Source organism: Poecile atricapillus, chromosome 1, assembly GCF_030490865.1.
Source record: "Poecile atricapillus isolate bPoeAtr1 chromosome 1, bPoeAtr1.hap1, whole genome shotgun sequence".
NCBI classification, from domain to species: Eukaryota; Metazoa; Chordata; class Aves; order Passeriformes; family Paridae; genus Poecile; species Poecile atricapillus.
Genome location: NC_081249.1, coordinates 90,081,963 through 90,193,290, shown reverse-complemented (window position 1 = coordinate 90,193,290; position 111,328 = coordinate 90,081,963). Strand labels below are relative to the sequence as shown.

The 111,328-nt window shown below is 43.7% G+C and overlaps 3 protein-coding genes across 9 annotated transcripts; 1 reads left to right on the top strand and 2 right to left on the bottom strand.

The window, feature by feature from the left end:
• Nucleotides 1–4,282: 4,282 nt before the first annotated feature.
• On the bottom strand, nt 4,283–27,916 carry SPICE1 (spindle and centriole associated protein 1). 4 transcript variants are annotated; one of them, XM_058829283.1, is made up of 17 exons: nt 27,782–27,916; nt 27,298–27,345; nt 26,031–26,177; nt 22,000–22,102; nt 21,167–21,288; nt 19,512–19,597; nt 19,074–19,216; nt 18,719–18,859; nt 17,727–17,992; nt 14,309–14,440; nt 13,523–13,670; nt 11,828–12,052; nt 9,392–9,771; nt 7,919–8,090; nt 6,408–6,510; nt 5,971–6,058; nt 4,283–5,167 (listed from the first exon to the last, which is right to left on the bottom strand). In XM_058829283.1, the coding sequence occupies exons 1-17, from the start codon at nt 27,863–27,865 to the stop codon at nt 5,114–5,116; spliced, it is 2,442 nt and encodes an 813-aa protein (XP_058685266.1). In that variant the 5' UTR covers nt 27,866–27,916; the 3' UTR covers nt 4,283–5,113. The 4 variants fall into 4 exon arrangements, 3 of the variants coding, with proteins under 3 accessions (XP_058685266.1, XP_058685268.1, XP_058685269.1); XM_058829285.1 differs by lacking the exon at nt 27,298–27,345 and having other exon boundaries at nt 27,782–27,908; XR_009276559.1 differs by lacking the exon at nt 4,283–5,167 and having other exon boundaries at nt 6,408–6,535.
• A 4,962-nt stretch (nt 27,917–32,878) lies between these two features.
• Nucleotides 32,879–74,296, top strand: SIDT1 (SID1 transmembrane family member 1). 2 transcript variants are annotated; one of them, XM_058840516.1, is made up of 25 exons: nt 32,879–33,258; nt 47,560–47,681; nt 48,664–48,834; nt 49,036–49,081; nt 52,287–52,388; nt 53,134–53,217; nt 53,343–53,436; nt 55,103–55,174; nt 55,539–55,632; nt 56,765–56,808; nt 60,624–60,695; nt 61,903–62,051; nt 62,678–62,751; nt 63,253–63,319; nt 63,969–64,042; nt 64,609–64,732; nt 65,752–65,869; nt 66,238–66,374; nt 68,018–68,126; nt 69,286–69,362; nt 70,481–70,527; nt 71,263–71,368; nt 71,677–71,787; nt 72,521–72,634; nt 73,021–74,296. In XM_058840516.1, exons 1-25 carry the CDS (start codon nt 33,070–33,072, stop codon nt 73,081–73,083), a joined length of 2,460 nt encoding a protein of 819 aa, XP_058696499.1. In that variant the 5' UTR covers nt 32,879–33,069; the 3' UTR covers nt 73,084–74,296. The 2 variants fall into 2 exon arrangements, with proteins under 2 accessions (XP_058696499.1, XP_058696506.1); XM_058840523.1 differs by lacking the exon at nt 71,263–71,368 and having other exon boundaries at nt 32,885–33,258.
• A 124-nt stretch (nt 74,297–74,420) lies between these two features.
• On the bottom strand, nt 74,421–110,657 carry USF3 (upstream transcription factor family member 3). Of its 3 annotated transcripts, none has more exons than XM_058840496.1 (7): nt 110,561–110,638; nt 98,630–98,702; nt 96,694–96,758; nt 94,860–94,888; nt 92,451–92,533; nt 91,322–91,418; nt 74,421–90,244 (listed from the first exon to the last, which is right to left on the bottom strand). In XM_058840496.1, exons 2-7 carry the CDS (start codon nt 98,642–98,644, stop codon nt 83,781–83,783), a joined length of 6,753 nt encoding a protein of 2,250 aa, XP_058696479.1. In that variant the 5' UTR covers nt 98,645–98,702; nt 110,561–110,638; the 3' UTR covers nt 74,421–83,780. The 3 variants fall into 3 exon arrangements, with proteins under 3 accessions (XP_058696479.1, XP_058696488.1, XP_058696470.1); XM_058840505.1 differs by having other exon boundaries at nt 98,626–98,702; nt 110,561–110,621; XM_058840487.1 differs by lacking the exon at nt 98,630–98,702 and having other exon boundaries at nt 110,561–110,657.
• Between the last annotated feature and the right edge of the window lie 671 nt (nt 110,658–111,328).

The following is a 111,328-nucleotide window of genomic DNA, read 5'->3' as shown; positions in this document are numbered from 1 at the left end:
CATTTACAGAGCAGCAGATAAATACTTAATATCAGTACATAACATAAGTAAATATTTCCTTTGTAACAGATGTCAATGCCACTCTGATGCCCAATGGCTTAACACAGGAATCATCATCTTCTGATACTCTCAAATATTTCTGTGTCTTTTATGTTGTAATAAAAGATCAAAGTTTTAGGTCATGATGAAGTTTTACAACCTCAAAGCCAATCAAAAGAAGAAAGATGTTCCAACAGCCTTCTTCAGATTAACTATTAGCAAGTGCAGTGGTTGCAGAGGATAGAAAGGATAAAAGCTGCAGTAATTGTGAGCCAAGATGACTTGATAACAATATTCAATATTGTCACAAAGAAAGACTGGTTCTTTTAATCGTGCCAGAGGAAAGAACAGTAAATAGCCCTGTAAACATGGGTGTGGGAAGAAAACAGGGGAAGTGCCATAATGTCACCTTTGTGCAGAAAAGGTGAGCTACCTAGAGAACAGCAGGATCTTCCATTGCTGCAGAGATGGTGGAATAAGCCATGACTGGCAGTGACAGAGGAAATCTGAGGATCCAGCCCAGCTGATCAGGTTAGAGCACAGATCGCTGCTGAGTAATGTATTTATGAGTTATCAGCACAAAACAGGAGCACTCTTGGGATGATTAGAGGAAGTTGTAATGAAATGGGCTGGAAAGAATCATCAAGGGAGCCCTGTGAGACTTGGGGAAAGAAAGGAAAAGCACAAATGGAGGGAAAAAACCTCGAAAAACTAACCCAGTGACCCACAAAACAGGAGCTGCATTAGTACAAACTCATGATTCACTTTGGTTACTTTCCCTATAATACTGCTTTCTTGGCTACTGTTGGTCAGTAGAGGAAGCCCCTGTGCCACTACATCCTAAATTGTGGAAGGCAATGTAATGGACATGTAAACTGGAGCTCGGTGAATATCTTCAATTAAGCACATTGGTCTGCAAAGCACTGCAAGAACTTGACTGAGAGACCCTCTCCCGTCTTGGATTATTCAGTTTGCTTTGTAACTGATCAAAATTTATGTATGAAAAAAACAATGTATTAATTTATATACACTGGAGGGCAATAAAGGAGCACAGTTACATAAATGAAGCAATGAAAATGCCATTAAAATCAAGCCAGTATTTTCCTTTTGCCACAAGAGTTGATGGATGGCTAATTATTCTCGTTTGACCCAAGATTTACTTGAAATGAAGTCCTCTTTAAACTTGTTTTCCTGCCCCCATTGTTAATCTTGTCTATCAGAGCCTCCCACAGTAGCTGCTCTGGGTGAGCTGTTCTTTCCCCACCTTACTTTCACTGCCAGCTCCTTCCTCTTTTTCCTGTTTATCTGCTTCTCATTTCCTATCATCAAGCACTAGATCATTACACTGTGATATGCAAGATTTGTTTCCTTCTCCTTTCTCATCAAGGACTTCTAATATTTCTATTGTATCTCCTAATTAGCCTCTCCTGAGGCAAGCTTTATGCTGCTTTCCTGTTTATATTTTTCTGAAAGAATATTAGTAAAACTTTTTATAGCATGTTCAAAAAATCTTTAAAGCATGATTTCCTTCCTAGACTCTGTGAGCAGTGTGGGAATAGCCCATTTATTAAATCTTGAATTGGATGCCTCATGCTTTCCTGTCCCTATTTACTCTGATAAATTTGGGGAGTTGTTTCTGGATATCCTGCCATAAGGAAACAAACTGAAAAAATGGTGAAACGAAAGTCAATTAGTGAAGGACTGCAGAAAAGTCCAAGATGACTTGTTGATAAAAACCTGAAAACTCGTCAAAGTGCCAGAGTTTAGCTTAATGGCAGCCAGAGGAGTGTGGAAAATGACTTATTTGAGGAATTTACAAAGAAACAACAAGTACTGTTGGCTTCTTTCCTGTTGAACAACAAATCCAGTTTTGCTGTGAATTTGTCAGCCCTGGGAACTACTGTGTTTCAGAGACTTCTCTGAACATAGCACAGCTACCAGGCTTGGTCTGGGAGTACTTGATGCATCCATTACTTGTTTCCACACAAACTGTTTCCAGCTACCCAGCTGACATCTCTTCCCCTTTATATCAACCTCATCCAGAAAATCCAGCAAAGGATTTACAAACATCTCTCAATTTAGGCACAATCTCTCCCTTACTCAGCTAAAGATGCATTTGAAATTATGTAGCATTTGACTGGTTAGAGGAGCATTTCTGTAAGGCACAGAGGCTGGTGTCATTCCCAGCCCTCACCTTTTGCATCCAGCCTGATGCCCACAGATTCACCATACTTTGAGCAAAGAATTTCTTCCTAACATCTAACCTAAATCTCTCCTTTTCTAGTTTAAAACCATGGATATTTTAAAAGGAGGTGCCATTTGACCTTTACTTGTGCTGGGTCTCAAAACACATGCAAGTAAATTGCCCCAAGCCTAAGCCTCACATGACAAAACTTCTGCAAGCTGATGGCACATGGGGGAATGTGACAGCTGCAGCAGAAGGACACTGATCTGCTTGGGAACACCACTGGACAGAGAGAGAGGACTTCTGTCCTGGGATTTCTCACAGATTTTCTACAAAGCATTACCAGGGGAACTCACTCTTCAGAGAAACACTTTCACTACCAAGCATCTCCCTTCAAACACATACACTCTCTTTTAAATTTGCCAGTAGCTTTTTCTCTTCAGGCTCGTGTTGAGCTTTGGAGACAAAATGAAACTGAATCTCAAGTCACCTTATTTACCCTAAGCCCACATTATCTTTCATGCTGGACTCCAAAGCACATTTCTGTGAGCTGCTGCTGTCACACATCAAACTTGTGCTCCAGCAGGACTTCAACCACTTCAGCGTGACCTGGGAGAGGTGAAGGAGGAAGGCAGCCAAACAGCACACCTGGCAGCCTAAACCTCTGCCACTCACTGACTAATGGAAGGTGCACATGGATCTTGGCTCAACCCTGAAACAGCAAACAGGAAGTGGACAGGGCATGGAGATGTAGTAATACTTGAAATATAGAAAGAAAGCAGCAAAAGAGATGTGCAGATCTCTCTTGTCCTCAGATTTGCAACAGGAAACAGGGAGTTTGAAGTGGTCAAGCATTATCCCTTTCAGCTGGCAGCAGCTCTGTGAAGAGCAAAGCAGCTGCAGCCAAACCACCCAGTGACACCGGCTTTGTGCAGACTTGCCCTTGTTCTGGCTTCTGACCAGACATTCCTGCTTTCCCCTCCTCCCTGCAGTTTTCCAGCCACCTGCTGCCACTTTCAAATTTCTGCTGCTATATATATTCTTTTTAATCTCTCCTGAATCCCACCCATATTTTCTGAAGGGGAGATGAAACTGAATTTTTTCCAAGAAGGTTTTTATAAGGAAGCAAGTTCTTTGTGATGTCAGGCTATTAATCTTTTTTAGCTTCCCTTCACATTTGAGAGAGGGAAGTGATACAAAAAGCTTTAAGTTTCTACATGCAAAAGATCATAGAATCATTGAATACTCAGGACTGGAAGAGATCCACAAGGATCATTGAATTCCAGCTCCTGGCCCTAAGAACCACACCATGTACCTGAGAGTATTATCCAATCACTGCTTGAACTCTGTCAGGCTTGGTGCTGTGCCCATCTAATACTGATCCTGTGAAGACAAATGGAGTTGTTTTTTTTTCTTTCCCTTCACTGCTGGGACCACCAGACAGAAGGATATTCCAGATGGGAATTTCACTGAGATACAGCTAGGGACAAAAACTCGGCCTTGCTGCAGGGCAGCAAGAGCAGGGAATTCACTTAGATGAGACTTGTGGTCAGTATGAGGTGTGACCAAGCATACTTTTATGCACAGATGTGCACACAAAGAAATATAAAATCTGATTGCCTGCAACAGGTGTGCAGGAAGACCATCTCCCTGCAGGAGCAGATGTCAGTCTCATGAGTCAGCATTTTGTTTCAGACAGGTACAGGCCAGTCTGCTTATCAGACAGCAAAGCCCGAATTGGTGAGTCAAATTTTAGCAACAGCTGCGGTTTGTTTCTTGGTGTAGAACAGACAAAAAAACAATCCCCTCCTAAAACTCCCTGCACTAGCAGTTTCTCAGACACTGCCTTGAGCTTTACTAGCCTTCAGTATTCCAGCAAACTCTCTTTCATGACATCCCAGGGACAGGTGACTTCTAGCCACAGAGCAGTGTGTGACCCCAGCCTGAACCACAGGAAGTCACAGGCTGTGGAGGAGGTGATGGGAAATTGCAAATTATTTTCATTTTCTAGATCTCCATCATAAATGCTTTTGGCAGGGTTTACTGCAAGATAAGGAACAGATAACAAAGCATTTCCTCAGTCTTAAAATTAGGTAATTATTACTAATAAAATAATGACTACTTTAAAAAGTAAAATAAAATATAAGACCCATGGTCATAAGAATATTACATTAACACACAGGACACCAGCTTAATATGTGAATGTATCAGTTTTCTGTTATATCAAAGAGCATATACCTTAGTACACAGCAAGCAAAGTTCTGATTTCAACTCCAAACAGTCACTTTGTATTTACTATAAAAACATTAAATGAGATTTTTGAAAAGTGATCCTCCAGATGCAATCTCTAACATGTTAACTGCACAGAAGACACAACTTTTGGGAGCAACGGTAAACCACAGAAGGAACAAATTCATTCTGATGCAAATCTCGATCAACCAGAAACAGACTGGCTTCCTAATCTCCAGGCTCCTTTTCAACACAGGTACCTTCCCTCAACTCAGTTCCTCCTTATATTTTATTCCCATATCAATGCTCCAGAAAGTTTCACAGGCAATTTCTAAAACCTCCTGCCTTCAGCATACCTAACAGAGGTATCAAGGTGCTCACTTGTAAAGCTCCAGCAGCCCGAGTTTCCCACCTGAAGGATATTTTTCGGTGAAAAGGTGTAAGATCACAGCAGTGTGTCCAGCTCAGAAACTCATTCCCAGGGCTTCCTAGAGTGCTCTGTAGGGCACAAATACAATAAGCACGTGGACCTTTACATACTAATGGCGCTGACATGAAAACACTTCACAGTTAAACTGTACATCTGTAGGGAGAGACTGTGATTTATTTGTAGTTCATTAAAAAACATTTTAAAAATACAGGACTTGAGCTCAGCTTCCTTTACATAACGTGCATTGACAATGCAAACCATCCTTCTTCTTTTTGCTTTTCTACCTGTAAAAGAAGAAACCAGTTGAGATTCACATACAGTAAATTTCCCACAGACTTGTGTGTTAGGACTGTCTGCCATTGGCACCATGGAGGGAGTCACACCACCTACCAAGCCACATCTACCTTAATTTCAAATTTCCCTTCTAAGGATGTTTGCTGTCAGGATAGGCAGTCCTGGACCCTAACTCTGTTCTCTTTATCAGTCCTTATTTAGGTTATTTTGGACACCTAGAAACAGGTCATTAATAAGTCCTCATGGTTGCTTTCAAGCCTATAAACAGCTCTTATGACTGGTTTATAACACTGTACCACTGCAGAGTTCCCTGTGAAAGCTTCTCACTGCAGACTTCCCTTTTCTTTGCACATCAGGAGTCAGCAACCTAGACTGGGGCTTTCTCTTTACATTTAGATTTATTCATCCTTCCCCAACTGACTTATGCAACAGCTAGGTAAGAGCTTGCCTGCCTTTTGACTGTGAGTCTACCAGTACATCATAATGATGACCTGAGATCCTCTGGAGCCACCAGGAAAGACTTCCAAAGGTTTCCAGTCCTAACACACAAAGATGCCACAGCAGAAAAAGGTTACTTATAAACAACGCTGTGGCAGAAAATAATGAATGTCACTGGTTCTCAGGTCTCTTCTTACCAATTGTCTGTAATCCAACCTGCCACAAATTGATTAATAATAGCCCCGGGATATTTAAAAGAGGCCAGAGCTCTCCTCCCTTCATCCATCTTATGATTATCTTTTCCCTTTTATGACAACATATTAAAATTTTCTAGCTGAAGATTTTTCACTCTCACCTTTGGTCTTTGGCTGACAGAAGTTAATTTGGCACTTTCTGACGTGGCACTTAAAGCTGTAAAAGGTTTGCTGGAGTCTCCTACAGACCTAGAAATATTCAAAATAAGAATGAAAAAGTGAAAAATTGAAATGACTACTAGAATATTATCTCTGATCCTGAGTTAGAACCCCTCATCAGCAATCTTAACAACACATGTCATCTGTCTTGTGTCAGATTGCAGATATTTTAAATACAAACAGAGGAATTTATGAAAAAGCTATTAGACCTTTGTCCCACTTGCAGACTTTAATGTGACAAAGTCAGGGAAAATCCACAAGACCAAAAAACCACATGGCAATTTCTCCACTGTGTTCAATTTCTGCTGCATGGGTAATTAAGATACTACAGAAATGAAATAGTAAAGGTGAAAACTGAAAAAAAACCCTGAACTTTTACCTTCTTATACTGGTCATACTGACATGGGGAATACTGTCATCCTTGGAGCTGTCCACAGCCACTGGTACGGGAACAGACGCTTCAACTGTCCTTCTTGAATTTTCTAGGCAATAAATAATTGCTTGATTCTGATGAGAACACAGCAACATTGCACAACATTCATTTTGTTTTACCATTTTTTTCAGAGGTATCACAACCTCTTTGCAACTGCACAGAATATACAGACCAGAAATAAAATACCAGGTTAAACATCAGCCTCACACCCACTTTCTGAAAATGACTGACAATGAAAGCAGAGACTCAGAGTAACTACAGACAATGCTCACATATATAGAATGATTCTTCCACGGTTAAATTTTCTGTGCTTTTTGGCAATTAGAGGCTTAGAGATTTCTGATCTCTCACCTCTGTTTCTTTAAGATTTTGCTTACCATGCTGAGTTTACATTACAACAGCTAAACAAGCACTCAAAGTGTCATGACCCAACCCATGAGTCAATGCATAGGCACTTGTATGCAAATATCCACACACTGCTCCCTCCTCCCCCTCCTTCCTCTCTCCAAGTCCTTCCTTCTTTATATATCCTGGGTGGTTGGTAGTTTCACAAGGGGAAAGGACAGGTGTCCCAGACAGAGCATGTGTACATGGTCACATGCAGTTCTGCTTGTAATGACAATGACTCCATGAAAATATAAAGCAGCTCAGACCTCCTGCAAAGTAATTTTTTTTGTAGTTACATATGGCAGCTAATTGATGAATCTTGAACCAGAAAGGATATTCCCTAAGCTAATTTACCTCTACATGATTGGAAGCTCCAGTTATTCCTTTCTATTAGCACAGGCAGTAACTGAGCAACACTGATGGAACTAAGCAACTGAGCAAGTCTGATGGAAAGAGTACCCAATAGACAAAAATGTGGTTGAGATTAGGATGACCACTCTTCCATGAGCTTTTAGAAGCCTGATGTAAATACTTTAGCTTTTTTCACCCAAGATTCTGCACAACAGAGGACTGATTAAAAAGCCCAATGCTGCCCACCAGTGACTATTATAGAATTGACTATGTCTTGAAAAAGACATCTGAGATCATCGACTCCAAGCTTTGAACACCACCAAGGCACTGTGTGCCTCATCCAGCCTCTTCTTAAGAGACTCTAGGGATGCTGACTCCACCACCTCCCTGTGCAGTCCATTCCAATGCCTGACAACCCTTTCTGTGAAGAAGTTCCTACTAATGCCCAAATGTAGGATCTGTTCTTCAGACAAGAGCACAGCAAAGAACAGGCTTAACATGAAGCACAGTACTTGCAGCAGACTAATTACTTAGCAGATAACTTTAGCAGAGGTTTAGCTGATACCTTTTTAGCTCTCTGAAGAAAGAAGTGTTTGTACCACACAGTCATTAACAGCAAGTGTACTGCTGACCACGAACACTGATCAAACATAAGGATTCTCCAAAGATAAAAACCACCGTCTTACTAGTTTTTGTTTCTCCTGAAGCTGGGTACTTACCAGTGTAATTCAGGGATGGGGTTGGAACAGGAGACAGCACTGGAGGGACCATGTCAGCAGCAGCTGATTTCTGCTGGTCTATCAACTGCAACAGTTTATCCCGTGCTTCTGTACTCTGACGATTCAGCTCTGCTATTCTTTCCTCCAAGCATCGTGATACCGTCAGATGACTCTACTTGGATAATGGGATAATTACTTCCATTGAAAAATTTGCAATTTTCACCCTCAAGGAGGGCATACAATATATTTCAAGTACTTCCATGCATTTAGTTTTCAAACTGAAAGTGAGTATAATTATGTAACACTTCTGTGAAAAATCTGATTTTGGCCCTTTCAGTGTCCTGTATCTTAGTCCTCAACTGACTAAACATTACAATATTTTATACTGGTCTTCCCTCACATAGGAAAAATACAGCTGTTGTCCACAAAATATGAGAAAGGAAAAAACCCAACCTCCACCCCTGCCCCCCCCAAATCAAAAACCCAAATAAACCAGCAAACCAAAACCAATAAACACCCAGCAATTAAGTACAATTAAGAATATACTTAATCAGAAAGACATATATTCAGGAGGGTGTGGGGAAGCAAAAGCAGGTTTGTAGCAGAAGTGACCTGGAACTCATCTTTAAGCCAGGTTTTTTACCTTGGACCCTTTCCCCTCCCTCTCAATAACTGCTTCCACAAAAACAACACTTACTAAGGGTCTGCATCACCTTGTACAACCAAATGACTAAATGTTAAACAACATAACCCAATGGGGAAAGTGACAACACTCTCAGCCTACATTTAAATGAAGAAATTAAAAATCTTCAGGATCCTTAATTTAACAGTCAATCAGCCACTGTGATAGAACAAAAGACAATAGCAACGGCAGGGATGTTTTTGTGACATTAACCTCACTGATCCCACTGAGTAACTGCTTAGTTGCAGATTAATTTTTTTTCCACTTAAACTGAAGTCTTCAAGGTCTCTTTTTCCCCAATACTTCTGGGATTTTAACAGAAGAGGACTGACAAGAGAGACCCTACAAGCACATACACTATGATCAAACATTTGCAAAATATATACTTCCACTCACTTGAATCTCATCTGCTTTTGGGTCCAAGCAGCAGAAGAGATGTATGACATGGCTTTAAATATGCATTTTACAAGCTTGACAAGAAGCTGTGGGTTGGTGCAGTACTTTCACTGCTAATAGTACCCAAACTACAAGAGCTTGGATCATGTTGCAACACCACCTCATTTTGCAGCATAACCTTATAAATGTGCTGCACACTCTTCAGAACCCATGTACAACATAGGCCCAATATGAGAAACTACTGCTGATCTGCTTATGGAATAATAATAAACATCACAAGTCTCCAAGCAAACAAATAATAACTGAACATGAAAGACAAAAAAAGCACCAGTAAACAATGGGAAAGCAGATCAGCAGAAAGGAGATCCAGCCTTCCTCTTCTGTTAAATTCTGACCTGTCCTTGTGAAGAGTCTGGACTAGGATTTTGTGTCAGCTCTGGCTGATGTAGACAATCACTTTTGTCTCCAGGGTCACCTCTGAATTTGCTAAGTTGAGCTTTAATTAGAGCATTCTGCCGTGTGAGCTCAGCTATCTGTCCCAGCAGATCACCATTTTGAAGGAACTCTTCAGCTGTACTGTTTTTCCCAGCGTCACCTGGGCAGGACAGATTGATTTTCTTGTGGGAACCCTCCAAGTCTTTGTCTGCAGGAGCAATTGGTTGCCTCCGAGAGATGGGGCAGTTTTCCTCAGTTGTGCTCTGTGTCCTCAGGGAGGAAGGTATGCTCCTTTCTTTGCATGGTTCTCTTTCAGTAGACTGGGAAACGGCTGCAAAAACTGCAAACATGAGATAAAGGAACAGTAAGGACAGTGACACATGATCTTCACTGAGGAGACTAACAGTGACTTTATTGCATCAGGTTACTTTACTAACAATCAAGCAAGAATTTGAATTTTAACACCTAGCCTGAATGGTGTTATGGTATTGACCAAAACCAATTTATGCAATATCCTGCTGTAAGAACTCACCAGGTGTGTATTTCCTATTGCAGACAGTCTTCCATTCAAATTATTTAATTAGAGATTGACAGAGAAGTCACAAAGAGAAATTGTTTTGAATTTCTTAGCTGACAGATGAAATACTATTTCTTAGTTAGTCTTCTACTTTCCAAAATTCAGTTACCTTACCTGATAAACTAAGTTTTTGTTTCAGTTCTGATATTTATATTGGGCTATTAACAAAACTTTTAGGATACTAGAACAAAAAAACAAACAAACAAACAAGACTTTTGGCATGATAACAAACTAACTACTTAACCCCTAAAGAGGAAGCACTGTGGCCAACAAAAGTAGTCATGTATTTTTTTTGTGGTCATCATCAGCAAAGAGATAACACACCACAGAGACATGACTGCAGTTACACCACTGTCTGCTGCTACTTGCTAAGTCCAACTTGACTTTTGTGACCAAAACCAGATTTTCTACGTTTCATATACTAAATAGCCCATTCCTTCACAAGCTTTAGTTTTTGCCTCTTGAGCAGAGATGGACACTTAAAAATTTATACTCAAATGTGTTTTATGAATCTTTGAGCATAAAGAAACATTCATGAAGTTTAATATTTGTTGGCCCATTTAGCATCAGTCTTAAGAAAGTAACAATATATTTCAGAGAAATCTTGGAATACAGTTCTTCAATACAAATTGTTGTTTCAAATGTCAGAAGGTATCTGACAGTTCTCAGTGGGACTGAAACCAGACATTGCTCTTTGTAGAACAAGACCTTTACTTCATTTCCTCCAGATTGTTTATGTACCTCCATGGTGGGTACAGCAGCCCACCAAGTGGCTGAATTAGATATAAACTTCCAATTGCCCAGCAAACTCCTTAAAAAGCAAAAGGACTTTTGGTTATTTTTCTGACTTGGAAAAGGTTTACCAAACAACACAGCTGAAAGGGAGGAAAAAAGATAAAAACCCCAAAATCCACTCCTGTACTTTTCCCTCTTGTCAGCCACCATCCATCTGGCCACAGATGTAATTATCTGCCTCTCCACAAGGGTGTTACCCAGGGCCCTGGCACGTCCAGTGGGATACATGTGCTTACAGTGACAATTGCAGCAGGAAACAGCTCAGTTTTAGAATCACAGAGTGCTTCTACTCGCTTCAGTAAAGGTAAATGAGAAACACATTCCCTAATCACCCTGATGAACTTTCTTCCTCCCATGAACCATAACTGAGATACCAACCTAAAAAACTCGTAAAGCCTATGGATACTAAGACTGAGCTACCTGGTTATCTGGCACCACATAATTTCACCCAAAATTTCCTCAACCATTTCCTGTGTATTAAATGAAACCCAATGGGAACCTGACTCCCACAACTTCCAAAAACCCCTTTGCTGGGAAGACAGGCTCAAAGCAGGAGCTCAAGCCTACAGACATCCTGGTGTGTCTGCAACATGCATTGCAGAAACAAGGAAGTTCCAGGCTTCAGTGGTCCCGCCATTAAAGGTGAAGGAGGCTGGATTACACCATCAGCAGATGGAAATCTGAAATGATGTGTTGCAGGTCATTGACAAAGAACTTCAGCAATCACACAGATATGATAATCAAAATGAGTACAGAATAAAAATGTCAATCTGCATTGCCACTGACAGGACTGCTGCCAGGAGATGGAAAACAGGAAGTGCAAAGGCTGTCTAGCAACAGGCATAGTAACAAAGGAAATGTGTATCTGGGTGCAGCAGTAGGATATTCCAGCTATAGGGCCAATATGTCTAGGCATACGGATTAAAAGTTTTCCATGGAAAATACATTTTCAGAGGTAGTGTGAGATTGAAACAGTGACACAAAACACAGACTCCTAAGTCTACTGCAGTCAGAGAGATCTCACCGTTCTGGAGGGAAGACAATTCCTGACTGCTCTTCTGCTGTGGTGGGGACAACAGCACAGCTGGCTGGAAGATATGAGCTGGAAAGCTTCTACCTGGTCTCATATCACCTGAGACACCTGGCCCTGGGCAAAGCGTGAAAGGAAGTTCTTCCTGTGGAAATTTTAGCATATTTTCCCCATTGCCCACATCAGTCCTGGGCTCAGAGTAGGTCAAATCAGGTTTTTCTAAAGAAAAAGACAAAACAGGGATAAAAGTTAAAAAAATGAACAAAACAAAGGAACAAAAATTACTTATAGTGAAATAGCAATGTAGGAAGATATATCAGTAACAACTCTTATGCTCAGATACATGAAAAGACAGACTAGAGTATGTTCCACACACACTCCTACCTTTCTTTTGATACCCAGGTACAAAATTCTTTCATGCAAGCAAATTATAAAATTTTACTGGCCATAAGAGCAAGAATAACTTACACATAGCCTCACAATTTCAGGAGAGTAGTAGGAGATCTGTTTGTAGCTCATGCACAAGACTTACATATACATGACTTGAACAGGTATTTGGGCTGTGTTTGGTAATGTTCTCTTGAGAAAATCAGACTTTTGCACTTGTCCCAACCCCCAATATTATAAATTTGAGGGCAACAATGCTTTAGAAAATAATTCAAGGCTTTTTTTAGCTCTGCTGATCTTATTATAATTTAAATGAGACATCTCTTCAGTAAAAAAAAAAAAAAAAAAAAAAAAAAAGGAAAAAGTAGTTATTCTTCTCCACTTAACTAAGGAAAGCAAGGAAAGATTTGAAGATTCTAGTGCTGCAGAACTGTTGAATGTGAAAGTTTGGGTGTTAGGTTGGGGTTTTTTTGAGGGGTGCTCTTCTGACTGTTTGGATTTTATATTTTAGGGGGTGGTTTCCTATTGCTTGCTTTTACAAGGCCTTGGTCAATCACAAAATAAAGGATCTAGTATGTGGCTTCTTCCCAAGAAGAAACTTCTTCCAGGATGAAAGGTTTTAGCTAAAAGAAAGATTCACAAAACCAAGATTTTACTATGGAATACAAGCAACTGAGGAATCTTGGGATTCACAAGAAATTACTGACCTTGGGAGCAAAAGCAATGCATTTAAACAACTGAGCAGGAAAGACAGCTGGGAGAAAACTCAGTGGTGAAAGGTGGTTAACAGGCCAAGGTGAATCATGTTTGGTTACTCTGGCCACCAATCTACTGGCTTAGCCTATCTCCATGCCACATATCACTCAGCTGGTCACTCCCCCACACACAGTCACGAACACCAAGTGACCTCTCTGACTGGCTGGTTCCCGGCCTCAGCTGCTGCTGTTTTGGCCAGCAGCGACCTCCAGCGACTTATGGAAGATCCAATCTCTGACTGCCTGGCTGCTCAGCAACAGGAAGCTGAGATCTTGATTCTGTTGGGTTTGACTTCTTCGGGTTTCTGGGGTTTTTTTATGACCCTTAGAATGAAACTGACTACGGAAGCCATCTTAATGGGGCAAGGCTACTCTCCTTCTTTGCTTGTGCTCCCAGCAGAACCCATGGCTTGTGAATTTACAGAAGTGACATTGATGCTCATGCAAGAGGTACTTGTACAAACAGACATCTATTAAATACCAGATTTTTTACTACAGGGATAAACTAAGAACTCCTCTTTTCATGCTTCACATTTATTGTACACACCTTGGCTGTTTGCTGGGCCTCTGCTTTCAGTTCCAAAATGTTTTGGACTTTGTTCTCTTTCAGGTTCTACCAAAGGGAGGCCTTTAAATGCTTGTATGAGACACATCAGCTTTTGATCTGTTACTGTCATGTACTGCTGAAGCTTCTTCTAAAGGAGGAAAAAAAACCATACACAGAATTACACAAGTTTGTGTTCTATCAATAAATTAGAAAATTATATACTGTAAGCAGTCCTGAGAAGAAATTTAGCCTCTTAATACTACTGCATGATTGTGTAGGATTCCAGTGAGGATTAAATATTATTGTCTCCGTGTTTCTTATTTATAAATCATTAGTTTTGCCTTTTCTTACTCATGACATCACTTCCTCTCTAAGGTTTCTTAATTGCACCATCCCCAAATGTAGCCATTGATCAAATCTACCTCCACTACAAACTAAAAAAAGGAAAACGTAGTATTACATCTACTCATTGCTCCAGTAGTGTTAACAGTATAGAAGTGGGAAGGAAGATGCCTAAAATTTTATACGGATAAAGTAAAGCTCAGTTTCACAGAACCAGCACTTTCTAGGGCTTTGAAGTTAAATAAAGATAAACGAATGGCTTTCCAAACATTTCATACCCATACCTGCTAGTGTAATTCTCACACTCTTCAATTTTGTAATTTTCTTTCTGTTTATGGTTAAAATATCCAGAACATGAGACAATGCATCTCAGCCCATATTTGCAACAGAACACAGAATTCTAACACATAATCCTGATGGGTAAAGAGTAAGGGGGCTCAGTACCTGCATAGTAATGTTTTCTTCCCTTACTTGAAGAACTTCAGCAGTCAGAGCATCAATCAGTTCTCTGTGTTCATTCAACATCTTCTCCTGCTGCTGCCTCATCATATCTTTCTCATGTAGCTGCATTTCAGTCTAAAGAGGGAGAAAAAAATTGAAAATTTACTATAAACCAATAGAGACTCATATTTGAAAACAGGAATGAGTCATTATGACATCATAATGTAACAGCTCTTCCTACTATTGCTAAACTTCATTACTTTCATGACAAAATCCAATTGTCTGGCCTTGAGAACTGTCAGAGAGCTTACTGTTTATCTTTGTTCCTCCAGGAAACTGTAGGGAATCCTAAACATCCTTGTTCTTCTGCCTTTACAGGATGTAACTAAAAGCATTTTCTCTCTGCTCAGATACAGTCTCTTAAGTCACTGAATTTTCATGCAGGAATCAAATAATTCCAGGTGTGCTGATGCTTGTCAGTATCCCATGCTACTTGTGACTAATCTTTAGTTTCCCTAATTCATTAATGAAGACAAAAATTGACTAAGTAAAGGAGAAAGTACTTGCTTTCTAATGTTTTCCATCAGAGAGGAAAAGTTCTAGAGGGTTTCAAAATCATGATGACCAAACAGTTCTTCATCCACATGAAATGAATGAATAAATTAATATTTTTGAGACTAACTCACAGATACTGCCACTAGACACAAAGGCAGCTACACCTCCCTTAAGAATATGAGAGGCAAACCATTCATTTTCTGTCTCCCTTCCAGCTAGAGAGAACAGGTTTCTTTTATTGATCCAAGTGAAGCATGCTGGCTCAGAAAATGGATTAAAAAAACTGTTCCTGGTCCTCTCCTTTCAGAAATCAAAGACAGCACAAAAAAAGCACTTCTACACTGGTAGCAGTGATGAAGCTTCTGATGCCTTAGATCATCTGGATGAGCTACTGTATCTATTAATCCTACACAGCACTAACCTAGTCTTGGAGGAAAAGCTTCCAAGTGGCTCTGTCTTACATTTATGCATAGGGAAAACATCAGGATTAACATCCATTCCTATCCCCAGGTAAGATTTTGGTCTGGTATACCCTGAAAGTACTGCTTCCACCCCAGCCCACTGCCAGGTGTGGCTCTAATCACTTTAACACTGCACCAGAACATGCAGCAGATAGGGAGAACAGAGCAGCACAGATTCAGGGAATATGCCCATACTCTTTCTGTCATGTGGGTCCGGCAAAGAAACAGCTTTCTTAGCAGAATGGGAGTGAGGAGGGAATTATTAATTCTAACATTTGGAAGGTGATCTAAAAATTAGTTTAGAAACCAAGTCAGATTTATCCACTGCCCTTTAAGAATTTCAGATGGTTTTGCAAACACTTCAGAAGTTTCTTTTCCTCCTTTTCAGCCTCTACTCTATTCATTGCTTCCTTCTTATAGGTGTTGGTCTGTTAATAATTTAATAAAAACACTTTCATGGAAGATTCCTGAATTCAGGTTTCTCTTCCTACTTTTTAGATACAATTTTGAGAATAAATTAGGCAACGCTCTTTATTGCAATCCTTCTGATTTTCTGCAGCAAAACTGGAAGGAGAGAAAGGGAATCTCTCTAAAAGCTTTGAAACCTCATGAAGACTGACTGTTTTAACTAAAATCAGAGCCTTTCTAAATATCCCCTTCCAAGTAATTTTCTTAAAAAGCATTGCCAGTTATAATTCAGGCATTGGAATTCTGCTAACTCTGTTGGCTAGGCAAGACAGATGGTGCACACAAAGTGCTTGATTTATGTCTGGCATCACAGGGACCAGGTTTTATGAAACACTCAAGAAAAGCTGGGCTTCTTCCCAGCAAATTCTAATTGTAATTAAACCTCCCTGAAAAGGAGAAAGGTCACTTCAGATTATGAATACAGTATCTATCTCAGGCAAGCCTGAATACAATTAACCACATTACACAGCTTGAGTGACTTCTTCATATTGCTGCTTGAGAATTTAGGTAGTAAATTTATGAGTGTGGCATACAATTCTGTGAGCAATAATCAACTTCTAGAAGGATGGAATGGTAACACAAAAAATATGGGAGTAGCTTTGGAAGAAGTCTGAGGCTCAGGAATAAATAATTTCTATAGAAAAATTAAAGACAATCTAAACAGGATTATAACTGCATGCTATTAAATTGATGTATTCCTAATAAGCAGAAAACATTCTACTGAAAATCTGATATCCTTTCTTAGAACTGCAAAAGAACCAAATTTTATTCCCTGCTTTGGTATTACAATTTAACAAAGACCAAGCATTAATAACTTTGTTTTAATAACAAATAATAAGCATTTAATAAGCCTTAATAATTGTGTTTTAACACGTAAGACTTTCTCAGCTGAAGTCCACCTTTTGACAGCAGTTGCTTTTCACTCTTGGATTGATTATTTACTATTTACTTCCTGGACTTACTCAAAGTAAATTCTTTAATATAGATTAAATACAGAGAATATACAAATATAGATTAAATACAAGAATCAAGTTATTACACATCTGGTAAGAAAAAAAAACAGCATTTTAAAATAAGATCAGTTTTCCCCTTTCAATTATTATACATTCTATATATACATTATATATACAAAAGGAACCAAAGTAAGACAGTTCCACATTCATTATTATCTCATTAGAGATCTATTACCTTTGCTATGAAATAGAGCATTAGCATTTAGATAATATATTCTGCTGCACCTTATATTAAGAGCGCAGGAGCTGTCATAATCTGGTTTAAAATGTCACATAGACCAAATGAATCTGTGAGGCATTGCTGCTTCTTGATAGTTCTGGGATACAGATGAACTAAAATACCCTTTTTTTTTCCCTTTTCTTTTTTAACAAAAGCTTCTATGTGGCACACAGGTTGTCTTTATGGAATTCCATTAATTCCCAGATCTGCACTGTTACAGTGAGAACGTCAGGGCATTCTTGCTTAAGGTTCTGTTACAGATAGTAAAAGAGGACTAAGGAATCCCTCAAGGAAAATAGAGGATTTGGGTCCACTGCTCTGGTGACAACAGCATCACCTTTGGGAGGCAAAGGAAAAAAATGGATTTGTAAACAATGCTGTACTTATTACCCTGCTACAACTCTGAGAACATGTAAATAACAAATCTAAAATTATTTCAATTGCTGTTTTCTACTCTTAGACACTGAGAGACTTTCACTGCAGTCAACTCTTCCATTTTCATTCCAAGGTATACAAATTACTAACCAGCTCCTGACAAACCACAAGTTTTACCTCCTAATTGCATGCAAACCTAGCAAATAAGCAGTGATAATCAGAGTTCAATGTAAAATGATTTGAAGCCAGAAAAGACCAAAGTTCACATCTGTAAAATAACTTTACACCCTTTTTCATTCACTTTCCAGGAGCAGTTCTAAGTCTCTCACCTCTCTGAGGTAGCGCATCAAACGACAGAGGGCGTTCACCAGTGACAGAGTAAACCCAGACAGGCCTTCACTTCTCTCTTTTTTTTGGACCTCACGTCCTGTACATCGCTCATATTCCTCCAGTTCATGCTCTACTTCCTGGATCATGTGGTTGAGAACATCTAGGCCGGATTTGTTGTCCCTTTGAAGGTTAGTCTGGATTAAATTAGTTGGAGAATCATCTCTCTTCTGTCTTGCAGAGTTCTGTGCAGCTTGCTTTCTTTTCACTGAAGGGGAAGAAAAAAATGGGTCATTGGAATTTCAACTTGTATAGAGATCTTCACAGTAGCAATGAAATTGCATTGTTTATTGAAGTAAATCAAAGGAAATGCCCTCTCTTGCTGTAAGATGAAACAGACCATCAAAGAACATCCCCCAGCCATTCCAGCTATTTTCAGATCCTCAAAAAACACATTTTTTGATGCCACAATTGTACCTCTCTAGCACAACTGTTTGGTGCTTTTATCTTGGATACATTGTTTGTGCTTTTCTTCTTTCCAGTTAAATGCATGGGAATAGTTTGCTTATGAAAAACATCAGCTACTTTCTCATACTCAGTAAGCAACTCTCCTTTCATGCTACAGCTTGTACCTGATGTCAGTCCCCTCATACAAACATGTAGAATATTGGGACTGAAATGCATCCTTTATCTGTACAGCACAGAAGACAAAGCTGGATCAGAAGTAGAAAAATCCTGCAAAGGAGAGAACTCCATGACCAGCATGGTAATGGCCATCATCAAAGTACTGTTCTTATGGCTCCCAGACTCCTACAGACTTGGCTTTGCCAATGAAAGTGCAGAACACAAGGGAAATACACAAGACAAGCTCAAGACTCAAGGACCCCCTCATCAAATTTTGGTATTAGCCCCACAACGATCCCCTCCCACACACATTTTCTTATGACATTAAGGATCTTGGACAAAGGGTATTTTATTTTTAAAAGTACTAAACTCTTTGCTGCAAATTGTTTTTGTTTCCTTGAGTTTGGGTTCAGCACTTGTCTCACACTGTCACCGGAGTCTACAGACTCTTCTTCATCTTCATTCCGAAGTCTTGAATGGGTTCTCTTGATTACACTGGTAGCATTGAGGGCTGATTTAAACACAAACAAAAAAAACACATGTGAAATATTTCAGGCATGTTCTTAATAGTACAAGGTTCTAGAGTAATTTTATTAGAAGAGCTGGCTTTTTAGTTTGGACATACATCTGAGCCAAGTTAGTATTCACTTCTCTCACCCCCACCCAGGAAAGGAACTCCAGACAGGATCCTAGGAACAACCTTGCTGTGATTTGGCAAATCCCACCTGACTGATCCAATGAAGGAGAAACAGCTGTGGGAGTGCAAGGCACATTTGACTTCTGTGGTAAGGTGGTTTTTCTCATATCCTTTTCAACCCACAACTGAGAATTCACCAAGGAATTTTCTTCTCTCAACAACCGAAGCAGCCTACATTCAAAACAGGAATAACAGTGAATTGTAACAGGACAAGGGTATGATTCCAGATTATCTGTCTTGACAGAGCTCCTAAAATTATCTGCAATTGTTCAGGTGAATTCCCTGCTCACTTTCATTCCCAGTCTCAATGCTAAAAAAGGCCTTTCCCTGGAATTCCAAGATCAGGAAAGGAGGGCAAAGGGAAACAGAAGAACTAACTGAACTATACCCATTCAACACCCTTTTAACTCCCACCTGTTTCCAGTGCCAATCAGGTGGAAACCTGAATGGATGTATTTGTACTGACCTGTCAGAACTGATGCTGGATTTGAAACGCAAAACGTCATGGTGTCCATCTTCTGATAATGCTTCCTCCTCCTCTTCATTAAGAGCCTTTTCAAGAGATAACAAAGAAAACAAAAGAGAATTCAGAAGAAGTTAAGAGACAAATTTCATTAAATTGTTTCAAGAAAAAAAAAACAAACACAATTGTTTTAGTCTTCCCCTCCAAAACATACTTAAAATAAAAATACTACACAGAAAAAAAAAAACCAAACCCACACCCCTTTTGTAGGAAGTTCTGGGGGACTTTAGTACCTAAGAAATATTAATAATGACAACTGTCTTTGAAAATAACACAGCAAATGACTAATTCTATAACTAATATTTTCTTTAACCCATGCAAACCAGAGGATAAAATAAAAGCTGTTAAGGCTGTACCAAAAACAGAGATACAGTAGGCAAAATATGGAAAAGCAACCTGAATCCATAGCATTTGTAAAATTTCAGTCATTTGACATTACAAGCTAAACAACTTCATAATGAGACCTGCAAAATTACATTTATAGTCTCTGTGTAAAATGCAACCAGAACATAATACAATCCTACATACTATATTTATAGCTAAATACAAACAACAAAATTTGGAATTAGGATTCCTCAAACTACCAGGACTCTGAGCTTCAGGGCAGGTTTCACCAGATAGCCTTTAACTGTGATTTTCATAGGCACATAAGAATTCACAGAAGCTTGGCAATCAGTACATGTTTCTTTTTAAAATTTCAGCTTATCCTGCAGTTTACAAAGGTGCTGCAGTTCACTCCTCAGATTAAAAAAACTGAAGAACAAATGCCACACCAAAATACCTAACACAGAAGTACCACAACTCAGATTACAGACATGTCTGCATGATAGTAGGAAATGGGAGTAGAGAACCATGGGAATATGACACCATCATTGCTGCTCCCAACAGCCTGTTTGGTCTTCATCAGAGTGAAGCTTTCTGGGAGCATCACATGCTTGTCCTCAAATCCCAGGGAGCATTCCTGGTACAACATGTTATTAAAAGAAAGCAGAGCAAAGTAACAAAGAACTTTGTTACTTTGTTCTTTGTACAGAACAAAGGCAAACTAAATTGAATTTCCAACAATTTAAAAATTGTCTACAACGAATCTGAATAAATGTAAAATAATGCAAAACATTAAAAGCTAAACTTGTAGGAGTCATCAAGGCTGTGGAGTGAACTGGGATACAAAAGGCTGTGTGTCCCCATATATGCAGACATTAATTGGTAAATCAGAGACATATTCTGAAATGCAGCTATTAGTTAAGTGACACAGAAGTTCTTCTCTTGGACATTGTAAAGATAAAGACATTGTACTCTTCCTGAGAATTTCAGAATTTAAAAAGGAGGGCATACTAACGTCAGAGAGCTTCTACAAGACATAATGATGTCTGTTTCTCATATCCAAGGGTTAAATAAAAAAATCACAATTCCTAGAGTCTCACAAAAGTCTCACAAAAAGTCACAAAAGTCTCACCTCTGTTTAACCTTGTATTCTATGAATGTTATCAACAAAAAACAGTTTAGTTCTGCTTGGAAGCTCTTATCTTTGAATAGTCTTATTTTGTACAAACAAAAAAGCCACAGGACATGCATGCATGGAATAAAATACACATTACCTGGAAATCCATGACAGATTCACTAAGGGTAGAAAGCTGACTGGGAAGATGACTTTTTTGTACAATGGGTCCTTGAGATGATTCTAGGTCACAGTTAGGAGCCATTGTTACATTAGGAATACCTAGAGGAATTAACACAGGGAAGAACACAGAGGGCTTGGTCTGTACTTATGTTGCAGCACTTTGTACTGAAAATCAAGCTCCTGTACTTCACAAAAAAAAAGGGTCACAGGGATGACACTTTAAACAACAACCAAAGACCAACCATAGGACTAATTTAATACACTGGGACACATACCCAGCTTTTGTCCTTCCCACCTGCATAAATACACTTGTGCAGAAGCAGCTTGCAGGATCAAACACTCACTGGGAACAAGAGAGAATGGCAGCCTACAGAGAAAAACCCCTAGGTTTAAGATTCCATACACAGCCAATCCTGCCTTCCAGCAGCACAAGGATCCACATGCCAATTTAAGAAAAGGAAAAGCCTCGTTCAGGAATTGGTGATAAATCTTCAGCCATATCCAAGAGCACAGTCAGCTCATGCAGTAATGAGAATCAAAACCACTGCAGCAGCTCAAACAGCTTGGCTGCAGTTATGTGAAATTCCACAGTGGACCAATGCAGTGGAATAACCAGCCATCAGTCACTCTCCCCTGCCACTGGAGGAGATAGCCTCACCTGTGTTTAATCCAACATGAACAGGATCAGTCATACTGTGTTAGACAATGAGATGAAAACAGTTAAAAAGAACTCTTTGCAAAGCAAGACTATTCATGGAAAGCAAGGAGATAATCTTAAATGTGCTACCACATATAGATGAGATGTTCTACCTGTTTGTGTGCGAGGAGCATCCCCAAGCAAGTCTTTTGCCGCAGCCATAACCTGACCAGATCGTTCCAATACATCTTGCAAATGGTACTGATCAGACAGAATCTGAAAGTACAGTGTATAAGCAAACTTTACACTGAGCAGACTGAATCTTTTTTTCTTGTATTGTTCCTCTAAATAGCTACCAAGAGAACAGCAACGAGAGAATGTTTGCAAAGCTGGTATTATGCAATTAGATCCTAACTAAGACAGATCAGAACACCATACTTCATTCTGACTAAATAGAATTCATACAGTTTTTCTGAAAAATTAAACAGTTATTACTTCTGAGGCCCCCATCAGCACTGACTCTCTTTAGAACAAATCCATCCACTCCCTCTTCTCCTCCCAGCCTGACACAAGAAGCTGGGTATTTATGACGTGTTCATCAAAACAAAGACATACCTAGCAATTAAAAAAAACCCACATCCTCAAATCATTTGATCTCAACAAAGTCACAGAAGTTAAGTCACAGAATACTTACCTACATCTGACACCCAAAACATGTACTATTTGATGAGATTCAAACTAATTCAAGCAGACTTGTTTCACTCAGTCTTGCCTCCTGAAAATCCTACCTAAAACTTAAGCCATATACCACCAAAAGTTCCAGCAGAGGTAAACACAGCTGACTACATCTGGCATCAGAAGACATTCTGGGAATCTCCAGAAGATACAGCTTCTGTATTCAAATTCTCTCTCTAGTATTTGAAGCCCATCACAAGAGGTGCCTCCTAAGGAAGGATGCCTTGGAGTGCAAAGCAAGATGCATCCAGCTACCATGAGCCAAATGGAGCTGACTGTGGATGGGACTTCATGAGCAGAACACAATTTAAAGCTCCTCACTGACTCTGGGCCTCATTCAAAAGCTGGAAATTGAAAACTAGCAAAATTATATCCTGCAACCTGAGGAGAAGGTAGATATTCTTAAACACCTGAGAGGAGATATATGTGACCTTGCTTCATCATCATTCATCAAACTGATCCAGACACTATGATACTTTAGAAGACCATACAGAAAAGGCTCATGTATGCCCTCCTACTCAAAATTTGAAAACTGACTGACAAGTTTTGCTCATCCAGGAATCATAAGAAATTGTTCTGAAATGGCTTCACAGTACTCTACACTGTTATCTCCAGAGAGTTCTTTTCAGTGTCCATTGATAAGTTTACTGGCTTACATTTAGCCTCATGCAAAAAATTCCAGGCAATGGCATTTCTCTTATTTCTCCTCAACCCCCTATTTTACTACATGCTTTCTTATGTCACAAAGTTTCCCTACATATCTGAGTTTCCATGTTTTTCTAGTCTTTTGAGCTTGCAAATGCAAAACCAGCACACTTGCATTGCACTGCAGTAAATTAGACTTTTCATAATAATCTAGCAAATCAGTGAATATTCATCTTTCAAGCACTTCACATATCTCCTTTTCTAGACCACTATTCAATTTTCCCATCTGATACAAACTAAATCTAGTCTTTCCATGTAGCCATCTGACATCAAAACAAAGTAGGTTTTTAGATAAAGTTATTGTACCAGATCAGCAAAAGAAAAAAATATAGAAAGAAAAAAAGGAAAAGTTTATGACTCATTTCCTGCAGGCAATTAAAATTAGAGTGATGTGTATAATCAGACAAAAATTATCCTGATTAGTTTGTTTTAATCCTCCTCACTAGATCTTTTTAGGCATCAGCAGGTTCCTAAGCTCTACCCTCCTGCTGAACACATTATGGACATTTTTAGAGCATTGCTCCCAAGGTAGATTAGCTCACTTTTGCTTGTGATGAGAAAAAAAAGTGGTATCATCTTGTAGCCTCTTTAGGCCCTTTTACATGCCCTGGAAAAATTCACTAAGCAGTGTGCCTTGTCCCAGTTTAGTAACACCCACAGATTTCGTTAAAAATCATCTTCCCTCATCTTTCAGATTTTTATCAAAGCAAAATTAACCGGACTCATCCTAAAATCTCTCCACTACCATAATCCATTTACCTCTACTCTTTGGTTCAATGCATTAACATTATTTTAAAAATAAGTTGTTACAGGACCAATCACTGTGGTACCTACACATTCACAGTGCTAAGTTTCAGAGTGAGCTCATATTATCTTTTCATTCAGATTTTTAGGCAGACGAATCCGAAAAACATCAAAACTTTGTTTATCCATTTTATAACTCCTATAACGTCTTTCTGTTCAATACACAACTACAGGAGAAACAACACTAATGGCGGCAGCACCTTCTTAGCTTTTGTCTCTGAGTCCTTTGCAGATGAGCAGGATCCAAAAGGCTTAGAAAGTTACACTCACAGCACTAAAAGAAAAAGATCACCAGGGTAACAGAAACAAGGAAACAGTTCTCAGTGATTGTGCTCTACTGAGAGACACAGAGTCTCCACAGTTACTCTTAACAACAGAGTTGTTAAGCAATTAACAAGATTTAAGTTAGGGAGAGGTGAAAATGGTAACTCTCCCCTATCTTTTTTCTTTTTCTTTACACACAAGAATTTGTTTGTAAAGTGTTTGAAACAGCAACAGCCAGATCTGTTTCATCTTGCCTGGCATCATTTCCTTTTGTCTTCCTTTTCACAGATTCAGAAGTAGACACAGAGTAAACTGAATAAAGTAATCTCTTAACTATAAAGGGCAAAACCACTCAGAAGGAATTGAGATTTGTGCATTTTCATTAGAAACATAAACAAATATAGAGGACTATTTCCTAAACATGAGTTTCACATCTGCAAAAGAATGATGTCACATAATAGGTAGTCCAGCAAAATCTTAGAAAAGATGGTCTAATCTACCTTTTGTGACACATAACTTATTTCTGCACAGAAGTATTATTGAAACTAGGCTGCATTAGGGAAAGTCATATAGAGGTTCACAGTGCTTTTTGAATACTCTGCTGAAAAATGTATGGCAGAGAAGTACCAAAGTAACGAAGTCCAAATCTGAGGCTTGATTAGCAAGACACCCTTAACACAAAAATTCTACTGTGACTGCAGAGAAACAGGGGACAAATAAAAAACTAGGTGGTGATTTTCAATTCTAAGTACTTCCATTTGTTTCTCCATGCTTGAATGTTCTCAGAGATCAGTAAGAGACTTCTGAAAAATTACAAAAGACAAAACAATTAAGTTTGCAATGGTTATTCCACTGCACGTTTACAGAACTACCAGATCATGTTTATTTTGACTTCTAAGTGAACATTGCTCATGCTCATTCTTTACCAGCAGGAACAATTCACAGTCTGTTCGAGTACAGAGGTCTGACAGCTAATTTTCAGATTAGTTTTCATAACACATGGCAAGGAGTGACCTGCCACATGAAAAAGGAGATCTACCACCACTACTAAGTGACAGCTACTCTCTCTGTTAACTAGGCTTAGGTTTACTGCTACAGTTCAATACTCGAAAGCAAATTCAACAATATATTTACAGTCAGAGTGCTTTAGAATGCTAAGAGAACAAGCTTTTCAATCCTCAGGTGACAAGCTTGTCAGCCATAGCTCATCCATCTTTGCTGTGTCAATTTTCCTCCCTTAACAACATCTTGCCTCAACCTTTCAGCCCTCTTGACACCACACTTTCTCTGTTTAAATAAGCAGTGTCCCTCCCTGACAAGCAAAATGTTTATGTTTGCGTCAAAGAAAAATGTTAGACATGAAGAAGAAAAGGCAAGCTGACAATAAGAACCCAAAGAATACACATACTTTTTCCAACAGTTGAACTCTGCAAACAGTTCCCGTTCAGATGAAAAGAGGCCTACAGAATTACAGAGGGCACAGCCAGACAACCTGGGTCAAATATGCAATTCTGCAACAGCTGGTTTGTCAGACAGTTCACTCCAATCACTGCATGCATGCAGCAAACAGAGCATATGCACATTATGAAATCAAGTTATCCCACAAGAGGAGCAACTGTGGCTTCCACGTGCAAGAACAGTTTTCCAGCAGTGCAGATCACCTGCAGCAGGCTGCAAGTGCAAATTTAGCTCTCACCTCACGCATCAGAGCCAATTTCCTTTTCTCCAATGAATCCGCATCCAGCTGCTTTTGCTTCTTCCATTTTCTGTTCAGTGCTTTCTCCTGGAGTTCCAGATGTGCCAGTGCTTTGTTTTTTGATTTGTGTATTTCACGGCGACGGAGCTACAAAAACATAAAAGAAATAATTTCAAGAATCAATCTTAAGCAAAATTTCCAGGGCAAAGCTAACAAGTTCTTCTTGATTTTTTCATGCACCGAACATAATTTATGTTAACTTCACAGCAGTGCTAATGACAACCTCATAAACATCCACAAGTGTAAAATGCCATCAGTACCAGCCACATTTAAAGCAGCTCCAAAGGTGAACGGGGAAAGCCTCAATTTCTGTCTGCCCTACACCACTGACTCAGCAATAGTTTTCTCAGCTGTAAAGGGAGGCAAAACCCAAACACTAGCACCTGTAAGGTGCATGAAAAGACATAATGGATTTTCCTGATTTAATGCTGTCAGTCAGCAGACATAGTGTCTCTCTTCTTCCAACAATTATATATAAAAAAAATTAAATACAAATTTAAGAAATTAAATGTGTGAGGTGCTTGCTAAAGTCTCTAGAAGCTATTAAGCCAAACATTTGTAAAATCAAGTCTTTCACTGCTCCCATGACCATCTGTCCTGACAAACCTGTCAAAACTTATAGTAATAGCTCATACTACCTCTTCCATCCTCATAAGTAATGCTATCAAAAAAATGCAAATACACATTTAAATACAATGCCATTAAATAAACATAAACACACATGATCTGTTTATTGCAAAGAATTCACATACTTTGCAATAAGCAGGTCACTCAGTATCAAGAAATTCTTTTATATTGTTTAAATGAAAATTGAGTATTTTCAGAATTAGAGAGGCTCCTCAGATAAAACACATCTTTCAGTCCTTCCCACCAGAGATAAGGCCTTCAGCTAACGCACTGACCTTTTATGTATATGTGTATGTATTATTATGTATTTACCTTTTATGATGGCACGCAATTGACTGAAATAAACACTGTGGCTACTGCTTCGCAGTGGGAACAAGAAACTGCAAAACACTGACTGCCAGACCTGGGGATGCTCATAAACAAAAACTAGCAGTAAAGATCCAACATCTTCAGAAGCTTGAAAAAGAGATTAAACATTGGCAGAAAATATCCCCGTGAGCATGGTAAGCGCTTTTTATGTCAGACAACCAGCTAAATGTTCTTGTCACAGGGACAGAGCAGTGACTGCTATTAAACTTACAATATCCTCAGGAGTTGCACGGTGCACTGTCAAATCATGGACGGTACTCTGCAAACAGGAACCAGGGAACACGTCAAAAGCCGCGACTGAGGGCAAACTTTTTTTTAAAAAAAGTTTTATTTCAAAAAAAGACAACCCAAACAACTTTTAAATTGCAGTATAATTAGCCTAACACTGTACTGCTGTGCACTTTTATGGCGCTGCAGCGAATTCCACCGTCGGCGAGGCAGCCACCAAAAACGACAGCTCCACCAAACCTGAGTGCTCCTCTCCCAGGAGATGCAGGGAGCCTGACCTCTACCAAGACAAGGAAACCAGAGGGGTCATGTCCCCCTCGCACACGGCGTGTCTGCCCGCCCGAACCCACACGCAACCCGGGGTCTTGCACAGCCCCTGCGGAGGGCGGCGGCTCCCCCGGCCGCGGGCACGGAGCCTCCCAGGCCTTTTTCCCAGCGGAGGCCGCCCGGCAGCGGGGAGCACTTACATCCCAGTCCCGCCTGGCCGCCGCCGGCTTTCTGGGGCCCTTCTTGCCGGCGGTGCGGGGCCGCGGCCCGCGGAGCAGCGACATCGCGGCCGCGGGAAGGGGCGAGAGCGACGCCGCCGTCGGCGCCGGTTTTGCTCGGGCCGCCCTGAGGGGAGGAGCGGAACGCTGCCTCCTCTGCCCGCCTCTTCCTCCTCCTCTTCTTCTCCTCCCTCTCCTCCCTTTCCCGGCCCCGCCGCACGACGGAGCGGCAGCGCGGCTGCTGCACCCCTCGGGCTCTCCGTGAGGGAGCAGCCTCTGCCCCCGCCTCCCTCAGGGCTGCAGGGGACAGCCTGTCCCGCCTCCTGTGAGCGCAGCAGTGCCTCGGCCGCCCCAGCCCGCTCCCTCAGGAGCTGATCCCGGCGCTCTCACTTGTCTTCCAGCTCGCCTCGCATCAATTGTTTCTACTCACTCACTTCACTGTTATTTCTCCTCGCTGCAAATACCCTCCAGAGATACCTCTCAGTGTCCCTCTGAGGAAGCCTTGGAAATTTCCCTGTGCGAAAACGTATTTCAGATGCTGTTATAGAGGTAGTTCAGAGCAGAATGTCACACAATCCGTGAATTACGGTGATAGGAAATTAAAGAGTGACCCTTTTTTAAATTTAACAAACAGATCTCGTTAGCTGTGTCACCGAGGAAGGGTGTACCTCCGTAGCCACAAGGAATTTCTGGTTTCCACAAAGCAGAATACTCCAGAATATGCCACAGAACCTCCACTTCCCTGCCACAAGGTGAAGATGTGATGTAATTGCTCCAAAGGGTTACAGTTAACATTTTGTCTTACAGTGTGAGCATAATATTTTGTCTGTGGGAGATGGAAAGTGAAGGCATAAGGTTTATCATCTTCTCATCCAAAACTTTTTCTACTTCACCAAGATTTCCTGGTGCTTAGGGTCCCCATCAATGTACTTCTGGCTTTACCAGCATCACTGTAAAAAGATTTGTGTGAGGGTGCAGATGGTAATGGTTAATGTACTGGGGGAAGGAATTGTTTTGCATACATGGAGAAGATGGAAATCATGAGGGGAGAAAAGAGCATTAGAAAAATACTTCCAGCAATTACCTGTAAGGAAGTGCTGCAAATGTGGAGGTTGCATGACTTCAGTTTCCATCTAGACACTCAGCATAGGTACCACATGCACCTGAAGAGAACCATCAGAGCCGGTGGGAAGAGAAATCCATGCAATGCAATTCATTATTCTGTGTTGGTCTGAAAATTTGGAAGCCAAAAGTATAAATCAAGGGCACATCTGGAATTCTCTCTTAACATAGTGCTTTAAACTGTCTTGAAGAGCAAGGCCTACTGAAGAAAAAAGCAAAAAGGGCATAGTTATTTATAGATGTGTCATTACATCATCTATTTTGAAACCTCTTAAACCCCTCTGCTTTTATTAATTACAATCAAATATAAATGTTAAATACCTAACACAAGCAAATATGATACAAGTCAGAGACAATTCTCATTCAAGCAGCATATTCTCAAGCACTTTGCCCACCTATAAGAAAAGTTCTATCAGACATCTTTAAAGCCTGTCTACATTTCACTTCTCATTATTCTTCACACTGCATTTTCAGCAGAGTCTGAAAATATGGCATTGTCTCTGCAGAAGCCAGCTGAGCATCTATTAACCCGCAGAGGAGCTTACATAATACAGAGACTACATATGCAAACAGTAATTTTAAATCATCAGGTTTCCAAACAATTTGGTTTGTTATACATTTACACTATTTCTCTTTCTAAGTTGGTATGATTTAGGGAATTCCTTTGTAATATCCTCTATCCTGGATGGTTTTGCAGCCATGGTTACCAGGGAAAATGTAGTTTCTTTAGTGGTTTGGGGTTGGGTTTTTTTGTTGTTATTTTGTTCCCAACAGCAATGAGATTTTCTGCTTTTGTGCTATAGAGAAAAAAAAGTCAATAAAAAACTCAAAACCACACTCTCGTGAGCCTCTCATCCAGCACAGTTCCTCCTTCCCTTGAGATACTCACAACCCTGGGCTTTATTTGTATTGGAAAAGTGGGTCCTTCTACAAAATATGTGCCCTCCACACAGCCAGAGACAAAAGTCCAAGAGCATCATCCCCTTTTCTGGAGGTTTGGCACCCTGGGCTCATGGGCAGCCTAGAAACAGCACAGCTGAGGGCTGTCCTTCTTCCCTCCAGTGGCTTTGGCATCAGGGCTTCGGGGAGGATTCAGCAAGGCCTCTCTTCCCCCTCACAAGGCAGCTGCATTTCAGGTGAGGCTCTGGTCCTCAGCTATACTTGAGCTGGAGCTACAGCCATGTGACAGCCCTGTCTGTATCCCTTTGGCCCGGATTGGCTGGCCAGATTCCTGGCCAGACCTCAGATCTGCCTCACTGCTGGGGACTCACCTGCTGCTGATAGGACTCTGTGTGTCCCTGACTGCCATCACCAGACCTGAGTCACTAATTTATGTTGATCTCAGATCTATCCCATTGCTATTGACTTGTCCACCAATCTGGACTTTGTTGATTCCATATCCTGGCTTGTCTTGCTCATGGGATGGGGCCCTGGCTGATGAGGTCCCTGCTCTGCCTCTCTCTCTCCTCTCTGTGTTGTGACACTCAGATTCCTGTCCCTTAGGAAGCATCTGGTCCTTGCTGCCTCTTGATGCCAGAGTACTGTGGCATATATAAGAAAAGATCACTTCCACTGATTCAGATTCATGGTGTATCTGGATGAGAATACTGTCTCTTAGAGGGATCGGTTCTTTCTTCCAAAGTACATGCTGCCCTTCAAGAACAAGATCCAGGTGTAATGAAAAGGGAAAATGGGCTACTCATCTTCATCAAAGGGTCTGAGTGAAGTGTTATAAATCAGCCAACCTCCATTTGTTATCTGGAAAAGTAATGAAACAGTGCGCAAGCAACTAAATAACAGTAAAGTGATGAGCAGCAGGGACTCTGCATTTGTCCAGAACAAATCATGTCAAACTAACCTAATTTATTTCTTTGCCAAGATAAGTGACTTGGTAAGTGCTGAAAGGGATAGGTGAAACATGTTTTGATTCTGTAAGGCTTTTGTCATGGTCTTGAACACCACTCTTATAAATGCAAATTGATCTCAGATGGTATTAACATGAGAGGAGTGTGTGATTTAGAAGTAATTCCCAAACTGGTGCACTGGATATTTTCCTGTCAATAGGAAGGTATATCAAACAAAAGATTTTATCTGTCTGCTAGGATTGTTTACTTTCATTAGCAACTTGAGTATTGGAGCTGACCTTTGACTTCAAATTTCTGCGAATAGCACCAAGTCAAGCAGTACCATATTTTGAAGGCAAAGATTTGAACAAAGGTTTACCATTGCTAAATCACAGAAAGAGCCTCAAAATAGTGAGATGAAATTAAGATAAGAACAATGTATAACACTTGGAAAACTTAAATTCTCAAATTAAAAATGAGGGAAAATGTGTAGTGTTTGGTAAGATACCATAATGTACATCTAATCAGGGAAAGCACTTTAAGAATAACATAACTCTGCATTGGAAAATTTGGACTATATGAAGAGCCTCTCTTTTGCCATGAAACCAACACAACTAGAGAGGGATAATGCACTGATATCCCAATCACTGAAAATACCCATGACATCAAATGACACAAAATTTATTTGCAGCTGCCACAGCTACCTTGGTTTGCAGAACACCATCTTTGGTGCCATGGGTCACATTGCTCTGAGGAACCAGGCATGCCCCTTACCTGCTTTACCTCCTCCTGTTGCCTGAATTCCACTCTCTGGGAGAAGATGAGTTTTGTAGTGTCCTCCCTCCAGCACATGCTAGAGGGCTGCTGGCCCTGGCAGAGGGACCTGTGCATCTACAGAGAGCAGTGGGTGAGAAAGAAGCTGTAGGGTTCAGGAGCCTTGGACTCTACAGGGTAGAGAGGGGAAGCCACATGTCTCCCAGTGCTGCCAGTTTGAAGTCCCCTAGGACTGGTCATGCCATGTCCTGTTAAGAGGCAAGATAGAGTCATAAAGTCTCCTGGTCTGCAGAGCGTGATATTCCAGGCAAAATCTTTGTGTTGAATTCTCCATCTTCCAGCAGATCGCAAGTGGTTTATTTTAGCCTTAATGATACTTCTTGGGACTCTAACATAAGGCAGGGTGAGCTGAACCCTGCTTCGAGACAAACAGAACTAACAATTGTTTAGTTTTTTCTCTTGGCAGAAATCACACAAGGGCCCGGAGATCAAAATGGCAGCATAAGGCATGCTGGCTCGTTTTGCTGAGCTTTGCAACTTTTCCTCCAAAGACAACAAGTGACCCCCCCCAAGGAAATCTCTCAGCCTTGAAAACAAAACCCACAACTTGTGGAAAGCTTCTGGGGTCAGAGTCACTACAGTTGGAGACTGCAGGCTGACTTTATAAAACTGTGGCTCCTGAAAGTCTATTTTCTTGGACTTAGAAATGCATCCCTATGCCATGGGATCTGATGTGTTTCCTAGGTGTGTTTTCAACAGAAGACCATAGGAGAATTAACCCATGAGAGAGAGATCCCTTGCCTTTTCACAGCCCAACAGTATCGCTCTCATCTTGCTGAAAAGGTTAAGAGCATCACAGTATGGTTTGTAGCCAGTCCCATGGATGACGCAAAAAAGACATGCACCAAGCCATTTTCAGATTAATGAAATTACATTTGCTGCTGTCTTTCGCACCTTTAGGCTGCACTAAAGGACGACAGCATTTATCCCAAAGTTAAGAGATGCCAAAAATAAAGGTTAGGGAGCGCCCCATACAGGATTGCAGGTGCGAGCGGCAGCTCCAGCAAGCCGGCAGAATATGGAGCCAGGATGCCCCTAACGCGGTGGGCAGGGAGTGTTGAAGCCCTGCAGGTGCTGATCCCCACGTGCCTGACGATGCCAGCGTGTCCTTGCGCTCACGACACGGCTCCCCAACAGGAAAGGCTCCGTGACAATTGGCTGCTAAGCCAGGCTCAGAATTCGGGGCCGGTCACATAGAGGAGACCCTCCTCCCCTGGGCTGGCCAGCCCGCCGGCCAGCCTCCCTTCCCTTCCCCTCCCGTCCCCGCCCCGCCGGTCGGCGGAGGGTCCTTCCCCGGGGAAAGTTGCTCGGTGTCCCCCGGGCGAGGGGCGGGGGTGTGCGGCGCTGCCCCCGCCGCCTCTCGTCCGTGCTGCCGAGCTATTTATTTAAATCGCAGATAAAGCACCTCGCCTCCCGCCCTGCCGGGGACACACAGTCCGGGCGCCCCGCGGGGTCGGCAGGAAGGAGCCCATGGCCGGGAGGGCAGCCCCGGGCGCCGGGGCTCTGCTCTGCGCCCTGCTCTGGGCGGCAGCGGCGGCAGCGGGGGGCGGCCCCGGGGACAACCCCGCTCCCGGCGCCTTCGGCCGCGTCTACCGGGGCGCCGTGAACATCAGCGCCGAGCGGGTCTACGCCTTCGCCTACCGCAGCGAGCCCGGGCAGGTAGGAGCGACCCTCGAGGCGCCAGGTTCCCCGCGGCGGGGCGAGCACCGTGTCCCACTCACCCTCTCGGCTGGGGGGTGTGTGCCGGGGAGGTGCCGGCGCCGCTGCGGCTCCGCCGCTGTGCGGGAGCGGCCCGGGCTCCCCCTCTGTCCTGCCCGCATCCTCCCGCCGCCGCGGTGGTCGGGAGCCGCAGTGCACCTGCGGGCTCCTTTCCACCTTTCCCGGCGCGGACAGGGCTCCCCGGGGCTGAGGGCTGGGAGGGTGCCGGTGTCACAGGAGCTGCGAGGTGGGCAGGTGGTCTGGTGCCCCCCGCTCCTAAAGCGGGGTTTGATATCCAGCAGTTCTAGCAGCAAGATGCGTTTGAAGTCTAGACGGGAGTTGTGAGGATAATATTGCTACGTTAAAAATAATTTTAAAAAATCGACAGCACAAAATCCACAAAAAAGCCATACTAACAAAAAAAAAAAAAAAAAAAAGTGTGTGTTTGTGTGTGCGCACTTAATAAGCCTTCTTAAATGCTGTATCCCCCAGTGTGTATATCCTTAGGATCAGAGTGCTCTTCCCCGGTAAGCCCGGGAGGTGAGGCAGGGCTCCTGCAGGTGTGTGTGAGGAGGCTGCAGGGCAGCCTGGCCAGGGGCCACCCATGGCTGTTTGATGGTGGAAAGAAACCTGTCATTTATGTATACCCAGTTATTGCGGGTTGCCCCCTCCCCACTTTTTGTCGTGTTTATCTCAAGTAGCTAAGTGGTACATTGGAAACTCTGGCCCCATTGTTTGGATTGGGCGTTAATTGCCGAGTTAGGTGATCTGATGTACCTAAAGATGGTGAACTGGGTAGATTAATCTTCCCTCCTGTCCTCAGTTGCACAGAATAATAGAAAATGTAAACCACGGCTTTTTCCCACACTGTATGCTATGTAATAAAATGCACCTGGTATTTATGGGCCAGCAGTTGGGTGTCTGGTCTATGATGCAACTGAGCCCAGCCTTACTTAACTGTTGGGTGTCACCAATGATCTCAAGAGGTCAAAAGCACACTTTGGGCTTGAGCCTCCTTTTGGAATCTAGTCGAGGTGTAAGTTAGGTTTCTTCAGGTGCTACAAGTATTGGGTATTATGATGAGGGCCTTTTGGCAGTCCAGATGTTGTCTGTGGCTTGTTAGCAGAGACAGCACCAATACTGACTTCAGTTAAAATGAATCTGCTTCCTTCAATTTAATGTGCTCTTTGAAACCGTGTATTTTTTGCTGGACACCTTATGAAAATAAAGCTTTCTCTGCTGGAGAGCTACAGTGAAACCACAGCAGGAGGAGACCGGGAAGAAGCACATGGCTGCTTGGTGGTGTTTGTAGGTACCTAAATGCAACTTCTAGGCTACTTCTAGACACTGAGCTGTTCCCATGACTATGAACTACAGACTGCTCAGCACAGACTACTGATTGACTTAAGCAGGAGCTTTAATGGACTAACCTCCATGGTCCTGTATGCTGGAACATGAAGTCTCTGCAGAGATAGAGGGTTAAGAGTGTATCTAAGACGGGAAAATTCAGGTTTGAGATATAATATTTTTTTCAGTGTAGAGCTCACCAAGCGCTGCAATGAATATGCTTAGAGGGCCATGCAACCAGCTGCTCTGAGGAAAAATGTTTGGAAGACAAAAACTCTTTAAATAAAGATGGGCTTTCAAAGGAAGTTTTCTGATAAGGGATGCCTAGAACAGGTTCTGATGGTAGAGAAGGCTCCAGAGACACTTCATTATGGCCTTTCAGTATAAAAAAAAGCTTATAATATGATCAAGAAAAGCTTTCTGCAGTGTAATGACAGGACACAGGGAAACAGTTTTGAACTGCAAGAGTGTAGATTTGGGTAGGACATAAGGAAGAATTCTTTTTTTTTATGATGAGGCACTGGAACAGGTTGTCCAGAGAAGTTGTGGATACACATCATTGGGAGTGTTCATGGTCAGGTTGGATGGGGCTTTGAGCAACCTGATCTAGTGAAGATATCTCCCTGCCCATGGCAGGGTGTTTGGACTGGATGATCTCTGAAAATGATCTTCCAATTCTGTGATTGCTTACTGAGCTCCATAGGTGCCATTTCTGAGATGAACCAGTGGAAGCTGGCAAGAAGGTGGCTGATCTAGCTGGGGTGATTGTCTGTGGCTATGTGCATCCCCTTTCCCAGCCGCAGCCCTGAACCCATGAGAGGCAAACATGACTGGATCTCCCCTTGCTGGCATGGTCAAAGGTTGAACTGTCTTGGTGTTCCTGTGTCTCAGTGTTGTTGAGAATTGCTCAAGATTTAAAAGCTTGGTAGTGGAAATATTGGCTTTAATCCCCAAGTTCTTGTGGGCAGGGTGTTCTTAGGTAAAAGTGGGAAGATGTTTAGGGACATGCTGTCTTCTTGCTGTTGGGTGTTGTAAAGGAATGCAAGTCCTGCAAAAACTCAGTGTATTAGTTGTTGCCTTTTGCTACAGTCTTAAGCCTTGAACTCCTAGTGAGGGAATACGAGCCGGTGTTTGCCAGTTGCCTGCCACTTGTGAGCTCTCTGCTCTTCTGCTCTTTTTGGTCTCTTTCTGTCTCTGTGCTGATGGCAGTTTAGCCAGAAGCCTCTGATAACTCAAGGCAGATACCACATGGGCAATCAACCTTGGTTACAGAAAAGTTAATTGAATAAAAAGAGCGTTCCCCATATGGAAGGGCTGCAGCGGATGAGTTTAATTGCTCTGAAACAAAGTCAGGTCTGGAGTGATCTAGCTCTAAAAACAGGAATTAATTTTCATGATACTTTAAATTCTGCTGTTTTCCCCTCTGCTGCTCTCTCTCACGAAGCCAGGCCTACAAAGCAAGGGAAAACTTGGGGACAAGGACAAAATATGAGGGCTGGCTTGTGATCCATCAACCCTCTGTAAATTTTCTGGTTACTGATGTGCTATGGCTGCACAGGCACATCTGAAAAAGCAGCTGAATAGAGCAGTGCTTGAATGATGGATGAGAGATAGAAAGGAGCAAGACCTTTCCTCCTGTTTGGTGCTTTAGAGACTTGCTGCTTTCTGAAAAGTATTGTGCTTGCCTGACCTCAGAGGATGCTCTTCATCCATGTAATCATCCTTACTCCTTGGGATGTGAGAATGCATGCAACAGGTGTGAAAAACAAAGTTCACTCTTTAAAATTTTAAAAAGTTTAATAAGGGATAAAAGGGATAAAAATCCATTGTTGGGGTGCTTGGCTATCTGCCAAAAACACACCCTTAGCTTAAAACAATGTTCTTTATATACTGTTATATTACAGGGGGTATATGCATATTCATAAGAGTTTATACATATCCAAAGATTTCTTTGAGTTTAGATGTTGTTTTGCTTGGTTTTAACTTTTGACTTGTCTTCATGCCATCTTGTAGATTAAAGCAATATATTTTATTTCTTCTCATGGGTCTATCCTGTTGTTTTTATACTCCCTGATAATGAGTCAGTAAATTAGGTTCTGGTTTTTGTCACTGTTATCTTATTACTATTCTATTTAGTCTATCGTAGTCTACAAATGCAAGGAACTACTTGATTATCTTACACCATTCTCTGAGTTAGTTACATAAAAGTATTTTAACATCACATAGCCTCTATTTTAATACTGTGCTACAGCCTAAGATACATTTATCAAATTACTATTTTCCTATTTATATAAGCTATACTGTGCATACATAAACTCACAGATTATGCTACACCAAAAAGCAGTTTAATGGAAAAATATATATATTGTACCATATAAACATCTATGTGATTAATAATAATATTCAGAAGCTAATACACAAATGAGAAAGACAGTACTATATTGTCATTTAAAACGTACAGGAGGGAAAAAGTGAGTCCCATGAGAGTATTCACAAGCAGGAATATACAAAGTGAAGAAACCACAACTCAGGGCTCTGCAGCAGAGCTGCTTTGAGACATGTGGCTTCCTTTCTGTTCAACTTATGGGTAAAATGAAAATGATGATATTTCTGTGTTGACCAAATCACCCAGCTGAAACTTCTGTGTGTAAATACATTGCCAGATCTCTTCTCTCTGTCTGTGGAGAAGGAAAAACCTTCCTATGTGCTGTGCAGAAACACTTGTCTAGAGGCAGGAGAGCTGACAGTCTTTTAAGTACTAGGATTTAGGCCTTAATTGAGGTGGAACTCTCAAAGTGAAGTTGTGCTGAGGAGAAGCACAGCCACCTCTGCTGCAGAGGTCTTCGACAGCTGGCCTGTGAACAAAGGCACGTGACAAACTCCTTCCTCGTGGTGGAAACTATTAATTTGTACTGGGGTAGTCTTGCTGCTTTTGGAATTCCCTTTTTTTTTTCTTTCTAGCTGCTCTATGAAGTTCTGCCCCCTGCACAGCTGCTTGTCTAATTTTTAATTCTGAGTGCAAAAAAACATAGTAATAAACCCAGCTGGGTCACTTGTTGCTATGCCCTCATGCTCTAACAGCAAAGGCAGATGTGCACTGTTAGAAGTCTGGTGAGCAATTAGATGGGCAAACAGGGTTATTTTATTTTAGGATTATTTACACTGGAGACATCCAGGATGGGGGTTAAAAAAAAAAAAAAGCACTCTCATTCCACATGTTCAACATGTCCTTGCTTGAGAGGGAGAAAGGAAAGAGACCTTTGCTGATTTGCTGGAGCTGCATGTGCAGTGCGTTCCTGCTTAGAAGACTGACAAAGTGCTGTAGAATGTTTCTGCTGGATTTACCACTGGCTGGAGAAGGCTTTATGTGACAAGTAAGAGAACCTGCTTAGTTGTATGTTTGCAGTAATACCAGGGTTTTCAAAAAGAATAGTGTGTGAGAGTACTGATGGAATTCAAAGTGAATGAGATTTTCCACCACTGTAAGATCTGGCAGTTGCTAATGGTTAATTTAATTTGTGAAAACACAAATTACATTAATATTGTGCAGGTTGGTATGTCCAATGTACCAAATTGTAAGTGGTCCAGGAGAATATCATGAGGAAGAAGACAACAAAAGTTTTTTTTTCCTCATTGGAGCTCATGTCACCGGAAAGTATTATTTGGGAAATACTTGGATTATATTTAGAAAACCAAGTATCTCTGAAGAGAACAAGTTTCCAACTTTCCATTTGTAGGCAACGCTCTTGCGATCCAGACACAGTTCTTGGACATTCATGCAGTACATATTGGTTGCAATGAGCTCCAAAGCCGAGCAGTGGGCTGCACCTATTTTAAGAGAAAGAGTGGGTGCTATTTCCCTCCTCCTCCCTTGCCAGGACTAGGAACAGAGCCCCAGCCTCAGTTCCCATATGGCCCAATTTACCATAAATTGTGATTGACAGTTGATTAAGCTGTGGCTTCTCTGCTGAGCAGTTGTGCAGTGTGAGGATGTGTAGCCCTGGAGTGAGTGCCTTGTCTGTGAAGTCTGTTTGAGGAGTGATGGGTAAAAAATTGCCTTCAGTCAATGAGAGGCTGTGTACTACCAGGGAGGGTTGCTACCATCATTACCCTTCCTTTTTTCTCAGAGTTCCAGGTAGGAAAACATTGACTGTCCTAAAGGAAGAGTGGTATCAACACTAGCAAGAAGATCAGAAGTCTTCCAATTGCATGCCTTAAATTTTGTGACCAAGTGCCTTTTCCAGCCAAAGAGCATGATGCATTTGTGTTCCTCTAACCTCTAGTGAATGGGTCTTGTTTCCTAGGTGTGGATGGTAGTTGCACTTGCTTTTCTTTAGGCAAGAAGCCAGAATGGGAATTCATTCACTCATATGTTCCTCTGGAATTGTGTGGTGAGTCACTTGCTCAGACCAAAGCCATCTGTCCTAGCTGCAGGGAAACTCCTTGATCTACTACACTGCGCAACCTGGTTTAATAAGTGGCAGTGATCAAATCTGTGTTTGCTGTTCTCTGCTGTTTGACATGCTAGTGTAGGTCTCACTCTAGCAGCACCCATATCTATTATAACAACTCTAAGAGTAATTTTTTCACCTTTTGCTTCTGAGCTGGCTTTGGGTTTCACATGTAGGACCCTTCAGGCTGGAACTAAACTACCTCAAAGTATTTCCATAGTGTCCTGTACATGTTCTCGATAATGTTAGTCTTGGTTCCAGCCCAGCTTTCAGTGCACAGCTACACCATGCATGCAACAAAACTTTAGTCTGCTGTTTGCTGAGCCCGAGCTATAGTGAGGACAACAGGTTAAGTTCTGTCCTTGATGCTGAGTGGAAGCCCACCGGTTTGGCCACAAAGATGCAGGTAAAAATCAAAGAAATTGGGAAGATTACAAATGCGTGCATGAGAAGATCTCCTGATGTTAGTAGAGCTGCTGTTATTGCAGGATCTTCAGGGTCTGAACACTATTGCTCTTTGGTTGCTAGCTCTAGCCTGTTCACCACAGGACACTGGAAGAGCCTCAGCACACCATTTCTGGAACCTAATAGTAAATGCCTTATATGACAGGAGTGTAGGCACAATGTCAAATCCAAAAAAAAAATCAAAGCAAATTATAGCATATGGTGTCTGAAGCCAAGCGGGGTTCAACAGAATCCCTTTGGAGTAACTTGTGTATATAAATTATATTTCTTAAAGAAAACAGCCAACCCTAGGAGGTGACAGCATAGGCAGTACAGAGCACACAGTACTTGGAATGTGCTTGCTGCTTCTCAGTGGGTTCTCTTGAACACTCCTCACCCTGCCTAGGGTCACACAAAAAGCTTTTGCTTACAGGGGAAAACAAAAGTTAGCTATGAGAGAAATTTCATGGGAACCTACTAAAAATTCAAACTTGACTGTTGTTTTTTGCATCAGAAAATACAGCCTTGAAAACTAACAAAAGTGGGATATCTTAGGTGAAAAAATGGTGTGGGACGTGGCTTTGCTTTGGGCTGGGGATAGAAGCAACTGAGATCCCCTCAAACTTAAATTATTCTTTATCTTTCTCAGATTTTGCACTTTGTGGGTTTCCCTACCCAGGAGGCAAAAAAGAAAGTACATCTTGACAGAGGCTATCAGTTTGCAGGCTTTCAGGGGAAAAAAAACCTGAAAGCTGCTCTGGTTTCTTGCAGGGTGGCCCACAGACCTTCAGATGGTGACTGCAGTGCTGGCAGGAATTTTATTTTTATTTCTAATGTGTAAGCTAATGCTGTCAAGCTCGATAACTTGTCCTTGAACTAAAGCATCTCTTTTGAATTTGAATGTTGTTTTAAATCTTAGTAATTGTCTTCTTGTTGGGCTGTCATGTTTAAAATCAAAGCTGATCAGGTTTTGTTGTTCCCTCCCTATCCCCAAGATGTTTAGATTAAAAAAGAAAACAAATTCTGAGTAAGAGGAACTTCATCAAAATGCCTCTCCTCAGTTTGAACTCTTTCCAAGAACAGTACAGCAATTTATTATACATTTGCATTGTAAGTAGCGGCTGAAATGTCCTCAAATAACTTGTGCAGAAGTTGTTGGTAGGGAGGTAAGCTTTTTCTGTATGGACCTCATCTGCTGTTTCAGGGGATATTTAAGGAATCGAAGTGCAGACTGTAAAAGGTATATGGCAAGGGTGTGCCATCTGCTCAGTTTGAAAATATAGTTTAGTACATTTGCATAAGCAAACATAATTTCATGCTGTGTATGCTTGGAGAACCACAGAGGATTTCAGAAACAGCCTTCCTTACTTTTTTACACTGATGGTTTTCTTTAAGCATAGAAATAGCTGCTTCAGTGTAGTTTAAATTAAATGGAAAATGGTTTTTAAAAAGAGACATCATGCATTACAAGACATAATTCAACCCGCATCCAAAGTGTTACTGAAGGGAAGAACTCAGGAGCCAAGAACCAGGTATCTACTGTCTGACAGCAATCCCTGGAGTTACTGCCAGAAGCTTGGAGTTACAAAGTTACAATTTGGAAATGTTATAAACCTTTTTGTTTCAGGGGTTGGCCTGGCCCGGAGTTCCAGCTGCTGTGGTTTAGGAAGATGCAATTATTGCAGAGTAGATTTTTCCTTAACTGACTGTTCAAAATAGGATTTTTTATTTTTAACGTCTTCCTGAAGTCTGAGGGTGTTCAGAAACAGGTTCCTACTTCATCCAGCATGGCAACTCCCAGTTTCTCCTTCTGGCTGTCCCGGAGACTCCCTAGTGACATTGGTTACAGGACAAAATTTCAAAAATGGAAAAAGATAAACATTATCATGTTTTATATTTGTCTGCCTTCCATTTATGCTTCGCAGATACTGTTGCAAACAAGTGAACTCATGGGAAAGTCCATGGCAGACTGTAAGTCCACACAGTACATTTGCACAGAGTGAAACATTTAAATGAAAAATACTAATCCTGGAGCAATTATGTTAATGCGTCCAAGGCTGTGCTTGACATACCCAGAGTCTGTCTCCTCATTTATGCTGCTTCGGGTATTTAATACTCCTGGCAGAAATGCTGGAAGAAAACTGTGGGCCAAGGTTATTTGACAGATTGCTTTTGGCAATTAAGCCTTATTGACATTGGAGCGCAGAGACAGAGAGAGGCTGAAAGGGAATGATCTTCTGAGCTCCATTTGTTTTGTTGTCAGCCAGGAGTAGTGCTGACATCTCACGAGACAGCAGAAAAGAGGTTCTCTAAAACCTGTCACTATCTCAAATATTTTCTTTCTGGGTCTCAGCTTCCCCTACTGCCTTGTCAGTGGGAAGATCAGCAGAGTTTGGTGCTGATGAGGTATTCATTTACTGCCACGATTGCTTTAGTGTATCTGGCTCAATCCTACTTCACTTAATTTCAGGGTTTATATAAAAATGAAGCACCTCTTTCTCGTGCAAGAGCCGGCAGCAGCAGTTCAGTGGCTTTTGTACACGTGTCCTGTGCTGAGACCTTTCATTGTGAGCAGCAGGCTGTGTGTTTGCCTGCCGGATGTGTTCCCTGCCCACGGGCTTGGCCTGCTGCCTTGGCAGGCCCACGACCAAGCGCTGTCGCAACAGGGACTGATAATCCCAACAGGCTCGCAAGGAGCGGCTGGCGTGTGGGTGCGGTGGTGGAGCCCTGGTGTGACTCAAAGGCTTTGCTTAGCAAGAGCTTTTGGAAAGGAATCCACAGTAAAGCCCTTGGAAACCTTCGCTTACAGCACAAACTGTTGTTGCAACCTCCTGCCTTGCCCTTAAATTCACATCCTCACAGTCTTAAAATGATGTGTAATCTCTGTGGGAAATGAAGATTTAATAATCGGTCTGAGGATTCTTTCATGTCAACAAGAGCCTGGTTTATTTTGCTTAATGTTTGCAGCCATGTTGGTTCTGTTCAGCTGTGCGAATTTGGGGCCAGCTCCTTCTGCCTGTTCCCATCTAGAGAATGGAATTCAGCTGTACTTTTTTCCTTTCTTTTCTTCCCTCTCCCTATCTCCACGGTGGTGGTGGAACTGAAGTACAAATATTTGTCTTTCCTGGTCTAACACGTTTTTATACAGAGCTGAGAGCTCTCTCTTTATTCAGCTGTCTTATTGCTCTGCCCACCTTGAAACACAGGAGAAACTTCAAGGTCAGTCATCTAAGAAACAAAACTATCAGGAGCGTGGCTGGTGAATAGCCCCGGCACACAGCAGAGCCTTGACTCTGGGAAGGAATGTGAGGAGCAGAAGTCTCTGAAGCAGTCCTGACCCTGCCTCGGCCCTCCAGCACAAAAGGCAGCAGTATGGTTATTGCTGACAAATATTTGTGTAGGGCCTTGTCAAAGGGAGCATTTGGTACACAAGTTTGTTTCCCAGGATGAGGGTTTACAGCTTGGAGGGTGCAGATGAAATCTAGCACTATATTATAATAACAGTATAGCCAGCCTCCTACTGTGAGTGTGCAAGGAAGGGGAAGGTGCAACTAGTTTTCTGTGGGACTGGCAATGATCTGCTCCAAAATGAAGTCCCTCAGCAGTGCTGGCAATGTAGGAGTGACAGCAGCCTGGTTGACCTTGTTACTGCCCAGGCAAAACTTCCTCCTCATGTCACCAGTGCAAAGTGAGTGGGGATAGATACAGAGGAGGCTCATAGTCTTTGTGATGATTATAATTTTAAATTAAAACACTGCTTTTTCATTGGAGTCTCTACATAAAGTTTTGTGTTGGAAGGGAGAGGTATGTGTGATGGGAGCAGTGGTTCTGTAGCAGGGAAAGGTTCTTGCGTTAGAACTGCTTGTTTTTAAAATGAAATCGTCTTTGGAAAGGTGTGGAGGGGGAAGCATGTTTGAAGTAAATAAATCACCTTTTTTTTTCTTCACCTCCTGCTTTTTTTCACTCTTCTAAAAATATTTTGCTGAAGGCAAATGCCAAATGCTGATTTTCAAAGGGAAAGATGGGATTACTAGCATTGGCTCAAAAGTGAATTAGTTAAATCTGTAACATGAAAATGTATATGTTGTCTACATCAAGGCAAGAGAATCTAGAAGCAGAGCATGGATTAAAAGTTTACGATTGGTCAAATAGAAGAAGGCCTAAAAAAGTATAAGCATCCATTCATAAATGTTACATTTTTATCCATGTCCCTTGTGATGCTCCTGCTACTCAGTTCATCCTGCCAGGGAAAATGTCTTTCTCCAAGACACTAATTAGGGTTCCTTTTAACCTGTAGCAATAAATTGGAGAATGAGTGACAACAGATGAAGAACAGCTCTGGTTGCAGTTAAATGGTAATTCTTTCTGCACTTTCCTAAGCTTCCTCATAATTGCGCCTACATTTTGCTGGACTTATGCCCAAGCTTATTTCCAAGTCTTCAACCATTAATTAGAAACTTCTTGTGCAGGTTTGGCCAGCAGGCAAATCCCACCTGTTTCATTCCAGTGTTTGGCAGAAATAGCTGTTGTATAAGAAAGACACCCATCAACCAAATCTGGTGGGAGCTGCTGCTGTATCCCTGAGATCCTGAGGGGAGAGCAGAGCTGCACCCTGGGACTGGGATCTCTCTCCACTGGAAGTGCAGGATCTGCCCACAAGAGGCTCTGTGTTGCTGTGGTGATGGCAGCAGGGTAAATAACTAGATGGACTGGAACCTCAATTGCCATCTGTCCAGCTTCTTAATCACCCTGTTTGTTTCCTGGACTTTATAGTCAAGATGTTGATGGGGCAGTGTGATGCTCCTGATTGACCTGGGTATGTGCAAATGTAGGAGGAGCAGAGGTATTCATTGCAAGTGAATTGTTGGTATATTGAGGTGAATTTGAAGTACACTGTGATCTTCTTAATGAGCTGCTCTGTAACTGTTGCTTCTGACTTTCTGATGCTCCTCTCTGTTTGAGACACCCTGTTTGAATATGGCCTGGGAAGCAGCTCTGCCTGTGTAGAGTGCAGAGAGAAAGGTGAGAGGGGGAGAAAGAAGTGTAGTGGGATCCCATCTGTGAGCCCATACTTAGCCATAGGTGATCCTGCCTTAAAGCAGCTGGATATTGCCCTAGATATTATCAGACCAAAAAGAGCCCAGGGCACCTGAAATGGACTTTTAGGAGAGCAGGGCAAAGGAGCTATAACCATCTGTTACAGAGAGCAAATATGGAGTGCTGAGCACAGTAAGGATGTAGAGATGTTATTATAGTAGTAATATGGCATATACAGTTTTCATGTGGGTAAGTGCTTAGATTTAAAAGAATTTTGAGTCTTGAGACTCTTACCTCCCTCTCCTGATATTCCTATTTCCTACACATATTATAAGATAATGGAATCAGCAGCAAAGCTGAATAAATGCTGTAGGTGGTGTATAATCAGCTTAGTTTTGTGGAGAGAGGGGAACCAAATGAGGAGTCTGGCTGCTGGATCACAGCAGAGGGAAGGGACTTTCTCCCACTTCTCAGGCTTTTCTCTATCAGAGCATTAATCACCAATGCTTTTGTTTCCCTTCCCTTGCCCTTCTCTAGGATAGATGGGAAACTTTCTTTTCTTACTGAGGATGGTCAATAATCATAACAGGTCTCCAAGAGAGGTTGTGGAGTCTCCATCCATGAACAGCTGGCTCTAGGTGATCCTGCTTGTGTCCAGTTCTGGACTGCCCCGTATAAGGAAGGTATGGTCTTACTGGAGTGAGTCCAGTGCAGAGCCACAAAGCCAATGAAGGCACTGGAATACTTCTATAAGGAGAGGCTGAGAGGGCTGGGAATGAGTTGTACTCATTTAATGTACACAAATTCATGTACAATTAAGAAAACCTGACTATCTGCTGTATATGCATAACTCATGTCCCAGGTTATGGTCTGTATTCGTGAAGTCAACGGAGAAGAGAATTTCTCAATCTCTGGCTTGTATTTATGGATAGTTGAGGATGCATAAGCCAGTAGTGCTATTTGCTTTGAGTTTGATGTGGGCTCCTCATTGCATTGAACTGATGTGATGAGCCCTGGAGGGTTCACAGAGCCATGTCCAACCTGAGGCAAGTGAGAATCACTTCACCTGTGGAGGTGGGCTTGCTTGAACTGTTTCATGGGCAAAAAGCTGCTGGACTGCTAGCTGAAATGTGTCCTTTCTGCAGTGATAGCTGTTTTCCTCTTGGGTGGAGAATTGTTCCATGTCCTTGCAGGAGACTGGCTTGACCACTGTGTCTTCATGCTCCTTAGATTTGTTTTCTTGTTCAGTTCCAGTTGCTTCGTTCGTGTCCTCGTTCCTTGTCACAGCAAACACCAGCAAACAAGCGGGAGCTTGTCCAGCCCAGTCCCTCTGTTTCCAAGTTACACCAATGTGCGCTGGCTCAGCGCCCTCGGGGCAGCCACAGGGACTAAGGAAGCCACCGAGTTACCTTCCAGTGCTGCCTGTGGTGACACCCTTCAGGTGTTCCTTGTGTGTTTTGCTTTGTGGTGCTGTTTTTCTTAACTTTGTTTTAGCACCTTATGGTGAAATATGCTTAGAAACAAAATTGTGTATGTAGTTTTTGTGACTGGAAGAAAAAATGGAAAGCAGACCAAAAGAGCTTTGCAAAGGTTTAGATGCCGGAAGGCAATGGAGAAAGATTCTAATGTCTGCCCTTCTATTTCAAGGGGGTTTTAATTAAATTATTTGGGTTTTTTTTTTTGTTGAAGACTTAATTCTTTAGGAGTTGGTGTCTGTCGCCTCTGTATTATGGTGATAATGTCAGGAAAACTGATAATGATTATGGCTTTCAAGGAGGTGTTTTGTTCTGCTAGACTCAACTTCCATGTGAGCCTAGAATCACCAAACAAGAATAAATAGGAATTTTTTTTTTACTTGGAATTGCAGATGTAAGTTACTTCTCTGAAACTGGTGCCCTCAGGGTAAGAATAAGCTGCTGCCTCTGATAACTCTTCATCTACCTCCTAATTCTGTATGTTCTTTTCAGAAGGTGCTACCTCCTTGTACCTTTACTCTTCTTGGAAAGTGTAAAGTCAGAATATCTATGAGCAGACTTTTAGTGGTCTACTGAGAGCCCATTATAATCTTTCAGGATGTGGCAAGTTTAAAATGTGTATATATTATCTATTTAATATAATTTCATTATTTCAAGGCCTCTAATCAAGATGGACTGTTTTTTATCATATGAGTTATGCACTCTTGTATTTTGTATTCTTGATCAGTGTCTACAGTTCTGAAGAGGGACCTGAAGGGATGCTGTTTTCAAATGGAAATAGTGACATTTCCATGTGGTGCAGACAAACTTCTTGCTTCTCAAATAGTGAACTGAGGGTGTTGTACACCACAGCTGTCCTACCTCTGCAACCATGTGGTGGCCAACGATAATGTGAGGAGAAATTTCAGTTGCTGGTGCAATGTGCTGCATTAAAACCCTTTCTCACAAGCAGCCTTTCTTGTTCACTTGATGGCAGTCAGCAATGTATTCCTGTTTTGTTAGGTGGGATTATGGTTATATTGGAATTGTTTACATGAGAGCCAGCTGCTAATCTGCTTTTTCATCCTTGGCTATTGATGTCATCTTTGTGACTTTCCTAATAATGTTGATTGTGTTGGGTGCATAAGAGTCCCAGCAAGAAAATTCTTAGTTGTGGCTTTGGGTCTGTGTGTCTGTATCTGCTTAATTTTTGTAAGGTAAGTTATGTAGGTTGCTCCCAACAGAAGCTACTGAACTCTCTTATGTATCCTGCATTTGTCCACTGTGTCTTGTCTGATAGTCACCTCTGACCTGGGCACAGGGCTGTGGTTCTGGACTGCAGCATCAGCAGAGAGGCACTTCAGTATGGCTTCTGGATCGGAATAATTAGTCTAGTGATAAACACTGCTGATCACCCTGTGCATATCGTCAGCACCTGGGTCAGAATGAGGAAGGGGGAAGGGCTTCTCCCACCTAGATTTGGAGCTGCCTTGTTCTTGACCTTCAGCTTATGCTCTCTTTTCCCACAGGTAGATGCAGTGCGGGTGTACGTGAACAGCAGCTCTGAGAACCTCCGATACCCCGTCCTCTTTGTAGTTCGCCAGCAGAAGGGGGTGCTGTCATGGCAGGTCCCACTGATTTTTCGAGGCCTGTAAGTACTGGAGTCTCTTCTTTGTGACACACTCCTCTACCAGCTGTATTCATCAGCAGCCTCCCTCACATGCTACACCTTGTAACCTGTGTAGATTGCCGGGCTTGCTTTCAGAGCATTCTTGCTCACTGCCAGCTGGGTGTAGGAAGACCAGGATTTGATAGGTAACCTCTTACTTGGCAGCCTGCTCTTGGCTCTTAGCTTCTCAGATATGTACACAGAGTACCAGGAGGCTTGTCTGAGGGGAATCTGCATGTGGCACCAGTCTCTGAATCTACCACACATCACTGCTGTCATTCCACAGTTGCCTACCATGTGTGCAGGTAGTTCCTGGGCTCTGGTTTGGGGCAGGGTTTGAACAGGCTCTTGAACGAGCAGCATAACTTCTGTGTAACAGTGCGTTTGGGGAAAAAGAGCTTCTGCTTCTCACCTCAGGAACATCTACGTTAAACTTATTCTAGGGGGTGGTTGTTTTGGGGCTGCTTCTTCATGAGAGCAATGCTGCTTTGTATCATCCTTAACCCTAGAGTTTGCTGGGCTCCGAACAGAGAATTTTCAGGCACCTTAGACCATTTAAGATGTGAAGCTTCATCTTGTGACTGAATCCTGAAGCCAGCAGCAGATATCCTGCAGTGTTTTGCCTGATGCAGGCGATGGGTGCAGCAGTGGCTGTCAGTGCTCTCTTTGCCTCCACTAAATGGCAGATGTTAGAGATCCACAGCTGCCTTGGGCATACCCGAGGGAAGTGAAATGTTGAGGATGACCAGTCCCTTGTGCAGATTGCAGAAGGTAACAGAGGTGGAGCTTGAATGCTGAATAAAAGAGTGAATGCTCCTGTGGCCTTTCAGATGAGAATTTCAGTTATGCAAGCAGGGGAAAAATGATGCCATTCTTAGTAGTGCTGTAAAACTTTTTAACTACTCTCTTTCTCTCTCTCTTTTCCATCCAACTTTCTCTTCCCTCCTTCCCCTGGCTGTTGTAGCTATCAGAGGACCTACAATTACCAAGAAGTGAGTCGGACCCTCTGTCCTGCTGAGCCAACACCTGAAACAAGACCCTCTGACCAGATTATATTTGTGGATGTCGCTTCCATGGCACCGTTCAATATTGCATATGAGCTGCTAGTTACCAGGCTGGAGAACTTCCAACTTGAGTAAGCTGGGATGTGAGAATACAAATGCAATTTAATGTATCACTTGAACATCACTTAAGGGACTTGGTCCGTCTGCCTACTCTTCCCTTGTTTTTCCTACCCAGGAAAAAAAAAATTTTTTCTTTTGTTTAATCTGAAGGTACTTTGTGTGTGTTCCAGCTGAAAGTTTTAGACATCAACATTCTGGCATTTGTTTTCTAGGACCAACAAAGCCTTTAACTTCACTGCCAGCCCTTCCCAACCCCAGGTAAGGAGGAATCCTGTGTAGATTTCTTGTACGTCTTACCACATCCAAGTGATTTATGTGATCTTTTGTTAGGTAGCAAATCTTTTATGACTGGGCGTTCCGTCTTAGGATGCAGGGAAATTTCCTTACTGTTGAATTTTCTGTGGGTACAATGAAGAGGTAACAGTGTTTCAGTCACTCTAGGGACACATTTGGATCCTCCCAAAACCCATGAGCAGAGGAAATGAATGGCACTGGTACGTCAGGAAATCACAGAAATGTCCAGAAGTCCGGAGGCCATTGGGCTGCTGCATTTCTGTGAGGTGATACACATCAGTGTTGTGTTCCTGCCAGTTCCAGCTTACTTGCCTGAGCATGACTTGTCAAGATACAGTCTTTACTGGAAAAAATAAACACAGAAATAGAGAAGCTGTAAAAGTGCATAAGAACTCAGACTATTCCTTGCTTAGGGCAGCAGGTCAGGCTGAAAGGTGATAATGAAATGCCTGTTACTGATTGCTTGAGAGGCTACCTAGAACAGAGGCCAGACAGTGTTAGAGGAATAAAGCAGGTATTTGTTGAAAAGGCCTTCAAAAGGATACACCTTGGGCAGTACAAGAGCCTGGTTGAAGCTACACCCAAGATGGACCATAGGTCACGAGTTTTCACACTTTTATAAGCTTTGGTCCATTTACATATTTGGGTTAATTGTCCTGTTACAGCTTCAGGGTAAGAAGTCACACCCTTCCCAGACTGCTGTCCTCAATTCGCTGTTTATACTTTTTGGGCCTGAAGCTGCAACGTTGTCCTTGGTTCTCGGGCTGGAAATGGATTGTTTTGTCTAACTACACTGTGAGGAGAACTTGCTAACACTTTGTGTGAAGTTCAGAGTTATATACTGATGCAGTACCGAATCTGGAAAATATGAAAGCTAAAACTTAAGGCATCAATTCTGTTAGCTCAGAAGGAAGCACATATGAGCAGCATCTCCAGCTGAACAGCTTTGTTTAGAGCTCTGCAGATACAAATCCTCTCTTGAATGAAAATGCTGTTGGCAGTAACTGTAGAGATATAGGAACTTGTAGAGCTAGGAAGGAGTATGATTTACCCAGGCTGTCTGGGACTCTGTTTTTGTTGCTGCTTTCACTGTTAATAACACCATTTAATTTTAGGTTTTGTGTTACCAGACATCCTAGCTAATCCTTTTTGCTGTCAAATGTCTTAATTTGGTTTGCAGATTCATGCAGTATTGTATACTATTGAAGCATGAGAAATAATGGTGACTCTTAATAAGTGCTCATTACTTAGAATTTTGTAATTTGAATATAGAGTGTTTAGGATATGAAGTTAACTTTGTGACTGTGGTCTGGTTTTTTTGGTCACAATTAATAATATGAGATTTATGACTTTTAATTAATAACTGGGTGAATGGAGGAAGGCTGCTTCTCAATTGGTATAATGCTGAGGTTTTTGTAAATCAAAATATTAAGCAGTCTATGGGGGGAAGAAAAAAAAGATGATTTAAAATCTAGATGGCTGTTGTAAAAAGATATAACAACTGAAGGAGATGTTGTCTGGAACCCAGTTTGTGCCTGAGAGCAGAAGCAGAAATTGGATATGCTTGTACAGGTGAGAACTGTTGGCTGGACATGTTTATAACACTTGCAGTGTGTGCAGCAGAGAACTGCTGACCTCAATGCCCTTGTGTTAATTCTGTACCCTGGTGCAAGCGTGGCTTAGAGGAAATTATAGAAGAGTGTTCATGAACTAAAAGGTGGTTCTTGTGCACCTAAAACTTTCCAAGGGGAAAAAGTGCCCCTGGGAACACAAGGAGCTCAGTCTGCCCGTGTCCTTACTTGGTGCAGATAAAACATGCTCTGCTAATGAAACTGGCTTGGTGAGTTTGCACTTTGTAGGGACTTGTGGTTGGAGCCAGTGCTCCTTCAGCAGGGAAGGGGCCCTGCTTGGAGAGGGGTGATAGGAATAAATCTAGTAGAAATGGCCAACTTGGAAAAGGCTTGGGTGGTTTCCTGCTTATCCCTGCCCTCCCACTTGGGGGCCATAATTCTTGGGAATGGCATGGGGGAAGAGGAGGAAACAGCTGGCCCTTGCTCAGCATTAAAGTTTATGTGCCAGAAAGGAGCTCTACAGTTATGAAAGTCTCAGGTGATGGTTTTGGAGCAGGGGTGGTGGTGGCTTTCAGTGTGGCAGCAGTGGCTGCCTGGTGACCCTATGGAAGGGAAGAAGGTGGCTGGTGCCACTCCTCAGCCTTGTGTCCCTCTCAGGGGGAATGAGGTGCCCATCAGCCCCTCGTGGTAGCTGTGGCTTGGAGCCTGAGCTCTCAGGGTCTGGCCTCCCAGTGGGATGATGAGAGCCCTTACAACAAGCCTGCCTGCTGGGGCAGGCATGGGAGCCCCACTTCTCCAGCAGCTGGCTGGGGTAGTGCATCAAACTTTTTACTGGACAAATATACAAATAATTATATTGCCTGGGACATCTTTTGCCCAGATCTGAAAAAAACAGCTTTTTCTAACCCCACAAACTGTCCTGTGGGCCTGCTCAAAGAAGGAGATGAAAAAAAAAGAAAAAACAGGAATACTGCCAGATATTAGTGTCTCACAATTTTTTTTTAGTTACAGCTGAATTATTTTCAAAGCTGAAGTGCAAAGAGAAACCCTCATGATGCTTTGCCATCAAAGCAAACTAACAACCCTAAATCCTACAACTAATATCAATAATTTATTTATGAAACTCTTGACAGAGTTTCAGCCATTTGACCTAATACTGTTCACGGTCTGTCTTTGAGGCAACCCAATTGAGAAAGCTCTGTGATGTTTTCCATATATAAAAGTACAGCCAGCAGTATGGAAACATCGGGAAATTGCTCATATCAACATAATATGGAATGGGGTGTAAAATGAAGTCACTTTTGCTTCATCAGGTGGAAAAAAGCTTAAGGGAGCAGAAGCTATGCTGTATTTTGCATGTTGAAGATGTTTGTGTCTAATAGCATACTGTGCAAGGGTATATATGCAGCTGCCTGTATATATTTAATCTGCTCTTCTGTAGTTTAAATTCTTAATATTTGAAATCTGATTTTTTTTGAAAGCCATTCACATCCAACCCCAAAGCCCATCTAGGGCTGTTCAGGTATCTTTGGAAGGTGCTGAAGATAATGCCAAGGGTGATTTCTGGATCATGACTCTTGTACTCTTTTTCTCTGCAGTATTTTCTGTACAAATTTCCTCAGGATGTCGATTCGGTCATTATTAATGTGGTGTCTGATGCAGCCTACCCATGCTCAGTTGTCTCTGTCCAGGATATTGTGGTAAGTTGGAGCAGAGAAGGGTAAGGAGCTGCCTGCTGGAGCTGTGTCCAGCTGTGAGGGGCCTGTGCCCTGCAGAGGGAAAAGCCCAAGGCAGGGCTTTGCCCTGGTGGTGGTGGTGAAGGGAACCCCTGAAAGAGGAATGTAAATTCTGTGGGAAGGAGGCCAAGACAGAGATGCTGAGTTCAAGCAGCTCATACAGAGACTTTTGTTGTAAATAGGTGAACAAGCTGTTCCTTTCTAGCCTATCCATAGGGAACGTATTCCACATAGGGAATTTATGTATCCCCTGTGAGGTTTCCTGCTGCCCTGTGCTATGGTTCTGCCCCTCCATGGAGGGTGTTGGGTGGAATGTTGGTAGCTCAGGGAGGGAACAGTGCTGTTCCCTTGACTCTCCCCTGGCTCAAGGCAGCTTGGGGAACTTCTGATATTCAGACATGATGTCTTTCTTCCTTTACAGTTTGATTTCCTTTCTATATATTTCATCCCCTTTCCTGGGGATTTCATCCCCTCCCTGTCATGGAGGTTGGCTGCTGCTTGCAGCTGGGAAATAGCCCCATCCTTATTTTCTTTTCCCCCCTTTCTGAATAAGGCAGGGTTCTCCAGTGTAGGAGCATACAGACGTGCAAGATGTTCTGTTCCCTTGGATACCCCAACTGGGGCCTTTTTATGCTGTTCTTTCCAGCTGGCTTCCTTTGAAAATAGTTTGGATGTTGTCCCTGGTTTAACTCTTTGTTGTCTGTTTTAGTGCCCAGTGTATGACCTGGACCATAACGTGGAGTTCAATGGAGTTTATCAGTCCATGACAAAGCAGGCAGCCATAACAGTGCAGGTGAGATGCTGATTTGTGTCACAGTGTTTTCTGGTGCCTGTGTAGCAATTAAAACCTGTGACCTATTGGAGGGGAGAGGCTTTGTGTCTCATGGATTTTCTGTCTTCTTCCATCTTTCTGTGCAGAGAAAAGATTTCCCAGGTGAGCAGTTCTTTGTTGTGTTTGTCATCAAGCCAGAGGATTATGCCTGTGGGGGTTCTGTGCCTTCTTCAATTCATGGTAAGTTGTTCTGGGAGGTGGATTTGATTGCTGCATCTGAGTGATGGAGCAGTGGGTGTCTTTTGGGACCTTCCTGTGGGATACCACCAGGTGATCGTGTAGGTCTGTCCTATCCAGGTAGTTGTGTGCTGCGGCGGGGTCGATGACAGGGGTGCCGTGACTACCCTGAAGAAGCCGTCCTGAAAAGGACTGCCCAGGGGCACAGGCACATCCTCCGGCGAGTGATTTCAGCTCAGCGGCAGCGTGCAGGCAATGCAGAGAGAGAGACTAGAGAGCTGTATGGCATTCCACTGAGAAATAGCCTTTATTATAGCAGAGCCCTCAGTGAAGGGAGCCAGTGACAGCAGCTCTCTGAACAGGGGAAAAACCGGGGTATTTATAGAGAAGGAGAGGGGCGGGGGAAACTTGGATACATGTATCAGGGTGGATTGATAGGGAGGGAAACCAATGGGGTGTAACAAATTAACATGTTCAATTCTAGGGCCCCTGGGAGTGACACTTTTTCTCTGCATGACATAAAAGTGTTTCACCGGGGGAGAAGCTCTCCAGGGGAGAGCCAGGATTTCTGAACTGGCTCGTTCCCCAGTCTCCACAGTTGTGAGGAAGGCTGAAGTATCAATCTGATACCTTTGGGCCAGTTAAAAATCTCTTTAAGTGCAGGAGAGGGCGGGCTAGTAAGGTGCCTGGCATGCTGGGGTTATATGCTTTTCAACAGCACCACTGATGCCTTGGGAGACACTGGAGACATCCAGGCAATTCGGTTACAGCTTTTTGTTTGGTTCTCACCTCTGCTCCCTGCTGCTGGGTTATCCTCCTGGCTCCATGGAGTCTCAGTTCCTCCAGAGAGCATCTTCTACTGCTATCTTGGGATATGTGACAGCTCTGAACTTGGGGGAACAGGAAAAATTGGAAATTTTGGGAGAATAATTTTACAAAATGCTTGTTCTGGTGTCTTTTCCAACCAGAAAATACTGTGTCCCCACTTGCTGGGCAGTGGTAAAAGCAAAGTTTCCACCAGTCATGTGGCGGCTATAACTGGAGTGGGAACATTCCTATTCTCAAAGCCTCAAAGTTTCCTCCCTGTAGAAGAAGCAAGACTGCAACCAACGGATATACTGGGCTCCTGAACAGCTCCCCTGCCACCTTTCTGCCCCAGTTTTCCTCCAGAAAAAGAACTGTGCCCTTTGGGGGGGCATTCACTCATCCTAATGCCATCAGCAGAGCTGTACTGGCCAGGTGTGCTAAGCCCTGCAGAAACAGAGCGAGTTTCTAGAGTGGCATCCTGCACAGAAATATTCTACTCACAGAGATTTGGCCAAAGGCAAAAATGGACTCCCACCACCTGTAATGAGAGAACCCTTTGGGGATTAAATGAGTAGGAGATGAGATGCCTTTGGGATTCAGACATCCAGAATTAAGCAATATATTGAATGCTCGAGCAGGGATTTCTAGTCTAAAAAACAGGTTGCAAACAAGGAAGAAGGGGGAAACATTTAAGAAAGGCTGTATATTGACAGAGCAGAGAAAAGTTTAAAGCAAAACCACCCACACATTTTAGTGAAAAGCCAGACCCTGTTGTTTTTGCAAGTTCAGAGAACCAAGATCAGTGCCAGAAATTATTAATGTTGATTGTTTTTATATTTGCTGTACACTGTGCATCTCACAGGGAATGTCAACCGTACCTGGAACCTGCAGCGGACAAAGAACCTTCAAGTGACGATTGTGCCTTCCATTAAAAGTCAGTGTCTTTGGGCACTACAATGCAACTTTACAGGGGAACTTGGCACTTCTGAATAGAGGGGTATGACTGGGCCAGCAGCCTCTAAAGGAATGGTGCAGAAAGCACCAGCAGAGGAGACAAAACCACTTGGAGCCTGCTCCCTTCCAGGAAGGGCTGTGTGGCACACCAGCTTTACTGGGGGTAAAGAACTGGGGGGAGATTGTGCTGAACAAGTTCTGTCGATTCCTTTTGAAGAAAGCAAATGGGTTTGGAAGGGCTTTTTGGGACTGGGCATTTTTACAAGGTGGTATTGGGAAGAGTACTAACCCTGAGAAGTGCTGTTCCTGCTTTGTGAGGTGACTGATCCCTTCTCTTTCCTCAGAGTCTGTTTATGTGCAGGCCATGTTCTTCAGCTTCCTGGGTTTCCTCTCCTTTTACCTGGGCTCAGTGATTGTTGCTTTTGTGCACTACATTAGGTGAGTCGAGGGGTTATAAAAGAACAGCCTGTTTCTTATCATCAGGGACACCACACCCTGCAGAAAATATGGGATGAGTCCGTGGCAAGCATCTAAGCAGAGCAGCTGAAGAAGGCCATGACCACTGATGGTCAGTGGGCTCCTACTGACCATCAGCCAGAAGACACTTCTTCCTCTGCTGTGGGGACCATGGGATGGATGAAAATCTAAGGGTCTGCCCTCTAGATCTTGTAGTGCCCCGGCCCTGTGTTTTCTTGTGTAAGGACACTGGGCAGATGGTGGGAATTGTGAGGCGATCAGTCTGGGATATGGAGTATGACAGCATGCTGGACTGAGTACTGCAAAAAGAGGCAGTGACACAAATAGGGCCTTGGAGTCCCAGTAATGCTGGTTTCCTTCCTTACCTGCCTCCCCTGCCCAAACTTTGGTGTCTGGGCTTGTGTTGAGAAGAATGTCTGCATGGGCATGGCTTAACTTCAAGACACATCAGTGAAAATACATTTCATTGGAACAATTCAATGAAGTTACTTAAATATGTACTTTTTGCTGGTAGTTTTCTGTGTTAGTGGGGGTTTATTTGTTTTCTGTGGTTTTTTTTACCATCTCCTGCTTGACATCTGCATTGATGGAGGTGATATGGGCTTCTTAAGCAATGGTAGCTTATTAGACATTAGCAATATCAAAGCATTAGCAGTGCTAATGATTGCCCCTAGATCCTGCTGCCCCTTCAGTAAATTCATAGATGCTTGGTCCCCTGAGCAGGGAAGATGGGTTTGGAAAGGTGGTGTGAGGGTCTCTCCCAACATACTGAGCAGTTTAGGATGGGATAAGTCATGGAAATTCTGTCCTGCTTCTGGTGGATAGATGAGGGGATAAAAAAAGCCCTCTGTTGCTTTGGAAATTAAAGAGGTGGACAGCAAGCAGTCATGACTGAGTTGTGTCTAGTCCAAACAGTATTTTTCTTTTTTGTTGTTGTGTGTGTTTGTTTCTTTTGTGCTTATTTTTGTTGGGTTTATTTGGTTTTTTAGAGCTTGCACCATATTTACCTATTGGTGTCCTAGATAATCCTGCCATGGCTGGCAGGTGATGAGAATTGTTGGCTGTCTCCTGAGTGCTGTCTGTTGCTTTGCAGGGTTCAGAGGAAGGCTTCAGCTGGGAGATTGAGCCCCGAGCATGGTAAGGTCTCTTCTCTGTTGTGTGACAGCTTTGAGTGAACAGGCCCCAGGCCAGGCAAAGGGCAGGCTGTCAGTCAAGTACCTTCTGTCCTGGAGCTGTCTTCCACATAGCTCACATAGTCTCTGGTGCTGTGGAAAGATGTTAGAGCTTCCTCTCTGCCCTCTCAAGAGAGGGCCTTTGAAGCCAGCTGCTCTAAGCCTGGTCCTGACTCCTCCCTCAGAGCTGCCTTTTAAAGGGGTGGAGGAAGGCTAAGCCTTGCCTAGACCTGGCTACAGGATAATGTTCCTGATGCCAGCTCTGTTGATTTTTAAACAAGGCACTTTTGAGTATGTCAGCTCCTGTGCTTTAAGAATTCCTCTGCCTGGTTTAAGCATGGGGTCTTTTAATGTTTTAATTGAATTTAAATGTTAAATTGTTTTTTAGTGGGAGTTGCAGACAGCCAGGTGAATGAATGACTAACAGAGTTAGGTAGTGGTGTTTGTGATATTTGTGTTGGCATTGGATTCAGTTTACTTTGTGCTGCACCCACATTTCCACAAGCTGCAGCCTTCTACCTTATAAAAACAGCTGCATCTAAGAAGCTACCAGTGAAAGATGGTGGATGGGGGGCACTGGGAGTTTTTGCTTTCTGGTGAAATGTGGGAGTCTTTTCATTCTGATTAAATATTTAGTGCCTGCAAAGTAGTTCAAAGCGTTGGTGCTGAGGTCATTTGTACCTTTCTCCTGAAGGAAGGGAGGACATTGTTTTGGCAGTGCTGAAAGGTTCTTGATGTTATTCCTTTTTTGATGCTGAGCATTTTCACTCTCCCCGGTCTGCTACTTACCATCAGATAAACATGGTAGTATAACTGAGCTGTGTTTAAAGGATCAGCAGTGGAACTTCACTCTGGCTGGTATTAATTGGCTTAATATTTCTGCTGAAGACCTGGGGGCATTTGAATTCTTAGGCTTGCCTTGCCAGCCACTAAGATCCACGTATATCCCTGTATTTGGTATATGCATGAAAGGTTTTTTTTTCACAACATGAACAGGGAACTGTAAAAATGTCCATAACTATATTCTAATTTTATACCATTTGGGATGGCTCCTGCTGTAAAACAAGAGCGAATCTTAATGCACAGGAGAAATGGGAAAGGTCTGTATATTGGGAAGTTTGGGTAAGCTGAAGGGACCTGTCCAAGGCTGTGGAAGAGCTCCAGGGTGCTGACAAGGAATCACTGTCTAAGACAAGGAGGCACAGTCTCAGTCAGGTGAGACCAGAAGTCCCAGGGAGTGCTGCTGATGCTGCAGCTGAAGTTTAATGTCCCGAAGCCAGCTTAGAAACTGTCTTCTAACCTGACCTGCTGAGAGGTGGAAGTTAAATTCTGGTGTTTGGAAAGTTCCCAAAGAAGCTGCAGGGCACAGAAGCTGGACTTAGTATGGACCTGGAGAGTAGAGAACTGGGTTGCTGGGCAGGGAGGACTGCTGAACGGCATCCCTGTGAAGGGAAAGAGGAGCACAGTTCCTTCATAGTTTACAGCTTTCCTCCCAGAGGCACCTACTGCTTCTGTGACCTTGTAATCCACTGCCACTTTCACGTACCTGGCACTGCATGTTGCAGCCACGTCCTTTCCTCTAGGGAGGAATCATGTCCTACCCACACACTGTTTCTTCATCTATTATTTCTTTAGGGTGTGTCTGACTGATGCTTATAAAATGGTAATTAGCATCTTCCCTTTCTTCCAGATCAGTGGACACACTGGCTTTCTCTGTTTTTTTTTTTTTCCTCCCCTTCCCACCTTTTGGAATTTACTTCCCTCCCAAGTACCCCTGGATCTTGCCTTTTTCGTTACTCCAGTTCCTTTTCTCCACTAAGGAACTGGATGGAAGTGCTCAGCCATGTGTCTTTGCCATTGGTCTTGGAATATCCTGCCACTCCATGTGCCTCTTTGCTCTTGTTATCCATCTTATTTCTGGCTTCTGTGGTTCACTTTTTTTTTCTTTTAATCCCATGGCACACCTTCCCTTCCACATCCTCACTATCTGGTGGAGGCAATAGCCAGAGGAACCACGCCTTATGTGTACATTTGCTTTGCTGACTCACTCTCACAGTGGGAAGTGGAATGGAAATTAGTGGGTGAGCTGGGGCCAAAGTGGCTGTTAGAGACAGGGCAGAGTGCCTTTTCTCCTTGGCTTGCCTGCTTTGTCCAGATTTAAATCTTGGGTAACTTGGGAGAGAAGGTTGTCAGGTCACTTGAGAGAATAAAGCCTGGTCTAAAATTAGGAGGGAGTATCCTTGTGGAACAGGACTGACAGGCCTAGGAATTGTGCTTGTGCCTTGCTGCCGTGACCATAGGGAAATGCTTTTGCCCTCTTCCCAGTGATCTGGGTTTCCAAATGACTTTCAAAGCAACAGGGCAATCTTCCATGAGAGAGGGAGATTGGATTCAAAGTGATGAGTAGAAGATGCATCTTGCTCCTGCAGCAACCTCCAACATGCTGCCAATCTCAGCTCAGGGCTCAAGGGCTGTCACCTGGGGGCTGCAGTGTGCCAGAGCCCTCCCTCTGGTGCTCAGTCCATGCCATGTTCACTTTGGTGCTCCTCTGAGCTGTTTGTTTTCTCTTAGAGGGATGGGGCAAGAGCATAAAGGAGCCAAAATTTGAGACCAAGTCTTATCCCCCAGCCCAACAAGCACAGCAGATGTGCCAAAGAAAAGCAGTAACTGGGACTTGAAATATCAACTACTGCTACTGTATGGCTGTTTCCCTGACTTGGGGTCAGTCAGGGACAAGTTTTAGATCTCTGCATTTGTGGCTAATGAAAATGGTCTAAAAACCCATGCAAGGTTTTTGGCAGAAATGCACAGAATTTCCAGTTGGAAAGAGCACTTGGGCTGTGCCCGTCAGTTTGAGACCAGTCATGTACTGGGAAGACAGAGATGCAGCTTGGGAAGCCAGGCCATTGCCAGGCTGCAGTAAGGCTTTAAATATTATTCCACGTTCTGCATTGCTTTGCTGATGACTGACCACATGATATTGTTGCAGGGGTGAAGCTTTAAAGCAGCTTAACTTGTCTCGTTGTTTGTCACTACTGGAAAACATGGTCCTGCTCTTGCTGCCCTTGCTTCCCTCCCTTTTGTGACTGACCTCTCAGTGAAGGGACTCATCTGGCTTTGTTTTCTGCCATTTAGGTCAGCTGCTGAGCTCCACCATTGGAGGCAAAAAGAGGGAATGTGGAAGCAGGAGAGCACTCCTCCTTGCTTCATATATGTGGGCAGGGGCACGATGTTCCTAGCCCTCAAAGGCTTGCCCTTCTTTTCATCAGCACGAGATCATTACCACTTTTTGCATAAAACATTTTTTTTTCTCCTTGATTGGTTAAAATTACGTAGCAGCTGTCCTGCCAAAGGCTGTGACTCTTCCAGGGGTAGCTGAAGGTAGCAGTATTTGAAGAGATTCAAAGAGTTGCATGAGATGGGCAAAGAGAAGAGTTAGAAATTCAGAAGGCCGTTAAGAACATGATGAGATTTGCTCTAAAGTTTACCAAGTCCTGCAGCCCCACAGTGTGATCTCTGCAGGGTGCTGGAGGGGTCTCATGCTGCCAGTCTCACTGGCACGCTGCGTGGGGAGGCGGAAGGGAATGGGTTTCCTTCACACTGCAAAACAAGGCTTTCCCTTTTGCACAGTTTGCTCTAGAGGGAGACTGCCATCTGTTTAGAGAAATGTTCCTTTTCCCAAGCCCCTCCAGCTCTTCAAGCTGTTTGTATCCACCTCAGAGATGTTTCAAAGCACTGACATGAAACTAACTGTCCCTCCTGGGTCTGTTTCCATTGCAGGATCTGGGATGATGACTTCTTCACACCCCATCTCAGCCAGCACTCCTGAGGGAAGCAGCTACGGTGCTATTGGTACAGTATATTCCAGAACTGGGGCACAGGGTAGCTTCTCCCTGGGGTGGAGGAAGGCACTTTTAGGGTGATTTAACACCAGAGGAGAATAAAGCTGCAAGCTACTTCAGCAGCATCTTGCAACTATTAAAAACAAACCCAAACAACCAAAATGCAGTTTGTGAGGCTCAGGTTGCACTTTAGGGTAAACCATCTACATAATAAAAGCAACAAATCTGTAAGAGGTGCCCCAAGAGACTGCAACTGGAAATGTGTCTTAGACAAAGCTACAGTAACCTGAGAGCTGTGGGTGACAAGGCTGCTTCAGACAGCATTTACTAAGTGACTGACAAAGGTCCCTTGCAAGCAAGCAAGTTTCTAGGAGCCTGTTATTAGCTCACAACCTGCCTTTAAACCAAAGCATGCCTATCCCTGGGATGCTGAAGGATTGTGTGCCATAAAGCAATCTGAGTTTCTCACCTCCAGGGGTTTCACTAGGGAAGAAATAATGTCATGCTGCCAACATGTGAACCCTGCAGCAGAAGAAAAAAATACTTCCTGAGGGCTTAATGACCACTTTACCCCTCCTTCCCCTTTTTCCAAATAAATATTTTAAAAGCATTTGGGAAATGAGGAAGAAACCTGTGTTCTAGCCATGTAGATATGGGCAATGAGCTGGGAGTTGCCCAGGCTGTGGGAAGTGCAGGCAGGTCCTGCTGACCTGTATGTGACCAGTACCAGGGATGCAATGGAAACAAAGCTGGTACTCTACCTGCTTTGAAAAATCGATTCTTTGTCTTTTGTTTTACAGTATTTTTAGAAAAGCTTAGATTTATATAAAGCTTACATAAAATCTGAAGATTAACTAGGTGAGCATGTTTTTGACCCCTAACAGTCTGCTTCTTTCTCTAGAGGTATTTGTCTTGTCTCAGAATTCCACATTTCAGAGCCCAGGCTAGTAGTGAGTAGAAAATGTTAAGAGATGAAAAGTAGTAGAATAAAAGCAGAGTGAAAACTAAAATGCTGCAGAGAGGAGAAGATAATGGTCCTTCAAGCTACTCTTAGCTCATCACCTAAGACTTTTAGGAAGGTTTGGGATCGTGGAAAATTTTTTTTCCTGAAGTAGCCATATTGACTTGTCAAAGCATCTGGGACAGCTTTATTCTTGCTGTGCACAGAGGGATTTATCCTTTCCCCTGCCTTTCTCCTTCTCCCTGCTCTGGCCCAGACGAGTCCAGCTCCAGTGGTGGACGTCAGCTGTCCTCCCCGGAGCGCAGGCCCCCAGCTGGTTCGGACACAGACAGCTCCGTGGAGGAGGAGAGCGACTTCGACACCATGCCAGAAATTGAGAGTGATAAGAACATCATCCGCACTAAGGTATGGCTGGTGTTGCAGCTGTGGCCCTCGTGCTGGGCCATGGGCATGTCTGGGCCGTGACCAGAACTGGTCACTTCAGTGAAATCTCAAAAGTCCTGTTCCCTTTCAGGGTGGATTTCATCTAATACAGCCGAGTGTGCTTCTTAGTGTATTTTCAGTCACTGAAAGTTTTCCCACTGTGATAAGAATGCTGCTGAAGTGAGTGCTTTAATATGGAAAATCAAATATATTGGGGACTACTGAGAAAGGAGGAAAACGCCCAGAAAGTGTCCCAGAAAGTTCAAGGAGGTGTGAACATGGGGAGAAAATAATCTGCAACAGTAGGTGGCTATTTAGTACAAGTAGTGTGACTACTGTGGATGTACAGAGGGGCTTTAAGCCAGCAGCTCTCAAATTGCCTCCTCTTGTCATCCTGCACTGCTCTGTGTGGTTGGAGCCATTCCTGGAGGTCAGAGGATTTTGCAGAACTCACTCCCATAGAATCAAGGGACACAATGAGTTCACTGTGTAAAACCAGTCCAAATACCACCAAGCTGCAAATATGTCAAGATCTTCTACTGGCATGTGTAATTGACATTGGTTCTTCTGTGTTTTCTTCCCTCTTTCCCCACCCACTAATATTTTAGGTGTTCCTCTATCTATCAGACTTGTCCAGGAAAGACCGAAGGATTGTCAGCAAAAAATACAAAATCTATTTCTGGTAAGGAGAAGGCAAACTGGTAAGGCCCAAACTCTGGACCCAGAGTCTGTGGTTGTGGAGTATGTCCGCATGCCCTTCTTCTGAACTATCCTGTTACCCATGTTCCAACCAGTAACTGCAGATCCCACATACCTCAAGGGTATTTGTGGACCAGTGCACACATGATCCTGTCAATGGATTCTGTTTTGCATCATTGCTTTTAAGTGTGATAACAACCAGTGCACTGGAACATAATGGGAAGGGGGAGAAACTGGCATTCAAACACATGAGCTTGTGGCTGACATCCTGGCTTTTCCTGTGCCCTTGTTTGCCTCCTGTGTGCATGAGCACATCTGCTTCTCTGCTTCAGGGGGTCACAGTGAGCTCATAACCCCAGAGCAGTGAGGTGTGCACATTCCTCCATGAGCATTGTGGGTGCTCTGGATGCCTGGATGCTTCTTCTGGGTGTGCACTGCTGGTTTTGGTGTGTGTGTAACTCCTGCTGTCGTCTCCCCTCTGCAGGAACATCATCACCATTGCGGTGTTCTATGCCCTGCCCGTCATCCAGCTCGTCATCACTTACCAGACTGTGAGTTTGGCCCCATGGTGGTCCCCTCTTGCTTTCAACTTGCCCTGTGGCTGTGTTGTGCAAGGATGACAGTCGCTGTGAAACTGGGGTCACCCAGTTCTGCTCTGTGTGAGGAGCAGTCTACCTGAGCTGCTCTCGCTGCACTGTGTTGATGTTACAGTGAGCTTGTCTCATTGGGCTTGCACTTTTAGCATTTCTGCTTGGGAAGTGGGAGTGCTGCTGTTTTCCTGCTCAACTGATGTCTCATTTGGGTCCTGTCTCATTTTAGAGACAGGAGGAATTCGATGTTGTCTCTAAGAGACAGCTGAAAGCAAGTAGTGTTTGCTGTGATTCCTCCTCCTTTCTCCCAGCCTTTGCTATCCTGCTGTTATGCAGATATCTGCAAGCAGGTCTGTTAGTGGGGGGGTTGAGAGCACATAATGTTTTGTCTGAAGACTGTTATCAGGTTTGTGGCCCATGACAACATCTTGTCCCACCCTAAAAGCTTTGCTTGCAGATGTCATTACTCCCCTGTGCCAGTGCTAGAGCTAGGCTGCGTCCTGGTACACCTTGTGTTTGTGCAGTGTTTGGATGGGGCAGAAAGAAGCATCCCTCCTCCAGAGCAGGGAGAATTTGCTAATGCTAGGCCTCCCACCTGCTCTCTGTCCAGGTAGTGAATGTGACGGGCAATCAGGACATCTGCTACTACAACTTCCTGTGTGCTCATCCCCTTGGGGTGCTGAGGTGAGTGAGGCCTTTCATCGCTGCATATTTGTCTCATGCCTCTCCTGAGTGTTTGTGCTGTGGCCAGGGCAGGATTTTATGCTTTCAGGCTCACAGCAGCAGTGCTGATAAGACCACTGGGAGTTCAGGACTCTGTTTTGCTCAGCAGTGGTGCTCTGTTGCAGTGAGACACATGCACTCTGGAGCTTGTGGCACCTGGGTGTCCCTTGGAAATCATTGGCACAGCAATGAGGTGCTCCCTTGCTCTATTGGACACTTGTGTGCAAGGAGCAGCAGCTCTGAAAAGAAGTTCAGATCAGGCCTTCCAGTGTAGCATTTCTCTAAATTAATGTATGAGCGCAAAGAAAGCCCAGAGTTGGGAATCTCACAGAAGAAATGTTAAATTAATGGGCACAGGTGAACTATTCAAACTAAAATTGTCATCTAGAGTGTAAAATTGCAGTTCAGCAGCTGCTGAGGTGGAAGGGGGTGGAGGGGGGAGCAAAATGGATTCAGCTTATCACAACCCAGGGTTCAGCTTCCTGCTGCTGCACTGCCTCCGTCTTAAACCTTCTTCTTTCCTGCAGTGCCTTCAACAACATCCTCAGCAACGTGGGCCACATGATGCTGGGCTTTCTCTTCCTCCTCATTGTGTTGCGCAGGGACATCCTGCACCGTCGGGCCATGGAGATGAAAGATATCTACACCCTGGTAGGAAGCGTGATTGCCTGGGGCTGAGTGGAGGCAGGGAAGATGGAGTGAACTCAAAAGCCAGAGTGATACACAGTGGGTTTCCACTTGTCTTCCTTGCTGGAGGGTTAAATCCACCTCTTGTTTTCCTCCTGTGCAAAAAGGGTCTAGGTGGGATGCTTATGTTCCCTCACACCCCAGTGCTTTACTGCTCACAGTATGTCCATACTGCTATGGTGGTGACCCAGCCTGGGCCTGTGAAGACAAGATTAATGGAGGAAGGACTCCCATGGCTCTGGCTTTTCCTGCAGCGCTTGCTGTGGAGGAACTGGGACAGTAGGAGTGTCCCAAGATGCTTCTCTTTATAGTGAAGTTTGATTTGTCTTACACAAGAGCTGCTTATGATAACTCAGAAGAATCTGGCTGCCTCAGTCTTTGAAGCAGAGCTTCTTGTAGCCAGAGCTTCTGCAATCTCTTGTGGGAGAGGATAGAGAAATCTGCAACCCTGTGGGCAGAGGTGCTGGTGGTTTCAGGAGACAAGCAGCTCTGTTCTCATGGGCTTGGTAGCAAGTAAAGGCATTAGCAGCTGTAAGGATCTGCTGCTTGTGGTTTTCAGGTGAAATCTTGGCCAAATTGTGATGGAAATGCCTTCTCACATTGTCTGATGGTCTCTGCTCAGGTGCTTCTAAGACCCTACTGACCACAAAAGCAATTCTGGTCACTCGTCTCTGTTTTGGGGAGGATGCAGCATGGCATGGGATACAGGACAGAGATTTTCAGTCTCATGATGTCAGTACCAAGACACTGAGATCTTCAGGTCAGAACTTCCAGCACGATTAGCTTAGGTTTGCTGCCTGTGGATTCACCTGGCTATGCCATGTGTCTAAATCCAGAGCGTGTGGTTGCACACAGGACACTGTGCTGCACTGGTGACTGGAGGACCTTTTTAGGAGTTAGGAGGGATGAAGTGATGGAGAATGGAAGCTTGCCTGTGATCAGGACACTGAGGGCATTTACTATACAGCTCTGCTCTCTTCCAGGACTACGGGATCCCAAAGCATTTTGGTCTCTTCTATGCTATGGGCATTGCTCTGATGATGGAAGGGGTGCTCAGTGCCTGTTACCACGTCTGCCCTAATTACTCCAATTTCCAGTTTGGTAAGCTGAGTTTCCTTTCTCCTTTTGAGCTGGAGGTAGGATTTGCCATGTTCTATCTGTTGCTGAGTTGCTGACGTTTCCCATCTCTCAACCCTTGCAAGTCTCCCTGGAGCCTGCCTGTTTCAAAGCTCAATCAGGAGGTTGTGATGCCCTGAGGGCACTTATTTTCTGACATCCTTTAGTTTTTGTTGGCCCAGAGCACAGAAGATGTGCTGCTGCAAGTGGCAAAGCACAAAGTGCTGTACAATGTGGTGCAGCAGCAGAGCCAAAGCCGAGGCTGGCAGGCAGAGATCCCTGATTCTCTGTGTGCCCTTGGAGCAGCTTTCTGGGGTAGCTGTTTGCACTGTTTCTTTTGTGTCCCTCCACAGACACCTCCTTCATGTACATGATCGCAGGGCTGTGCATGCTCAAGCTCTACCAGACCCGGCACCCAGACATCAATGCCAGCGCCTACTCCGCCTACGCCTCATTTGCTGTGGTGATCTCCCTGGCTGTCCTTGGAGTGGTATGGCTCCCTCTTACTCGGCTGCTTCTCTGGGAAGGAGGTGGCATGGCTAGGAACAAGGTTTAGGTGTGAGAATGACTGGGGAACGCGGCAGAGTAGGATAAGAGTGTGTTAAGCAGCTGTTAGTGTTTGAATTCTCCGTTCTGCTGGGCTTTCCTCCTTCCTTACCCTAAGTTTTCAGGTAGGAGAAGAGCAGAACAGTTTCCTCTGGTTTTTTTGGGCTTTGCCCACCACATGCCATCCTTCTCAAGAGGAGAAATTCATGCATCCAGATGTACATGTCCAAGCACACAGATGGTCTTCCTGTGGTGTGATTCACACTGGAGGAAAGAGGGGTGAGGCTGGCTGGGTTTCCAAGGCAGATATCTTATATCTAATTGCATATGCCTATATCTCCCCTTTGGAATACTCCATGTTGTTTGTCACGGCTCCTGCAGTTGATTTTCCTATCTCTGGAGAGGAGCAGGGCTGGGATAATGTCTGGGGGGCTCTCAGGCAAATTCCTGGAGTACCTGCCTATGGAAGAGCACTGGAGCAGAAGCTACAAGACTTTGCCTGTTTGCTTGTAGCATTGCAAGTACTGAGCTGGGCTCGCCAGAATCCTCAAGTTGTGCTTTATCTTGGAGGTCTCTGCTTCTCTTTTTTTGTTTCTCATCAGTAACCAGGCAAAATCCATGGAATTCTTGCTCTGAACTTAGCAGCTAAGATCCCAGTGGGCCATTAGCTCCTCACTACCACATAATGCAGAGGTCTCTGTTTATGAGACTGTCTGTGGGATAAGGCATGCAGGAGGAGCTGGTGACCTTGGGACTTCCGAAGAATCTCATGATAGGTGTGGTAGATCTTGACAAGGTTCAAAACACTGAGGCTTTATTATGGATTGCTCTGTCTTCTTTTGTGGGATGCTTTGAAGCTGTTCAGTGGAGCTTGAAAGCAGCATGTCTCCTTTGTTCCATTCATGGAGAGGTGGCTTTTCTGATTGCTTTTTAGTGTGTGGGTTTTTTCTCTGCCCACACAAAGTGAAGATTTCAGGCGAGTGATCTGGCCCAGGATAGGGAAGTGGTCACAGCCTGATGGCAGATCAGAGTTTCTGGACTCCTTATTGTATGAATGAAAAATTAGGATTTTAATGTAGCACTAACCTGTGCTTGCAGGTTACTTCCAGTCCTTAAATAAAATGAAAACACACAGTAGGAGCAATTGCCTGCAGAGCAGTTCTGTCCTTTTTGGTCTACTTCAGTACAGTTGTTAAAGTAATGGTTGGTTCCCTGACTGCCTTTGTAAGAATCCACCTCCTGGCCAGAGAGCTGTTGCCACGTTCAGCGGAGAGAGCTTGCCTGGCCTTGGAGTCCCTGCATTTCTGCTCCCTGGGCCAGCTGCTGTCCATCCAGTCTTGTCTAAAGGGGCATTCAGAAAGAATGGTCTCCTCTCCAGGATGCTGAGCTCCTCTTGCTCCTCTGGACTTTGTTTTGAATTTATAGATCTGTTTTCTGGTTGGAAGATTTAGTTGTTTTTGTTTTTTGGTTTTTTTCTGTGTTCATTGAGGTTGTTTAATGTCCCATGGTGATATAGGACAGGAAAGGATTGTCCTGCTGAAAGACAGCTCAGTTTACTTTTAAAATGCTTTTTGTCTTTGCTTTTAGGTGTTTGGGAAAAATGACATGTGGTTCTGGGTTATCTTCTCAATGATCCACGTTTTGGCCTCACTGGCTCTCAGCACCCAGATCTACTACATGGGTCGCTTCAAGATCGGTGAGTGCTGTGACCAAACCATCTCCTCCTGACTGTGTGGGTGCTCCTGTCCTCACCTGCCTGTGCAGCACAGTCCTGTGGCCCCTCTTCTGGGCTACCCTGTCCTCTCATCCATTTGATGCTTTCCTGGCCTCTGAAGTCCTTGTGCTACTGCTTCCCAGAGCAGTGGGAATCAGCAGGAGCTGTGTGCTCTGTGGTGGCAGCACTGCCGGGCTCTGAGGGAGCTGCCTTTCAGCTGCAGCTCTCCCTAGTGCTGTGCTCAGAGGGGTGACCTACACCCAGCCATGGGGTGAGGGGCAGAGAGGGTCTGCTGGGGAGCCTGGCTTTTGTACTCTGCTTATAAACCTATTTCTTCTTCCTCTCCTGTCCCTGTCTGCCTCAGAGGGCCCTGACTCAGGTAACTGTCCACAGCTTTCCTTTTTCCCTGTTGAGCTGATTGTGCAGAGGTAGCAGCCAGGGACTGCATGGATGTGTGTGGGGAGGCAGGATCGTGTGCCACCTGGGGTCAGCTCTTGGGAAGTGAAACAGTTTGCCAGCAGCAATTCCAGTCCTGTTCCTTGGCAGCAAGCAAGTGATTCAACACAGGAGAGCTGTGATCTTGGTGCGGGAGCCTTTTCAAGCTCTGTTGTGACTAAACCGGAACGTGTGTATTCACGCATGTTTGTGCATCCCCACTGCCACTGACGGCTCTGCAGTGAAGCTTCTGCAATGATTTTGAGAGCAGGAGTGCCTTGACTGTGTTCTGCCCCTCTAGGACCCTCTTTAGAGGCCTGTGGGACCTGTTTCTGCTGTTTCCCTGCTCTGGCAGCTTGTTCCGTGGAAGGTGCTTTTCTCCCTTCCTACATACACAGACCTCTCTTCCAGAGATGGGGTTGCAAAGCCAGCCTCTCTTTAGACATACAGGCAGGGCCTGTGTGACTTCTGGGCAGTGCTAGTGTAGAGGCGATTTTAAAATTTATTTTTGTTGTAACCTGTTGCCATCTACATCCTGTGGTGGATGCCCTTCTGCTCAGCGCAGACTGCTTCCAAAGGGCAAGACATGAATCTGCTGACACCTTGGGTTCTCTATTGTCAGCTGGTGGGTGTCAGCTTCTTCCTCACAGGCATTCTGGAGCTCACTGTGCTGGCAGTTCTGGCTTTTTATCCTTTCCTTTGACAGACATGGGCATATTTCGGCGAGCAGTGATGGTGCTGTACACAGACTGTATCCAGCAGTGCAGCCGACCAATGTACATGGTAGGTGACTTCTCATCCCAGCACCTCTCAGAAATTCCTCACTTCTTTAGGCAGTGTGCAGAGGAAAGAGGTGGGGCTGTTTGAAAAAGTGATGATCCCTGCTTCCCTTGTTGTCCTTGCCCCAAAATGGTTGGGTAAGTGCAGGTCTCTGCTGGAGTGACTTATCCCCAACCTCCAGGCCTCCCCTGATCTCAGGCTTGGTGAATAAAACATCAGAGCAAAGGTGATATGAGCATGACAGGATTTGCCTTGCACCTGCTCTCTGGGAGCATCCATTCAGAGGAACAGGTACAAGCCTCTGTGCAGTGCAGCCTCTCTGGGGAAGGCTGCAGCTATTTTGGGTCTGTGGCTTAAGCAAAAGCAATTGCCATTTCTGCAGCACCTCAGGGCACATAGCAAGAAGTGAAGAAAAGGTGGCTGTTACCTTGTGTCCCACTGATTGCTTTCTCCTTAGCAAGGAGTGCTAATTAGGCCTTGAAGACACATGGAGTTTTTATCCATGAGCATCCTTCCTCTTAATTTTTTTATTTATGCTCCCTTCTCTGGATAAGCAAACTTGGTTCACTCAGGCATGAAGTAAGCCTGGCCATCCTGAAACAGCTACACCATGAAAGCAGCTGTAAGCATAAATGCACATGCCCCACAGATATAATCCTTCTGCCTGCTGTTGTTACAGTGCTTGTCCAGCTAATGGTGAGATGGCAAGAAAAAAAAGGCTCCCTGAATACGTGCAGGATGTGTCCAAAGCTTCCCCTGCTACCTCTTTCAAGCACGTTCTTTCTCTCTGCAGTAATTCTTTTGTAAAACAGTGGGAGGGAAAGAATCTGACTAGAAAAACAGTAGAAGCAGTCAAAGGACTCGCAGAACCTCCTGAGGTTGATCCCTTAAGTGCTGAGCTTGTCCTTTTTCAGATGTTTAGTCTCCTTGAAACACTTTCTTAAAATTTTTGAGGGTCAGAGCAGTTTCCATCTGATAAAAGCTCCCACAGAGCCGGGTGCATTTCTGTTTGCAGGAACCAGACTCCAAATCCTAACATAATGCTTTCCTGATTTTTTGAGGCAAAGGCCTTTTTTGCATATTCTTTTCATTTCATATGATCATCGGTGTCTTTTCTCCAGGACAGGATGGTGCTGCTCATTGTTGGGAACCTGGTCAACTGGTCCTTGTAAGTTATGGTGATTTGTAACGGTGTAAGTGTTGGTGCTTTGTGTATTTGTGCATGTGGGCAGCAGGATTTGGTACTGGGACACAGGTGGCCTGGAGCAATGGGAGATGCAGCAGTGTCTGTGCAATAATCCTGGGATGGGGCCCTTCTGACATCTTTTGGCAGGCTGATCTGAGGGTGGTAGGCAGATCCATGGGATGCAATGCAGCACTACAGCTACATGGAGCATCCCCTGAGCATTTCAGCTGGGGGTGTCTCATGGCTCGTGTTCGAGGGAGCTTGTGCAGGGCTGGCCTGGTACTGCTGTGTTGTGCTGCTACAGAGCCTGGCTGAGCAGTAACTGCATGGGAGGGATCAGCTCTTGGATGAGACTTAAAATCATTGCCCCAGGCTCTGCTTTTCACTGAAGTTGCTTCTCAGGGATATGCCTTCTACCAAATATACCAGTCTAGGACCAGATCCTACTGAGTGAGATCTGTTTAGCCATGAGCTGGAAGCAGTCCACAGCCCTTGCCTGTCCTCTGGGGTCTCCAGTTGCTTCAGCAGCTGACCATGGTTAAATTTCCTTGGCTGGGAACAGAGGCAAACAGTGCATCACCTCCAGGGAATTGGGAAGCTGTGGCACTGGTGCCGTGTCATGCAGTCCTGGCAGGGGGTAGAACAGTGTGTGGCTGGGGATGTACCCTGTCCCTAGTGAAAGAAGCTGCCTGATGTCTCTTCTGTTCACTCTCTCAGTGCTATCTTTGGGCTGGTGTATCGGCCCAGAGACTTCGCCTCCTACATACTGGGAATCTTCATCTGTAACCTGCTGCTGTATCTGGCCTTCTACATCATCATGAAGGTAACAGGAGGCAGCTTGAGTCTCCTGTCCTTGAGTCTCCTGTCTCCAAAGGAAGGGATGGGCCTTTTTTCTGGCTGCAATTTGGGTTCCTGTGGTGCTGCAGAAGAATGTGGAGGGACCTTTGTGGGACTCTGGGTGGGACAGGGTATTGGGGAGGGATGGTGTGTAGCCATTTCAGGGGTGGCTGGGCTGTGTCTTTGGGAGGTGGGCAGCCCTTCACAGATGCAGATGGTACAGGCTGGTATCTGAGGAGCCCTGTGCATGGCTCTGTCCCCTGGGAAGAACTCATAGTGTGATGCTGTCTGCAGCTCCGCAGCTCTGAGAAGCTCCTGCCCATCCCCATGTTCTGCATCGTGGCCACAGCAGTGGTGTGGGCAGCTGCCCTCTACTTCTTCTTCCAGACCCTCAGCAGCTGGGAGGTAAATTTCCCTTTTACTGCTCTGTCCATCTCTTTCTCATCACCTTTCCTTCCTGGTGTTTGTTTTGCCCAAAAAAGGCTCTGGAGAAGAGTCTTGGGCTGCTCATGGGGAGCTGAAAGGGTTCAACCCATTTAGCAGACTTGTGGGAAGCTCTGCTGAGCCAAAAATTAGCTGTGTAGAGGCTGTTTTTAACAAGGTGAGCTGGAGGTGACTGGTCCTTCCTAGGGGACAAAGGGAGGAGCTGGGGATCTGGAAGGAAAACTGGGAAAATTCTGACCGGTGCTGGGTAGAAGATGTCCCTGGAACAGATGGACACCTGGGATCAACCGGGTCAACATACCTAGGCATGTTAGGGCTCTTGGTGCCCTGGGAGGCCATTAAATCCTGACTGAGTGCCTTCTAACAGGATGTCACATCCATCTCCGTGGAAGTGAGGGACTTGCTGCAGGGTGGTCTGGTGGAGGCTGTGCAACTTGCACTGTGCAGGACCTCAGATGTGGAGACCAGAGGTTCCACTTGCATGTGGGTCGTGGTCCCAGATCCATTATGAGGTCCAAGTATAATGTTGTGTTGTTTCTGGCCTGCCCTTGCCACATTTCTGGCCAGCACAGTACCTTTTCCTGGATCCTGCTTGGAGGATCAAGACAAGGGTGACCCCTATAGGGTCTAGTGTGGCCAGCAAGGGCCCAGTAGGGGTGGATATCAGGTCCTGACCCTCTGTCTGCCTTCCTAGGAGACTCCAGCAGAGTCCCGGGAAAAGAACCGGCCGTGCATCCTGCTGGGATTCTTTGATGACCACGATGTCTGGCACTTCCTCTCTGCAGCTGCCTTGTTCTTCTCCTTTCTGGTGAGTCCTGCTGGGCCTCCCACTCTGCTGGATGGCCTCACAGTCTCCTTTCACCTTGTTCCCCTCTATCCACATGGAGCTGTAACTCCTTCAGAATTCCACAGAAGTGCCCCAACTCCTCTGTTTGGCTCTACCTCAAGACATCCTTCACAGTGGGATGCTCCTTGTCAGTGGGATAAGGGTTTCTCCTTTACTTTATATCTCTCCCTGACCTCAGATTCCCTCTGGGGCCGTGGGTCACACAGCTGTTGTGGGGAAGCTGAGGGGGGCTGCTGCTGTGACTCATGGATTTGTGAATACCTCCCATAAAGGCAAGGACTGAAGATCTGAAAGGAAGACCTCCCTGGTCAGCAAGACCTGAATCTGGCTTGCACTTTCCTCCTCAGGTCCTGCTGACCCTGGACGATGACCTGGATACGGTGCGCAGGGACAAGATCCCAGTGTTCTGAGTCCCCAGGGACAAGGGTGCAGAGGAGTCCCAAACGGCTCAGCCAAAGGCACTGGGCCACTGGTGTCGGTGGAGAATGAGCTTGCTTCCATGGCCAGCAGCCCAGCGGGAGCAGGGGAACCGGATCCCGCAGCAGGCATGAAGGGGTGCTGCGGCAGCTGAGGCAGGACCAGGAGGGAAGACGATGCTACTCCTTTCCCGCCGCATCCTCTGGGGCAGGATTGATCCAGAGGCCAAGGCCAGAGCACTGCCCTCTGGCTCGTGGGTGCAGTGGGTGCTGGAGCCAGTGAGGGGGGAGGAAACAGGAGGGAGGCATGTCAGAGACCTTTGCTTCCTTTCCTTCCTGCTGATGGGCTCCACTTCCTCTATGGTGAGCAGGCTTGAGAAGTGCCATGCAAATCTTCCTGCACAGGGAGGTAATGCCTGCACCCTGCAGTCTGCTGCCCTCGAAGAGTCCCTTCAGCAGCACAGGGAGAGCATTTGGTTCCTGTACTGCAGCAGCCGAGGGAGCAAAGGACTCCAAACTGAGGTGGCAGTGGGGGGACTGTGTTTTCTTTCTTCCTCTCTTTGTTGGAGAGGCTCCTTTGGTAGCTGGTGGGGTGTCGTGGTACCAAGGCTGCAGTGTTGGTGGGAGGTGGTGAACTAGAGCTGCCTGTGAGGGCTGTGCCAGACCCAGAGCCTCCTACATTGCTCTCTTGCAGCCTCTCTGTCGCTCCTGTTGAACAGCCACTCCTCTGGCAGCTCCGGTGCTGGCACTTGGCAGTGAGCTGCTCTCTGTCACAGCACCACGAGCGCTCTCCTCGAGCGACCCTGAGAGAGACGGCACGGCAAAGCCACAGCCTTGTGTGGCAGCCCTTGGCTGCTGCTGTGTGCCTTGCCAAAGGGGCAGGCTGGAACAGGGAGGTTTTCCAGCAGCCTCAGATTTTCTCCTCTCATGAGCTTACCTTGGACGACCTTGGCAAAGCAGGTTCCCTTATGGGCTGTGAGGGTGAAGGAGATTTTGGGGCAGTTAGTGTTGAGCTCTTTAGCTAAAGATGTGGACCAAATTTCCTTCTTCAACTTGTTGGAATCTGAAATGAGTTTTTTAATGGCTTCTGCATTCTTTCCAGTTTCTTAGTTATTTAAAAAAACAAGAATAAGGTGTGAATTATTTCAGGCCTTGCATCTAAAATGGGACCTGTTTTGCTAATTTGCAATTAAAAAGTGTTCTTTGAGGCCTGCTGTCCTTATTCTTGTCTGCCTGAGCATTTTTACTTTGGTGTATGTGCATGTAGCCAGTGATGCGAAGGTTTCATTCCACTTCTGCTTACTAAAGCAGGTGACTCTGGTGATACTTTACTCCAGGAGTCTGTACCTCCTTGAAGAGTTTTGCACCAGCTAGTTTTTATCTTTTTTCTAATTTGGAGTTTGTCAAGATGGTGAATAAAATGGATGTTCCTGGTTCCCTGTTCTGCAGGTTGATCTGAGTTCTTGCTCCTGCTCTCAGCAGCAGCAGCAGAGACAACAGTCAGGGCAGAGGGGTTCCAGTGGTGTCACTTGGCTGCTGCCATCCTTGGGACTGTCACAGGCATTTCCAGAGCATAGGTGTGGATGACTTGCTTGTTCTCTTACCCAAATTGCCTTTGTGAGGCTACATATTAGAACAGACACTCTTGTTTGTCACTGTAGTCCCTTGGGCAGGGTGAGGAGAGGGCTGGAGAAAGAATGAGACAAGAGGCTGCCAACCTCTGTCTTCCTCAGCATAGCTGTGCTGCTCTGGAGGGTGTTGGTGTAACTGTGCTGGACTGAAGGAGGACCTCTGTGCCCCCAAATGTGTCCATTTCTGGGGAGACATTTTTTATAAATTATACTTTCTCCCTGCATTTTCATAATCTGTAGCCTCAGACCTTGTTCCAAGCTTATATTTGTTTCTAGACAGGAAGCTGGTTAACTTCTCTAAATTGAAATGTGAGGGAAAAATAATGTTGAGCAGCAGTTGGAAGGCTCGACGTAGGAGGTAGAACAGCATATGGGCTGGCTGGGCTGAGCAGAGATGAGCACAGCATGGAGTGCTAAGGTGGTAGCAGGGAGGGAGAGGGAGGCTGGAGAACAGCACAGAAAGAACAGAAAACCATGACAGAATTCAATTAAATACAAGGAAAGGCACCTCAAGCCTGAGATGAGAGGAAGGGCTGGAATCATCTCCCTGCTGCTTTTGTGCTTCCAGCTTGCTGCATCAATTTTTAAAATTTCCTCTTAGCTTTGCCCTGCCTGCTGTGCTTCAGCTCGCCCACCCAGTGGCTGCCTGACCCCTTGATGGCTGTGGCTGCTGGGGAGGTCTGGCTGGGCACAGCTCCTGAAAGGGAAATAAATAGTGCCATAGGCAGGGACCTACCAGATTAAGTTGCTCAAACCCCCATCCAACCAGGCCTTTCTAAAGATGGTGCATCCACCACCTGTCTGGACAATCTGTTTTAGTGTTTTACCACTCTCACTGTAAAATACTTCTTTCTTACATTCCATACATTCCCTGTTTTCTCAGGAAACGTAGGTAAAGTTGGTCTGCCTACTACAACTGAAGGGAGAAGGAAAGAGCTTCTGTACAATACTAATGTCGCCTCACAAGTCAGGAAAAGTACCAGAGTAATGTGAGCTGTAACAACTCACCCTGGACTGGCAGAACAGCCAGGGCAGGGGAAATGCACTGCAGTGTGGAAGAGGAAGGCAACTCCCTCATGTCCTGTTTCCCCTCCCTTCTGCTATGACTGAACTGTAGTTGTCACTGAAGGAACAAAAGCCCCACTGTCTTAATACTAAATTTCAGCCTTTTTTTAAATTAAGACCTTCCCTAAAGGCAACTTCCATGCCTGCAACCATTTTGAGGTTTACAAGCCAGGTCTTTTTTGGAGCGCCTGAATTGTTTCCTAGTAATTCTGTCAACTTCAGTATTGTGCAATCTCCCAAAAAAGCCTTTACTTACCTTGCAGGATCTCTGTCCTGCTCTCATCCAAACTGCATCCTTTAGCTTCAAACTCTGACAAAACTGTCTTGGATCACTTCCAAACCAATGCAAGGGGACTGTGATGAGAAGCATTTTATAAAATGAAGTTGTATCTCAACAGTGATTGCTGCCACTGGAGCAGGGACAGCACCTGCCATATATTTTTTAGATACTACACAATCAGTATTTATTTCTTCTGAATTTTGTAGTTTTGTATCTCCAACTAATATGGTGCATTCTCTGGTATATGCAGAGAATGTACAGCAGTGGAAAACTCTTGACTGTAAATTCCCAGTCTCGAAGCAAAGCTTTTATTTTTACCTCTACTTAAGAGTGAATGGCATAGCTTTCTGTGGGAAAAGAAGCTGTACCAACAAGAACACAATATTTAAAGAGTGTTTTTCTCCCTTTTTTTTAATAAAATACTATCATGTTCATATCTATACAAATAATTATTACAACTATTAAACAAAGTATTACATTTAACAGTAGAAATCTCAGAACTCTGAACAAGATCATGGTTTGGGATATTTACACCTTAATGCAACACATTTGTAAAAAGATGTCAAAATAAACAGAGCAAGATCTTATTTACAATTGGAAGATGATGTTCCTGTTCATTCATTATAGATTTCTACTGCAGAGTTCCTATTTTCCATTACAAAATAGTAAGGACTTTCCACTGGGACCGTATCCAAGTCATTTACAGCTGTATAAAACAGAAGCACAGCAGAATACTCTGGACTGAATATAAATAATTTACATTATGGAGGGCAACAGCATCTTTGATTAATCTCCTGTGGCAAAATCCATACTTGTTTCCCTTCTCACAGTGAGCAGGCAGGAACAGGGTCCAACCCCCCACACACGCTCTGTTGTTTCACACTTGTGATTGCCAGAACAACAGCACATATTGCAAACTTGGAAACCTTCTCATAAAGATACTTCTGGTGAGGCAGAAAAGAAAGCCTTTTAATCATCTCAGAAAAACAGGAATCAGCAAATAATAAATGGTTTCTGTGTAACTAAGCAGGGCTTGCTTGCAGAGAGTATCCATTTGTATTGTCAGGACCAAAAACCTCTGCTAAATCTTTCACCAGTTCACAGAGTAACCTTCTCTCAGTGTGAATAAAGCCTTGGTGCTCTGAGGTTTCCAATTTACGGGTTGCAGAGGCAGTCGGAAATTGAAAACACCGTCACACAAACCTGTGTCTGCTACCCATGCTGGATCACAGCAGTGGGAGAAGGGAACAGCAATAGGTGGTAACAGGTCAGGTGATAGCAAAGAATGGATCTCCTAATAGCACTGTATCAGAAAACAAAACAAAAACGACTGATCTGGTATAAACAGGTTCAGTGCTACTCTGTCTTGCCAGGGGAAGTGGGATCGTTATTAAAGTGATGAGCATGAAACTTGCTAGGGGAACAGCAAAAGATGAGGGCTCAGCACATTCAGTCATCCAGAAACAGTAGGAGTCTGACTGAGTCTTTGAGCCAAGACTGCACAAGTACCTCAGAAAAGGTGAAAAGACAACAGGAGACCAGAAATAATTAAATGGCCCCTCTTCTCCAGCCATGCCCTCTGCAAGTTGCCTTGCCACATGACTTGTTTCCTGCAACAGCACTACAGACACCAAGCACAGCAGCAGCAGCAGAGCTTTAAAGTGCAGTAGGAAAAATGTGCAAAGTTCTGGAGGCTTGGGACTAGCACTGTGATTTGATTTTTTTTTCAGAAAGGTGCTCTTCCACCTGGGCAGCAGCACAGTGGCAAGCTGGAAAACCCATTCCAGTAAGGCTCAGCCCCCAGCTCAAATCACTTCAGTTTTCATTTTCTTTAACTGTTCCTAAATGAGGTCCTTTCTCTCAAGAAAAAGGTATATAAATATTAACACATTACTATTTTATTGCCTATTTTCAAATTAGCCTATCTCTGCTCTTACTCTCCTAGGCTGTTTAAGGGATTAATATGGACTACACTGACATACATGCAATCCAGCCCCATATTATTTACTATTGTTTGTTGAAGTCATTTAGGCCAAGCTGAAACCCACAGCCACACAATGTCTGTCAGCTGTGGCAGTCCCACCCCAGAGTCAGTGCCCAACCTTTCCCTTCCACTGCTGATTTTTCTAAATTAAGCAGTACTGGGTAATTTTCCTTCCTTCAAAACCAAAATAAACCCTGTGAAAGTAATCTTCAAAAAAAGTCTTACAGAAGAGAAAATGCCATTCTCAGGCTAACAAATTGCAGCTAAACCCACAAAATCTTTTCCAAGTGTATTTTGAAAAACAAAGGAACCGTTAATTGCTGGGTAGTCTTCAGGAGAAAAAGAAAACTGATGTGATTGATGCTTGCTGAAGAAAATGTATTTGCTTGTCAAATGGTTTTCATAACAAGTAAACCAGAATCATTCCACCTGCAGAAGCTCCCTTTTCAAACTGCCCTCCCCAAGCACAGATCAAGGTAAGGTGAACCTTATCAACCTGACACCTAAACATAACAGTTTCAATGGGAGGGAAAGGAAAACTGAATAAAAGGACTCCTAAGATGTTGCATTTGCTCCTCTTCCTGAGAGCAGAGCCTGAGGCCCTGGGGAAGGACTGAGACACCAATGTGACCTACAAAATTAAGTGCAGGAAACCTGGTGGATGTGGAATGGCAGGTGGGATTAGTTTACAGTGACAAAAAAAAACCCCAAACAATAATTAAAAACTAACAGAAATTTAACATCTAGTTTCCTCTCTTTTGATGTGAAATATCCAGTCCCCCCCTGTTCCTCTTAAAGGCAAAAGAGCATGAACATAAGAGAAAATGAAACTCACAAGCTGCTCTCAAACCAGAGGACCAGGCCAGGTTCAACATTCAAAGCCCATCTTGGGCGGTCAATTACACCAAAAGGCTACACAACAGACCCAATTTTCTTTAATTAAAGTTATCTAGAACTTTAAAATATCAGTGTAAATATCAGAATTTGGATGAATGTGTTGATATGAGGCCCTCACAGAAGGTCTGCCTACCTTTCTTGTCACAGCAGTTTTCTGATCCCACACCATGCCATGGGACTAGTTAGCATCACTTACAGCATGCTAAGACACACAGAACTTCAACAGAAATTGCCACATTCAGGGAGGGGAATGAAATTACATTTCTCCATCCTGGTCTCATCAGGTTTCAGAAAAAGGCCTGAGAAGGACGACAAAGTGCCCTGTCACAACAAAATACAATCATCCAGAGAAGACCAAGGGTCACACAGTAAGTACTTCTCAGCTACACACAGCAAAATTGTGCAGTTCCTGCAAAATCCCAACAGTCTTTGTATGGCTGAAATGCCTGAGCTGTGATTCCCTACACCGCAGGCATCCTGTGAGCGAGGAGGAGCTGGTTTTGGTTGTCTTTGTAAACAGAAAGGGTGCATGTGAAACTCACTGACAGTTACTGCCTCTTCCGAAAATTATGTGCAGCATGAAAAAAACCAAATCACAGCTGACATATTCTATCTTGAATACTCAGGACTGCATTTAGCCTTGAGACAATAGCAGTAAATATGGAGGAATAAGAAAATAGAACAGATATTTCAGTTGATAGAGACCTATAGTGATCATCCACTCCAACTGCCCGAAGTGCCTCCGTCTGCTTCAGGACTGAGCATGTTGTCCAAATGCCTCTTAAACATGCTTGAGGCATCAAACACCTTTCTAGCAAGCCTGTGTCAAGTCTGATCACCCTCTTGGTAAAGAAATGCTTCCCAATGTCCAGTCTGAACCTCTCTTAGTGCCCCTTTGAGCCAGTCCTATGTGTCCTGTCAGTGGATCCCAGGAGAAGGGATCAGCACCTCCCTCTGCACTTCCCCTGTCAGGGAGCTGCAGAGAGCAAAGAGGCTGACTGTCCATCCAGATCCCTCTCCAAGGCATCAGTAAACAGCACCTCCAAGTTTGGTACCAGCAGCAAAACTTGCCAACGGTGTGTTCAACTCCTGTATCCAGATCAGGGATAAATACATTGGATAGAACTGGCCCTGGAACTAAGCCCCAAGCAACACTGCTGGTGACCAGGTGCCAGCCAGACATAGCCCCATTCACTGCAAGTCCTTTGAGCTCTGCCCTTAAGCCAGTTCTTCACCCAGCACATCATCAACCAGCTAATCCCACAGCTGAACAGCTTGTCCAGATGGATGCTGTGAGGGACAGTATCCAAAGCATTACTACAATGCAGAAAAATTACATCCACTGCCTTCCCTTCACCTACTGGGTGGGTGATCTTATCACAGAACAGTATCAAATGAGCTAGACAGGACTTTAACTTTGTGAATCCATGTTGTCTGTGCCTGATGGCTGCATTATTCCTTAAACTCCTTTCAACAGTACCCAGTATAATATTCACCATTTTTCCAGGAACCCAAACTCTCAGTCTGTGTTTTTGCCTCATGCCCTTTCTATAGATTGGAATAACAGTGGCTACCTTCCTCCCAGCAGGGACCTGTCTAGACTCCCAGATATTTTGTAGATGATCGAGCGGGGTCCTGCTGTATGTCCTGCTTGCTCCTTCAGTACTCTGGGATGATTCCTAACTGGCCAAGTGGATCTGCAGACATTCAAGCATTGTAACAGCTTTAAGTTTATTAAATTATCTCCAGTCTTCATAGACATCATAAAGCAGTGTGGTTTTCCCAGCAGAGGAAATTAATATGATTTTCTGTGAATGTCTGGAATGATGAGCAGGATTAGCATCTTTACACAAAGTCCTGGAAGCCAGGGCTTAATTTTTCACTAGTTTGTCTTGAAAGCCAAACCTATTGCTGCACACACAGTTCCATTCAAAGAGAGCAAGAATGGATGTGTTCGCTTCCCTCCTCAAAGACCAGGCAAGTGTGTAATGCACAGAGTGGCTGCTGCTTCAATCCCCATCCTTTCCATCCTGAACCCATGGAACAGTCACTGTCATGGAACCCACCTCACCACCTGAGGCAGACCCTTGGAGAGCTACTGCACTACAGACACCCCTTTGGTCAAGAGTCTCACCAGGGTACACCCAGACCTGCAGCTGGCTTAGTTGGTTTGAGGCTTGATTCATTCCTAACCCCTGCCCCCTGGGACTGGCACAGGCCAGTTGCTGCCACTTGGTGACTGCACTGTGGCAGAGAGAAACTGCCTTGCTATGAACTGCAATACTCAACTACTTATAAGAAACAGAGAACTGATGCATCACTTAGGTTTAGCGTCTTAAGATAAGCTCCACCTGAATTAAATCATGATTCCAGGCAGAAAGGGACCTAGGGGTACTGGCTGTCAGCTGACTGAACATGAGCCAGCAGCGTGCCCAGACATCCTGGCCTGGATCAGGAATAGTGTGGCCAGCAGGAGCAGGGAGGTCATTTTTCCCCTGTCCTTGGCACTGGTGAGGCCACACCTCGAGTGCTGTGTCCAGTTCTGGGCCCCTCAGTTTAGGAAGGACGTTGAGACACTTGAGTGCATCCAGAGGAGGCAATGAGACTGCTGAGGGGCTTGGAACACAAACCCTGTGAGGAATGACTGAGGGAGCTGGGGTTGTTTAGCCTGGAGAAAAGGAGGCTCATGAAAAACCTCCTCAGCCTCTACAACTTCCTGAAAGGTGGTTGTAGTCAGGTGGGGGTTGGTCTCTTCTCCCATGCAACCACTGACAAAATGAGAGGACACAGTCTTAAACTGCACCAAGGGAAGTTCAGGTTAGACGTCAGAAAAAAATTATTCACTGAAAGATTGATAGGGCAATGGAATTGTCTTCCCAGGGAGGTGGTGGGGTCACCATCCCTGGACATGTTTAAAAAAAGACTGTATGTGGCACTCAGTGCCATGGTTCAGTTGATGAGGAAGTGTTAGGTTAGGTCATAGGTTGGACTTGATGATCTCAAACGTTTTTTCCAACCTAGTTCATTCTGTGATTCCCAACCAGGATCAGAACTGTTCTACTTCATCTTGCAGGAAAACACCAGACCACAGGTTACAAGAGCAGAGACATTGTCAGGACACACTACAGACAGCCCAATTATTTTTCATGCCAAAGCCTCCTGACTTTCCTGGATCAGTGTAAAAGGGCTTAGCAAAACCAAAGTCTGGGCAGTCAAGCTGTGGAAAACTGTTCTAGGTTCCTCTTTGTGGGTCCTGTTTTTGGACATGGAGGAATATCTTCCTTTCCACCTTTCAAATAAAAAGAAACAAAACAGAACATAAAATCCCAGGGAGCCTGCTCCTGCCTATGCCCACATCAGGAGCTTCTGACAGGTCCCACCAGGAGGATGATGCTCTGGTGAGCAACACACAAGCAGAGGATGACTGCATGCCAGGGAACCTGAAGTTACTATGTTGTTTGAAGAATCAAACCCACAATGGTACTTCCAAACACATAAAAGTCAAGTCAATTTCTGCGCTATTAGAAGAAAAAGCACACTGCAGAGACATTAAAGAAATAAAATTTACCTAACTCATTTCCTTTAAAAGAATTAGGACCAAAATTAGTGAAAGTACTGAAGACTCAGCCAGCACACATGCATTCACTCCATCTCTCATGCATCTACAAACACATCATCCTTCCTCAAATCCCAATATCTTCCTGTGTGTTTCACTCTCAACACACCCATGTTCCTCCTTCAGCCACAATCACACAGATTTAGATAAAAGGTGCATTCAAGTGCAGAGTACTGATATTAACTCAGACTCAATCCTATCAGCAATATCAAGTAAAAACCGTGCCTCCAAGAATGTCCACTCATTTTGTGGGATGGGACAGGCTCAGTCCTCCTCCTGCTGTGCTGCCTGCTACAACAAAGGGCTGTCACTCACAGAAATCAGAAAGCTGGTGTTGGAGCATGGGCCAAAGAAAAGAAGACAGGGGGAAAAACAAAAAAAAAAAAGACATTGAGAAGGTGCTGAACATAGTACAAAACCCACCCCGAGGAATGGCAACAAACACAGCTGCTGTCTGCTGACTGCACCAGGAGTGGCGAGCTACACTGAAACATTGACTGAGTTCAGCAGTAACTGAAGCCACTGTTGAAAGAGATCCAGACAAGACTCTTGGAAACAGAAAGTCTAGGGTTAAAGAAATCTAAATTTTCTAAAACAGTATTTTTAATTGCTGACCATGGGAGCACAGTGATTTTCACCAGGTAGTCAGCCTTAAGTCACATGTATGTGACAAGCTTGAGACAGACAAAAGCTGCACAACAAATGCCTTTTTCAATTAGCACTGGGTTAACACAGACTTGACTTGTGTTGAAGCTCCTGGAGATATTTTACAAAGGAAAAAGAGAAACCCAAACCATTCCAAGCTCCTCTGCAGTTTCAGGTAAACACGTCATGAACAAACAGACACCTGTAGCACTTGTTTCCTATTTCCCATACGGATGCTCTCACTCCATGTGTTACTGAGGGTGGCCCTTACCTCGGGACAATTGGACATCAAACTTGACTGTTGGAAAATCAACAACCAAGATTTGCACAGCTCTCAATGTTGCATCCTTACCGTTTCCTAGTAAGTAAGCATTGCTATAGGCACTGGTGCTTTAGAGTTAGTAAGGTGGGTGGAAATACAACGTCTATTTAAATATGGAAAGTACCATATACATACATTTAGTCAAACAAACAGTGATGCTATGAATGCTCTCTCCAGGGGTGCCACTAAGATCTGCTTCCTTCTTCTTAAATATATAAACAACACATCAGACCAGAAGTCAGTCTGCCAGTTCATACAGCTGAGCTGCAGTCGTGACCTAAAATATGGCTTATATTGTGGGCAGGGCGGTTTGAGGGCTGCTTGGAAGAATCTGAAGCAGATGTGTTTGCAATGGAAAGCAAAGGTGACATCGCTGAGCCATCTGGAGGAAGAGCTGTGGCTATTTCTGGAAACAGGGAAGTTAAGTTAAAATTGGATAAGTGCGATGTGTTGGTCATATGCATTGGTGGCATATCTGGAAGCAAAGGAAAACTTGGCTGAGCAAAACCAACAGGCCTGGGAGGAGACAAAATGGATCCAAATCGATTGTTTAAACCTCCAGTGCTCGGCTTCTCTGTGCTTGGGTTGGGAAACATTTGATTGGGAAAGTAAGGGATAGAAATGTCATTGGAGAGGGTAGGGTGGGCAGGAGAGTAAGGTGGATAGAAGGATGGCAGTGTATTCTGGGGGTCAACTGGGATTAGAGCTGGTGTCCGAGTGGCACTAGGCTGAGTGACTGGAGGGATGAAAGAAGCGTTAGCATTTATTGGTGGATTCATGCCACCCTCTGGAATAAAAGGGAATCCAAAATTCTGGGAGAGAGTATGTTGGTCAGGGGCCGCGTTATCGTTGGACACTTGAGGGCCATCAGACATAAAACGGACAATGCTTCCTCTTTTTTCTATCGTGGACTGTTGGCGCCCAAGGATCATGCTGCCGCTGGCAGACAGAGGAAGATGGGGAAGACTAGGGTCAAAGACATTTCCATGTCTCTGATTTCCAGATCGATTCCTTTCGGGCTGACGTATTTTAGAACTTCCGTTGTCTTGCAGAGGATGCCTCGAGCGCTGAGTGACTGAAGAATTTGGCTGACGAACAGAAGGCTGCCCTTGCTCGCCGTTTCCATGAGAAACTGCAGGGTGAGGGTGAGTTGGCCTCACAACTCCATGCATATTGCTGGAAACGGGTGTATTCATGTGGTTCTTAGTTCCATGACTGTCCGTCATCCTCATGGGGTTGGACTTCTGCACAGAGATGTTTGGGCTTGTATTGCGACCCTGAATGTCTCCTGAGGAGGAAGAACTCGAAAAAGGAATAGTCAATGAACTGTTCCTTGTGTTAATTGCCCCAATGGTGGACATGTCACAGCTTTCCCTGCTCTGGCTATCACCATCCCTTCGGATGTGGACACTCTCCCGGGCTGGGGGACAGTTGTACTCGATTGTGGAGGAGGCACCGCACTGCGTGTTCCTTTGATGTTCTGGGATTGATCTTTGGCTTCCACTGACCTGATCTCCAAGGTGTGGGGCGAGCAAACTCTGCATAAAACTTTGGTGGCACGTGTTTTCATTTTCCCTTGGTGGCAGGGTGTTCCCTGTTGGAATACCCTGTACTGGCTGGTAGGGCAGTCTCTTCTGCCTCTCTATGGATGGCGCAGCATTCTGACCGATTCGGAACGCTTGTGACTGCATGCCTCGGAGGGAGGACACAGAATTGCCAATTTCACTGTTTCTTGAAGCCTGTACATCAAAGTTGCCTGTTGGCTGTTGATTGGGTCCAGAGGGCTTAAATGTCTGGCAATCAGAAAGACGCTGCACATCTGAGCCAACTGTGTGGTCGACTGACAAGCGGCCCTGCATATTATGAATCGCCAACCCTTTACTTCTAGAAACATCAAGATAGCTTCTCATTTCAAGCTGGTCAGAAACCCTAGGGCCTTGAAGAGATATTCCTATTCTCTGCTCTGAATTAGAGGGCGTCTTCCCAATGAGAGCCTCAGCAGAGTAGCTGGAAACTCTGTTTCTTTCCTGTCTGTGAGGGGTGCATGTCATATCTGATGGTCTGGTTACGATACTGGCCTGGGACACCATCTGCTGCTCTAAGCCTCTCGAGGTCATAAGTCTTTGCATCTGATTGTGCCCTGACACGTGTTCTGAAGTGGAGCCTTGCTGTCTGCTGCCAACATCCTGTTGCTGTTGATGCAAAATATCCTGACTGATGTGGCTCTGAGGGTGGTTGTGGTGGTTTCTGCTTGTTGCAGGATTTTCACAGTTCTTTTCAGGCTGGGAAGCTCCAAAGTGCTGCTGCATCTGCTGCTGCATTTGTTGGTGGTGAGGATGGGGCTGACCACCTTTCTGCCGTGTTTGATCACTTCCGTGGTGTTTTTGCTGCAGAGAAAGCTGTGTGGCTTGTGTTCCCTGGATGAGATTCCGTTTCTTTTGCATCTGCACCTCCTGCTGTATCGTTCGCTGTTGGTGGACGCTGTGGGGTTGAGAGTGGACTGAGTTTTCCCCGTGCGTGACGTGGTGCTGCAGCTGGTACAAGTGGTGCCTCTCTCTTAACTGCCCAGCCTGCTGCTGCTTCAAGTACGGGTGATTACTGTGAAGGTGAGAGATGCCTTGGGCAGGGACATGTTGAATTGGCTGCAAGTGCTGCCCTGGCTGCTCTGAAAGCGATGCCTGAGAACTGCACTGAACTTCAGTTTGTCTCAAAGCCGGCGCTACGAAATTGCTGTTGGGTGGGAATAACCTGTTGAGGCCATCAGCATGCCCTTGATTGCTCACTGGTGCCACTGAATTGGATGAATTAGGAGGAATCTGACTAACCAGCATCTGTGTTTGATCAGCAATACCCTCTGGTGTTCGGTTCATCAGTGCCATCCCCTCAAGCCTTATGGGTGCTGTCTGGCACTGCTTTTGCCTCTTGGCTGTAGAAAGCAGAAGGTCATCCTGAACGGCCCTCTTGGCAGAGTCCTTGCGACCTTCATGGTTTTGCTGTTTTAAGTGTGATTCCTGCAGCTGAGGAGCCTGCATGGTGCTTGCCCTGATAGCATTCAGTTGTTCCTGCGCATATTCACTCATCAGAGCAGGCCCAGGAGACGGATTGATATATGTACTAGATGGAAGGGAGAGGCTCACAGTTGCAGGGACACTTGCAGGCTCTGAAGACTGGGATAAACCTGAACAACTCACCAGGGGATGGACAATGCGGCTCTGGTGTATCAGATTATTCACGCTTAGACTGGTTATGCTGGGTGGCTGGGAAGTGGAAATCTGCAAAGAAGTGCTTGATGTTTCCACACCTCCTACAGAGCAGCTTGGCTTCTCTACCTGCCTGTCGACATTTGTCTGTACTGCTTCATGAGCACTGAATTTGTTTGGTGCCGCTTCCAGCGGTCCTGTGTTGTTTTCTTTCACTGACTGAGGTTTAAAAGGCTGTTGCTCTCTCTCCAAGGGTGCAACCTCAGACTTAGAGATGACATCCCTTGTGCTAACCTGTATTCCCCCTCCACCTTTCTCAAGGCTTTCCTGGTCAAAAATAGCTCTTGCCGCGAGAGCTACAATGTCAGTCTGCTCTGAAAATGTGCAGCTGTTACAGGTACTGGTGGAGGTGCTGCTCGTGACATCTTCTCTGGTGGTATCTGGCAACATAGATGCAACTGAGAAGCCTCTACTGCTGCCAGAGCTGGTTGACATGGGGGAGTCTGCCTGCCTGCTAGTGATAAGGGAAGCACTGACTACTTCCTGATCAGAGATGCATGAGTGAGGCTGGGAGAGAGTGTCACTTTCTGTGTTCATCAGCAAGAGTTCCTGCTTCTCAGGCAAATCAACATTTGATTCTGCTGATTTAGCGTTTTCCATAGGAAAATTAGAATGCTCCCCCTGAACAGTAAATGAAGAGGTTTTTTCCACAGCTGTTCTTTCTTTTGTGAGATCAGACAGCATTTTGGTTAGACCCTGTCCTTCTAACAAGTCCGCATCTTGCATTACCACTGAGGAATCCTGCGCAATGTTGCAGGACTCCGAAATCATTCCTGCCTTGGAAGTATGACCTGCTGTGTTGCTCTGTACTGCCGAAGTACCATTTGCAACCTGCAAATGTGTCACCTGTGCCTCTCTACGAGAGGATGTTAAGGTGTTGGGGGGCTCACAGGGTTTTGGAGACTCTGACAAGACAGAGGCAGTTGGTGGGTGGCTCTGAGATCCCTGGGCCTGCTGGAGAGGAGCAGCGTCTTTGGCTGGTGGTGGAGCCAGCAGCAGCTGCTCTGACACGACAGACTCCAGTGCTGAGGAGGCAGGAACCTCTGCTGAGCTCGGCTCTGGAGCACAGGGGGTTTTCACTGCCTGTTCAGAGCTCGCAGCCTCTTTGGAAGGAGAGTCAGAAATGCTGATGGTGCTCGATGCAGCCGTGCTGCCCGCCTGCGATGGGGTTACAGCTTGTGACGCTGCCGGGGCGCTTTCCGGCGGCCCTTCACCATTTGAAGGCTTTGCCACCGTCTCCACAGGAGAACAGTCCACCTTCCCTGCATCTTTGCAAGGAACTGCTGGGCAGGACACTTTATTATTGACTGCTTGGTGTTTCTTTGCACTTGGCTTTTTGTTAGTCCTTTTTGATTTTGCACTAGATGGCAAGCCAGCAGCCGATTTTTGCGGGGAAGCATTTATGGAATTAGATGCACTGGTTAATACCGAGACCTCTGCAGGCACTGAAGATGCCACAGAAGTTGGCAATGACACGCAGTTGACTGTGGCAATCTGGTTATTGACAGTCGCAGGATTGGTGGGGTGGCTGAGAGACAAGTGCAAGCAGCTCTGTCCAGCCATTTGTGATATGCTTTGATTGAGGTTAGCTAAAGCACCAAATGTATTGAGGGCAACATTGGTATTTGGATCTTCGCTGGTGGTGGGCTGAATAATTTGCATAGGGGCTTGGTTTGAAGCTCCAGATGAAGACATGACAGGCTGCAATGCGAAAAGCTGCCCATTTAATGAGATAGTCTGGGGGTGCTGTTGATTGGACATTGTCACGGAAAATGTCTGTGTAGAGCTAGAAGATGGCAAAGAAGATGGCCTTGGTAATATATGGACAAGGTGCTTCCCTCCGAAAGTCTGCGGAAGAGAGGCATTTTGCACGGAGCCGCTGGAGTTCGCGACTGCAGTCGGCCCATTCACAGGAACTCTTACAGAAGCAGAAGGCTGAGCAGAGAGGAGGGGAAGAGGATTCTGATTTGCAGCTTGTATAATTACAATTTGCTGACTAACGTTTTGGCTGGGAACTTCCGCTCTCACAATGGGCGGGCACGGAGCAGGGTTTGGAGGCTGGAGAATGATGACATTCTGGTTAGCTGGTGCTCCTGTCACAGCTGAGGCGACAGGCTGAGCCATCTGAATCACCTGCATAGCCGAGTTTAATGGAAGGATATTTCCTGCAGCCTGAGCTTTAACCTGTGGCTGGCTGATCAAAGGCTGTATAGGTACGGGTGGGCACGAGGGCAAGGTAACTACAATCTGTTCAGCTGCCTGGCCATCCCCAGGCAGAGAAGCATGCAAACTGATACTTGTAGTCAAAGGCCTGCCGTGGGCAGAAGACACAGTCCCAGCACCACTGACTGGCTCGTTGAGGAGGGCAGTCATTATCCCGGATGGTGTCTGGCTCAGCGGCTGCACAGTGTTTCCTGCCAGCTGCAAAGTCGTCCACGTGGTCTGTGTGTTCCCAGTTGAAGGCATCCGGGTAAGGCTACTCATGTTTTTCAAGTCTGAAGTGCCAACACCTGAAGAGCCTGAAAAGGACCAGCAGTTCTCCAGGGGACTGGCAGCCAGAGTGCTTATTGCTGTCACAGCCTTAACTCCTTCTGCTGCAGACGTCGCAGGCGTCCCAGCACTGCTGACCAGGTCTGTACTTTTGAGGACATTTGCAGAAGAGCAGCTCTCTGCAGCAGACAGTCTCGCAGGTGGCACGCAAGCTGTGTCCGTGGTTGAAACGGCACAGCTCTCCTGGAGGTCACTCTTGGAATTGTGTGTATTTGAGCAAGTTGCATTTACCGGCTGAACTTGGGAGGCTTCCACAGAGGCACTGGAAGGAATGCTGGTTCCCTGCAGGAGTGTTTTCTTTGTTGATTTAGTGCCCTCCTCATCATTTTTACTTTTGAGGGGATTTTGCTCATTCTGTGGTGTGTTACTTGCAGAGCACTGAAGCTCCTGTTCTGCTGGAGGTCGAGGTGTGCTCTGTGAGCTGGCAGGAGCAGCGGTGGGCACACCTCGCTCATTCTCTGGGGTGGAGAGCTCACGAACATTCCCTGCTGGAGCTGTCTGAGCAGATGCCAGCGGAGAAACTGTAGGTTGTGACCATGGCTTATTTTCTGTGGGATAAATACCAGCAATTGTCACAGGAGTCACTAGGTTGCAAGTTCTCTGAACTGGCACAACATTGGCTGTTTGCTTTTGTAAATTATGACCAACATTAAATGTTATTCCCTGCACAGATGCTCCCTGGTTATTTCCATTGGGTTGAGTCCCATTTGAATAGACAATGATGTTCTTTTGAACCTGATCACTGGGAATAACAACCGAGACCTTGGCGTTTTTGAGGTTTCCTTTCCAGTGGATCGTAGGGTCATCATACAAGCAAATATCATTTGCTTTCAGTAGCTCAATGTATCTCCCGTTTTCCTTTTGCAGTTCGTCCAACTGTTTCCGGAGTTTTTTTATCTCTTCAGCTACAAAACAGTGAGAGCACTCCATTACATCAGAGAAAATAATGAAATAATATTGCCACATGATTTGGAGAGCAAGCAATGTGTAGTAATGAAATAATTTGTAGAAATAAATTGAATAAATAGTTAATAATGTATGTTCTTTTCAAATGGTGAGCAAAACCTATGCACTCTTATCCTGATAAGTCTCTCTACTGAATGGGAAAGTGAATGAATTTCACAGATTATTCCATTGACAATAGCAGGATGTATCAAATTGCTTAGGAAAAAACATTAGGACTAACTCAGATGAAACTGAATGCTAATCAAAATGGTTTAATTCCTGAAGGAAAGAGAAGCACATTAATCTTGTTCTTTTCCCTGCTCTTTTTCAAACAACAGAAGTGTTTTAATTGATAATCTTATAGATTTCCAGAAAAATTAAGTTTCATTACATCTAAAAATTACAGGCAAAATGAAATACAAAGCACTCATGCAAAGCCACAAAAACTGGCAATACACTTGGGAGAAAATGCTCATCAAACTGGGAAAATCACAATAAAGCAGCAATAAAAATCACAAACCACACCATTAGCTCTGAGATTATTTCTGTCATACCTCTGCTACTGTACTTTTACACATCTATTCAAGTAAATTTTATATGATGCCTTGTATTTTTAAAAAATGAGTTGTTATAACTTCTACAGCTTTTCAAAGGAAAAAAAATAAAGCTTTATGAATGAAGAAAATATATTTTTGATGAAAAAAAATCTAACTGAAGTTTGTCAGAAATCATTCTGGTCACTACAGTAGAATAAACTGGGGCAGAATTTACTAGATGATGCCACATCACCTTTAAGCTCTGTAATTACCTTACATCACAATGCAATTGCTTCATTATCTCATAACTATGTGCCAGAACACTCACTTGGGCATTCTGTTGGCCTTTTGTTTCAAAATATTCTAAGCAGCTGTATTTTTCCTGTACGTGCATAATTCCTTGGGATTCCCATTTGTGGTACCAGGCTTTGTTGTTAGTACAGAGACACAGCAGAAATGTGGGAAAGAAACTCTAGAGCCCCCAGCAGCATCTGTACTTACCCTGCTCATTGTTCCCTCCATTTAACAGAAGTTCATCATTTTGTCTTTTCATTTCTGTTATATACTTAAAGGCCTGATCCAGGATCATGTTCTTGCTCTGTAAAAGAAAACACACATATAAAATTAGGAGAAAGGTCTAGAATTTGTAAATCCATTAGTGATGAGGCTGCACTCACTCAAAGAGGTTTTTACTTTAAAAATATATCCTGAATATCACTGGGTAGGGTTTGTTTTCATTTGGTTTGTGTTGGGTTTTTTGGAAGTTGATTTTTGGTTTGGTTGCTTTTGTAAGATGAAACTACAAGTTTTGTGAGTAATGCTGACCCTAAAATGCAGTGAGATTTTACAGAACAACATTTTCAGTGCTGGAGCTGACACTTTCTGATGCCCAGAGGTAGATACTAAGGCCACAGATGCTGAACAGTCAGCATCCTTTCTTGCTGATCAGCTAAAATTCATGTTCACTAATAAACATACTCATCACATGAAATTTCCAGGATACTGCTTTGTATTAATATTTTATTAGAAAGGAAACAAACATGGAACAACTATCCAGGGAGATACATGCATAATTTTGAAAGTAGTATACTAGGGAATATGGGAAGAGAAAATAACCCATCCACAATCTTTTTATGAAACTATGCTTATTCTGCCTGCAAAACCTTTGTTCACTTCTAAATTTCTTCTACTGTTCAGTAGGAACAGTCTCTGTTGGGGACTCCTCTATCTTGAAAAGGATGCTTCTGTGCATCAACCTCAGAGCATTTGTCTTGCTTCATCTTTTGCAAGAAGAGCGTCTTAAATTACTATCATTATAATTTTATTTTCTGAATTGCTTTCAAACCATTATATGAAGGATGACAAAAATAATCAGTCAAATGCAAGAGTTTAAGATAAAATGCTCAAAATCTATGTAACTACATTCATGTGACCCTGCACTTCCAAATAGGAATTCTATTACAAGTAGTTTTTAAAATACTAATAACTAGTGGTATTTTTGAGTATATTAATTCAGACAGTTTTTCCTTCTTGCTAATACAAATAGTAAAACAAGTATTTATAATTCCAGACAAAGAAACATTTGAACATTTGGCAGGAATCTTGTATGCACCTCTGGATGGACACTCACCTGCTTAAGTGCTGGAGAGCAGGGAATGAGTTCTCCAATTCTGTTTATTCCAGCATTAATCTTCTTCTTTCGATGTCTCTCCACTAAGCAAAAATAATACTGTGTCATCTGGTTAGGCAAGCCAGCACAACAGCAGCACAACTAGGACAAAGTAAAGGCTCAAAAATACCTTATTTAATTATACACTAGAACCAGGAGTAACTTGAGTGAGGAAAAAAGTTCCTCTACGGTAAACCTAAGTTATCGGATTAACACCCAGTGGAGTCAAACAGCTGTAACACAAATAGCTATACCTTTAAAAGGTGGGGATATATTTTGTACCCCTTCATGAAAAAGTAAAGTTCCTACAGCTCAAAATTCAGGTTTTGAAACTAACACTAACAGTTTTATTACATTCTCTTCATAAGACAGATTGATTAAATTTAGGCATACAGAAAACAAATGAACAAAGATTATGGAAAGAATCAGTTTCAGATTTGGGAAGCAAACCTATGCCTCTTAAATTCTAATGTCAAATTTAGCACCAAAAGAGAAACAATGTAGATTTTATCAGTCTTCAGGCTTAATTTACATTAACAGAGCAGCTAGCCAACACTGAACATTGGTGAAGCTCTAGGTATATGGACTATCAGTTACTCTTTTTCATGTCCAAAGGTTTGACTGTTCTTTAAGGTCTAACTGACTGGGAGTAAAGAAAATATTGAATGAAGAGTAGTTCAAGGAATTACCTATTTTGGAGAAGGACAGAAAAAAACCTCATTTATAGTCTTCTAGTGATACCATTTACCTCTTCAATAGGTCTGAATATTGGTGGAAAGGGTCTACACTCTAAGTCTAAGAGTGTAAATACCTCTGGACTTGATTTTTACACAGTATCTGCTTTCCATCCACCACAGTCAGCCTCTTTCAAATATTGTTAACTCACATGTAGCTATTTAGTTTTTTTACTGAAATACTTTCATGTTCTATGCAAACTTGAAACTATTAGATTTCTTTCTTCAAAAAAAAAAGGAAAAATATCTGTAATGGCTTTGTCATGACTCAAACCATTGTGTTGTTCATTCATGGCGCTGAATGAACCTTCTGATTTGTGCAGTTGCTCTGCTTTTGGTGGCACCTGCAGGTGAGTGTATTTCATTTTGCTCCTTTACAAAAGACTCACTAATTTAATTTAAACAGTCTTATTTCAGTAGCCTGTCACTTCAGTTTACCTTTCTCTATCTATTTTTTTTTTTTTTTGTATTTCAGGAGAGACTGCTGACATTGACAGAGACAAGCTTAAATACACTAAACACAGCAAGACAAAGTTTCTTATGCAAGAAATTTACCATATAAATTAGACCACCTCTGTAAAAATTAAAACACAGGACACCTGGGACTTAACCTTTATATATCTCACTAATACATACAGATATCACAGTGTTTGTGAAGTGCTCCTCTTTTGTTTTGGTAATATTTGCAACACTCTCCTCAGCTTTTCCAGATATTAATGACTAAGAAAGTATAGGCTTGGAAGGAGCTGGTCCCCACATACTACAGAGTTCAGCCCAGGTAATAAAGATTTTGGAAAGCTATCAACATGTGAAACAGGAACTGGGAATTCCAATGAGGCCAGCAATCTTAGAAGTAAACTTGGTAACTTGTTTCCTGTTCCTCTTTAATTCTTAGGAAGCTGGCCACACCCTGAACACTCAACAGGCACAACATTGCACAGGCTTCACATGGAAAGTGCTCAGTGGTTTTTCCAGCTGACTTTGTGATGACCATGTAATACTGCTGTTCAGTAAAAGAAGAACTGCAATTAATTTCTTTGGATAAACCAGGCCAAAGACTGCCAGACTCTTTCCCAGTCCATCTTTCTGTTCCCACCTGTAGAAGATGCTGTTGGTGTTAGACACTGACTGTGTGCTGCCCTCCTGCACCCTGAAGGGATTTACTGCTGCAACATACAGCCAACATTTGCACAGATTTTCTGGGATGTCAGCATCCAAATGTGTGCCTTAGGAATAGGCTAGAGGAGTACTTCTAATCCAGGGAGTCTCTAAAGCTCTCAGGTAGGACACTGTCTCTGTTTTGACAAAGGTGTATATTAGTTGCACGTGAATGCCTATGCAGTTGTTTTCCTTTGGAATTGAACACAGCTGAAATTGTTTACTTCTTAATTTACTAGCTTTGGAAAGGCAGGGGCACGGTGCTCCTTCATACTTTAAGTTTGTGCTGTGGAAAACAGCAAACTAGAAACAATCTGAACAGATATTTTATGCAAGGACACAGAAAGGTGTTTGATAGGATGAGGCTTTTTCAGTGTACTAAACTCCTATGGAAGAACCTTCTCCATGCAAAGTGTTTTACTGCTCCAAAATATCTGGGCTTATTTTCAGACCAAACAGCAAAGCATGATGTTCCTACCTGCATTATGTGTCTCCCGGTTTTTCTTTCTGTAAAACATAAGGGGAAAGACTCATGTGAAACTGAAGGTTAAAGATCTGCATACAAACAAGTATTTCTTTTATTATTTCTATTACAGCTAAAAATACTAAATATTACAGTCTAGTGAACTAGAACACCAGAAGTCACAATCAGATGTTGTTAGACATTGGTATTAAAGAGTTTCTATCAAAAATTTTTTCATGTTCAGACTTAAATCAATTGCAATGTAACAAGGCACAGTGTAATGTTCCACTTGATTATTAGTAGATATTTATAGTGGAGAGCTAGGTTTTTATATTCCTGTTATATTATGCAGTGTTCAAAAAGGCCAAAGATTAATAAAAAATAGTTTTGTTTCTGAGGAACAAGACAGTTAAATATTTATCTGAAATGTTGCTTTTACATTCACTGGATCACTGAAACAGGAGAAAACTACCATGCAAGTTGATTTTCCCACCACATTGCCTTCAAAAATCATAGCTTCTGGTGTCAAAGAGGCTTCCTTTGTGAGAGAAACCAAAAATACAGTTCCTCTACAGCTCCTGACCTTTACTGTCTCAAAATTCTGAAAATTCTGTGATTTGGGCTTGTGAGGGTTATGTTTGGTTTCAGATGTTCACCTGAGACTACAGGACTGATGGCAGCAATCACTGTGCAATGTCTCAAACTGCTTTACTGGCAGTCAATAAATTTCAAATATATACTCTACATATATAAAGATGTACTATACACACGCACTAAAACAAATACTTCCAGGAAGTACAGTAAAGCAAAGCACGTGTTTTCTGGAAAAAGCAAAATTCCAGAAAAAATCAATTTCAAAAAACTTCTGTCCAGTAGCACACTCCCACTCTAGCTGTCCTTTTCAATGTAACAAGCAATCTGAGGTAAGAACGCAAGATACAAGTGGAAGAGGTGTGATTACTATGAGGCACATCCTTTACACTTTGAGTTGATACCTGTTGCTGGTAACTCGCTGAAGATAGTGTGCACCTGGAATAACTTAGACAAGAACTACAAGACAGTAATGTTACTGTTACAGGTCAGGCCCAGAGACATCTGCTAAGAAATAATGCCTAAAGATGATCATTAATACTAAATGTGAACAAGAGTATAAGGAGTGGAGACACCCAGCTGTCCTTTGGTTGGCATTACCATCACAGAGCACAAAATACTCTATTAGTCAGGTAAGAAAGTGTTGTGAAGTCTGCAAAGACTGAAAACTTTCTGTAGGACAAATCAATGCTCTCTTTGAGCCTTTCTTGATTATAAATCATATCCTACATGCTTACCTAGTAGTAATAACGTATTAGATCACCCATGTTAATACAAAGGAACAAAACTCTGGAAAAGTTCTAATGAGTGCTGAGTCACTTCGTCACAAATTTTGGTCATAGTGTTGCTGTACAACCTCAAGGTGTAGTTTGAGTTTCAGCAGAGATTTGAGATGTAAGATCCAGATTCCACTGGGAGTTGAGGAAGAGTTCTAAATTACCCTGTCAAAATTATACTATATATATATCTATAAGGAGCCTCCATAAAAATAGAGGCTGTGCTCTAACCAAGGCAGCAACACAGTTTTACACACATCAGAATTGTCAGTGAAAAAATTAAAGTGACCCAGGTAGCTATATCTTTAACAAATAGTTTGGCATAGACAGGGAAAGAGAGAAACTTTTAGATCAACCCTGATGAACACACAGAACTTCTTGTCCATACCATTATTGCCAAACTTTTAGCTAGAAACTTCGTGACTGCAACATGGCTGCAGACCATGGAACTACTAAATAGTCATTTTCCCACAGAAACTCACCGATGTTGCTTCTTAGTAGGTGTCTCATTCTCTGTCATCTCTGGCATGGTTTCGGAGAAGAGAGCCTGAGGAAAAATCATGGAAGGAATTAACAATTCCTACACTTTTCTGAATTCTTAGCCCATGACATTTGTTACATGGCTTTGCCTTGGAGCACAAGGATGGGGCCCTACTACAGTGTAGGCACAAGTCCATCCCCTTGATTCAGACCGGTTTTTGTGACATGAAAAAACGTTCTCCCTTATCAGCCCTTCCTCACTGAATAAGCATTCAATTCCCAGTTCAAAATAAATTATGAATGCTAAGCAAAAAACAAGCTACAATGAAGACATTTCATAAGCTACAAGTTTAGAGTGCTCTTAATGTAGCAGATTACAAAACTTGCTATTAAATTACTGTATACCTCAAAACAACCAAAAAATGACACTCCTATGCTCTCAGATATGTAAAATTCAGATAAAATTAAAGTTATGAACTAAAGTTATATATAACAGCCTAATGAATTGCATTTAACTTGTCGTCATCTTGAACAGATAGGTAGCCTGTATTTAGACCAACAAAAACATTATAAAACTACACAAAAGATGAGATTAAGTCAATGATGGTTGAATGCATATCTACCAGAAATACATTTTAGAGAGCAATGTATACTGTAGATGACAACAGGAAAAAACAGATCTGTTTTTTGATATGTCTGAGCTCTGTATTTACTTTCACACTCTTTCACCAACCTGTTATTGCAACTCTTCCCATGGGCCCTCAAACTCCTTGTGGCTTCACCTTTCCCTGGCTACTCCGAGAAAGCTCACTGGCTTCATTCAACAGGCTTCATATCTTTAGGGTATTTTTTGTCTATTTTTTTGGATTGCAAGGAAGTGGGGGTGGTTCTTAGTGTAACTTTAAACACCAAGCAGTTATTAATGTAAACTGAGCCTACCACTACTGGCACTGACATCAAAAACAAACCCCCAAAATAATGTCCTTACAAACCAGAAAGTCAGAATATATGGAGCTCCCAAACCACTGAAGCATTCACTTCACAAAGTGCTCTGTGCACACACCCATGTGTGTGTCACACTAACAGAAATAATCTGTATGGTACCACAGCTGAATTTAGATACTGCATTTCAGCCTTTTTTTCTAGAAGTTAATTAAATGTAGTGCATTCAGAAAAGATTAAAGGATGAAAAACATTATGGCTGAAGCTGTTTACCACTCTAATCTTGGAGTACTTTCTCTGTTCCAGGGAAGACTTGGGAGATGTTGGCAAACCATAAAATAAAGCAAACAAGAAACATCTTTGAATGTTTCTTGAACAAGAAACATCTATGAACAGATCCAACTCAGGGAACTCAAAGTGCCTGAAGATTTCAGGAACGTAATTCAACTCCACCTACACAACAGGCTTCACAACATCACAAAACTGTGGACACTTTAATCCACTTTAAAGAGGAGTTAGAGCATTCCACTGCCTCACAGGGTGTTACACACAGCCTATCTAAACACAGCCATCACAGCCCTCTCCAGCCCAGCAATGGGAACACATCACTTTCCATTTATACCCCTCCAGACTCTGCTTTCTCTGTGCTCACTGACCATCCCCTGCATAAATTATGAAAACACCTGAGAGAGTTAACAGTCTTTTACTGTGGGAGAAAGCAGTGGTGCGACTTCAGCGCTTCCATGCACACCCTTATAAACTGTGCTACCGCATCTTAAAAACAAGATTTCTTCTCCTTTAAATCCAATTAGCTTGGATTAAAAACAAATTTCTTTGAGTTTATATTTAGTAAGATTAATCCAGTTGTTGTCCCAGGCTGTCCAAGTTAGTAAAAACTCACAACTCTGAAAGCCAGGAAAGCCAGTTTCCCACCCAAGGCATCTATCACTTATCTCTCCTGCAGAGAGCTGGTGATGGTCAGTAGTACTTACTCACTGATTCTAGCTGCATTCACTGTACCAGGTGATGATGAAGGGGTTAGCTGGGAGACCTTAGCAGATGAGCGGTTCTGATTATAAAAAAAAAAAAAATAAAACCCAGTTAGAGCCCAGACATCTTGGACACTGTTGGCAACGAGAAATGTTCAGGTGTACATGGAATGACTGAGGCCAGCACACCTCCTTTCAGCAGAGTTCCCAGCAAAACCAGTGTCCATTAAGGCTACCAGCAGAGGCAGGAGAAGCAGAGCAGCTGCCTGGTGACACTACACTCATATATCCATCACTGAGGCAGCACCTTGTGTAGCAAGTGAAATAAGTACTCGACAGGGCAAAGGGATCACTTAATTTAATACTGTTTTTGTTTAGTGAGGATGTGAGCACATGGGCACACTTCTGGTAAAGCAAAGCTCTCAAACGTGCTTAGAAAAAGGAAGATACTGGATTGTGTCATGTGGCAGTCACATACGCTGTTTCTTGATTCTGCACCACCTATAAAGACAGAGCTGATATGTCTGTTATTGGGCATTATGAGACCATAGCAAATATGCTGGAAATCAGAGAAAAAAGATAAAAGAGGTCTTAGTTATGGTGAACTTCACATTTTTGAAAGACTAATATATTCACCAAGCAACCAAATTTTTTTAATCTTGCAAATTTATACAGCTCGAGAACCAAAGGAGTATTTTTTTATTGCAGTGTATTTAACATAGAAAGCATCAATGTGGATTTAGATGGTCAGCTACCATGCAGGGCCACAGAGAAAGCACAACTGTGTGAAGGTAAGGATGTAAAAAAGCACCCACACACAAATACCCCTCCCCAGAAGCCATGGCTGTTCTGACTCCAGCTGCATGGTCCAGAACACATTCACAGCACCATCTTCCCCCTGCCCTAAGTCAGAGCACCCACTTCTCCCTCCTGACACGAGTTCTTCATACTCCTGTATTTTAGCTTCTCCTGTGTCCACTCAGCAAAGTTCTTTTTCTTAACAGCAGCCATCCTTATCTCCCAGTCATGATATACACAACATTCCAACTGCCTTATTTCTTAATGCTGAGCAGATGCTGAAATGATTCAGCAATTCATTGTATATAGAATTCTGGAAGATAGATAGACAAGGCCCTAGTGAAAATTTGTGCTGTAATTTATTAATATAGTTCCTAACCATTTTTTATCCTGAAAAAGAATAGAAAATTTTTATTACATGTCAAAGACCCCACTTCTTTCTTCCTCCTCAGCCCTTTTTTTTAAAATAATGTCAGTAAGCTTCTTCCAAGTGATGCTGTTCCCTGCATATTTCAAGCCATTTGTTGCCACACTGAGTGTATAAGCCTCACAAATGTAAACTTAAAGTCTGTATTTGATATGCTTCAGTTCCACTGGGATCTGCAGCCCATTTCATATAGGGGACATGGCACAGGAATGTTGTGGCTGATACCCTAACTTCACTTTACTGTGGAATTACTTCCACAGGTGAAGTTTATCAGTTTACCACTCAACCAACTTTTGTGGTCCTGATAGGAAAAAGCAAGGCTGTACACAGTATCTAATTAATCAATTGGTTTATTTTGAGCTCCACTGAAAAGAAGTGGTTAAATTTGTTAAGTAACACTTGTCTAAAACTCTGGGCTTTCTACTGATAGAATGTACCATGAGAACTGAAGCTGTTTTTCCCTGTTCTTATTCTGTAAGGACAGAAACCTTTCCATTTTACTTGATAATCCATGAAACAGCTCAAGCTGACAATACCAGGGAGGAGGTTTTCTTAAGGGCTGCTGAAAACATGGTCTTTGTAAATTAAAAAGAAAATAAAAATACTGCCTAGGTGGAGATTTCTGAGGGCTGATGAATGTTCACACTGTCTCCACTTCTCCCCCTCAGCTGTTGCATGGCCAGAGCTTTGACAGTGGGCTTCCCTTTACTTCTGCCATGTCAGGTATTGCTTCTTCATGGCAAGATCCCTCCATGGATTCTCTAAAGCAGAAGACATGTATTTGCCTCACAAGCTCAGAGACAAATGTATTTTAAGTTCACTCATGAAATATGCTCCCTCAGCGGAATGTCATCTGCAGAGAAAATGTAGCAAAATCCAAATTCTTGGAACAGATGAAGAAGCAGCAACTCATCATTTATATTTATTTAGTACCAAGCTTCCCTCAAGCTTTATGCAGTTAACAGTTTTCACAATGTCAACATAAAATATTGATTTTAAATGCAATGTCATCCTCAGAAATTAAAGGATATTTTGTATTCTGAAGATTAAAGTTTAACATAATTTAATCTCTTCCATTGTTCTGAAACATAGGGTATAAAACTTAAAACAAATTTATTTAAACATCTTCTTGTCTACCACCCATCTTTCCAGGTATTATTCAGCAAATTTTATTAAATCTCTTCTTCAAAACATGCACTCAGCAAATATAAGAAAAAGCTAATTTAGATTATTTTATTTGGTATTATTTTTTCACTCCTTATTTAGGAATTGTTTCCAAACTTAATATCCATTTTAAGAAAGAAAATAATTATTCCAATCTGTTACCTTTGGCTGTACAAGACAATCTTCCTCAAATTAGTAAAGCCATTCCACTCTTCTGCATCAGGCAGAAATAATCTTTTTTATATGCAACTACACATATTCTGCAAACCTACCAGCAGTCCAAATCTTTCTTTGTCTCAATATCCTTCAGCAAGCTTATGCTGTCACACTGCTGCAATTTCACAGTTCTTACTGGTTCTTACATGTATACCTCATGTAGTTAGCCTTAATGTAAAGCTAAGATCAATTCCAAGGCACAGATAAGAATTACTCAAATGCTTTTTTCCTGAGACAGAGTGTCTTCTTCATCCAAGTAACTGCTGGAGCTCACTTCTCCAATCTTCCATGCATGTTTGAGAACAAAGCTAGCCTTAATCAGGGACTTCATCCAAGCCTTTAACAACAAGCAAAGTGCCTTTTCGATCAAGAGACACAATTTACTGCTCTTTCTTTATTCCCCCGTGGAATGGTTCTATTCTATTTTTGTATTTACCTAATAAAATGACTGCAGGAAACATTAACACAAAGTTACCTTTATGATTGTTACCTGTGTGCATTAACTACTGCGGCCTATCAAAGCAACCTGCTAAGACTATCATATAGGAAAATGAAAAATTATATTTTTCCTGATAGGAGGAAAAAGATCTATCAGTTTGGTTTCGGAAGAAATTGAGATTTCCCTGTTACTGCGTCCCTTACTCCACTCCCTCACAGCAGCTGGGCCCACTGACTGACCTAACTGCAACTTCTCAAAGAGATGAAGTTCCCAGATGTTTACAAAAACCTGGGAGTGAGCAGAGGAGGAGGAGTGAGGTCAGGTAAAGGACTGGACACGGCTGGGTCTGTGACCAGCCCTGCAGCATGGACATGCTGGCTGACCAGCTGGCTCAGAGTGGCACTGCCACCTTGTGCTGAGGAAGATATTCCTGATGCAAACCAGTTCAGAGTTTCCCAGGCCAACCAAACTGTTCCCAGAGCTTCTGCAAAAGTTAAAAAAAAACCAAACAACAAACCAAATAAGATAAAACCTGTTACATGAGGCAACTTTTTTTTTAAGGTGCTTGCAAACAACAGATAGAAAGAAAATTTATCTGCTTTAGATTTTTTTACTCTGCCTCTTTTGTTTGTATTATCTAAACTGAAATATATTAGTATTTTTCCTCCTGTTGACTTAAAGCAATAAAGTTTTAGTAAGGCTCTTATATAACAACATGCAAGAGAACTAGAAAAAAAATGTTCAGGGTTTTTTTTTTGTAATAGCATTGGAGGAAGAGAAAGCGTAACTCAAGTGATATTTCCTCATATCTACATTAGCTTTGTTTTCATTTGTAATTTTCAAAATATCAATGGCAATTGCACTGACCATTTAGTTTTAAAACCATATTTTAGGATAGCACAGGTGTAGGGTCACTTGGAGAAATCCTGACCAGATCTGCTTAATAAAACTTCATAAGATAAAAAAAAAACAAAACCAAAACACCAACAACAAACAACAACAAATAAACTTCCCTGTTAATCACCTGAAGATCCAGCTCTCATATTTATTCTTCTTTGTCTACTGTTGTTCCCTCCAGAGTCTACCTAAGTACATTTATTTTTACACCTTAGAGGAGGGGCAGAGAGAGCGCTCATGTCCACGGAACCAAGTCTCTTACTCACTGCAAAATATTTAAGGAGAGGTATTTCTGGACATTTTGCACCCAGGTGAGAGCTGCTGCCACCCCCACACCTTGTGCAGATGATCTTGGTACTGGCAAACAAACTGAAGTGCACACAGTGCAAGTAAAGGAAGATGCCTAAGGGAACTATCTCCTGTGGTCTGAGGCAATTGTTACAGGGAAGCAGACATTTGGGAGCTAAAGAGCTGTAATTATGCAACCAGTGCACAAGCCAGAATCACAAAGAGCTCTCCCCTTAAAGTGTGTCTTCAGCTACTCAAAATAAGGGGAACATCACTCTTCTCTTTAGGAAATAAAAAAGGAATGACCAAGGAAATCCTCCTGATCCCCTGTTCTCCATGTATTGCGCTGAGATTCACAAGTTACCAACCGTACCAATTTCGCTAAGGAAGTGAGAAAGTGTGAAAAATGTCTCTATGTCAAAAGACAGTGCTCATCTCCCTGGCTTCCAATGCCCAGTGATCCGTGGTACGCTTCAAAACAGAAAGTGGTTTTCAAAGAGAAGACAGACATCTAATTATGCTGTGCTTGACAGAGGAGCCACAAGTGTGTTTTGATGGTGAAGGCTAAGTGGATACCAAGTGAATTGCGGGCAAGCTCCTCCTAACACAGGTCATCACCTCTGTGGTGGGAGTGTGGGTTAGGTTACCTGGATCAGATGGCAAAGATTGCCTGCAGCAGGCTGAGGCTGAGAGTGCTCTGCCACTCACTCCTGAGCAAGAGCAGCCCTCAGTGAGCACAGCCTTGCAGCAGCATGTTGCCTAAAGAACAAGCAATTGTTTTCCTGAAAAAAGCTGAAACATACAAGTCATCATGGTCTCCAAATGATGTGACCAAGATGGTTATTTATAACTTGGGAAGCCATCCATATATGAAAGCTGTATTTGAAACACCGAAGAATGACTGGACAAATGTAGAAGCTGTAAGTCCTAGAATCACAAAATGGCTTGGGTTGGAAGTAACCTTAAAAATCGTCTCATTCCAAACCCCCTGCCTTAGGCAGAAACACCTCCCACAAGACCAGATGTCCCAGAGCCCCATCCAGCCTGGCCTTGAACACTTCCAGGGATGGGGCACCTGCAGCTTCCCTGGGCAACCTGCTCCAGCGAGAGCCAGTCCAATTCTGCTTTCTCATGTGATCTTATCTACAAATGAAATCTCTATCCAAAGAGCAGTACCTTGTCACAGAGCCTGACAACCAATTTAGAATTACAGCATAAAAACATTCATTTTGGCTACAATGATTTAGCCAGAGCAGTATTCTTTGCTTCACTGCTTTGGTTTTAAGCTGAGCTCTTTTTGTTCTGCAGCTACAAAGGATCCTCACATAGTCTGTTTATAAAACCACATAAGGTCCCAAGGAGGTGTCAAGGCATTTTCTGACACATGCCAAACTGCTTTGCTGCTCTCTCCTGAGGAACCTAACTAACAAGCACTGCAAAATATCCTAGAAGAGAAATGTTCAGGGCATCCAAAGAGTTTATGTGTCAAATTTCTTAATTCATCTTTTCAGATATGAGTCATTCAGTACAAAGGATTACACAGTCAAGTCCTTAAATATTTTATAGGCTTGGAGTATAAGAAATCTGACACGAACAAAGAACTCATCAAGGGTCCATGATAAAGAAAGCAATATTCTATGGGCCTGCACTAAAAAGTTCCACTACAACATGCAGAAGAGATCAAAACTGAGATTCTGTTACAAACACTGCCCTTCCAGAGTTAAGGGATTTCCCTATGAATCTTAATGGGGCCAAAATAAAAAATGGCTGAGGAAGAAGGTCCCATAAAACAGAATTTCAGTTTTAATGTATAAACTCATCAAACAAACTCATTAATTACACTTCAATGAGCTTTCAAAAACAAGCACACACACTCTGCCCCCAAATCCAAGAAAACCAAACAAAGCCTCCACAACTTTGCAATGTACATTTTATAAGCAGACTACTCACTAAAGGTTTTAGTGGACAGAAGGCAGCTCATTCTCCTTCAAAACCTCAATGCAATTACACCTTTGCTTTTCAGAGTTTTTTTCCTTGGATCTATGAAGTGGGTGTACTGGGCAATTACTTCAGTTCCAGGAATAAAGGACTCATCTTGCAATCTGGATGTTTGACAGTTTGACAGTTTTGAATAATACTGGCAGGGATAAAGCTGCACATTATTTTAATTATATTTAACAGAGAGGTCCAAACTAAAATTATCTGAGCCCAGATGACCAGAGAAAGCAAGCACACATTCATAACGCTTTCAAAGAGGAAATTAAAAATCAAAATCAATGCACATTAGACACAAGAAAATGCACCTACTAGGTGCAAATCCATAGAAAAACTGAATTCAATAATTCCACCACTTTAAGAACTACTTATTTAGCTTTAGAAGAATTACTGTGTATTAGCTATCTGAGGTGAGTAAGTAGTTCTGAAAGCACTAGGAAAAGCAAATAAGACTGCAGTAGAAATTTAACACCGACAATAGAGAAGAAACTACAACCAGATTTCCAAGTTACTACTTTGCAGCGGTCTAAAAGGAATGGATAAATGGGACAGACTGATAGCATGATCCTGCAAGTTTTACCTCATTAAAAAACATTCCATAAAACAAAAATTACTAACCTCCATCTTTTTCTTCTATAACTGTGAAATCACCTCCCTATTGCCACCTAAGACTGACTTGGTAAATACCTTAAAGTGAAACTAGGAGTGGGAGAACTCCATTGCATTCCTTAGCAAGGGACAGCTCACACACTTAATAATTCCAAGCTAGGAAACATAGGGTCTTCCCATTCCCACCCAGAATAAAACAGAAAAACCACAAAGATGGACTGTAAAGTCTCTTGAGACAGTTTACAGGCGGGATTCTCCCTGAGCCTTCTCCTTTCCAGGCTGAACAACCACAGCTCCCTTGGCCTCCCAAGACAATAGATGCTCCTGTACCTTAATTGTCTTTGTGGCCTTTCAATGGACTCTCTATGGTACATCCATGTCTTTCTTGTACTGGGGAACCTAAAACCCAAGAAAAGATGCCAGGTGTGGCCTCACCAGTGCCAAGTGCAGTGGAAGGATTACCTCCCTCAGCTCACTGATACTCCTGTATCAAACGGAGCCCACTTGCCACCTTTGCCACAAGGACACTTTGTTGGTTCATGTTCAACTTGGTGTCCACCAGGTCCTTTTTTGCCAAGGCACTTTCCAGCTATGTATTGGTGGGCTGATTTGTTCTTCCCCAAGTGCAGGATTTTGTCCTTGTTGAACTTCACAAAATTCCTGTCAGCCCATTTCTTCTAGCAATAATGGGAAAATCCTTGAGATGGTTATCTTTCCCTATTCTCCCAACTCCTTCAACATATCGCTGAGAGGTGTAGCCTCTACCCTGGCTCACCAGCACTCCTCACCCATGAGGCCAGATGATGACACTACTTCAACTTAAAATTTACTTTGCAAAAGGATCACAGAGATGCCCCACACTTCCAAATACGTGCACTGAAACAAGATTGCTTCTCATGGTGGCAGTGCTGGCTTAATATGTGTGAAACTGACTCAAGATGATGCCAAAACTAGTTAAGCTTCTCCAATTATACAAGAAGTCCCAGAATCACCAGCAAGTGAGAGATTTTCATGAAGAAAGAGGTATTTAAGCAATAGATGCATAATATTTAAACATTTCTGAATTAAAGCATCTCTGAATATTAGGGATACTCCAACAGTGAAAATATTATGTTCTTTGTTCCTGGTTTGGAGCACCACTTTACTACTGGAGTAAATGAGCACGAAGAGCTGTAGCATGAAGCTTTGTACAAGAACTGTGTTCAACTTCTAGGTAACAGCTTCACTGATGCATGAAAGCAAAGCAGAGTCCAGCTTCAAAGGTTGAAGGCTGGCATGAGTTAAGTGTTCCTGAAGCCAGACACAGACTACAGATGCAGGCAGACACCCCAAATGTTATTTTCAGTTAAACTTCAGTTACTTGAAGAATAAACAAATCTTTAGGTTCTCCTCTCCTCATAAAACCCTTATACTGCTATTGTGTCAGCAGGCTAATGGACAATGCTTTCTACAATCTTTTCATGGCACTGCCCACCACACCAAAAGCTGGAAAAATGGATCACAGGTTCTGAGGAACCTGGATTTAGACCTAAAACTTAGTAGCTCCATATTTGGATCATTCCAGCCTCACTAGAGATGGACCACAAAGAACCCATTCAGGTAGCAGAATACCAGCATGACTGAGATGTGCTTATAGATGGAGCTGATTTCAACTCATGTTTTTCACGTTGGTCAGTCAACCTGACGGAAGTTCAGGTAACTGAGTGAGAAAGGCACTTGTTACCAGGAAGCATGAAACATTTTTAGCAGCTTAGTACTTTCTTCTTATCTGAATCAAATGGCACCCAGCATGGCTGATGTAAGAGATTGCTATGGTCAGTCATGCTTGCAAAAGTAACTCATTCACCTTAGAGGACTAAAGCCATAGCTTTTCATACAGGAAACAAACCCAGTTTACACACAATTTGTCAATCTTGTGCACACAGCAAAACCTCTTTCGTGCTTACTCTAAGCATGACGACAGCACTTCACTGGTAAGGCAGCAAACCAAAGTACACTTTGGACACATTATATCCATGCATAAAAGCCAGAACTGTATTTTAAACAGCAAGTTAGGTCAGCATTACATAAACTGGGCACTGCACAGCACTTCCTAATCAAGGAAGTGAGACCTTTACATGTTTTACTGTAATTTGAAATAACTTGAACACTGCTTGAATACTCCCCCTCATTAAAACTGAATACATATCACAGCCTAGAGTTTCAGATGAGAAACTGAGTTTTCAGTTAAATAACATTACTGAGCCATGTCCCTGATGAAAATGCCAGGGAAGCTGCACATACAACACAGGTTTTTAAATGAAAATAGATGTGTAAATGTGTACGTGCATACCATCTTACAGCTTTAACATTTCTGATCTTTTCATAACAACTCTAGTCATAAATCTCAGGACTATGAAGAACTGTACTTCCCTCCAGCCTGATGTACTGTGCATCCACAGTAATGCCAGTCATTTTATAATTCTTCATTTCAGTTGTGTTTTTGATTACTTTAATCAAATCAAATCCCTCAGGATAAATATGAATGTGTTTTCCTACTTTGAAAGCTATCACTGTCCTTCGAAGTGGCACAGACTTGGTGGTACTTTTCACAAGTTCTTGAGACACAACCAACCATGATTCATTGGGAAGCCCTTCGTATTAAATGCTACACTATTTATACCTTCCTCCAGCCAGGTGTCACTTAAAAAGTAATTTTTAAGACCTTAAAAAGCACTACTGTACAAAAATTAAACCACAGAATGGCTCTTGTCAAATCCAGTATGTCCCAACCCTTGACTTCCTCTCATGTCTACTTCTTCCTACAGCAACCAGCTTCAAATCATACGTTATATTAACTCAGATCCATGTGGGACATGATTGGTTACAATGTCACACACTTTGTATCAGGGCATTTTGCAAATTAAAAGCGTGCTTGAACATTTGTAAGGCACCATCCCGAATCTTTCTGTAGCCTAACTTATTATACTTCAATATGTGGAAGCCAGAGGTGTTCTTATAATTTCAGTACATGGGGAGAAACCATCAACAACCAAACAATGCTCAAAAAACTACCTCTGTAACTCCTCTGCCTTAAAAGAGTCAGGAGCATCCCCAACACTCACCTAAAAAGAGTTGTGGTGAAAAACAGCTGGAGTAGCTGAGCCATCAGTGCCAGCAGAACATATTCACAGAATCTTTGCCTTCTTGTTCCCGAGATATCTTTGACATTTCAGAATACAGCTAAACTTCAGCTACAAGCGAGAGTCCACAATGCACACAGCAGGTGTGGGCCAGGCACACGTCCCAGGGCCACTCAAGTGACAGTCACTTCAGTCTGTCCCTGGCCAGCTCCTCAGAACACTACTTGAAAAACCAGGAATCAAAGCAGCAAAGCCACTATCAAAAACTTACATCCTAATTATCTCTTTGCAGCTGTCAGACTCCTCCAGGATCCACCACCATTTTTCATCTACTCCGTTAAAATCTTCCCGTGCATCCATAACCTAAGGGAATAAGTAAGTCTCTAAGGGAGCAAGTAATTTCCAAATTTGCAATGTTCTTGTACTGTTTCACATACCTGACGTGATATTTTGAATACAAGGACCTTAAAAATCATACTCATAACTTGAGCATTTTTCTAAGCTTGGCAAACATATTTTCAGCTGTCAAATGTATTTAATCCTAAAACGTACCTATGAGTTACTGTTACAGCACTAATGGAAAATCAAAAATTAGAAGTTCTAAATCTTTATAGTAATAACCATTTACTCAAAGGAAGGTTCCTACTTCCCATTCGTCTGATTACTGCACACAATTCATGAGCAACAAACAAGGCTCTGCAGCTGGTTAAACTGCTACATAACACAATCACATAAATAAGTTGGTCCCAAGGACTTGTATATTAAAAGTAAAGCTAAAATCATGCCTCTAAACCAAGCTGTGACAATACCTGACTTCTGGGTGCTTAACTGTGCCATTATTATCTCTGCTAGAAGTACTTAATAATTGCATGTCTAAATGAAGTCTAACAGAAGTCCAAGCTATTATGTGAAAAGCAAAAATACAGTTTTGTGATTTTTGTACTTATGAAGAGAAACTCAACACAACGCTATTCCCTTTTTCTTTGCCTTATTTCCAATTTTTTCCCCACAGACTTCCCTGGACAATGGGCATCATGTGCCACAGCTATATCTAACCATAGCTATGTCAATGGACTCAGTTCATTTGTGCTGTCACAGGGAACTGCATTTTAAGTGTCCTGCCCTTAATGTGAGCAGCAGCTGTGAGTTACACACATCTCTGTGCTTGTCAATGTCGGTTTCCATGAAACTGAAGCCTTTCAACTCTTTAAAACCTCTGCTGCTGGCAAATTTGACTGAAATTGGCCAGAGAGCTAAAATTATCAGGCAGAGAAGGAACAGACGAACACATCCATCAGACGTCCTTCCTTAGGAGACCAAGCTCATAGCACGCCAGACGAGAAACGTCATTCACGAGTGACCGAGGTCTAAGCAAAAAGGCTGGCCCTGTACGCACATCGTGCTCTGGAGTGGGCTAACTTCCCCTCGGGGTGCGGCTCAACACGAGCGCACGGCCGCGATGCACGGAGGATGCGGTACATCCCGGGCTACGCCGAGGAGATGCTAGGCTGAGGCGCCTCTCGCTGCCTCCGGAGCAAACTCCCCGAACGGCGACTCACGCTCAATTGTCTCCCAGCACCGAGACCGCAAAGCGATAAAACCACGCCGCTCTCCAGACCTTCGCCGCTGCTTCCCCCGACTTTACCTCACCCAGCCCGGGCACGGGCAGCCCCCGCAGCCGCACAACTCCTGGGGAGCAGAGCCCGGCCACCGCCACCGAGCCGCGACCGCCCGGGGGCCGTACCGCCGAGGGCCGCCCGCGCTCTGCAGCTGCGCCCCGGCCTGTCCCGGCCCCGCAGCCCCTGCCCGGCCCGGCCCGGGCACACCTGGGCCGGACAAAGAGGCACCGGCCCCACCGGCATCCCGGGCGAGCGCGGCCCCGGCCCAGCGCGACGCCCCGGCCCCGCTGCCGCGGCCGCGGCCGCTCCGGGTCCCTCTCCGCCCGCTGCCGCTCCCGTCCCCGGTCCCGCCGCCGGCACTCACGGTCGGGCCGGGCGCGCTGCGCGGCGGCCCCAGCGCCGGGACCATCCTCCGCCGGGCGGACACCCCGCGCCAGCCCCGCCGCCGCCTCCGCGCCACTGCCCGCCCGCGCAGCCCACCCTGCTGCTCGCGCCGCAGCCAATCGGCGTGCGCGGGGCGAGCCCTCGCGGCCAATCAACAAGGGCCGTTCCGGAGAGGGCGTCGCTCTCCCTCAACCGGGCGGGGCGGAGCGGGCGCGGGCCAATCGCCGCCACAAACATTGGCGGCGCGGGCCAATCAGAGGGCGGGGAGGCAGAGACTGGCGTCAACAAGGTAAGGTGGCCGAAACAGGAACTGGCGGGGAGCGGCGTCCCGGGCGGCCAATGAGAGCAGCGGGAAGAGGCGCGCGGAGGGGCGGGCGGCAGCTCTTAAAGGGGCAGCGGCCGCGCTGGGACGGGAAGGGTTGCGGCGTTGGGTCGGTTCTGGGCGGCATCGTCGGCACCGGTGATGGGGAAAGGGCCGTGTGTTGTTTTGTGTGTGCTATTTTGTGCGTGTCCCTGGCACATGAAACAATCCCGTCCTGCCTGGGCGAGAGTCACCCGAGCGCTGCCCTTCGCCGACCTCCCCCGCGGGGTGTGTGAGAGCTGAGCGGAGTAGAGCAGCGTTGGTGCGCTGAGCTGCTGCCCTGCGCCCTCGGCAAGCGGCGTTCTGGAACGGAACGGAGAGCAAAGATAAAGGCTGGCTAAAGATTTGCCACATGGAGCTGTTCACGAGGAGCCGAGCCACGTCCCG

Bases quoted from the DNA above. Each gene is read 5' to 3' on its own strand.
- SPICE1 (XM_058829283.1), bottom strand. From the start codon at position 27,865: ATGTCGCTGCTCCGCGGGCCGCGGCCCCGCACCGCCGGCAAGAAGGGC. The intron at 19,217-19,511 runs GTCAGTACAAAT...TTTTGAATGTAG, and splicing joins TCCAGCATCAGTTCTGACAG to GCTGCTTCGGTTGTTGAGAG. The intron at 6,059-6,407 runs GTAAAAGTTCAG...GAATATTTCTAG, and splicing joins AGTATGACCAGTATAAGAAG to GTCTGTAGGAGACTCCAGCA.
- SIDT1 (XM_058840516.1), top strand. From the start codon at position 33,070: ATGGCCGGGAGGGCAGCCCCGGGCGCCGGGGCTCTGCTCTGCGCCCTG. The intron at 56,809-60,623 runs GTAAGGTCTCTT...TTTCCATTGCAG, and splicing joins GAGATTGAGCCCCGAGCATG to GATCTGGGATGATGACTTCT. The intron at 64,043-64,608 runs GTGAGTGAGGCC...TCTTTCCTGCAG, and splicing joins CATCCCCTTGGGGTGCTGAG to TGCCTTCAACAACATCCTCA.
- USF3 (XM_058840487.1), bottom strand. From the start codon at position 110,605: ATGGTCCCGGCGCTGGGGCCGCCGCGCAGCGCGCCCGGCCCGACC. The intron at 96,759-110,560 runs GTGAGTGCCGGC...ATTTTTCCTCAG, and splicing joins GCAGCGCGCCCGGCCCGACC to GCTCTCTTCTCCGAAACCAT. The intron at 91,419-92,450 runs GTGAGTGTCCAT...TTTCTTTTACAG, and splicing joins GCTCTCCAGCACTTAAGCAG to AGCAAGAACATGATCCTGGA.